Source organism: Rhineura floridana, chromosome 17, assembly GCF_030035675.1.
Source record: "Rhineura floridana isolate rRhiFlo1 chromosome 17, rRhiFlo1.hap2, whole genome shotgun sequence".
Classification (NCBI taxonomy): Eukaryota; Metazoa; Chordata; class Lepidosauria; order Squamata; family Rhineuridae; genus Rhineura; species Rhineura floridana.
This window is the reverse complement of record NC_084496.1, coordinates 2,720,614-2,864,792: the sequence shown is the minus strand read 5'-3', so window position 1 is coordinate 2,864,792 and position 144,179 is coordinate 2,720,614. Positions and strand designations below refer to the sequence as shown.

The following is a 144,179-nucleotide window of genomic DNA, read 5'->3' as shown; positions in this document are numbered from 1 at the left end:
AGGCCTTCTTCATCCACCCAAGTGCATAGTTAGGCTTAGTCGCTCCCACAAGAGGCAGCGCTGGCCATCAACTTGCATGGCTATAAAAGTGGATTAGGCAAGTTCATGGAGAATAAGGCTATTGATGGGCAATAGCCATAATGGCTGTGTAACAATAACAAGTTGTTGTTGTTGTTGTTGCCTGCCCTTTACCAACAGGTGCTGGTATAGCACAGTGTGGAGGAGAGCCTGGCTGGGAGTCCAGCGTCTGTGAGTTCAAATCCCCACTCGTGTCTCCTGGGAGTTAAGGGCCAGCTAAAGATCATCCCCACAGTGAGTGGCTCAGGGGTTACGTGCCCTGCCACCTGGGCAGCCGTGGGCAAGCTGCATAGTCCCAAGGAGCCCAGTTGCCCCCCAGCTGACAGCTGCAGACAAGGAAGTGGCCGGCTTGTGCAGCTGTGGCAAGCTGATCAGGCCCTGGCCAGCTGGAAAGGACTAGCCTCAGAGGGAGGCAATGGGAAACCCCCTCTGAATACCGCTTACCATGAAATCCCTGTTCATAGGGTCGCCATAAGTCGGGATCAACTTGAAGACAGTCCATTTCCATTTTTCCATTTCCCAGGGTGGGTTACGAAATCTAAATTACAATATTAAAAAGAATCAAAACACATTTAAATCACAAAATTAGGGTGGTTTCCAAAAACATGCATCTCAGGAGCCGAAGGCCATGGCAAAGAGGTGTGTCTTTAGCATTCACCGAAAACAGTCTATACCACTTCCAGGGTCAGAGATGGTATACCTTTGGACACCTGCTGCTGGGTGCTGCAAGTGGACAGAGTGCCATTGCATTCAGGTCCTGCTTGCGGGCTTCCCAGAAGAGGCATCTGGTTTGGGCTCAGGACACTGGGCTAGGTGAGCCGTTGGCTTGATCCAGCAGCAAGGCTCTTGTTATGGGCTTCCCTGGGATGTAAGAGCAAAGAAGCAGGACTCCAGTTGGATGCCGGCCTCAGAAGTGACCAGGAGCTACGCATGGACAGCTCTCACAGCTCTCACTCTCCTGGCTCCAGCTTCCTTATTCCTGGTTTTTGTGCACCTGTGGGAGAGATCAAAGCCTCTCTCTTCACTCCTCACCTGCTGCCGTAGCCAAGTCCTGCTCTGCGCTTCCAGGTGCTCAGTGAAATCTCTTAAATAAGGGCTGTCACTCAACAGATGCACCTCAATCCCAGGATTGCTAGGACTTGTTCAGAACCGAGCCTGGCACAGGGGAAAAACCTTGACGCTGTCACGAAGGAAACAAATAATGATTTATTTTGAAGCAGATGCCTGCCTGGTGCCAGCAAGCAAGGCATACACTAACTGTTATGGAAGGGGAGAGATCCTGGCAAAGAGGCTGGGTTGTCACAGTTGTCACATTGGCCCGGAGTTAACTGATCCAGGAAAATCTGACATTCCGCAGGCAGCTAGCCACAATTCCCAAGCCAAAAGAAGACACAAATGAAGCAAGCGTACATACATCTGCACCCTTTGCATAATTCGTCCTGGGTCTGGAGACGCGAAAAGAAACTCTTTGGACTTCTCCAATTAAGCAGGCACCGTCCACAAAGTGCAACCATCCTTAGAAATTCACACCTATCCGAATTTTACATCACAGTTCTTTATGCTAAAATGCTGAAGAGTTGCCATGAGGATTTTTTTAAAAAACAAACCTGCAGATTGCTGCAGAGACCCAAATTTACGACTGGAGAAATGAGACACGAAGAAAGCCGATATTTACAGATCTTTCCATCCCTAATGTCTGTACATTATTTTCAGTAATTTCTGCATTTTTGTGCACACTTTACCCTAACATTTTTGTACACTTTTTTGAGGGGGAGGGGTGTCTTGGAGAAGTATATTGTAAAATTTGGAGAAGTGTGTATTTCAAAGGATAGCTGTGTTTTGGCTTGGTGTTGTTTCAGGAAGTGCCTCTACTAGGTAGATTTGCCTTAAAATGCTAACTGAATTTCTGTCCCCCCTTTCCAATTTCTCCACCTCATTTGCTGCCAACAAAATTGGTGTGTGTGTAGGGGTAGATTTCAGTAGTTTTTGAAGAGTAGATAGGCCTACTGAAGACCTTCCTCTTTCAACAAGCCTTTTAAGTAGAGAACTTATCCCAGTCTCCATCTGTGTTGGAATTTCTTTTTTAGACATTTTAAAAGCTGTTTTTGTAAAAGATGTTTTTAAAGCCGTTTCTAAAGATGGGTTGTTTAAATATGTTTTAAAGTCTTTTGTTTTAAAGATGTTTTAGAGTGTATTTAGTGTTTTGGTTTGCTGCCCTGGGCTCCTTCTGGGAGGGTGGGATATAAGCAAACAAACAAATAAACAAACCATCTCTTGGTCCCCATCAGTGCTAAATCCAGCTTTGTACTTTGTTTTCTTGTGTCTTGTCTGGGCAACAGAGCTCTTTTCTCCCCAAGCAGTTTAATTCTATGTTCTTTTATGGAATTGTTCAGAGCTGTTGGATGACGTTGAGGAAACATTATAAAAGTCAGCACAGACTCATGTCATGATATTTCATCTTCCTACCAGTGGCCTGGGCTGGAGTCACTCCCCATAGGGTTCAGGAACCACAAACGCTTTAAGAGCGAAGAGGACATATCGAAAACATCTGGGCGCCATGTTGCATCTACCCAGAGGCTGACCTTCCAAAGAGGCACCAGGCTACTTTGCATGCACCTTTACCAACAGCATAGATGTAAAGGGGGAGAACTTTAATCCTGCACATATTTTCATATGGGCTTGAGGGAGCAACACCAGCGACATAGAGTAGAGACCACCACCGAAGGTTTGTCGGTGGAGTATAACGAAGAGAATTCTGGACTTGGAGCAGAGAGAGCAGCTCAAACCACTAACCAGCCCTAGGGTGGCCAGGTGGCCTACTTTTCAGAGGGCAGTCCTCCATTTGAAGGGCTGCCGAGACAAAGTCCACGTTTAAAGATAAAAAATAATAAAAATGGAGAGTTGTGGAGGTGAGGAGCCTTGAAGTGAGCTCTTGGATGGCAGACTGAGCAGGCACACAGGTCACCTAGTCACAGTCTTGTCCCCCCACTATGGCGGGGAGTGTTGTATTTCTGTTTAAAGTCAAGTCACCGTTTCTGAAGGTGTGTCTATACTTATAAATTACACCTTTTCCAGCCCAAGGGCCGCATTCCCTCACTGGAAACCTTTTTGGGGCTACATGGTAGTGGAAATCAAAATTGGCAGAGCAAGAGGTGTAACTCTCACTGCTCTGTTGTATGCCAAATTCCAGCCTTGCAACACCCAGAGATTTCTATACCCCCACTCATAAACACCCCTCTGATCAAGCAAGAGGCATTGTCACAGCTCAGTGACACATTCCAGCCAGGCCCAAACACATAAGGAGGGTTTGGATCAGAGCTGGTCAAAGGTGTGGTCTGCAGAGAGTCTTGAGGGCCAGACAGGGAGGCCTGGAGGGGCACATTCACCCCCTGGGTCAGAGGTTCCAATAAATTAGTCCAAATAAATAAATATGAACCAATTCAGCCCCCCCTTCCCAGGATTAATGCAATTAATTCCCAGGGATGCAAATAATGTACACCAGCAATTGAGAAGCACCATATAAATACTTTGAATGATTATAGTCTTTCCTTTTTTTACAGTGTTCATGCTTTTGCTCGGACTTTAGGTTATTTCTTTCTCTATTTTAAAATGCACCCCCCAAACACACACACACATCCCCCTTTAAACAAAAAAAAAGATATTTTTTTTTTACTTATGTGAAGAATAATAAAAGGGGGGAATGAAATGAAAGCCATATTCCCATCTGAACCTCCCCTTTCTATCCTCCTGAGCTCACACCTGTCAAGGGAGGGGAAGCCTCGGAACATCTGGATAAAATTAAAGCCTTCGTTTGCCTCCATTCTCTCCTAATAACTTCATCTATCTCGATTCCAAGCCCGTGTACACCCCAAAGGATTCACTTGCCGAACAGGGACGGATGGCCAACCCATCCCACCAAGTTCTGCTTAATCAGAGAAAAATCCACCTTGAGTGCATCAGAGGCGCTGAAATTTGTGTTCATCCCATGGTGCATGTTAATTAGGAAGGTAATGAGCGGCGTTGTTTGCCGCTAGTCTGAGCCTGTCGGAAAAAATGTTTTGCCCGAGGCAAATGTAGGGCTCCCCCCCCTTCTTCTTCTTCCAGGGGGTTGCTGAGGTCTGCCTGTTCCAAGCACTCAGTGAAAAACGTGTTTGTTAATCAGTCATTCTTAATGGCTTGAAATGAGCGCTTAGCGGATGATCCCAAATGCCTCTCTTAATTCTAATGATGTCCTTTATTTCGCTCGCTCTCCTCTTTAAATTAGGAGACATGAAGGTGCTTTAATCAGAGTCCAGCCCCTGGTCCACCACCTAGCTTCACACTGTCTTGCAGGGCTATATTAGGCCATGGCAAGAATGTTGCATTTTGCATTTCCAGCTGAATGTATCAGATCTGCACTTTCCAAAACAAAATGGGAACCGAAAACACAGCCCTCCCTCAAGATTCACACTTATTTGAATTTTGCAATGCAGTCCTCCAACAAAGCAAGGCCTGCAAAAATGCATATGTTTAGGGGAAAGTGTGCGAAAAATGAAGATATAAGTGGAAATAACATGCAACACTGCATTATATGATGAGAAGCGGCTTACAAAAATGTGTTCCTACAAAAATGTGTTTAAAATTCACACTAAAATGCTGGAGAATTTTCAAGAGGATTTTTTTTAAAAAATGCTACAGAAACGTGGAGAAATAATTTCAGACTTGAAAAATGAGAAACTGCGAGAACGGGAATGGGGAGCTCCTTTGCAAGCATTTCTTATCATATAATGCATCTTTGTCTGTTGTTTTCACTCATATATTCACTGTTACGCACACTTTCCTCTTTTGTATGCATTTTGGAAAACATTGTTTGGCTGGCAAACTGTATCGCAAAATTTGAATAAGTGTGAATTTTGAAGGATGGCTGTGTTTTGGTCGTCATATTGTTTCGGAAAGTTTGATACATTCAACTTGCAATGCAAACTGAATTGAATTTATCGCCCATCCCTACAAGGGATGCTGCAATGCCAGTCTCCTGGGAGCAGCATCTCTGACGCTTACCAGGGTGGTATGGGGCAGTGTAGTGAGATACAAGTAGAGTGGGCAAACTGGCGAGAGCACAAATTAGCTCCACCAGTGTGCCCTCACTACCCTGCCCTGCCCTCCATGGCGCTGCCCGGTCCCACTGGCCATTCTTGGCTCTATCCCTGAACTACGCCCCCTTCCTAAAGACCACTGCTCTCAGTGTGAGAATTGATTGTGGTCTTAGAAAGAGAGTGAGTAGGCTTTAAAAGGATCTGATCAAAGCGCCTTCCACACACCATCTTAGTTATCCTCACAACAAGGTAGCTCAGTATTATAATTATACCCATATAGCAGAATGGAGAGGGAAGACTGAGGCAGAATGGCTCAAGCCTTTTAAATAGATACCTCACCCCAGTCTGCATCTGTATTGTAATTGCTTTTAAGATGGTTTTACAGGGTTTTTTTTAAAAAAGATTCTTTAAAACAAATGTTTTAAAGATATGTTGTTTTTAAGATTTTTTGGGGGGGGTTGATTCATTTTTAAATATGTTTTTAGTGTTTTTCACTTGTTGTTTGCCACCCTGGGCTTCTTCTGTAAGGAAGGGCAGAATAGAAAGGCCATTTAGTGAGATCTTGGTAGAGGCAAAAATCATGAATGAGAGCCTTTATGACTCCCAGCTCAATAGAGTGGCCAACTGTCCCCATTTATACAGGATAATCCTTTGATTGAAAGTGTATTCTGTTTGAAGGGTGCCTGGTCCAAACGTGGTTTGTAGGTAAAGGCCCTTGAGGAGGGAAGGGGGAAGGACTCAGATTTTCCCGGTGAGCACCTGGATAGCAGACTGAGGAAGCACACAGACCACCTGGTCACAGATGGGTTCCTCACTATGGTGAGATGGATTGCATTCCTATTTAAATGAGAACCATTCTTTCCAAATTTGCGGCAATGCCAGTGAATTAGCATGTGCAAATGTTATGCAAATCGATAGCTCCTTCTGTTCATTGGGGGGGCACCCTATAGCCCTCTCTCTCTCTTGACTAGGGATGAGTGGAAATTCACTTCCATTTGAATTTAAAGGAGAGTCTACTCATTCACATTTTCCTTCTAAATCCTCACTTCTCTGAATTTTGGAATGCAGTTCTCCAACCAAGTAACATGTAGAAAATTGCATTCACTGGGGGAAAGTGTGCAGAAAAATGGATATAGTCATGAAACCAACATTCAAAATGCATTATATTAGGGGAAATATACATAATGGGGCAAATGTGCTTTGCAAAAATGTGCTTATTAGGCAAAACTGTGTACAACTATGTGTCTATTAGGAGAAATTCACACTAAAATGCTGTTGAATTTTCATGAGGACTTTTTAAAAAAAATCACAAACTGATATGGAAATGAGGAGAACTGAACTTAAGAATGAAAAAAATGAGGATCCAAGAGAAGCTGAAATTGACAGGTTCACCCCCTGCCTATTCTTGACTGCTCCATACTGTTTGCTCTCCGCTTGAAATCATTGTGATCTGAAGTGTCTTAATTTGGAGGGGATCGTGCTCCACCTCCTCCCTCCCTGAAAATTCAGAGACAGGCTCCTGCAATGTCCCCAGGCAGAATCAGATCCTAAAGCACAACAGCCGTGCTTTGCACACCCTCTAGAGCTTACCCACCACAAGTCACAAAGCATCCATTTGCAACAGAACGGTTGTTTTTGCCTTTTCTTTGGGCACTCTGGGCTTTCCGCACACTTTCACAAACAAGTTTGGGCTTGAAAGGCTCCCTATCCTTTGGGACACGGAGAAGAGGGAAGGCAGGCCCTCTTTCTCTCCTTCTGTTGAAGCACCGTTTTAAGGCGTCCACTTGAAATTTGTGATTTGTTGCTTGTAAAACCACAATGATTAACTGCGCTTCAGCCTCCTGGCTTCAAGTCTTATCATGTTTCATCCTGCAACAAAGGAACATCCACCCTCTTTTATATATATTTATATATATTTATATATGTGTATTATTTTTATTTTTTATTTTTTTTGGAAAGGAAAAAATGCTTCAAAGCCAACAGCTCTTGCGTGAGCCACACTAAAACAAGACAAATATTTAATCAGTGCCTGTGGAGCATTAAACTCTGTTGATGACCCTCACTAGGTAAGGATTGATAGTCCTGCCCAGAAAGGGCTTTTTTGCTTCCCTTTATTTCTTTGCAAACCATTGATTAATCTTTTACGTTCCCCGTGCTATCCATTTGCTACTTGGCACCAGGCTGTCTTCTTCTGTGCTCTCTTGATCCCCTAAAAGCCTGGCTTTTATGTATTTCAATATAGGGGGTGTGACTTTAGGCAAGCTGCTCCAATCTTACTGAACAGGGATGCTTCTGTTGCCTTTCTTAGAGCTGAGTTCATCTCAAAGGCCCTTGGAACGCTGGGCCAGATTACCCAGCAGGCTAAATCAGCTGGGGACTGGCCTGGGCCACATTCACGCCATACATGTATTCCTCTGTTATTCCACTTTAAACGGTTGTGGCTTCCCACAAAGAACCCTGGGAAATGTCATATGTGAAGGGTGCTGAGAGTTGTTAGGAGACCCCCCTATTCTCACAGAACCACAATTCTCAGAGTGGTTTGAATATCAATCCCTCATGGGAATGGGCAGTGTCTAAGGCTGCATAGGATTGCCTGTGTGTCCTCATAATGTAGGCAATACTGAACTAGATGTTGGCCTGGCTTGGTAGAAAGCAACTTCCTATGTCCTCACGACATAGCACTGCCTGAGGTGGGTAACTTTGTTGCCACCATCCTCAATCTCTCCCCCGCCTCCATTACCTTCTCCTGTACTTAATTGTTGAAGACCATGGCTTCGCTGACTTTTTAATTCATTTTTAAAAGGAATTTTATGCCACCATGGAAAAGGGGCAACAGTGCAGAGACTGTCCTGGGCTACCTTACCCAGGATGCCTTATTCTGAGGAAGGACTGCCTTCCTCAGAGCAAGGCACAGAGATGTATAAGGCACTCCATAGAGCCCCATCAGAACCAAGTGGCAGTGAGCAAAACCAGTGAATAGAAACCTCTTTGTCTCCACCTGAGGCAATTGCCTCAGTTTGCTTCACGGAAGAGCCAGCCCTGTTCTCACATGCCTGTGGAATGATGGGTGAAGAGGACTGAGTTGTCCATGTTGTTGGCCCAAAATAACAGGCCCATTCTTGGTGATCTTTGGTCATGTTTGCAACATTTATTTATTCCACTATTATTCCACTTTCAACAATCATGGCTTCCCCAAACTAATCCTGGGAGATGTAGTTTGTGAAGGGTGTTGAGAGTTTTTAGAAGATTCCTCACAGAGCTACAGTCCCTAGAGTTGCCTGGGAAGAGGGGCTGGCTGTTAAACCACCCTGGGAACTGTAGCTTGCAAGGAGAATAAGAGTCTCCTAACAACTCTTAGCACCCTTCACAAACTACACTTCCCAGCATTCTTTGGGAGAAGCCATGACCATTGAAGGTGGAATAACGGTGGAATAAATGTATGGTGTGAATGTGGCCTTTGTCTCCAAGCCTCTCGTCATAACTTCCCCCAACCCCCATCAAACTGATCTTGAAATCCCACCTCCCGCTCCTCTTCTGCTGTTGATCATGTTTTACTCCATCACTGAGAGACAGCTCTGTGGCAGCAACGGCTGTGAAATAATATCATGTCCTCCATTCTGTACATTAAACAAAGTGGAATGTTTTTGATCATCCCTGATGACATTACTTCATGTTTTGGGATTGCACTTAATTAAAAAATATCCCTCTGCTAACTGACAGCAATTAAAGCAGTGTACAGGAGAGCAACCCCCTCATCCTTCACCCCCCACACATTGCAGAGCAGTGGTAATAAGCAAAGGTGCGTCTGCAACTTCCACCAACTGGTACCAACCGGATGCTTTCTAGACGAGGGAATTCTGTGTGTGTGCATGTGTTTCATGTTTGTGCTGTTATATAAAACCATTTAGCACTAAAATGTCTGGGAATGACACAATATAAAGGCAGCAATAAAACAAGATGACTAAATTGGAAATTCATCTTCTCAGCATCCAAATTGTTCAGACTAATTGCATGTAACATTTGTCTCCAGTTTCCACCCCAGTGGTCTGTTTTCACACACACACACACACACACACACACACACACACACACACACACACACACACACTTTAACCCTGTGGCAAATATTCTAGCAAATACGCTGGGACTTAATTTCCAACTGCCAATGAGTGGGATTTGCCCTGTTGAGCTCATGCTGAACAATGGAGCTGTTTCACCAGGGGGATTTCCATTCCCCCCAGCAGGTAAATTCCAAGATGGCAAGATTTCATTGCCTGCCCAAACCACAAAGGAAAACTTGGAATCTTTAAGATGGGAGGGAAAGGTGGCAAGACAGAATGGGATTGTTTGCTCAATTGTGCCCCGGGCATTTTAGTGTTTCGATCACCTATATGAGGGAAAGCCAACTTGGTGCCCTCCAAATGTTGTTGGACTCCTGTTGCCATCAGCCCCAGCCACCGTGGCCAATAATCAGCGATGCTGTGAGCTGTAGTCCCAGCAACATCCAGAGAGTTCCTGGGAAGAGGGACTGATTATTAAACCATTCTGGGAATTGTAGCCCTGTCAAGGGAAACAGGGGTCTCCTAACAGCTCTCAGCAGGAATGGTGGTTGGTGGCTCCATGTCAGTGGGGCAGTGGAATCCACTCCAGGTTTTTGTCTGAACTTTCAAGGTGCTGTCCAAGTGCTGGAGGCACCATCCAGCACTGCTCAGCAGAGGAATGGGGGCCGTCCAACAACCCTCAGCACCTTAGCCAACTACAGTTTCCAGGATTCTTTGGGAGAAACCATGACTGTTAAAAGTGGTATCATAGTGCTTTAAATGTATAGTGCAGATGTGGCTATAATCTTGCTCCGGTGACATTGCAGCTTGAGTTTTCAGAAAAATCCAGATGCCTAGTTGTTCTAGTACTTTAGAGGAGGGGGGAAGATCCAGCCAGCAGGCTGCATTCTGAGGTCCTCTGGGGGGCATTTTGACATGTGGGTGGGACCACCACACTGTCAATCACCTAACATCACAATGCTGTTGATGGGCCAAAGGACTATCTTTCCCTTTACCAGCCAATTCAAGCCAGCGATTCAAAGGAAGGAGACACAATTCCATTTCTTCCTTTGCATCAAAAAGCTGACACTTTTTAAATTGGGGGCTTTTTTCTGTTGCTGTGTAGGGCTCTTTTCATCTTCTTGGTAGCCGCAGATTGAAGTTTCCCAAACCAGATGTCATATATGACGCCAGACAAGGGAAAGGTGCGCATGGTTTGCCCAAACTGTTCACTGTATTTCTATCCTTTCATACCTGAGACGTATGTTTTTAAGATCCTCTGCATTTTGTGATTTGGGGTTGTTTTAAATTGTTTTCAATGCCTCTTCTGAAAATCGTTGTAACCTGCCATGAGATCTCTAGGTGAAGGGCAGATAATAAATATTAAATAATAATAACAACAATAATGATTATGAGTTTCTACTATTTCAATTGGATTTTGCATTACATTTACATTATATTTTTAATTTCTTGAAGGTTTTCGGAATTGGGCTGACAAAATTTCAGAAATAAATGACTCACTTTCTTACTTTAATGCCCCCCCCAAATTCCCAAAATAATTTCATCAAATCTCCACAGCCTGAGCAGACATCAGAACTGTTGCAATTCCTTATAATCTAAAATTGATCACACCATAGTAGCCGCAGTCACTAAGGAGAATTTTAAAGCCGAGAGATAGAGAGCCAGACAAGGCTGTTTTGGAAACTGTCTGAAAAATTCCATTTTGTCTCCCCAAAGAGGATGAGATAAATGAGGCCAATGGAGAGCTCTGTGATGTCAAGCTTCTGTTTTCTTGCTGGTCTCCCGGCCCTTTTCTGAACCCGGCGATTCCTGGGCACAGCAATAACATGGAGGGACTGACCTGTGTGACAAAGATGAAAGACAGCCAGAATGGGGCTTTGTGTGTGAAGGTACCCAGTTATAGTCCAAGCCAGCCCTACTATTAGGCAGAGTGAGGCAGCTGATTCAGGCACTGGATGGGGTTGGAGGGGTGGTCGTAAGACTTTGGAGGACAGCTATGAATGTGCCACACAGTGGAGCTGTGCACCAGGTGCTGCTGAAGGTCAGATCCTGAACCAAATTGGCCCCATTTGGGATGATCCAAGCTTTGGCTGCACCAGGTCAAGATAGCCCCAGCTTGACCCACCTGGAGTTATCTGGATCTCTTAAAAGGGTGGGGCGGTAGGGTGGCAATGTGGAGGGGGAGAAGGAGAGACAGACAGCCACCACAGGGTTTAAAATTGTAGTGCCTCCTCCTTTCGCCCAGCCCCTCACAACCATATGCTTACTTCAGGTTTAAAACCCTAGTTAGACATTAGGGCTGGACCCTGAATCGATTTGGCTCCTGATTGTCCCAGCTCAGGGAGGTTCAATGGTGTTGCATTAAGCAAATGTTATCCCAGTCAGAGCTTGGAAAAGTTACTTTTTTGAACTACAACTCCCATCAACCAAATCCAGTGGCCATGCTAGCTGGGGCTGATGGGAGCTGTAGTTCAAAAAAGTAACTTTTCCAAGCTCTGATCCCAATACATCCCAGTACCTTTTTGCGTTGCTTTCTGTATGATATTTTGGGGAGATGGGTTTGTTGTGCAAGGATTGCCTTACCCCCATCTATGTCTACTTGACCAATCTGTGGAATGGGTCCTGGTACAGGTGCCACGTAACACTTGTTCCACACTTGTAATGAACGGATCCTTCCGTGTGGCAGCACCTACACTTTGGAACTCCCTGCCCATTGACATCTGGTAGGCGCCGTCGCTGCATCCTTAGCTGCACCATCTTAAAAACTTTCTCTTTAGGCAAACCTACCCAAACACATAGATGTTGATATGTTTAACTCTTTTTCAGGTTACTGCCATTTTCATTGTCTTTTTAATGGTTTTGAACTACTTCTTTTTAACTGTTTTTACTGATAATTTCAATGTTCCTTGTAAACCACTTAGAGGTTTTCTTACAATCAAGCAGTACATAAATTTTGCAAAATAAAATAAAGACCTCCCAATCGACTGCAATTGCGCAACCTGAATCTGCTGGTATGTTGAATCCCACTTGAAAATTGGTCTGGAAGCGGGGTGTAAATACATGAGAAATACACACTTAATTTTCAAAGACCTAATTTTACAAGTCATGTCAGACCTGCCCCTTTCTCCTCCCCCACCTTTTACACATTTTATTATGAGTATTTCCCCCCAAAAAAACAAATCAAAGAACAATGTCAGTCTCATAAATGTTAGGAAATGTCAGGAATGAATTATCCCCTAATAGATATAGTGACTTTACAGTACAGCAATTCCCCACTCCCTCTCCCGAATCTGGGACATAAAGCAAGGAGAATGTTGGGTAATATAAGTCTCTGACACCCAATAGTGGGAATGCATTGTTAAGGCTTTAATAAAGTAAAGGCTGGAGTTCCCTCTGAAGAGCCATAATTTCCAAACAAGGCTTTGCAGATGGGTTTGGGGAGGGGTAAAGTTGCTCTTACTGGATACAAAATTGAGGTGGGGAAGTGGAGAAAGGCCAATGTTTGCGCCAGCCTGTTTCTCCCTGACTATATGGGGCCCTCCAGGCTGACATGAGTGTGTTTTGTGGGTGTATTCTGCAACCTGTCATTGATGCAATAATGGTGGTTTTATACTGGACTGCCCAAACATCGTTCAGCTTCATTACTGGTTCTGCAAGGCTTCCCCTACGTTGCTACCTAGAGGGACACTCTTGCACTCCAGTGCAAGAAAAGTGGGCCAAAAAAAATTAAAATGAAATACCCTGGAGCATTTGGAGTATAAAAGGCTGCAGGATTTCAGCAGGAAGTTATGGGACGTGCCCTATTTGGAAACAAAGGAGTAAGTCCACCCTCAGACTTTTGCAGCTGCAATTGAAAACAGCATTGCGTATGAGCACCCCAATAAGATGTTCTCAAAGCTAATCTAAAAAAATGTAACATGAGCATCGAGAACTGGGAAGCCTTGGCCCATGAATGTCCCAAATGGAGGCCGGCCATTATCAAAGGTGCTATGGACTTTGAAGAAACACGAGTACAGGGCGAAAGGGACAAACGAGCTAAGCGGAAGGCATGTCAAGCAAATCCTCATCGTGACCGTCTTCCATCTGGAAACCTATGTCCTCACTGTGGGAGGCTGTGTGGATCCAGAATTGGCCTCCACAGTCACTTATGGACCCCCTGCTAAAGACCTTACCCTGGAAGACAATCTTACTCTGCCACGAGTGATCGCCAATGAAATGAATGAATGAATGATGAATGAAATGACCATCATGAACACAAATCTGTCAGCTATGTGATGTTGTTGGGGGGGGAGCAAGTACGTGGGTCTCCTTCCTCTCCCTCCCAAATGAAATTTGAAATACTGATTTGAAAGGGCTGCATCTCCCTTGGAACCACAAACATCTCGGGACATTTAGCAACATAGGGACGTATTTACCAAATCAAACACTTGGTCCATCTACCTCACTATTTTCTACACTGATTGGCAGGATTTCAAACCAGAGTCTCTCCTAGGCCTACCTGGAGGGGGTGGGGATTGAACCTGGGACCTTCAGCATTCAAAGCAACTGCTCTACCACTCAGCTACAGCCCCTTCAAATCTATACAAATTTTCTTCAAAACATGAACCTGAAACTGCTGTCACAGTAAGACAGAACAGCAGACACTTGCATTTTTCCAGAACAATTGCAGTGTTCGATCCTTAGCATCAAACCTTCCCCTCGATATTGTATCCATCGCTGAGATTTATTTTTTCACTCTGTTGAATGGCCAGAAAAACACACACGCACACAAAAACGTCTTTATTCCTCGCCCTTGTAAATCTAGTTCTCATTTTCTATAACACCAACAAAAACATTTGTGTTTTTCCCCTCCTGCAACATGAGATCAAAATGTTGAACATCAAACCACATGAAAGCGTTCAGGATTTGGGGCTCATTTTCTTAAAAGCTGGTCAAATTAGCAGCTAATTAACAGTAAACAGAGGCTGGCGTAGGTGTCATCTCAGGCTCACAACAAGCATGAGGAAAGATGCTGTTAACAGTGAAATTTTGGCAGGTTTTGCTTGCTGCCAATAAAAACCTGCTTTGCAAAAAAAAAAATGTTATTGGGCCCTATGTGATGTCAAGATCAATTCTTGCTGCCCTGGGCTCCTGCTGGGAGGAAGGGCAGGATATAAACCGAATCGTAATTATAATTCGCCTCTCACTCACCACAATCTCCATGCCCTTGTGATAGCAATGCCCTTTGCCAATTTTATTGAAGAATTTATTTAAAACAAGAGGTAGCCAATGTGGCACCTCTCCAAATGCTGCTGGACTCTAACTCCCAGCAGCTAGCATGGCCAGTGGTGTCGTATATTTGAAGGGCTGCTCAGTCCACATCTGGTTTAAAAATAAAGACCCATAAGAAGAGAGAGCAGACAGGGTGGGCGGGTGCGCTGCCTTGAAGCTGCCCATCAACAGTGATCACCTGGTCAACTAGTCTGAGTTGTCCTGTATTTCTATTGGAATTATAGTTTCTAAATGTGCACTTATGCACATAAATTGGCACATGTAAATGCTATGCAATTATCATCATCATAATAATTATTAACAACAACAACAACAATAATAATAATTTTATATCCCGCCCTTCCTGCCAAAAGGAGCCCAATATGTGACCTCTTTTGTTGATACTACAGAAGTCGGTCACCTTAAAAATCAGCAAGCCAGGGATGTGTTTCTATTACAACGATCGTCATGATTTCTAACCTTGCGTTTATGCATATATTGTTTCTGTAAGTTGCTCTGAGTTTATCTTTCTGGAGAAAAGTGAGTCATCAATAATAACAACAATAAATTGGCATATGCAAATTTTATGCAAATATGGGTCTTTTGACAAAGCATACAGTAAATGGGCCATCTTAACAATCAGCCATGTTTCTGCTCAGCTGTCATCCCTAACAGACTGCTTTCATACTCCCTTAGCTGAGGAAGGAGGCCACTGTAAATGTACGAAGTGGATGCAAATCTTCTGCTTTTACATTCCCAAAGTTGTCAGTTGGCAGGCATTTGCCAGTTGAACTCCAGGTCATAAATGGCCCAACATACACATCACCCTGATGCAAGACGTCAACCTGCTTAATCCACATAATGTCCTATTGTCTCCTGATTAATCGCACGGTAAAAAGGCCTGCTGGGACAGTGCATTTTCCGTTGCATATTTTCTGAAGTCCTCTGTTATATGGAGGGGTAGCTCTATGTGCATCAGGGGAAAAAAGATCTTTTGTTCTGGAGGGGGTGCTTCACCCTCGCTTGGGGGGGAGGCAAGTTCCCCACATTTACACAGAGCAGAGCTGTCGGTTAACAGAAGAAACAGGAACATCCTTACAGCAGCCACAGTAGGAAACAGGTGTCAAGAGTTCGAGAGCCTCTTCTTACCCAAATGAATAGAGACAGCAGGAAACTTTAAGTGTCAGAGCACCATCCACAGGTATTTGTGATGTCAAGTACTTCCAAGAAATGGGAAGTGGAAGACCTCCACAAGCAACACTGAAGTTAGTCATTTGGTGTGTTTTGAAGTTGATGTGCTAAGCATGCTCCTGTTCATTGGTCAAGCCTGGGAAGCAGTTTTGTCTAAGGCACACATTTTTGCAAGCAATTTCCCCTAATTTAATGCATTCTACATTATGCATTATGCATATATGCACAGAGCAAATGAGGAGTGAGGCTGTGTGACTTTATCTATGTCTGTGTATATCTTTGCCTCTGAGCTTGTGTGCGCACGCAAGCAACAATGTGTGCATGGCGTGTGACTGCAGAGCTTGGAAAAGTTACTTTTTTGAACTACAACTCCCATCAGCCCAATCAAGTGGCCATGCTGGCTGGGGCTGATGGGAGTTGTAGTTCAAAAAAGTAACTTTTCCAAGCTCTGCATGTGAGGCAGCCATTAGGGATGTAGGAAGACATTGTTTTTTGCCCCATCCTGTGTTTGTTGCATGCAGCACTGTTTCTGTTCCACTGCCTTTTGTATTCCGCCAAACATGGCTTTCTCCACCTTGCTGTCCATTGTGGCTAAACCTATGCAACGTATAATAAATTAAATAAATTAAGTAAGTTATGCTGTAACTATGGTGTTCCACCACATTCATTTCAATGCAAAGGAAACACAATAGAAATAGGAGGGGGGAACTGCAATCAATTATGTATTGTCTGCAGACTGAAACAACAAGAGTAGATACTGATCACATTCACTGGATTAATTTCTGTTCCAGACATGGAAAGCATAAGAGATCATCAGCAATTGTGGCATTGTTCCTGCTTTCATCAGAATCACTAGTGGCCACAGCCGTCACTGGCATGTGGTCCCAGATGGTCGGTCGAGGGGTAATGCGGCCCTAGGGCCAAAACAGATAGCCACCCCTCTTGTAAGGTAATCAATGCTTTTGTTCTTGATACATTGCACATCTGAAATGTGTTGTGAATGTGATCGTCTTTGGTTCAATTGCAACCAAACTCTCTTGTCCCATGGCCAACATTTCCCTTTATATAATTGTATGTTAGTTTGTTTTCCAAAAAGAAGAAGGAAATAAAATAACTGAAACTATCAGAGTGTCCAGGGGGTAGAAATCCTACTGTCTCTCCCCCACCTGTCCTGAGACAAAATGCCCTGAAGTTGTGCCCTGAAGATCCTGAAGATCCAGAAAGACCCAGATCCAGAAAGTCTGTCTCTTCACATGAAGGCTCTTGGAGATATTGTCTAGCGGTGTAACTGGGTTCTGTGTAGTGGTAATGGTGTGCTTGGTACTTTTTGCAATGCAAAATAACATCTGAAGAGGAAGCCAGTAAGAAGGAGGGTGGGTGGAAAAAAGAGGGAGGGAAGATTTGGGTGGGAAGGGGGCACCGTGGAGCCTGCCGGTAGATGAAATCCATACAGCCAACGCATCTTGATTTCATCTATCCAGTACGCAGCTCTGAGTCTGCATGTGCATTAGTTTATCCCAGATTTCGTTCCGTGTCAGAAATTGTGGCATGAAATTGTAATGGTGGCCACCATGATGAATCACACCCAGATGTTATCCCACAGGATGCATGGATGGCACACACACACACACACGCATGCATGCACGCATGTTCTTAGTAAACCTTAAGAGAGCAAAGGTTAAAAATGACTGGGCAGGAGTGGGTTCATATTAGCCTCTCTTTTTTTTAAGGCATCTTCTCTGAAAGGCAATAAATCTTGGAACATCCAGTAGGGATGGAAGGATCTGTCACTTTCGGTTCTCTCAGTTTCTAAAATTCAATTGTCCATATTTTTGCAACAATTTGCAATTTTTAAAAGAAAAATCCTAATGAAAATTCTTCTGCATTTTAGTATGAAGTTCTCATTATTTTTGTATGCAGTTTCAACTAACATCGTCATTTTTGCAAGCAATTTCTCCTGATATAATTCATTTTTGTATGTTATTTTCATGAATACATTCATGTTTATGCACACTTTCCCCAAATATATGCATTTCTGAAAACGTTGTTTGATTGGAGAACAGCGTTGCAAAATTCGGTTAAGTGTGGATTTTGAAGGATGGCTCTGTTATTGTTTCGGAAAGTGCAAATCTGATAGATTTGGCTGTAAATGAGAATGAAATAGAATTTCTCTCCCATCTCTATCATCCAGGTGAGAGATCCAATTTCATTTGCTACTCGTTAATTTTGCAAAATCTGGAGCTGGTCACATTTGGCAAAGCAGGGTTGGGGAACCTCAATGCTGGGGGCCAAATGTGGCCCTCCAAGTCTTTTTATCAGGTCCCCTGGACCCTCCCCAGCGCACACTCCCCCACCAGCCCTGATTTGCACCTTCCGTGGGAAGCCATGGCTGTTAAAGTGGTATCCTAGTGCTTTAAATGCATAATACAATGAGGCCTAAAAGACAGATGAATGGAATGCTCTTTCACATGAAACTGGAGGGCAGATTTCATCACAGCACTAGTTGACTTCTCTATATTAATTTGAATTAACCAGCCATATTTTTGGCTGAAGGTCAGTCATCTCTAGGGATACGTGGGAAATACGATTCAGTTTATATTTCAAGCTGAATCTATCAAATCCGCACTTTCCGAAACAACAGGAGAACCGAAACAGAGCCATCCTTTGAAATTTGCAGTTACCCGAATGTTGTGATGCACTTCTCCAACCAACCCATGTTTACAAAAATGCGTATATTAGGGGAAAGTGTGCATAAAAATGAATATATGAATGAAAATAACGCATTCTGTGACGAGAAATTGCTTGCAAAAATGTGAACAAAAATTTGTTTATTAGGAGAAATTCACCCTAAAATGCTGGAGAATTTTCATGAGGGTTTTTATTTTTACACAATCACAAATTGCTGCAGAATTGTAGAGGCCTGAATTTAAGATTGGGAAAATGGGGAACTGAGAGAACTGAAATGGACAGACCTTTCCATCCCTAGCAGTCTCTAGAGGCCTGATGAGCCTGCAAGCCATCTTCACAATCTGTTTTCTCCTGCTACTAAATACTTGAGCCCAGGTTGAGAAAGTCAATGCGTAGCCAGAACCACGGGGAAGGATGCAGACTGTAGAGGCTGTCTGATGAGGAAGGGGAAAGACACTTGCTGGCAGACTTAACTCGAATGGCATCCAGCCAGTTCAAAAAACAACAACAAACCCTCCCCCCCCATCCCAAATGCCTTTTAAAGCTTTGATCTTACTGTTTTAGAATGTTTCTCAATGGGCTGGAAAGTTTAGGAGTCAGATAATAACCTCTTAATGCTGTCTCCTCTCCACATCCCCAAGTCATAGGCCTAGTTATCAAAACCACACGGCCCAGCTCCCTACTTAATCCATCCTTTCCGCAGACGGAGATTGCTTGTCTTGAACTTGAAGGCTAAGGCAAAGCACTTCTGCTCCTTACTTTGCACAACAGGTGACCAGGAACGTTTGAATTGGTGGTGAGGAAGGTCAAAGTTGTGTGGATCTCATGTGAGAGAGAGACTACACTGGCTGAGAAATCAGGCAAGAAAGAACATGGGGTGTAGGTGGTCATATCTACACCATACACCAGACATGGTTTCCCCCAAAGAATCCTGGGTATAAAGGAAATTGCCTTACACTGAATGAGACTCTTGGTCCATCAAGCTCAGTACTGTCTACACTGACTGGCAGAGGCTGTCCAGGATCTCGGGCAAAGGCCTTCCCCAACTAGGAATTAAAAGGATTTCTCTCTTTAATTGGAGATGTCTGGAACTGAACCAGGGACCTTTTGCAAGCAAAGCAGGTTCTTTGCTACTGAGCTACACAACACAGGAAGGAATAGAGGAAGCAGCCTAATCCTGAGTAAGACCTTTGATCCACCTAGTTCATAGAATCATAGAACTGTAGAGTGGGAAGGGGCTTTTAAGGCCATCTAGTCCAACCCCCTGCTCAATGCAGGAATCCAGCTTAAAACATTCCCCTACAAGTGGCTGTCCAGCTGCTTCTTGAAGGCCTCCAGTGTTGGAGAGCCCATCACCTCCCTGGGTCATTGGTACCATTGTCGTACCGCTCTAACAGTTAGGACATTTTTCCTGATGTTCAGTCGAAATCTGGCTTCCTGCAACTTGAGCTCATTATTCCGTGTCCTGCACTCTGGGGCGATTGAGAAGAGATCCTGGCCCTCCTCTGTGTGGCAACCTTTCCAGTACTCAAAGAGTGCAATCATATCTCCCCTCGGTCTTCTCTTCTCCAGGCTAAACATGCCCAGTTCTTCCAGTCTTTCTTCACAAGGCTTTGTTTCTAGTCCAGCTCACCACTGTCTGTACTTAGTGGCATTAGCTGTCTAGGATTTGGGGCAGGGGTCTTTCCAAGCCCTACTCAGAGATTCATGGCTGGCTCCAGGCATGCGAGGGCCCTTGGGCATCAGCTTGTCCTGGCCCCCCAGTGGGTGGGTGGATGCGTGCGTGTGTGTATACTCGCGTGCGCCCCCCACACGCCCCCCACGGCCCCCCTACCTGTCTAGTCTTTACCATTGCCCTTAATGAAGATGGCAGCCGCAGTTTCCCTAAGGGGAATGAAGCCTCCTCCACCATCTTTGTTGATGGCACATGTGCATGCTACACACAAACACACACACACACACACACACACACACACACACACACACACACACACACATCTCTGCCATCAACTAAGATGGCAGCAGCGGCTTCAGTACCTTAGGGAAGCTGAGGCTGCCATCTTCATTAAGGGCAATGCTAAAAAGCCGGCTGACAGGTAAGTGGGGGGTGTGGGGGTGCGGATTGCAGAAGGGGAGTGGAGGGCCCCTCAGGGGCCCCTCAGGGGCTCCTGTAGCTCTGGGGCCCTCGGGCCAGTGCCCAACCTGGCTGCCCTTTAGAACCGGCCCTGCGGAGATTCCAAGGGTTGAACCTAGGACCTCCTGGATATAAAGCAGGTGCTCTGCTGTCTAGCTAAGGTCCTGCCCCATCCTCTTGTTCGAGAAGCCTCTGAAATGCTTCCCTGGCACATTCTAAGCGGCTTGTGTTTATCTGCACTCCAAAACTCCAGATGTTAATAGCTGTTTTGCAGGTGAATCACTCAGTTAACATCTCAAAGTAACAGCGCAGAGATGCCCTTTGGGTGTATGGGCAAGGGAGGGGCATACAGGGGGGGTGAGAGGCCTTAAACATTCTGTACATTATTCACTCCAACACTCATGCTATTGACAGCAGTTCAGACAAGTGCACGCAACCTCTCCCACCCCACATCTCTCCTCTCCATCCAACACCTGCAATTTATCGGTGCAAAAGACATAGCAGCCCCAGGGCACGAAGAACCAAAATGTACTTGTACCTGGAAATAATCCAAAGCTCTTCCCTTGATTAATTTAGCATGTGCATCTCCTGGGACCGGAGCCACGAAACATCCTTTGCTCTTCTTGTTTGTCACGGGGGGGGGGGGGAATAGGTACATGATAACCCCTAAAGGGGTACATAAGAAAAGGCTGCTGGATCCGCCCCAAAGCTCATCTAGCCAGCATCCAGTGGCCAGCCAGACTCCTGTTGTGGCAAGGCACAAGCAGGACCTAAGCACAAGAGCGTCCCCCTCCTGTGGCTTCCAGTATAGCCTCTGTCACACCCACAACATTCCTAGCCCACAGCCACTTTGCAAGACAGGATGGCATTAACTGAGCAAAGGGAGGCGAAGCTTGGAATGTCACGTACCGTTCTGGCTGCCTAACTCAGAACTCATTGGGAATGGCTTCAAAAAGAACGTTGGACGCATTCACAGAGGAGGATATGGCTACTAGCCATGATGATGATGTGCTACCTCCATCATTGGAGGCAGTATGTCTCTGCACACCAGTTGCTGGGGATCCCAGTTGGAGAGCGTACTCCTGCGCTCAGGTCCTGCTTGCGGGCTTCCCATCAGGGCATCCGGTTGGCCACTGTGAGAACAGGATGCCAGCTGCATTGGTTAAGGTGCAGCTGTGGGCATCCAAGTCTTGAAAAACTAATTCTAGGCTACCAGGGAATCATTTTGCCAATAATTCCAACAGCTCTGATTTAAAGCCTTGCCACAAAGTATTTGACGATTCAGGGGAATTAGGATTTTTACCTAATTACATTCATTACCTGCTTCATTATGTGTTCATTACCTATTCTTAATGGCGTAGAGTTTAGGATTTGTTTTCCCTCCCATCGTTTGCAACCTTAATTTTTTCTTTATGCAGAGTTGGGAGAAGAAATAATAGAAGCAATCATTCATTCCGCCTGCTTTTAAAATGGCTGGTGTTTGGGTGACAGCCCAACTTTGGACAATGGAGCAAAATGCTCCCAAATGGGGTGCTCTGCCATCTCCATGCGAAAAATGTTAAATTCTCCTCCAAGGCAAGTTGATTTTCACAACCCACATTGATTCCCTGCATCCCAACAAGATGGACGCAGGTGGTCCCCATATCCAGGAATTGGGTAGACAGCCTGTTTTTGAGGAGATGGCACTCTTCCTGAAAGAACAGGCCTGTAGTCTGCAGATACTCCTAGATCCAGCACTGCCTATTACAGCTGTGGCCTGGTGTGCCAGCTACAGTCATTCCTAGATTGGGATAACCTTGCCATGTGATCCATGCCCTTGTTATCTCATGCTTAAACTACTGCAGGGCGCTCTCTGTTGGGCTGCCCTTGAAGACAGTTGGAGATTGTAGCTCATACAGCCCAGCTGTTGACTGGAGCATCTACACGCAGTCATATAACACCGATCTTGTGGGGTCTGCACTGGCTGCCTATATGCTGCAGGGCCCAATTCAAGGTTTTTATATTATTATTGAAAGCCCTTTACAGCCTGGGACCCAGCTATGTGTCAAAACTCCTTCCTCACTATCACCCATCCCAGGCCTCGCAGTCAGCTGGGAGGGGCTTTCTTGGCCCACTGTACAGTGACGTGAGAGAGGGTCTTCTCTACTGTGACCCCCCCACCCCGACTCTGAGATACCCTTTCCCTTGAAGCTTGGATGGCAAAGACTCTGATGAGTTTCAGCTGGCAAATAAAAGCAACCCTGTTCTCTCAGACATTTGGAGTCCATTAGGGACCCCTGCTCTATCTTACCGATCTCAAGCTGTTGTTCTGTTGCTCGTTTTTATCCATTGGGTTGTTTTTGTAATAAACTGTTATATTTTATGCATTACTGTGCATTGTTGGAAACCGCCCTGGGGTCATGTTGACAGGATGAACGGCGGTCTGCAAATTGGAGGAATAACTAAATAAAAGTATTTGAATGCTTTTGCATAAATTGATCTTGTTTTGGCATAGTTCTGCATTGTTTACTGCTTTGAGTGGTTCAAATGGCTTTAAAAGAGGATTAGACAAATCCATGAAGGCTGTGAATGGCTGTTAACCCTGATGGCTCTGCTCTGCTTCCACGGTTGGAGGCAGCATGCTTCTGAATGCCAGTTGCTGGGAATTACAGGTGAGTAGAGTGCTCTGGTGCTCAGGTCCTGTTTGCAAACTTCCTGTTTGCAGATGTCTGGTTGGCCACTGTGATGCTGGACCAGATGAGCCTTTAGCTCTTCATATATCCTTATGTTCTTCAAGAAGCCAGTGTGGGATAGTGGTCAGAGCAGCCTTCCCCGTTCTGAAGATATACCAAATACACAGCCTCACTCTGACCAACGAGTCAACCGTTCATGATCCAGCAGCCAGGCTCAGATGTTCTTATGAATCCCCACTCAGCCATGACGCTCCCTCAGTGCGCCCTCCCCCTCTCAGCCTAAAATACCTCACACGGCAGTTTAAACAGGCTGGGGATCTGGAGGCAAGTTGCAGCTGAGCTGGTAGCCACTATCTGGATCCATTTCAGTCTAGCTTTAGGCCTGGTCATGGCACTGAAACTGCCTTGGTTGCCCAAGAGGTGCACCATGGAGGTGCATCTAGCACCTTCACTGTACAGTTTTCGACGAATGCTAAAGACACACCTCTTTCTCCTGGCCTTCCGTGTTTGAGAGTTATATTTTCAGGACCTACCCTATTCCTGTGAGTGTGATGTGTTTAATACTGTGTTTTAAATTTCTGTAAACTGCTCTGGGACCTAATCGTAGAATAGTAGTGTTGGAAGGGGCCTGTAAGGCTATGATAATAATAATAATAATAATAATAATAATAATAAGCCATCTTCTCTGTCCATCTGCAAATGGTGGCACTAAAGTGTGGCAGAGGATCAGACCAGCAGTTGCCCTCTCTGACACGGTGATGCCTCTGTCCAGCCCTTAGCCTGAAATCTCCCCTTACAGCCATCATGGGTGTAAAGTGAGGCTATCCCTGTGTGTGCCCCAGAGGAGTGTATTAGCGGAAAAGCCAGGATGCATGTAGAGATTGGGAAGGAGTTAGTTCAGCTTGTATTATCATGCAATAAGTGAGCCCAATAAGTTAACTGAAACAGTTATCTTTCAGAACTCACACTTCTCTGAGTTTTGCAGTGCAGTTCTTTCAACCACAAGTGTGCACAAAAATGCATTTATTAGCAAAAACAATGTACAAAACTAAATTACACTTGTGAAAATTACTATGCTTGTCAGCCAGCAGCACTGTGTACAAAAATGTACGTAGCAGAATGTATTTGAAATAAATTTGTGTGCAAATGTTTTTGAAGAAAAAAAATTGCCAATTGATGGGAAAATAGGTTGAACAGAACTTCACGTTGGAAAAATGAGATACCAAAAGAGACTGAAATGGACAGATCCATCCCTAGATGCAAAAAAATATGATTTTTTTAAAAAATGACTTTGAACGCAGTTGCTGGAGAAGAGAGAGGAGGGTCCTCATCTCCCTCGCCAGGGCTGAACAGAGATCCTTTCATATGGCCTTAAGAAACTGAAGGCAGAGAGAGGGCGCCTGGCTTCCCCGAGATTTAGAGACAAAGCTTCTGTTGACTCAACTGAAAACGATCATGGGCTGGATGAGTGGAAAGGGCTGCAACAGGATTCAAACACAAATCCAGGGGATTTTGCTAAGCCTGTAAGTGGCAAAGGAGCTGCGATTCTGTGAGCATGGCAAAAGGGCAGAGGAGTCTGCCAACGTTAACGTTCAATCCTGTGGTTATTCTGTCCTCCCCACCACCCCCAAAACCAATGACAACAAGAGTTCTTTCTTGCATTATTCCTTCTGCCCTTCCAAATAGCCCAATAAATCAATAATAAACCAACATTTGGAGCCATGCCTTCTAACGGGCACCAGAAAGTGCTTTGAACTCTCTTTTTCTTTCCACTTGGAGGGGCAGTTTTTGCAAGTGTGTGTGTGTGTGTGTGTGTGTGTGTGTGTGTGTGTGTGTGTGTGTGTGTGTGTGTGTGTGTGTGTGTGTGTGTGTGTGTGTGTCAGGCTCAGGGCCAACTTTTAGATTTCATGAACCCAGAGTTACTCCATCCTCCATCTCCTCCCTGCCCCTTCCATTTCTGTCTTCTTGCCTAGTGAATCATGGGCTGGATGATCTCCCAGTGAGCAAATCAAAACCATCTTCTGCAACAAATTAATAAACAATGCCGAGTTGTAGGGTAAAGGCTGGAGAATGAGGGACTTAAAAACAGATTTTAGCTACAAGTTAAAGACTTGTGAAAGACAAGCCCTGTTGTTTTATACACATCTCCCGGCATTGGCATTAACAGATACATCTGAGAGTTTGAATGTTTTGATCTGGGGGTAGATGGGTGCTGAAACATCTCATTGTGGATTTTATTAACTTTGGGGGTTTTGTGCATTGCTGCAGCACCCTTTTCCCCCAATGCATCTTATGTAAAAAAAATAAAATCAACCAGCAGTTGTTTTGGCAGCAGAAAGGAAACCAATGAAGCCATCACCACCTCAGACCAGGCACTGACTAGCTAAGGAGAAGTCAAGAATGCTACAGGCCTGCAAATGAAGAGGAAGGAATTAATTAAAGGGGCAGAAGTGGTAAGGAGGAAGCTACTAGTTAATGGTGCAGTAGCTTTGAAAAGCTAGCTGCTTTGCCAGTCCACATTGGACAGGCTTCTTGGATTTGATTTAGGCTGTAGCCCATAAAAGCATATGCCACAATACCTCAGCCTCTAAGGCAGTGTTTCTCAACCTTTTTTTATTTTTTTGTTGCTGGACTACAGTTCCCATAATTCCTGACCATTGGCCATGCTGACTGGGGCTGATGGGAGTTGTAGTCCAGCAACAAAAAAATAAAAAAAGGTTGAGAAACACTGCTCTAAGGTGTCACTTGACCCTGTTTGTTCTCACTTTTACTGCAACAGACGAACAGAGCTATTCCTTGGTGAATCATTTTAAAATAGGTGTCACTAATGTTCACATATAGAACAGAATAACAGAATAGTAGAGTTGGAAGGGTCCTATAAGGCCATCAAGACCAACACCCTGCTCAAGGTTTGTTGTTGTTGTTATGTGCCTTCAAGTCGATTACGACAGCATGCCTGACAGATGGCTGTCTAACTGCCTCTTGAATGCCTCCAGTGTTGGACAGCCCACCACCTCACTAGGCCATTCGTTCCATTGTCGTACCGCTCTAACACTCAGGAAGTTTTTTCTTGATGTTCAGCTGAAATCTGCCTTCCTGTAACTAGAGACCATTATTCCGGGTCTTGCACTCTGGCATGATCGAGAAGTGATCCTAGCCCTCCTCTGTGTGACAACCTTTCAAGAACTTGAAGAGTGCGATCATATTTCCCCTGGGGAGAGAGAGAGAGAGAGACAGAGAGAGAGAGAGAGAGACTGTCCTGGCAACTTTTACTTTGCTTTTCTGAAGTTAGAAATCAGGGGGTGCAATGTGGCAGGCCATTGCAAGCTGAAATCCCATTTAGACTTCTAGGAAATCAAATTTAGGTCTTACCTTAGTTTCCATCCAGGATTACTCTGACGCTATTTTTCATTTATACTTGCGGTAGAGGGAAAGTGGATTGGGTTTGTCTCAGATTCCCTCTGTGTTAACAGCATTTTCCACAGTGATTAAGTAAGGAGGTAAACCTGAGAGCAAAAATGAGTCACTTGCTCCCTACAAATGTTCCTTGCTGATGTTGATTTATTCCTAGCCACAGGGTACAAAGTCTTTGTACGAAATAATGGAGTGTACTTTACAGGACCATTATTTTCAGGTTTTACCAAGGGCTCCTCAGCAGATGGTGCATTTTAAAGGCAACATTGGAAACATGGCTGGTTTTCTTTAGAACTGGTTTCTTTCTATAGCCTCTCAGGAGTTTGCAGTCTTCAGTGCATTGTGTTTGCAGGAATCCAGGGCCAGCTCTACCTTTGGCCTGACCCAGCAGCCAAGGTCTTTTTATCTTCTTATGGGACAAGAAAAGGGATTTACTAACTCTTATGTTTTATGAACTGATCTGGAGAGGGATGGGGGAGACCTCAACATAGGGAAGAGGCTGCCCTCTTCTGCTGCGTCTGGTATTCCTTGCACCATGCCATTCTGCACAGAAGCAAGGGAGCAAAGCAACAGGGCTTTGGGAAAGGACCGTAGCTCAGGGGCAGAACACCTGCCTTGCATGCAGAAGGCCCCAGGTTCAGTCCCCAGTGACATCTCCAGGTAGGGCGGGGAGAGACTCCTGCCTGAATCCCCAGAGAGCTGCTGCCAGTCAGTGTAGGGAGTACTGAGGAAGACGGGCCAATGGTCTGACTCAAGTGTAAGGCAGATTTCTATGTCCCTAGCAGGGCAGACAGAGCAGCACAATCTGGGTCACTCGCCTGCCAGTCTTTGAGGTTTCCGCACCTCTGCTAACTCCTGCCTATGGCTTTCCATTGTTGCACCCAGGCTTCATCCTCCCCACCCACCGAGGCAGCTTTGCCAACGTGCCAGCTAAATGCATCCCTGCCTGCCTGCGTTGGCAAGTGCAAATCTCTCCTCGCAACCCTCATATTTGTTGTTGTGGTCCAGCGATATTTCACCCAGCAAGATTGTGCGCTTGCCCCGCTGAAAGGAACAGGTGCCGCATCGAAGTCAGTGGCGCTGTGACTCATGCCAGGCCTTGCTCAGGGAAAACAAACCAAACAAACTGAACCACGAGGAAACCCGACTGAGCATTAGTAGAGCAAAGAGTCGTGCGACAGGCTCATTGACTGAACCTGGGACCCCTGCACAAAAAACAGATGCTCTGTCGCTGAGTTCTGGCACTTCCCAGGGCTCTGAGTTGCAGCCTCCGTTAAGATTCACAGTAAATGTAAAAACAATACTTTTGTTAAATAGTTTTTTTTAAAAAATAATGTTATGAAAGCAATAAAACAGAGCCGTTCAGCCCTTTCATCTAAATCTAGTCACCCTGTCGGTAGATCTAAGGCGCAAATTCTTAGCCATTGAGAGCGGCTCAAATACTGCTGCTGATTTTTGGCACTTCCACAGTTGGGAGATGTCACGTCAAGCAGGTCACTGGTCACATCTCAGCAGCACAGCCGCTCCCAGGCATGAGAAGGAAGTTGTGGGATGCTGATGTAAAAACAAATGGCACTTCGGCCTTGGTAAGGCGATGCTGGAATCGTTGCTGGCCCTTCTCAAGTGGGCCTTTTTTGATCGAAAGGATTTGAGGTGCACACAGAACACAGAAAGCTGTCTTATACCAAGTCAGACCATTGGGTCCATCTAGCTCAATACTGTCTACACTGACTGGAAGTGGCTCTCCAGGCTTTCAGACCAGCATCTGTCCCAGGCCTACCTGAGGATGCCTGGGATTGAACCTGGGACCTTCTGCGTGCTCTACCACTGAGATACAACCTCTTCCCTCAAGGAAGGGAGTTCCATAGACACGGGGCTACCACAGAGAAGGTCCTGTTTCCCTTGCCAGCTAACTTGTTCTGCAAGGGCTTGGGGCTCACAGGGAAAGTGGAAGCAAGAAACAGGTCCACCAAAAGATCAAAGCAGATCAGGACCTTGGTCAGCTCCAAATGAATCCTGCTGGCTGAGGTTTGGAAGCCGATGCCTCAGCTAATGCCTTCTCCTCCCCGCCCCTTGGTTAATGGCATTGCAAGACCATCGTAGGGGCCTTCTTACTGTCACCTGCTGGCTATAATTTTATTACTCCTCAATTATAATTGTTCAAAAAGCTTGGGGTCTCACAAAAAACTTCCATTAAATCACCGGCACTGGATGCAACGAAAGGCCGTTCCCAGTGATGGCTCAGGATGCTGTATGACTATTCTGGATTGCCCCTATTGAGGTGCCCTTCAATCCCATGGGGCCAAGGCCGACAGGGAGAAGGCAAGAGGAGGGCAGTGACTCATGCAGAGATGGGGTAGGCACACTCATCTATGCATAGCTGCTTTGGGGTTGTAGCAGCTTTTCTTAATTTCCTGATTTGTCAGGGCACACCACTGGGGGAAAGGACTAGCCTCATGGAAGAAATAAGGAAGATACCATTGGTGGAAATGTAGTCTTATTAACAAGATGGATTCCTCAGTACGGCCTCCGCCCACCTGGTACCCTCCAGAGGGTTTGGACTACAACTCCCATCAGCTCCAGCCAGTGTGACCATACTCCCATCAGCCATAACATCATGTGGCCATGCTAGCTGGGGCTGATGGGAAATGTAGTCCATAATGGCAATGCTGGTTGGGGCCGATGGGAGATGTAGTCCATAAACCAACTGGAGAGTTCCAGCTTGGCAAAGGCTGCCTTAATGAGCAGCAGTGTGGAAATATCGATCCAGCCTAATGCAAATCTTCTGCTCCCTAACGAAACCACAGCAGCTGATGTTTATTCTGTTGAAAATGGAAATAGAAATGGACTCCCTTCACGTCAATCCCAACTTATGGCTCCCATATGAATAGGGATTTCATGGTAGGCGGTCTTCAGAGGGGGTTTCCTATTGCCTCCCTCTCAGGCTAGTCCTCCCTAGCTGGCGAGGGCCTGCTCAGCTTGCCACAGCTGCACAAGCCAGCCCCTTCCTTGTCCGCAACTGCCAGCTGGGGGGCAACTGGGCTCCTTGGGACTATGCAGCTTGCCCGTGGCGGCCGATCTGGCATGTATTACCGAGACCTGGGTGAGCGATCTGGGAGGTATTAATCTCTCCCAGTTGTGCCCACCTGGGTATTCGGTTCAGCATCTGGGTAGATCCGAGGGTCGGGGAGGGGGAATCGCTGTGGTCTATAGAAGTTCCATCCCTCTTGTTAGGCACCCTATCCAGGTGGCTAATGGTCTAGAGTGTCTACACATAACGTTGGGTCAGCGAGACAGACTGGGAATACTGTTGGTGTACCGTCCACCCTGCTGCCCAACAGCCTCCCTAACTGAGCTGACAGAGGTGGTCTCGGATCTATTGTTGCGTTCCCCCAAACTTTTGGTATTGGGGGATCTCAACATTCATGCTGAGGCCGTTTTATCTGGAGCAGCTCAGGACTTCATGACCTCCATGACAGCCATGGGGCTGTCTCAATTTGCTACTGGCCCTACGCATGTGTTGGGGCACACTCTGGACTTGATTTTTGCCTCTGGATTAGGGGATGGTGATCTGAGAGTGATGAATTTTACATCTATTCCTTTGTCATGGTCAGATCACCGCCTATTAAGGTTTAGACTCACATTGTCTTCTCCCCTCTGCAAGGGTGGAGGACCAATTAAGATGGTCCGTTCCCGGAGACTAATGAATCCTGAGGGTTTTCTGATGGCTCTAGGGAATTTTCCGGCTGATAGAATTGACGGTCCTGTCGAAACCCTGGCCACACTGTGGAATACAGAAATGGCCCGGGCAGTTGACACGATCGCCCCGGTGCGCCCTCTCCATTGCAGAGCTCAATTGGCTCCCTGGTTTACCCCGGAGCTAAGGGTGATGAAGCAAGAAAGGAGACGGCTTGAGTGCAAATGGAGGCGAACTCCCGACGGCTGTAATCATGCACTTGTGAGGGTCTCTACCAAACTCTATGTGAAGGCAGTGAGAGCAGCAAAGAAGCAATACTTTGCTGTCTCTATTCAGTCATCTCTTAACCGCCCAGCGGAACTTTATAAAGTTGTCCGGGGACTTTTACACTCTGGTCCCCAGGACGCAATAACACCATCAATTGCCCACTGTAATGAGTTTGCGCGACACTTTCGTGATAAGATCATGAACATCCGCCGGGACCTTGACTCCATTATTGTAGCAGTTGATCCTAATGAGGTGTCCAGAGCACAGTCTTGCCCTGTTTTACTGGATGAGTTTCAGTTGGTACAGCTCGAGGATGTGGACAAGGTGCTTGGACAGGTGCGGGCGACCACTTCTGCTCTGGATCCTTGCCCCTCATGGCTAATAAAAGCTAGCAGGAATGGAACAGCCGGCTGGGCCAAGGAGGTGATTAATGCCTCTTTACGAGAGGGAGTGGTCCCACCCTGCCTGAAACAGGCGGTGGTGAGACCGCTCCTAAAAAAACCCTCCTTGGACCCTGATAATTTGGACAACTATAGGCCGGTAGCAAATGTTCCATTCCTGGGCAAGGTCCTAGAGCGTGTGGTCGCTCGCCAACTCCAGGCTCTCTTGGATGAAACTGATTATCTGGACCCATTTCAATCGGGCTTTCGGCCGGGGTTTGGTACAGAAACAGCCTTGGTCGCCCTGTATGATGACCTCTGTCGGGAGAAAGACAGAGGGAGTGTAACTCTGTTGGTTCTCCTTGATCTCTCAGCGGCGTTTGATACCATTGACCATGGTATCCTTCTGGAGCGACTTACGGATTTAGGAGTGGGAGGCACTGCTTGGCGGTGGCTCTGCTCCTATCTCGGGAATCGTCTCCAGAAGGTGATGCTGGGGGAACATTACTCGAGTCCCTGGGTACTCCAATATGGAGTCCCGCAGGGTTCAGTTCTGTCCCCCATGCTTTTCAATATCTATATGAAGCCGCTGGGTGAGGTCATCAGGAGTTTTGGAGTGCGTTTCCAGCAATATGCTGATGATACGCAGCTCTACTACTCCTTTTCATCTTCGTCAGGTGAGGCTGTTGATGTACCAGACCGCTGCCTGGCCGCGATAATGGGCTGGATGAGAGCTAATAAACTGAAACTCAATCCTAACAAGACTGAGATGCTGTTGGTGGGAGGGCCCTCTGCCCAGATGGTTGATGTTCGACCTGCCCTAGATGGGGTTACACTCCCCCTAAAGGAGCAGGTACGTAGTTTGGGGGTCTTATTAGACCCGCTCCTGTCACTTGAGGCTCAGGTAGCCTCGGTGGCACGGAATGCATTCTACCAGCTTCGGCTGGTAGCCCAACTACGACCCTATCTGGACAGGGAGAATCTCACCTCAGTTATCCATGCTATGGTAACCTCTAGATTGGACTACTGTAATGCACTCTACGTGGGGCTACCTGTGAAGACGGTTCGGAAACTTCAGCTAGTGCAAAATGCTGCGGCCAGAGTTCTCACTGGGACAAAGAAATTTGACCATATAACACCTGTCCTGGCGCAGCTGCACTGGCTACCGATATGTTTCCGGGCCAGATTCAAAGTGTTGGTTCTTACCTATAAAGCCCTAAACGGCATCGGACCGCAATACCTGGTGGAACGCCTCTCTCGCTATGTACCTACCCGTTCACTACGCTCGACGTCGAAGGCCCTTCTCCGGGTCCCAACTCATAAAGAGGCCCGGAGATCAACAACTAGATCTAGGGCCTTCTCGGTGGTGGCCCCCAAACTATGGAATGCCCTCTCAGACGAGATACGCCTGGCGCCTTCTTTGTTATCTTTTCGGCGCCAGGTAAAAACCTACCTTTTCGCCCAGGGTTTTTAAACATTTTAAATTTAATTTTAAACCTAATATGGATTTTAATTTATAAACTCAATGGCAATTCTATTTCGGATTTTTATCATGTTATATTTTTCACACTTGCTCATATTTTAATTGTGATTTTATTTGTTGTACACCGCCCTGAGAGCTTTCTGCTATAGGGCGGTCTAGAAATGTAATTAAATAATAAAATAAATAATAAATAATAAGTACGTAACCCCTGAGCCATTCACTGTGGGGTGATCTTTAGCTGGCCCTTGACACCCAGGAGACATGAGTGGGGATTCGAACTCACAGTCTCTGGACTCCCAGCCAGGCTCTCCTCCCCACTGTGCTATACCAGCCTTTTATTCCATTAGAGGAGCACTCTAATTCACTTTCACTGCCCTTGTTGTAAAAACCCTCTGTGTTAATCCAGATCAAAGAGAACAAAATCACCTTCCAGAAACAGATTTGAGCTGTCTGACGATTTCAGTTTATTTCCCCGGGTCCTTTTTTTTTTAAAGCCATTTGTGATCTGTCTCTGACAGGAAGGCCCAATAAACCGACAGGCAGAGGGGTATGGCAGTCCTGCCTGCGAGGTTACAAAATCCTTATCAGCTGAGAATCTCTTGTTCCCACATGCTCCAAACATGTCTCTGGAGAGCCAATGTCTTCCAGAAGTAACTGCTGCCTGAAGAGGAATTTCTTTTGCTTTTTTTAAAGTGATAATCTGAAGTTCCCATCATCTGTTGTGTCTGGGGAGTTCCGAGAAAGTGTTGGCTGACCCGGATGTCCAACGGAAAGAAAACTCCTCGTGTGGATGAATAGGCTGCAGAGCTGCAAATATGAATGAAGACTATTTCTGACTTCGATCCATCACTGGGCACCTTAGGTGGTTTCGCCATGTTAATGGTACTCTGAGCAGCCTAATTGAAATGAATGGGCGTGACTAATCCGAATCCCTTGCCATGCTTGGGAGGGGCCCAGAGTCTTCCATAAGAAAAAGCCAAAGGGGGGCCATTCTAGTCCAGCATCTCACAATGGCCAACCAGATGCCCCAATGGGCAACTCACCAACAGGACTTGAGCGCAACAGCAACTCTCCCCACCTAGCAACTGGCATTCAGAAGCATGCTGCCTCCCACACGTTGGAAGTGGGGCAAGAGCAACTCCTGTTTGGGTTGTTTTGTTTACATTCCAAAGGGAAGATAGAGTTCAGGTCCTCCAGCTGGCTAGCCTTGCCTACCTTAACCCATGCTCTTCTCTACCTAACTTCCTTCTGTTGTAAACTGATATGCTCAGGGAAGCTGACCTGCCCCTCCATCCTTCGTCGTCTTCTTCAACTGTCCGAAGAGAGAGGAGACATCTTTGTCTCTGCTCTCTCCCTCCTGAGCCATGAGGGAAACTCCCAAACCTGGGTGTTGCGCTTCCAACTTAGTTAGTTAGAACTAGGCACGCCTTTCCTATCTGCTATGTATTTCTATAAATAAAGTAGCTTTTCTTATTTTACTAAGTCTCAGTGATCTCAATGCAGGGTAAAAGCCTGCTTCTAAGGTAAATACACACACTGGCACACACGCAGCTCAGACCACTGAGGATCTCTGCACATATATACAAATTTCCATAACACAACAGTCCAAGGAAGGATGTAGCGACTGCAGCTAGTGGCTATTCAGAGCCAAGACTCTTGACGGTCCACTGACAAAAGGAAGTACTTCTTTACTCAGCGCATCGTTAAACTATGGCATTTGCTCCCACAAGATGCAGTAATGGCCACCAGCTTGAATGGCTTTAAAAGAAGATTAGACAAATTCATGGAGGACAGGGCTATCAATGGCTACTGGCCATGATGGCTGTGCTCTGCCACCCTAGGCAAAGGAAGCATGCTTCAGAAAACCAGTTGCCGGAAACCTCAGGAGGAGAGAGTGTTCTTACACTTGGGTCCTGCTTGCGGGCTTCCCCCAGGCACCTGGTTGGCCACTGTGAGAACAGGATGCTGGACTAGATGGGCCACTGGCCTGATCCAGCAGGCTCTTCTTATGTTCTCATGTTGCCCTCCAGATGTGTTGTACTATAACTCCCATCTTCCCACGCAGCTTGGAAAATGGCCATAGGAACATAGAAAGTTGCCTATGCCAAGTCAAAGCCTAGCTCAGTGTTGTCTACACAGACCAGCAGTGGCTCCCCAGGGTTTCAGACAGGATTCTGTCCCCAGATCTTCCTGGAGATGCTGTGGGTTGGAGCTGGGACCTTCTGCATGCAAGGCAGATGCTCTACCACTGAGCTGTCGCCCTTCCTCAAATGCCTATGGTCGCCAAAAAGAGGTTGGCATGAAACTTCCATATGCTAATGCACATGCATAGATGCAAATTTAGAACTAGTGACTATAACTTAAATAGAATTACAAAACCTATCTCCCCGCAGTGGGGAAGACTGTGACCAAGTGACTTGTATCCTTGCTCAGTCTGCTTATTTATTTATTATTGAATTCATATATTGGAATAAACTGAAGTTATTATTTAGCAACCAGAGACCCTAGACCGCTGATTCCGACACTTTTGTTTCCTTGTGGACCACTTGAAAATTGATGGTGGTCCTGGCAGACCACTTCATGATTTTTCTGCCTGTTGCAGCCATTGCAATGCACCGCTGTGCTAGATGCTGCATGATTTTTTATTGCACCATTATTGCATCTTTTTCTTTCTTTCATTCTATTTCATTGTGTTACAATCAGCTTTCCACAGAATTTGAAATTGTAACACAAATAAAATACTATATAAGAAATAAAAGAAGCGATAAAAATGCAATCAAAACCCAATATGTACCAGTAATGCGGGCATGCTGCAGATCACCGGAATGAAGCTTGCAGATCATTGGTGGACCACGGACCACGGTCCTGGACAATTCAGTGCATCAGACACCAACACGTGCAGCAGTGTTTTTCTTTTGCCCTGTGGGAAACCTGTGTGGGTCTCTGCTGGGAATCTCAGCATTGAAACGCCCTTTGGATGCAACCAAGATTGCTAATTGAATAAGACGGCCTCCCTCTATTTCATTGATTAGAGGAGAGCCCTGGAGTCTGTCTATTTTATCCACAACGTCAATGTGCAAGCCATATTTTCAAGTCTCACCTAATTGGATTGTTTGGAAAGAGCTGTTTGCCAATCAGCGGGAGAACGAACAGCCCCTCTGATCATAAAGTATTGCTTTCCCTCGGGACTTGCCTCCTCTTTGCTCTACAGAGAAAACACAACCTGTTTTGTTTTTACAGGAAATCCAATGCTCCACTGTATAACCTCACCAGGCTGCAACTCACTAAGGGAGTCTGCTGTTGGGGTGAGTCCAGCGCAGTAGCCACTGAGAAATGTATGCTCTTTCTGGCAGGCTTTCATATTCTTCGTAGATTTCTGATGGGCAAATATGGGTGATGAAACCAACACTGAACTGGGGGTGGAGGTTGGACATGAGAGTTAAATGTCTGGCCTCCCCACCTACGCCAGTACTACTTCAGATCAGGCCCTGTATCTTCCAGGATCCAGCCCATTCAAAAGGATGGGATAGAGGGAGGGCTTAGGAAGCATCCAAGGGTGCAAATCTGCCAATTTCAGTTTCACATTTTTTCAAGTCATCAGTTGTCCAGATTTCTACATCAGTTTGTGTTAAAAAAAGTCCTCATGAAAATTAATCAGCATTTTAGTGTGAATTTCTCCTAATATACACATTTATTGTTGTTGTTGTTGTTGTTAATTACCTACCTTTCACCTTGAGGTCCCAGGGCAAGTTACAACAATTTAAAATGCACCCTTAAAACGATTGAAAACAACTTACAGTCACAAAAAGAGGGTGGGTTTTAAAAATATACATCTTAATTGTCAAATTGTCAATTTTTGCCTAATATGCTCAGTTTTGCAAGGCAGTTTCCCTCACAGAATGCATCTTTGTATGCTATCTTCACTTTATGCATACCGGACCCTAATATATGCACCTTTATGCACACTAGTTGGCAAGAGAACTTCATCGCAAAATTTGGAGAAGTGCAAATTTCAAAGGACGCCTGTTTGCATATTGTTTTGGAAAGTGAAAATTAGGTAGATTTGCCTTCAAATGTGAACTGAAATCCCCCTTACCCAGCAATGACTCTTGGGAAATGTAGTCTCCTCCATTCCCATCTCCCTGGTGTGGCTATGGACAAGATCTCAATCCCCTGCCAGTGGGGACTGAAGGAACTGTCCATTTCAGTTCTCCCCATTTTTCATTTTTCGACTCTTAAATTCAGTTATCCACATTTCTTCAATTTGCTTTTTTAAAAGAAATTTCTTGAAAATTCTTCACATGTTAGTGTGAATGCCTCCTAATAAACATTTGTGTATGCAGTTTTGACTAATGTACAGATTTTTGCAAAGAATTTCTCCAAATAGAATACTTTTTATGCTATTTTCACTCATATATTCAGTAAATATTATTCGGTTTGAAAACTGCATTGCAAAATTTGGATAAGGGTGGATTTTGTTCCATTTCTCATACTGCTTCGGAAAGGGCAAATCTGATCGATTCAGCCTTAAATGCAAATTGCATCAAATTTGTCCCCCATCCGTATCTGGGAGAGAGATTTGGATGGCCGCTGATGAATGATGAGCCTGTTCGTATTACAGGCCTTGTTCAACACTGTGATTCACATATTCTTAGTACAGTTTTCATAAAGAAAACAAACATGGAACTTCATTTCCACTGCCAGACCTCTCCAGCAATATGAGCCACAGAACATTGTCTTGATCTTTGATCAGTATTGTAAACATCAGCTCTTCTGCTGGGGGTTGTAGTGAATGTTTGAGGTAGGATTTGGCACGTTAAGGATCCAGAGGCTAACTTCCTTTCTCTAATCCTCCTTTTCTTCTACCTAAGGCCTGGATAACAAGTCAAGTGCGCTGGAGAGTTTATCTAGTCTTGCTGCAGTAGCTCCCAAGTCCTCCTGATGAAAATCTACAGTGTATTTTTCTGCTGAGTAAGTCCCTAAGCAAATCCCAACAGAGATTGGGTGCGTGTTCGATTCAAGCTTCTACTTGCCCACTGGGGGGAGCCATTTCCCCCTCTTTTTCCAGGCCTGAGAAACTAAAGAGCTATAAAAATGCCCTTTGGATGAATTGCCCAACGCACTATTCAACATTTCTCAATCCTTGTTTATAATAATAATAATCTCTTCTCTTGCATTTAATAACCTGCATTCCCAACCCAATGGACTTACAAAGTGGCTAACGGCATGTAAAATCATGCTGTAAAATCAGCAATATCAATTAAGCTAATGAAACAGCAAGCCAAAGCATGAAACCATCGCAAAGTAAAGGAGAATCAGCTTCTATCTCCCTCCAGAAGCCCGAAGTTTTAAGCACTCTTCTTAAAAAGTCATGACACGGCTGGTCAGGTATGCCGCCCTGGGGAGGAGATTCCAGAGGGGGTGGGGGGCACCCATCAAAAGGGCAAAGCTCTACCTGCATGCCGTAACTAGTAAGATCTCCAGTTCTAGATTTCTTCTTTGCACAGGAACCAGCACCAGGGCGAGTTGAAATTTTTTGTAGATGCTTAAGATATTGCTGTGAAATTTCTGACTGGTCTTGTACATGACTCCTACTCCTACTCAGAAGCTGTTGTACAACACACACACCCCTATTGGTTACCAGTTGGCCAGCATCAATTGTTTCCTGCTCCCCTGCTTTGCTGCATTAGGCTGTCTGCACAGCAGTCATTGTGAAGCTGTAACGGTCCCATTCTGCCTGGCTGTTTCCCCCCTTACTAAGCCTCTGTGCGAGAGAACATTTAATCATTTCATTGCACCAGCTATCAACGTCCACCGTGATGATGGTGGTGATGGTAGTACCACCTTTCACTTCAAGAAGTAGCACCAAGGCTGTTCACAAATAAATAAAATTACAGCCACAAAATAAGAAGAATGAAGCCAGTGAGAAAAATACCGTTGCTCGTAATTAAAATGCATAGCAAAAACAACCACATTAAAATATCCATCATTAAAATATATCATAAATCCATAAAAATAGCATCACAGATAAAACAACACTCAAGGCAGGAGATTCAGGTCAGGAGATCAGGGGGGAATGCTTGCCTAAACAGGTGTGTCTTCAGGAGCCCGCAGAATGCCAATACTGATATTTTCCTGGGCAGTGCCTACTTGTTGTGCCTGTTTCTCACCCACCTCCAGATTGAGTCCAGGACAGGTGCTCCTGTTGCCCAAGTCTAGAGACACCCAGTGTCTAACTAGGCTCAGACACAGTGCCACAAACATGGATCCCTGTTGCCTGGTGTCCAGACAACTCCCTTATCAATCACAGGCTAAAAGCGCTGGCAGGCAGGGGGAGCCAGACTGGCTCATCTCACAGAAAATGCTTAGTATTTTTTTTCTGTTGTATTGTTTTTGTTGTATTTGTTTTTATAAAAATTTGAATAATAAAAAATTATTATAAAAAAGAAAGAAAGTTACCTGCCCATTTTGCTCCCTAACGTTCTTTCTAGCAGGCCTAGAGACTTACTTAGAAAAAGAACAAGAAAGAAACCTCAGCACCTGGGGCCCTTGCCTGGAGATGCCAATGAAGACCTTCATGGGTGCCATGCCACCCACAGGCACCACACTGGCAAACCCTGTGTCAGAGGATGGGATTCTGTGTGCCATGAGGCCTGCCCTGCACCTCTCTAAGCTAGCCTGCTCCCCTACGGTATGGGTGAATATACTGTCCCTTTGTGAGGGACAGTAACTCCCGTCAGCCCCAGCAAGCATGGCCAATGGCCAGGGATAGTGGGGGCTGTAGTCCAGCGACATCTGGAGGCCCAAAGGTGCCCCACACCTGATATACACAGACTGGATTCCTCTGAACCCAGAAGCTGGAGGCCAATGGCAGCAGACAGTCAGCACTGCCTCCGTGTCCTGCTGCTGGTTGTCTGGTGGCCCAGAGAGTTGAACTGGCTGGAGCTTTCTCCGAAGCGGCGCAGCAAGTCGTCTGTTTGGAACGGCTGGGTCTGGCAGGAAAGCGTGCAGAGCCCCTCGCCCGTCCCTCTGTCTCTCCAAACTCCTAAGCCATGAATCTTCTTACCTCTCCTGTATCACTTGGGAGGTTTGGGAGTCCTAATTATGTTCGAAACAGATAATTATATTAATGGGCTAATTAGCGCATTTGCTGGTTGTAGCTATAAAAAGGGATGGCACAAAATGGGCATTCGGAGCTCTGGAGCAGATGCACGGAAGCAAACCAATGAATTTCAGTGGCAAGGGGAGTGGATGGGGTGCTACTGTGTGGAAGGCTCTGGCACACAGGCCCTGCTTGTGGGCTTCCCGGGGGCCACATGGGTGGCCCCTGTGAGAACACTGCTGGACCGCATGGGGCTTTGGGCTTGTACCTAAAGTAGTGTTAAGCCTCTCCGTCCATTAGTGCACAGCAGAACTTCCCTCTCATCATTCCACCTGCGTGCCCCTTAAATCTGAGATTTGGGGAGGGTTCAGGGCATGCACGGAGAACGAGGGAGAGGGGAGAATTTCTATTGTGCAATTCTAAATCCTTACGCTAACAGAGGTATGCAATGCCCTTGGTATGATCCAACAAAGTTCTTCTGACATCCTTTGAACATCCAGGGCCTGGGGCGGGCTTTCTCATCCAAGGAGTCTTTCTGGGCACAGTCTGTTCGGATTGTCTCCTGCAAAAACCGCAGCAGTGCTTCCCATCAATACAGCTTATGCTGGTCAATGGGAATCTTCTACTGGATTTTGGTCTCAGTAGTCTGCAGGGCTGAGCTTCTCCTTTTGTGCAAGGGGGAAATGGCTTCTCTATGCTGTCTTTTCCCGAACCGGTGGGGTGTTGGGCGCAGCCCTGACCTGGTCAATTCCCTTTGGAAGAGAGAGCACTGAAGACTCAAATATATGCATTGTGCAGGTGTTACAGAGTGCATGGGCTCTCCATCCCACCACAATGTCAGTTAACTCCAGCTCCAGTCTTACCAGGAGGGGCTTCCAAACTGTCATTCTTTTATATACTAATTATATACTCAATCCCCGCTGCAATGTATTACAATTGCTGCTATTCTGTCACTGATGATTATTTGTATTTTATTGTATTTATTGTATTTACTGTATTTTGTATTTTATCGAATTTAATATGTACGCCGCCTAGAGTGGCTTCGGCCAGATAGGCGGCCTAAAAATTAAATTATTATTATTATTATTATTTTGAGGTGGGTTTTAATCAAGTCTCGGCAAATTCAGGCTACCCAATTAAAGCTGATGGGGTGCTCTTGCCTCACAAACCCGCTTCCTCCTAAAACAGGACTTTTTGAGATAAGGAAAGTGCCAAGTAAATGCCCCGGAAAGTGTGGGATGACCATAGCTTGGTGCAATGTCATCTGACCTCCCCGCAAACATGGTGTAAACAAATCACGCTCAGCACAGGAAGACCAAACTCCAACTCTGTTACCAACTTCTGAATCAGGCCCAGTAATATCTTTTAATTTCTCTTTTGGTGTGTCTTGGTCTCTCATTTTTCCACTCTTAAGTTCAGTTCCCCATGTTTCTACATCAGGTTGTGATATTTTTTTTTAAACAAAGGCCTCATGAAAATTCTGTAGCATTTGAGTGTGAATTTCTTCTAATATACCCTAGTATATGTGTTTATTTATTTATTTATTTATTTATTTATTTATTTATTTATATCCCACCCTTTCTCCCAGTAGGAGCCCAGGACAGCACTCACTACTTGGCTGGAGAACTGCATTGACAAATTCAGAGAAGTGTGAGTTTCAAAGGATGGCAGTGTGTCAGTTCAGCTATTGTTTCAGAAAGTGCAAATTAGGTAGGTTTGCCTCTAAATGCAAACTGGATCCAATTTCTCCTCTATCGCTATTTGCAGGTAGCTTGAAGCAAAGAGGGTGGAACATTTAAAGATTGCAAAGGAACATTTTCTGATGGAATGTGCCCTCCACTAGCAGCTAACATTCTCCAACTAAATGCAAAATTGCTCCTGGTCAGTGGCACTGTGTCTTGTAAACTTCTCTTTAAATTGATGAAGTTAATTGAACTGCATACATTCAAGTGTATGTGTGTACACTACAGACACAGACACAAAAATTGCTGTACCTCTTTCAGTAAAACTGATGTTTGTGAGGGCTAATTGTTAATGGCCCAGCATGTGGCTATCATCAAACTAATTGCTGTTTATCTATGACATGTTTCCCATCTTTGATTTAAAACTCAGCAGAAACGAGGCGGTCTTTTGTTGCAAATCCCTTCCCATGATGCAAGTGATTTGAAACAATAATTACAGCACCCAAAATGCGGAAGGGGAAAAAAAAATCAGATGTGAAAATATTTGTTCTTTGTATGTCAATAATTTAAGATATGCAGACGATACCATACTACTAGCAGAAACCAGTAATGATTTGAAACGGTTGCTGATGAAAGTTAAAGAGGAAAGCACAAAAGCAGGACTACAGCTGAACGTCAAGAAGACTAAAGTAATGACAACAGAAGATTTATATAACTTTAAAATTGACAATGAGGACATTGGACTTGTCAAGGATGATCAATACCTTGGCACAGTCATTAACCAAAATGGAGACAATAGTCAAGAAATCAGAAGAAGGCTAGGACTGGGGAGGGCAGCTGTGAGAGAACTAGAAAAGGTCCTCAAAATGCAAAGATGTATCACTGAACACCAGAGTCAGGATCATTCAGGCCATGGTATTCCCAATCTCTATGTATGGATGTGAACGCTGGACAGTGAAAAAAGCAGATAAGAGAAAAATCAACTCATCTGAAATGTGGTGTTGGAGGAGAGCTTTATGCATACCATGGACTGCGAAAAAGACAAAGGTGTTGGACTACGACCTGGGAGACCAGGGTTTGAATCCCCACATAGCCATGAAGCTCACTGAGTGACCTTGGGCCAGTCACTGCCTCTCAGCCTCATGAAAACCCTAAGTCATAATCGACTTGAAGGCAGTACATTTACATTTAGAACATATTAAACCAGAACTGTCACTAGAAGCTAAAATGATGAAACTGAGGTTATCATACTTTGGACACATAATGAGAAGACATGATTCACTAGAAAAGACAATAATGCTGGGGAAAACTGAAAGAAGTAGAAAAAGAGGAAGGCCAAACAAGAGATTGATTGATTCCATCAAGGAAGCCACAGACCTGAATTTACAAGATCTGAACTGGGTGGATTACAACAGATGTTATTGGAGGTCGCTGATTCATAGGATTGCCATAAGTTGTAATCGACTTGAAGGCACATAGCAGCAACAATTGTAGGGTGTAAAACATCCCCCTCCCCCCACATACACCTACCTCCACCTCTCAATTAACCTTCCAGCACTTCTTCTGTTGCTCAAATATTGTTTGATCTTCTTTTAATTCCAGTGTTGGGTGGGGGCAGGGAAGTAATAAAACTAGTAGAGACACATTTGGCTTTGATTTGTATCCTTCCCTATCCTGGAGGTTTGAGACAGATTGTAAATTACATGTTATATAACATGTCAAAATGTTAGATTTGTCCTCTTCTAGAAAACCAGAAACACACATACACCTAAAATCCCCCCTAGATTTTGCACACGTGTTAAGTTTCCTCTCAGAGATCATGTATAGGATCACAGCAAATAATGCTGGATACCTTCTGTTCATGTGTTCTACAACATGAGCATAATACTGTGGTAGATTTGCTTCTACAGATGTTTCCAGCTTGACCCCCAAATGCCCCCAAAATCTCAAATTTTATTTTGCCATCCTCCATGATCACAGGGAACCATTTGGAGACTCATAGACATACTCGATTGCTTTTTAAAATTTCCAATAAAAGTGTCTAATACCTACAAGCTATCCGGCACATAGATAGAAATGGGGGGGAGAAATTTGATTTAGTTTGCATTTAAAGCCAAATTTATCAAATTTGCACTTTCTGAAACAATATGAGAACTGAAACCCCAGCCATCCTTCGAAATTCGCACTTATCTGGATGTTATGATGCAGTTCCCCAGCCAAGCAATATTTACAAAAATGCATATGTGAGGGGAAAGAGTGCATAAAAATTAATATATTGATGAAAATTAGCCAAAACTGCATACAAGGATGTATTCATGATTAGAACTTCACACTACAATGCTGAAGAATTTTCATGAGGGTAAAAAAATCTCCTCCCACCCCTGGACATAGATCAGGTGTGGGGTACCTTCTAGAAGCTGTTGAACTCCAATTCCCATCATCCCTGGCCATTTGTCATGCTGGCTGGGACATCTGGGGAGCCAAAGGTTCTCCACCTGTTGTTGTTGTTATGTGCCGTCAAGTCAATTTCGACTTATGGCAACCCTATGAATGAGCGACCTCCAATGGGTCTACTCCAAGCAGCGCCAGCATTGGTTGCAACCCACAGCCCTGGTCCTAGGCACGGATGGTCGGCAGCAAAGCCCCTCTAGTGGGGGGGACGGGACCGGTTAGTCATCCTCAAGTAAGGAGGCGTCCAGGATCCAGCCTTTCCGCTTGTTGAGGATCCGGGGTTAAGGTGTTGAGCCATCCCCCCCCCCCACTCCTAGCCAGGATGACAGTAGGGGGAAAGAAAAAGTTTTCTGTAATAAATTTATATTTTTTGGTTACAAAAAATAGGGGCAGAAAAAAAGTTAGGGTGAAGAAAACTTTAGGGGGTGCCCCCTCTAGCTACAGGTCTGGTCCCCAGCCCCCCAGCCGGCTACGAGGGTCCCCCCCCCAGCCTACGAGGAGGTGGGCGCTCTCCGGGCTGGTCAATTTCCCGGCCCGGCGAAGTGAAAGTGACCAGGCCAAGGGGCGGCGCCAGCCAGAGGAGGGTGTGAAAGTGACCAGCGCAGCCTGCTGAATGGTGCCGGGAGAGAAAGAGGGGCGGGGAGGGCGCGGGAGCGGCTGACTCTTCGCGGCGGGGGGGGGTGAACCACCTCCTGGCGAGGAAGGAGAGAGAGAGAGAGAGCGAGAGAGAGATTGGGGACCGCGTCTTTTTTTGGCGAGGCAAGGAGGAGGGAGGGAGGGTCCCGCTTGGCGGAGCAAGCAGGCAGAAGACAGGGGGGCATCGGGAAGGGGGTCCTTTCCCCGCGCGGCGGCTCCCGGGCGGAGCGATGTCCCCGGCGGGCCGTGGCGGTGGCGGTGCTGCTGCTGCTGCTGCTCTGGGGGTCCCGCTTGCCCCGGGGCCGCCCCCCCATGGGATGTAGCCGCGGCGGGCTTCTCGGGGGGCTGCTCCTGCGCGCCCCGCCGCGCGCCCCGCTGCTGCTGCTCACCATGTTGCTGCTCTTCAGCTACTTCTTCTACTGCCTCACCGGCTCCTGCGAGCCCCTCCAGGCGGGGGGAGCCGGCCTCGTCCGCCAAGGCCAGCCGCAGCCGCAGCCGCAGCCCCAACTCCCCCCGCAGCTCCTCTGGCGGCTCCCGGGACTGCCCGACGCAGCCGCCGCCCCGGAGGAGGAGGAGGACGCGACGCCGAGGCTGGAAAAGGAGGCGGCGGGGGCTGAGAGCAGAGCCCCTCCGGCCGGGGCACTCTTGCCGGTGGCCAGCGGCTTTGGGAGGAAAAAGTTCCCGCAGGCCATCATCGTCGGCGTCAAGAAAGGCGGCACCCGCGCCCTCCTGGAGTTTCTGCGGATCCATCCCGACGTGCGAGCCGTCGGGGCCGAGCCGCACTTCTTTGACAGGTGCTACGAGAAGGGGCTGCTCTGGTACAGGTAAGGCCGCGCGCCGCCTCCCCGGCTTTGCCCAGGGGGTTAGGGGACACCCCCCCTACTCACACACGCACGCACGCACCAAGGGGGCTCGCATAGTCCCAATCCTTTTTTTAGAAAAATGCCAGTTTCATTTCATTTCTGCTTTCCGTTTTTCTGTCTTTTTTAAAAGAACTATTTGAAGTTTCTCTTCCCCCCCCCCTCTGCTTTACGCCGTTTGCTAATCCGGGATCAACTCTGGGGCTAGGCGCAATCGAGATGATTTAAGCGTTACGTCCCTTCCGGGGAAAGACTGTCCCGCGTCTAATTCGCATCCACAGGCTGGTCAGTTTCATACTCTCGAGGCCCCCCCCCCGTTAGGAACATGGAAAGCTGCCTCACAGGGCGTCTGACCGTTAGTCCATCTAACTCCGGATGGTCTACCCAGACTGGCAGCCGCAGACTGTCTAGGGGTTGAACCCGGCACCTTTCACATGTTCCGCCATTGAGCTACAGCCCTTCCCCCCAAAAGCCAGAAACAGATCTGAGCGGACTAGACAGGCAGCACCAAGGAGTCAACACTGGGACGCAGGAAGCTGCCTCATACCCAGTTAGCCCAGCACTGTCAACGCTGACTGGCAGCGGCTCTGCCGGAGTTCCAAGAACCGAGGCCTTTCCCAGCCCAGCCCGGAGACGCCGTCGGGGAGCGACCCTGGGCCCCTCTGTGCGCAAGGCAGGGGCACCCCCGCTGAGCTGTGGCCCCGGTTCATCCCTTCACGAGCCACTCTGTGCCTTCCTCTCGGAAAATTCTGCTGAAATGTATTAAAGCACAGGACACCAGCACTGTCCCGCTCCCGAGTAACGGACAACCCTGCTTCTGAGTTGGAAATGGCTCCTGTCGCTGGAATATCCACTTCGCCAGCAGCAGCAGCAGTAATGGCTTGAATAAGTAAGGAATTTTGCCTCTAAGTATCTGGGCTCAAATACAATTTATTGCCCTGACTCTAACCTCTAAAAAGAGTTTTTAAGAATCTCTTTAACAAAAAACAAACTCCTTTGTGTTACCTACTCTGCCTTTGAGTTGTGGGGAGAGGCAGAAACACACATGCATTGAGCCCCTTTGGGGAATTTGCTCCCCGCCTTCCCACAGAGCTGCCCTGGCTCCATTACTCCTCAAAGTTCAGGGCATAATCTTGCAAGTGGAGTGAAGTCTAATAGCCCCCAAGGGTTGCTGTTTTTCATGGCATAGATAAATTTTGGATTAATAACTTAGAACTAAGAAACTGCTGGTACAGTGTGTGTGTTGATTGAGTTAAAAGATGCCACCGTCTTTCTCCTCTGTGAATTCCAGGGAAGCCTTTCCGTCTTAAGGCTGCCTTGCCTGGATTGTGTCCTTATCAAAAATACTTTCCAATGTTTGGATCAGTGTTGTCTCAAAAGCCTCTTCTGAAAAGTGGCTTCTTGTTCCCCACGGGTCAATGCACAGGCCACAAACTTAACGGCAAACTCCGCACCCCATATTATGTGAGCAATGCTCTTGGTTTTTATACCGATCAAAATCTTTGGCCCATTACCCATGTGACTACCCCTTATCTCCCACCCTTGGGTCCCCTTGATGAAACTTCCTGTTATGGGATAAGGTATGAAAGACAGTCTAACTCTCCGAGTTGAAGGTTGTCTTCGTTTGAAGTCAACGGCAGAGGCCCTGCCTTTACAGGCTTCAAAGGGGTCTAGATTTCACAAAGACAAGATAACAAAAGCTAAGCGACTATTGAAAATGGTTTATATATATATATATATATATATATATATATATAATTTCCCAAAGCGATTAATCAGGGTTCAGGTGTTGTCCCTTCATGCAGATGGGTTGGAAGGCAGATCACAGAATTGAAAATGAACAACTTGGTTTTTTTAAAATGTCTCTTTGGCCCTGACATAGTCCAGGCTATCTGCCCAGCACCCAAATATTCAAACATCTCTTTTGAATAGTACATAGAAAGTTTCTGAACTTGCAACTGTTGCCTTCCTCACCCCAGTGTTGTGGAAACTACTGCAGTAAGACTGATGTCCCAAACCCATTAAGTTTCTCCAGAAGATATTCTTTCTTTTTCCTCTACCGTCCTTTCAACATTTCTGTTGCCTTCTCCCAACGCCAGCACCACTTTGAATCTTACGTTTTTGCATCTTTTGGGGACTTCCAGTGGTGTTAGTGGCACATGAAATCACAGTTTTAGCTGAATTGGATGGCCTTCCTGTTCTGAGCCAGGCAATGATAATTAAGCAAATATTTGGAAGCCAGATAAATTAGGATGGAGCATCCCATTTGGGAGACGCAGGGACAGGATTTCCCTGCTGGAATGAGTCTAACAGAAGTGTATCTAATTCTTCCTGCCCTGCCTTTCTACTTTCACTTCTCAAAAACCTCTGTGGATATGCAAAGGACTATGTAAATGGTTTAAATAAATAATAAAAAATAGGGTTTTTAAAAATGGTTTCCCTTCCCACAGTTGCACAAGACCAGCCCATCTCCCTAAGTGAGTTTGAGTGTGCAAAGGGGGTGTTAGCTGCTGCTGTGCACCCTCATGGAGTTAATAGCATTCTAACACAAGTCTCCCCAATGTGCAATGGCCACGATCCACTTTAAAATGGCACATTAGCATACTACTCACATTAGTGCCGTTGCACAATTCCTGTGTCAATCGGGCGTATGCAAGAGAAAGTCAAGAGAAGCAATTTGTGCCTGTTATTGGGATCGAAGGTCTGTCTGGTTCCCTGTTTTGCTAACGTAGCGCTTTCTGTTGACACCATGGTGCAGATGGCTGCTTGGCATGTGTGAGTTTTAAGAAATTATATATTATAAATTATATATATACATTAGGAGCGCTCTCGCTCTCTCTGGCTTTATTTATTTAGATCCACATATACAGTGGCTGCTTGGTGGAGTGAGGTAAGCACAGGAAAGAAGGACTCCGCCCCTGAAGAGCTTACAGTCTAAATGTTGACAGTGTGTAGAAGAAACTAGGAGAGGGGGAAGATTTGAGGTGGGAAAGGGGAACAGATACCAGTCTATGCAGTGACATGTACATGCACTAGGGGTGGGTGAGAATTTCGATTCAGTTTGCATTTCAAGCAGAATTTATCAAGTTCGCAATTTCCAAAACAATATGAGAACTGAGACAAGGACATCCTTCAAAATTTGCATTTATTAGAATTTTGGGGTACAGTTGGCCAACTGAGCAACATTTACAAAAACGCATGTATTAGGGGAAAGTGTGCATAAAAATGAATACATGAGTGAACATAACATGCAAGAAAGCATGAAATGGTAAGAAATGGCTTGCAAAAATGTGTGCCTTTGTCAAAACTGCGCACAAAAATGTGTTTATTTGGAGAAAATCGCAGTAAAATGGAGGAGAATTTTATGAGGATTTTTTTTAAAAAAATTGCAGATTGCTGCAAACATTGGAAAGATGAGAAATGGAGGGAACCGAAACAGACAGATCTTTCCATCCCTAAGGTGCACTTTGTTTGGGTTGGGATGAGGACTGTGGGTCTGCTGCTTGTGCCAGGCAATGGGACAGAAGTGGTTGTCCTCAGGTGTAACCATCTCTCCTTCTGCTTTGGGGTAGTTGACTGAGACTCTAAGCTGTTGGGAGCATCAGCTGCACATGCCCATTAAAAGAAGACCTACAATTGCATGCCCATGCACTTCAGTGGAACACTTGGAGGTGGTGATCTTGCTCGATTTTTGCAATTCAGGGCTGAAATGGAAGTTCAGCTATTTGCAACTTTTAAAACACTTTTTTATTTTGAAAAACGGCATGCTATTGTAAAATTACCTTTTAATGAAAAGCTTCCCTTGGTGTACACAAAGCAATTCTGCTTAAGGTGCAAGAATGCCTGTGTTGCTGTAGACTCAATACACAGTCCTCAGCAGGCTTATTTGGGAGTAAAATCTCCTAGCAAACATGCAGAGGATCAGGCTGCAAGATATCTGGAGGGCATGGCGATGGAAACTTAGCAAGATCTAAACTCTTCTCCTAAAAACAACTGACATCTAAACTTTGTAAAACCTCTCTCTCTCTCTCTGTCACTCACATACACACACACACACACACTCCCTGGTTACGGTAAGCATAAATATTACATCATATTGTTGCATCCTATCAAGTGACATGAATGTACACATGTTTTTAGAACTTATAGAAATGAATACCAGTTGTGTCTGCGTATGGTGGAAAGGGTGTTCTAGTGTTCATGAATAAAACAATATATTATTGGTTTTCATTACTTGTGCACAAGCCCTCGTAGTTTTCAGTATCTTTTAAAAGAAGTATTGTAAAACTTGACATTTTTCAAGTGACTGAAAAATCTTGCCACAATGGACGTCGGGGGCAGGAGGAATAGAAAATGGGCAAAGATAAAATTTGCGTTGGATTCCTTCTACAGTTGCTCTGCAGTGAGACGGAATTGATCCAAGGGATAACAATGTTCTCATGGCATAAATGAACTCATTCTAGACAGTCCAACTCTTGAGAGTGTCCAGCTACCGTTCATATGCTTAATATTAAACCTCCATATCTTGGCCAACTGGATAAACGTCTGGAGCAGATTTATCTCTGCTTAGAAGTCAATTATTGTATCCGGTACATTATCGGGGGGGGGGGGATAGAAGACAGAAGAAAAAGTGGAGAATTTAAAATGGCTGTCTTTTAAATGTCTGGAACCATTTCCTTCCCAACCTGGCCTGCCTTCCCTGAAGCAAAGCAAAATAAGGGCTTTGATCCATCAAAAGTCAATTGTAGCTAAATCCCACAAGAGACAAAAGGGCATTTTAAGTTAGTTGTTACCTAAGGCTGCAATACAGTACATGTCTACTCAGAAGTAAGCTCCACTGGGTTAAATGGGACTTTCTCCCAGGTAAGTGTGTATTGGATTGCACCGCAAATCCAATTAGATCCTTACATTTACCCAAAGTGTACACCTCACTCCTTCCAATGGGATTCATTACCAGGTAAGCATGCATGACATGATGGCCCTTAGCTAGATCATGGCCAATATTTTTTAAAACCATGTATGTTCCCTCGGATCTAAAGGTTTTGGTGTGATGAGGGCTAGTTTACCCACTTTCTTGCACACAGATGGTGGTCTCATCCTTTCTGGTGGAGTTTTTGTTCTGAAAACCTGTGGCTGTGCAGGAAAACTACAGTCAATTTAACTGTAGCATTAGAGGCCAGTCATGGCTGAGATTTTCTTTTTAAAAATATTGCTGTGAGTTTTCAAGACAGTAAGCAGCATTTGTACGTGTGTTAATGTGTGTTTTAACAACTGGAACAAAAAATCTGATAGCATTTGCTAACCTCGTCCTCTAATCTCACTTCTTAGATTTGTGCTGTTTGCCTGACTACTGGGGTCTTCTTTGAGTTGACCTTATGTATTGATGGGCTCTTTTTAACTGGTCTTTGGTTGCAGTTGGATCAGTGAAATACATAAAGGGGCGGGCTGTGACATTGTTAGCTGTGAACAGTTTTATTATTTATGTATTTATTATTAAATTTCTATCCCGCCCTTCCTCCCAGAAGAAGCCCAGGGTGGCAAACAAGCGATAACACACTAAAAGCATATTTAAAACATCTTGAAAACAAAACATCTTTTAAAAAATATTTTTAAATGTCTTTCAAAAAACATTTTCCAACACAGACACAGACTGGGATAAGATCTCTAGTTAAAAGGCTTGTTGAAAGAGGAAGGTGATGGCGCCTGTCTAACATTTAAGGGGAGGGAATTCCAAAGGGTAGGTGTCTGCTCCCTATGTTGTGCAGAACGGACCTCCCGATAAGATGGTACCTGCAGGAGGCCCTCACCTGCAGAGCACAGTGGGTGTATTTTGGGCAGCTGGTTGCAGTCCAACCAATGTTAACCACTTTTAAGCATACAACCCTATGTATTCTGGGTATACACTCTTTTTGAAACCAGTGGGCCTTCTGCCAGGAGTCAGCATACATAGGACTGGGCCGTAAATCTTGCCAGTTTCTGTGGGCGAGAGTTAAGGACACACACTCTTGACTCTCCCACTGGAATCGTTGAAAAGTCTGGCTGGTTTGCACCCTTTTGAAATGTGTAGAAAGTAGCCCAGTGCCTTTAAAAATAAGCAGAAACCTTATTCCTTGCAGAAGCTTGCTGAACTCTTGTCTTTTTCAGCCTCCACCATCTCCTCCTTGGCAGAGAGAAATCAACATGTTTCTTAATTTGGGTGTATTGAAGATCACATATGATTGCAGGTGATATTTAAATGTGGTATGTGTGTATTAAAGAAAAGAACAAAAGTTGAGCTTCTTTGCTCCTGGGAATCTTTTGCAGTAGTGTCAACATTTCTGAAATAGTTGTCTAAGCCAAGAAACCCCAAACTGGTGCCAAGAGCTTTTAATTGCCAACGTTCTGGACCCCTGAGGCACCTGTGGAATTGTTCATCATCTTAAGTACATTTCTGGGTGTTGTTTTTTTTAAAGCAGAGAAAATATGTTGAGGTATAAACTCCCTCTTTGCAATATAACCCTCTTTGTATTTTCCTATGCAGTGTTAATCCCAATTGGAGTTTGGTGGCTCCGACTCTTAAATTTCATATATCTTTGGCTTATGACTGGCATTTGGCATCCTTTCAAGCAGAAGTTATTTCACTCGGTGAATATATAAAACCAACAAATACAGACAAGTGGCATCTTTCTTTCCGTGGACATGTTTTTGATTCCCTTTGTTTGCCCTACCTCTTCTGGAACTTGCACTCTTTGTTAATAACAAAAGAAAGTGATGGTTTAGAAAGCCACAAGTAATCCTTCAGGTTGCTAACTCTTTAAAGTTTTAACTCTTTAAAGCTGGGGCAGAAGGAGGAAGTAGCCAGCTTTCCTCTCAAGATGGTAACAGGAATAACGTAGCGGACACCCTCTAGAAAAGAGAATGGTTGCTTTTCATTTCCTACCTGCCCTTCACCAGAAGATCCCAGGGCGGATTGCAGCATCTAAAGACACATTAAAACAGTCAAAACAACCCTACCCATAACCCCCAAAACATACTCCATATTCCAGGGAGGGAACCAACTTCAGTTCTTCACTTTTCAAGGGCTAGGGGTAGAGAGATGCATGTCCACCTCCCACTTGCAGGCCAACTTTGATAGGTGGGCAAGCCAACCACCTGTCACTTGTCTGACATCGTGATGACATCAGGCGACTGCCCACCTATCAAAGTTGGCCTGCAAGTGGGAGGTGGACATGCATCTCTCTACCCCTAGCCCTTGAAAAGTGAAGAACTGAAGTTGGTTCCCTCCCTGGAATATGGAATATGTTTTGGGGGTTATGGGTAGGGTTGTTTCGACTGTTTTAATGTGTCTTTAGATGCTGCAACCCACCCTGGGATCTTCTCGTGAAGGCCAACCACCTGTCACTCGTCTGACATCATGATGACATCAGGCGACTGCCCACCTGTCAAAGTTGACGCGTGGAGGTGTGGGGGGTTGAGGGGTTCTGCTTCGCCAGCGGGATTGAACTGTCCTCTCACCAGCTTCTTCTTGAGTAGGCCCAAGAAAGTTTGGAAGGACCCACAGTGGCAGAAGTTGAAATTTGCAGAAAGCCTTGGCAGGATGGACAGAGTGATGCTACCTAAACTTTTCTAATTAGGCTGCTCTTAATTCTGATATGGTGGAATCCTTAATAAGTTCCTAAATAAAGCTGGAATTTATTACAAGTTAAATGCCTCTCCCCCCCCCGCGTGGTCTGCATTGCTAAGGAGCCAAAGATGTGCAATACCCACTCAGTTGGGACATGCTCAGATGTTGCTGACTTTAACAGGGGAGGGAAAGGAACTTTGTATGGTTACCTGGGCAGAAGGTAGGATCCATCCAGCTCTGTACTGTCCACACTGGCACTCTCTCCAGGATTTTAGACGAGGGACATGCCCATCCCTACCTTAAGATGCCGCAGATCAAACCTGAGACCTTCTGCAGGCAAAGCAGATTCTCTGTTACTAGGGATGGGGGTCACTATCTGATTCCATTCTGTTTTCAGCTTGTCAGATGGGGTTCCTGTTCGCTGTAAACTGTGTTCCGCTTAGTTATCGCAATTGCCAGTTCTCCCTTTTTTTCATAATTTTTTTCTGAAAGGTTTTCTCTGTTATTTGCTGTCTATGTAATGTATATAGCAGCAGCGGATTACAAAAATAATCACATAAATAATTACGTAATTCTCAGTAGGTTTTTTTAAAACTGTGTCGCTAACACGCAAAGAGCTGGAGCCTGTTCGATGATGAGATGAACCTGCAGATTATCCCAGAATTTGATACCAAATCCAATTTTGCAAATATTCTACACCATCCCTATCTTGTTACTGAGCTACAAAAGAACATCAGCAGAAGCCTTGCAAAGAAAACTACAAAACCGGAATAGCAGACACACCATCTGTAACTCTCCCTGATCCCAAACAGTCGTTTGATAAGCAGCAAAGCATTATGTGTACATGATAAGAGTATTCACCTGCCCTGACCTAAAGTAATTAACCATGTCATTGTTTCCTTTGGCAAATATTCAGGCCAGGGTAAGGGGTTTTTGCTACTTCGCTAGAAGGGTGTGACAGCCTGGACGTGGGCCAATGCATAGATTTCTATAGATTCCAAGTGCTGATAAGCAGGTTGTGTATAAGTCACTGTCTAATGGCTGCCAGGATGTTCCTTGGCAAACCCCATGGATAGGTTCCTTCTCTTAGTAAATGAATTAGGGCAACACTGCAGGGAGTAATTGCATGGTTATAAATTCATAAAATAAATAACCCTTTGCCCTGCACATAAAATCATCAAATATCAATTCCATCCAATCAGCCCTAGGGCAGGGGAGGCTGGTCCATTAGGACAACTTCAGTTTGCCATCAGCCACTCCCACCTACCCGCCTGTCTTCTTATTTACAACCAATCAGGCGGTAGCTCTGCCTGTCATTGACTCCATCTCCACCTACAGCTGGTCTCCCTGCCTTTCGCCCTGCAAGGTGCAATAGCTCCCAGCCACTACTGGCCCTAGAATGTGTAAAATTAATGTATTAAATGCAAGGCATGCTTGATTTCAGAGGTATAGGCATTTGGTTGTGCTTGGCTTTTCTGTGTGAAGAAGAGCTATGTGTGGTCTGAAAGATTACATAACCTGTTTCTGACAGAGCATGTCCTTGTACAAACTATCTCCTCCCCCACTTCCAAAATAAAAGCTTAAATTAACAGCACACATGGATGGACCCCTGAGTTGTTTTACATTGGTGAAGAATTGAATGCTTTCCCTCGCTTGAAGCTATGTCTCCTGCTACTTTCCGGGTACATGAACGACCATAGTTTGTATCTGCTTCTGTTCTCTGAAACTTGGAGAACTTGTTTGTTTTTTTTGTCTTTCCAAAGGAAGAGTATCCATTGCTTGTCTTTTCCTGCATGTCGGAGTTCTAACATCATTAGTCTGCAAAATGTTTCCTCTGCTATCGTGAGACTTAAACAAACTGCAGACAGGCCATAACCTGCACTGTTTACCAGAAGCAACGTCTTCCTCTAGAGCACAACTGAAAAGCACATTTGGGGGAATTGCTTTGCAAAAATGTGTATATTAGGCAGATTTGCATAGAAAAATGTGTATATGAGGTGAAATCCACAGTAAAATGCTGATGAATTTGCAAACTGATGTGAGCTTAAAACTAGAGATGTGAAGGCCTTGGAAAAAACCGGAAAAGCTGAGAAATGGGGGAGGGAAAAGGGGGGGGAATAGTTTTCCCCCAATTTTTTCTGGGCCTTCACATCTCTGCTTAAGGCTGGAAAAATGAAAAACTGAGATAAAATGATTTGCCCATTCCTACTTCACTGTGTTTACCAATTGTATCTGAAAAGGCTGGGGCTATTCAGTATAGAGAACCTGGGGTTGTGGTCATTAACTGCCTGGAAAAAAAATCATCTGTGTGTGCAAGGGCAGGGAGTTGAAAAGCACAACCACAGAGCCATTAGGAAAGGGTGGAAGCTGCAGTCCAAAACATCTGGAGGGCACCTAGTAGGCAAAGGCTGATCTATTGTGTAGCTGTGTTTGCAATACCGCATGCATTGCTGGTTGCTCCATCTTTTAAAAAGTACATTTTGGAGCTCGAAAAAGTGCTGAAAAGGGCAGTCAAAACGATTAACTGTTTCCTCGCACCTGCTGGTGAGGAAAGGATCCACCAGTTTTTTCCAAGCCAGCCACTCTCCCAGATGTTGCTGGACTACAACTCCCATAATCCCTGGCTGTTGGCCATGCCGGCTTGGGAGTCCAGCAACATATGGACATGAAGGCTGAGCTGGACCATTTGTGGCTTTTTTTTAATTTCAGTTTATGGAGGGAACATGAAAGAGGCATTGAGAACTCTTTCTCCGCCTTGGGGAGAAATGGGCATTATTTTGTGGTGCCCACGACAGTTGCTCAGATTTCTAAAGGTGGCCACAGGCCCATAAATTGTTGGAGACCCCAGGTCTAATGGGCCAACACCACCAGATCTGTTCCTTAGGATGGCTGCGTGATTGCAAATAGAATGTTCATGGAAGTTGGCCTTGTGGCCTCTGGAACAGAGGGTCCGCTTTTTCAGTGGGTCGATTGATTTCCATAGGAGAGGGGGATCTGGTCCTCTTGGTGCAAAGACGGCGCAATTGTTCCAACCCTGAAAGGCAAGAGAGGGGCCTGTGTGACTGATCCCTGTCTCCATCATCATCACTGCCCCCCCAGCTTTTATAAGTTGAAGGATGTCAGGAACGCAAAAGACACTGCTAACGAGGTTAGCTGCAGGTTCTCAATGTGCAAAGGGAAAACTGTTACTGAAGTATTTGTTCCAAGGGTGTTTGATTTATTATTATTATTATTATTATTATTATTATTATTATTATTATTATTATTATTAAAATAATAATTACATTGCATTTTCTCGGTGAGGGAAGTGGGCGAATTGGCAGAAGTTGGGTTGGGCAAAGGAGACACAAAAGTTAATTGGAGAGTAGGCTTAAAAGCTTATGACTGACCTTTTGTGAAATGGGGAGGGGGGGAGAAAACTTTTTCCCTGTATGAAGCTTGGGTGGGGACTGAGAGGCTGGCTAATGAAAGGCTTGGTTTAATACCGGGATTTAAGCTCCTAAATGGCTTTTCAAAGCACTTTGGGAGCCTGTCTGTGTCAAGAGCCCATCAGCACCAGGCTGTGGTTGTCTGTTTCTCTCCCCCCCATTTCTCCCCACCCTCAAATTGGAGGCCTCTCTCCAAATCTGAAACGAATTCATAAAAGCCATCTTTGAAGGCATTTCACACTGGGGAGGCATTTCGTATTCTCTTTCTGCTCCCACCCCTGCCACCAATCATTTAAAGATGCAGAGGGGAAATGTAACCGTTTGCTTTTAGAGTTTGATGGAACAGTTTGAACGAAAAGAGATTAGAATTGCCTCCCTGGATGAGATCATGCAGCCACCGAGCATTAAGGTGGCCACTACCGCATTGTCCAAAATGAGCACAAAGCTTGTTGTGGTTTATCTGTGCACTTCCATATTGCTGTGTAGTCTTGTTTCACTCTCTTTTGGAGAGGATTTCCAAATATGTCTCTCATCTGTTTATGTACATAATCTATATTTATCTTATTGGGATTTCCAATGGGAAGTATGTGCAAATAAGTCTGAGGTGGGGACATTCCAAAAATCTAATTGAAAACACGCATTTAGAAGTATTGAACCCACTCCCACACAAATTTTGGTTAAAAAAAACTTTATAAAAATCCTCCAAACTCATATTCCTCCAAACTCTTTCCTTTGTATATAGGATCTTCCCAATTCAGTTATCCATCCCCTCACACCACCATTCCCCCCCCTTTTCAATCTGGGGATGAGTCTGAGGTCACACTATATTGTTGTTGTTGCTGCTGTTAAGAAGCTGCCATCTGACCACCAAACCCAGTGTGTGGGACTTAAGGATGGAAGGATCTGTCCATTTCGGCCCTCTCCATTTCTCAGCTTCCCTATCTTAAACTTGGTTCTCCACATTTCGGCAGCAATTCATGATTTAAAAAAAAAAAATCTCATGAAAATTCTCCAACATTTTGGTGCAAATTTCTCCTTCGAAACACATTTTTCTATGCAGTTTTGACTAATGTACACATTTTTGCAAGCAGTTTCTCATCAAATAATGCATTTTTGTATGTTATTTTCACAAACAGATTCATTTTTATGTACACTTTCCCCTAATATATGCATTTTTTGCAAACATTGCTTAGTTGGAGAACTGCCTGGCAAAAGTGCGAATTTTGAAGGCTGCCTGCATTTCGCTTCTCATGCTGTTTTGGAAAGTGTGGATTTGATAAATTCAGCTCTAAATGTGAACTGAATCTAGCAGAGACTGGCCTCAGTTACCTAGTATTGAGAGAATGAAAAATTCTCAATATTCCTTCCCCCCCCACAAATTCCAGAACTCTGTTCTGGTGTTGAAAATAGGTTCTAGCCCTGCATTGCTGCCAAACCTGTTGGAATGACCGATGTTTTTGGCTGCATGGGACGTGGAGTTAGTTTGTGTCAAGAATTCCTGGCCTGCATCGGAGATCTTTGGGGGACAGCCCTTAACCTTCCCTGGTGTAAAAAAAAACCCTGCTGCAACTGTTTTACGAGAGCAAATTGATTACAAGCAGAAAAGAATTACGTTAATATACTTGCTTGTCACTTGGGCTGTATTAGTAATCTCTTCTCATCAATCTGCAGAGAATACGGAGGTGACCTTGTTAAGCATCCTTGCAGATGGGGGAAGTCTGACCCGGCCGCTATTGATTTACTACCATGAGACCCATAAATGCCCTCTCGGCACACCCCACATTCCAGCTGCAGCAGGCGCATCTGCAGCTATTTTCAAAAAAGAGCCAGGTCCTGACATGCCCAGCTTTGCACTTGAGGCGTGATTCAGTGGCTCTTTTTTCTTTTGCAGATCTTTTCTGGACGGGCACAGTGCCCCTTCGAAAGCTAGGGCCATGCTGAGTGACATGCCGGCTTGTCACCGGGCTGATGCGTGGTGCTTAGGGGAGACGGGCTGCCGAAAAGCCAAACGTCTATCCACAGGCCTCCACTTCTTTGCCATCAGGAACAATGAAGCTGCTTTATACTGCGCGAGACCATTGGTGCATCTAATCCAGTATTGTCTACACTGACTGGCAGCAGCTCTCCAGGACCTCAGACAGGCGTGGAGATGCCAGGATTTGTACCTGGAACCTTCTGCACGCAAAGCAGATGCTCTGCCAAGGTCCCTACAGCCCTTTCCCAAGGTCCAAGTTGCTTTTAAATAAACGTTAGCATCACGAGAAATCTAATTGCTGGGGACAGGAGATGGAAACATCTGTCCTGAGTCGGCCTGTGGGCCCATCTAGCCCAGGATTGTCCACACGGTCTGGCAGCGGCTCTCTAGGATTGCAGGCAGGGGTCTCACCCATTGGGGATTGAACCAGGGGCCTTCAGAGCTCTATTGCTCAGCTACGCCCCTTCCCTGGCAAAATGGAAATGGACCGCCTTTAAGTCAGTCCCGACTTATGGCGACCCTATGAATAGGGTTTTCATGGTAAGCGTTCTTCAGAGGGGTTTTCCCATTGCCTTCCTCTGAGGCTATTCCTCCCTAGCTGGCTAGGGCCTGCTCAGCTTGCCACAGCTGCACAAGCCAGCCCCTTCCTTGTCCGCAACTGCCAGCTGGGGGGCAACTGGGCTCCTTGGGACTATGCCGCTTGCCCACGGCTGCACAGGTGGCAGGGCACGTCACCCATGAGCCACTCCCTGTGGGAGTGATCTTTAGCACGAATGGGGATTTGAACTCGCAGATGCTGGACTCCCAGCCAGGCTCTCCCTGGCAGAACCTCATAATATCCTTGCCGCTGACACTCCTTGCTGCTTCTCAATGTAGCAAACGCGATTTTGGAGCCCATCTCCCTTCCTTTTCCATGAGGAAACCCAAGAGTCCCATGTCCCTCTCCCCCTCCCCGCAAACGGAAATGTTTTGGGAGACGGAAGGGGTGGATTTGTTAACGGGAAATGCTGAGCGGCTTAACCCTTTTGCAAGCTCAATTAGCATTTTGTGCTGAGATGGTGGAACCTTGGCAAGCAATGTGCCAGCATTTGGGCCTTGAGCGAGGAGACGCTCAGCTCTGGGACCCCCTGAGGCCCCCACGGAAGCTGAGGGAGTAGGACAAAGGAGAGCAGCCTTCTCCAACGTGGTGCCTTCCAGATATTCTGGACTACCCTTCCCATCAGCCCCTCCCAACTGGCTGGGGCTGATGGGAGCTCTTTCCCAAAACATCTGGCAGGCACCAGGTTGGGGACAGTTCAAGCGGAGAGATCCTGACCCGCAGCCGACCGATGACGTTTTGGTGACTGAGGCAGAACATTCAAATAGCTCTTTGTTCAAATAACTCCCAGTGGCATCTGCCCATTGTTCCGTTTGCTTTTACTGTGCGTGAGTCAGAGCACCTGTTCCTTTCGGCAGGGCGAGTGCAAGCCCTTGAAGCGGCTTTCTGCGTCCCACAGCTCGGGGGCAGAGCACCTGCTTTGCACGCAGGAGGCCCCAGGTACCATCCCCGGCATCATCGCCCAGTAGGGCTGGGAAAGTCCCCTGACGGAACCCACGGAGAGTCGCTGCCCATCAGTGCAGACAAAACTAAGCTAGGTGGACTGATGGATTGCTTTGGTATACATGTGCTGCCCTGGGCTCCTGCTGGGACGAAGGGCGGGATAGAAGTGAAATAATAAATAAATAAAATATGGCGCCCAGGGAGTTGCCTTATGCTGAGCCACCAAACGCTGGTCCATCTAGTTCAGCACTGTCTGCACACACTGACCGGCAGTGGCTCTCCAGAATTTCAGACAGGCAACATTCCCAGTCCTACCAAGAGACACCAGGAATTGAATTGGGGATCTTCTGCATGGAAAGTGCATGCCCTATCACTGCGCTTGGTGCCTTACACCACTCCAGACTCTTGGCCCGTCTTCCTCAGCATTGCCTGCACTGACTGGCAGCAGCTCTCCAGGGTTTGAGACAGGAGTCTCTCCCAGCCCTCCCTGGCAATGCCATCGGGGATTGAAGCTGGGTCCTTCTGCGTGGCGAGCAATTGCTCTACCACTCACCTATATTCCTTCCCCTAAAATGTAAGATTCCAGTCCTCATTGTTCTCAAGAAAGGGCTGATTTAAATAAGAACAGAAAAAGCTACCTTATACAGAGTAAGACCACTGGCCCATCTACCTTGGTATTGTCTGAACAGCTCTCCCGGATTCCATATGGGTGTCTCCCTCCCAGCCCTCCCTGGAGATGCCATTGCGATTTGAACTTGGGACCTTGTGCATGCAAGGCAGATGCTCTCCCCACTGAGCTACAGCCCTTTCCCAAGTCTTCCTATGTTCTGCGGGTGGAATCCAACAGGTCAGCAGTTGCTGTTCCCCAGCCAGGTCGCTGCTTAGATGGCAGGATAAGAGGGGGAATCACCTTTGCAAGACAGATCTCTAGCCATCCTGCTCTCATCACCCAAGGGGACTCTTCTGCATTTAATTTGCACTGTAATTCTGAGTGACAAGTTGTCATGGGCGCCGTCCTGACAGAGCGAACATCGATAGCTCTGGAAATGAAATGAAGCCTCACAATTGCCGTCCCTTCGAGGAGCAGGGTGGAGCTGGCCATCTGGGGATAGGATGAGGGCTCAATAAACTGCATTGATCCAAGCGTAGACAAGGCGTTCTGTCGAGTGCGTCAGCGCATGAGTCCTCTCGTTACTTATACTTGTCAATAGATTGTGCCTCAGACACAAGCATTGCCATGCTGATAGAATCGCCATGGGTCCTTTTCTCCTTCTACGTGGCGCACTCAACAGGAAATGGCCTGCCCTTTTCCTGAAGTGACAGCCACTCCCTGGTTCAGATCTTTACAGCTGCAGTCTTGTGGCTTCCCTTGAAATTTCCTGGGTGCTTTGTCTCAGGAGTTCATTGCACTACAGGTGTCTGAGGTGACGGAGCGCAACTTGTGATGGGTCAGGTCCATACATCAAAACCACCTTCCCCTGGCACCCTCCAAATGTTCTAGGTCAGAAGTTCCCAAACTGCTGTCCATGGATCACCAATGGTCCGCAAGCTTCATTCAGGTGGCCCGCGGTATCATGTCTGCATTCCGTATTCATATTTATTTTTAATTGGCTTTTTATTGCTTCTTTAAGTCCTTAATTTTGCATTTTATTGCATTTGAATTCAATTTCAATATAAGAAATAAAAGGAGCAATGAAAATTCAGTAAAAATCATACCGCATGTAGCACAGCGCCTTGCAATAGCTACAGCAGGGAGAGAAATCATGAAGCGTTCTGTCAAGACAATCAGCAATTTTCAAGTGTTCCATGGCAAAAATAAACATTTGGGAATCACTCTTTTAAGACTGCAGCTCCTATCAGCCCCAAGGAGCACTGCTTTACAAGAGGCTGAATGGCTTTAAAAGAGGATAAGCCAAATTCATGGAGAGTAAGGCTCTCAATGGCTATTAGCTATGATGGTTATGTGTACCAGTTGTTGAGAGCTGAAAGTGAGCATTGCGCTCAGGTCCTGCTTGAAGACTTCCCAGAAGAGGTATCTGGCCACCGTGAGAACACGATGCTAGACTAGATGGGCCTTTGGCCTAATGCTGCAGGGTCTTCTGATGTGATTACATTCTTACATTCCAAAACATGGCTAAGCTCTGTAGTCCAAAGCAGCTGAATGGCACCACATTGGCGAATCTGTTCTGCAAGGCCTACAACGGCTTACACACTCTGAGAGTCATGGTTTATGAGCAATTCCACGAGCTATTTCTCTCGGAGCCAAGGGGGAGGGCTAAATTTGGCATGTTGACAGGTTGGTGGGCTGATCAAAGGGAACAGCATTTTCTGCATGTTGGGGTTACGCAAGCTGTTGGCGTCCCAAACCCCAGAGGGTGTGTGAGTTGATTAGAGCCCGCAGAAAGAGGGAGAGCGAGAACAGCTGGGTTTTGTTCTTGTGAAAACCTTGGGGCGCACCATTTAGCGGAGGCACATCGCAACCGTGCCTGAGTCTTGTGCAAGAACAATATGCAGCTCGGTCGCCTATTGGCCTGGCCCAAAGTTGGACTTTTTGATCTTGAAAGAAGCGGGGGAAGAGATGATGTGGCGGTAGGGATGGAATGTTCAGTCAAGTTCAGTTGTCTCCGTTTCACATTTTTCTAATCTTAAATGGGTTGCCACATTTCTGAAGCAATTCGCGATTTATTCATTTTTCAAATCTCGTGAAAGTTCTTCAGCATTTCAGAGCAAATTTCTCCTAATAAATACATTTTTGTATGCAGTTTTGACTAATGCACACATTTTTGCAAGCAATTGATCCTATTACAATGCACTTTTGTTTTCACCAATATATTCATTTTTGTAAATAGTGCTTGGCTAGAGAACTGCATTGCAAAATTCAAGTAAGTGCAAATTTTGAAAGGTGGCTGTGCTTTGCTTCTCATATGGTTTCAGAAACTGCAAATTTGATAGATCTGGCTTTAAATCCAAACTGAATCTAATTTCTTCCCCGTTCCTATGTGATAGTGGAGGTGGCTAGGGAAACTGCTACCCTCACTCCATGAAATGCCTAGGATTAAGAAACTAAGCCAGTGCTGTCCCTTCATTCTGCCTTGCGCTCTTGCCCTTGGTGCTATAAAAATATATTATTTGTTTGTTTCTATCCCAGCCTTCCTCCCGAAAGGAGTCCCAGGAGACAAGCAACAAGTGATAAAACAACAAAAACATCTTTAAAGCAAAGCATCATTTTTATTAAAAAAAAGCTTTGTGCACACCACACACTTAAATCAGATTTAAAGCATGCCCCCCCCCGCTCAAAAATGAATCCTGGGATTTGTAGTTTACCCCTTACAATTCCCAGCATCTTTAACAAACTAGAGTTCCCAGGATCTTTGGGGGGCGGTAGGAGGGAAACATGCTTTAAATCTGATTTAAATGTATAGTGTGAATGCAGCTGAAGAATGCAGGAGGTGGTTCTCCCTGGTAGAGATTGGTGACTCCAACCTGCCCCCCGTCTCCTCCCATATCATTCGCTTCCCCTTTCTTGTCTCTCACTGGTCCCATAATGAGAGGCACCTGAAGCGCATTACTGTGCTACGGAGACTCTGTGTGTGCGTGCGCATGCGTGCCTTTCTCTCCGTTTCAGATACAACCACATGTGCGCAATGCACTACATTTCCAGAGTTCTTTTCCCGGTGGGAAGCAGATTGCCCTTGTGAGCTCCAAAGGAGAGCCCAGCAGAAGCGTTTTAAAGGCCTCCAACAGGCAATTCCACCACAGTGAGGTGTTGATGATTTATGGTGTGATTGAAAGGTCACAGGAGGAGAAAGGGGGCCGGGAAAACCATAACATCTGTATCTAAAGCTGCAGCTCTTGTCTGTCATGCACAAGGGGCTGACCCACAAAAGGGCCTGACGGGGACCAGAACAGGTAGATGGCTCAGACGGAGCTCTCTGCCTTCCCAGCCCTCCCCCTCCACCCAGCATCTGGTAACGCTTGTCCTGAAACTTAAGACTGTGCTGATGGGGCATCATTAAATGTAACTAATAAGCTGGCCCTGTTGTGAGACTTCCTCAGTTGCCCTTTGTCTTTCCGGAATATCCTGCGGAAGGTAGAAAGATCAGCCAAATCGGTCTGAGTGTTTAGTAATCCATTAGAAGCCAGTGGCACAGTTTACTATAGCTTCAAGAAGATTACAGGGGTTAGCTTCTGCATGTTCTGCTGTGGACATACCTGTACTTACACACACATGTGAATGAATATACACACACTGTGTGTGTTGCAATATTCAGAGAAATCCAGTGGGCAGCAAAGCTCTGATCTGGACCGTTGTGTTGAGTAATCAGTTAAAAGCAACTGCCGACAGTTTACTGTGGGCTCTGTATATAAGATGAGTTAGTACCAGAAGAATTACAGGGTTTGCTCCAGCATCTGTTGTGCTGGATATATATATATATATATATATATACACACATACACTGTATATGTTGCAATATTCAAAGAATTGCAAAATCCCCTGGATTGGGACATTGGTCAAAGAGTTGCTGGATCAGGCCTTTTCACACAAGAATTGGCCAAGACTGAACTCCTCAAACATCTGCGACCCAAGTTCCAGGAGCATTTTTAAATATTTCCTATGCAATCAAGTGTAGTGGACATTGTGTGTGTGTGTGTGTGTGTTTTCTGTGGATCCCAGTAAAACACAAAACTTCCACCTTAGTTGTGGAAAGGAGAGAAGGGCAATTTTTTTGACCAGAAGACTCAAAACCACAACAAGGCACCAGGGAGTTGTAGGGCCAGTGCTGGGATTTTATTTGATCGTAAAATGTGAAGTCAAAGCATTTGATTGCTCCAAAGTCTGCAGACCTGTAGATACCCTGGAATCAATGTGCTGGATTTCACAAGCCAAGTGGGATCTGGGGCGGCCCCATAAATGGGTCAGGCAAAACCAACTTTGATGGAGAAGAGCTCCCATGAACCTTCACCTGTTTTTAAGAGTGGAAAGATCTGCACGGCTCTGAAACATCCCTTTCCGATTCCAAGACGTTTGGTTGCACCATGGGAAAAGCCAGGCATTGCAGAATTCTCCTCCAGGAAGTGAAAACATTAGTCTGTTCTTGGGGAATGTGTGAACACAGGAAATGAAAGTGACTTAAAAAAAAAGCTTTAAACGTTTATCCTAGCTTTCCCCAAGCAGGTGCCCTCCAAAGGTTTTTGGACTCCAACTTCCATCATCCCTGGCCATTGTCCATGCTGGCTTAAGGCTGATGTGAATTGGAGTCCAACAATCTCTGGAGGGCACCAGCTTGCAGAAGGCTGTTCTATTCAGAACCAAGCCAGGAATTTCGATATATCCTTTCTCGGCTGGATATACGGTCAACTTAAAAATAAGAATGCTTCGCCTTTATATGCTGCAAGAGCGGACAGCGTTTTTCAGCCTGAGGGCCCCATTACCTTCTGGGCAATTTTCTGGGGGCTGCATGCCAGTGGTGGGTGGGGCCAGAGTTAAAAGTGGGTGGAGACCCAAATGTAAATCTTACCTTTGTGCAGTAGGGTAGTTTCTACACACATGCACCCGTCTCTTTCCTCCATCCAGGCAGGCAAGAGGCATCATCAGAGTTTGAGAACGCCTCTAGGCCAAGCAAAAATAGTCGAGGAGGGTGAAAAGCAGAGCTGGTGACAGGGTGTCGCCTGGGCAGATGGAGAGGCCTGGAGGGTTCCCTGTCACTGATGCCTCGTGTTAGACGAATTCCGATTTTTAATGCTTCACTTGCATCACTTGGAAAACCTGGCAGCAATCCCATATGGTAGGTAGGCAGGAGGGCTGCTAGTACAGCAGGGCCCCACTCATATGGCGGGTTACATCCCAGACCCCCGCTGAAAAGCAAAAACCACCGAAAAGCAGAACTCATTGAATAGAATGGTGCGCGATGCCCAAAAACCGCTGTAAAAGCGGAACAAGCCCCGTATGAGTGGGGCTTTAGTCTAATTGCGTCCAATTGAGACCGCCGCATTAGCAAAGGGCCATAAAACAAAGTGCCATAAAGTGAAGCGCCGCAAAGCGGGGCCCTACTGTACATTGAGGCCCCACTCATACGGCGGGTTACATTCCGGACGCCCACCTAAAAGCGAAACCCTCTGAAAAGCAGAACTCCTTCAATAAAATGGCGCCCAATGCCCAACAAAAGCTGTAAAAGCGGAAGAAGTGCCGTATGAGTGGGGCCTTACTCTAATTTTAGCTGCCATATTAGCAGGATGCCGAAAAGCGGGGCCCTACTGTATCCTGATATTGACTTTGGAAGATTGAAGCTGAATCCAGACGTCAGAGGTGATACAAAGTTGGGTGTTCCCAACTCTCTGGCATCTGGGAGTTGTTTTTGGTCCAGCCCTGACCTTTGACAAGGAGGAGTTCAGATTGGCTCCAACATTCAACACCCCCGTCATGGTATTTATGCTCTTGCACCCTCTGGGCTTGACGACTGAAATGGGCCCCTGCACAGGGCTGCCCTTGAAGACGTCTTGGTTGCTTCAGCCACTGCAAAATGTTGCTGTGCATCTCCTGATGGATGTGAGATGGCACTATTTATTATTTTATCTATTTATTTATTAGACTTTGATCCCGTCCTTTTTCCCCAGTAGGGGTACAGAACCAATCCTGCTCCAACTGCACTGGTTGCCTGTACAGGCGGGCCCCGCTTATACGGCAGGTTTCGTTCCAGACCCCCGCTGTAAAGCGGAAATCCCCGTAAAGCGGAACCCCATTGACTATAATGGGGCACGTCACGCAAAAATGACGTGAAAATGCCGCAAAATGCCGCAAAAGCGGCTTTAAAATGGGGAATGAAAGCCGCCGCATTAGCGGAATGCCGGTAAGCGGAGCGCCGGTAAGCGGGGCCCTACTGTAGCTTTCTGGGTCCGATTCAAGGTGCTGGGTGCTTGCTTTTTAAAAGCTCTTCAAGGCCTGGCTCCTGCATGTCTTCTTCCTCTTCAATTATTTTCTGTGCCAGCTTTGACCCTCCTCTCACCCACTGCTTCAGCTGCCAATTTCAGACTGAAGTGAAGACTGCTGCGGTGAAAAGCAGGGCCTTTTCTTTGGCTGCCCCAAGGCTGTTGAATAAAATCCCACACACAGTTGAGGCTGGTCCATTAGGGCAACTGGGCCACCAACCTCAGTCTGTCTTCAGCCAGCCCCTCACCCTGCCTGCTTTCTTTCTTACAACCAGGCCATGAGGTGGATGCGCATATCAGATCCTCACCCTTAATCTCTGTGTTCCCTTACAGAACTCAGCTGGGAGGAAGAGGAAGAGAACGATAAAGCTAGAATGAGTTGGCTCTACCTGTCCTTGCCTCTGGCTCCACCTGCTGTTGGTCTCCCTGCCTTCCCCCCTACCAGTCCTAGAAGGACACCAGTACTCACTGCCCTCCCACCCAGATGTCTAATCCACTTCCTTATTGGCTTCCAATGCAAGCCAGCAGCTTTATTTTTCCTTTGCCAGTGCTGTCGCACCTTAGGCTGTTATTTTGGTGGGGTTGGGGTGCTTTATTCAGTTTCTCTTATGTTGAAAGGTGCCTTGAAAGTGCTGGAAAACTGGCCAAAGTTTTACCGTTTCTTTACCGTATAAGAATCAAAACAGAACTGGAATTCTGAGAGGCTGTGGAGAGACAGCATGGCATTACAGTTCCCAATATGTTTATATTTATATATTTGTAATTACAGACGGACCGTGTGGTACAGTAAGCAGCCATTGAAAGTGCAGAGGCAGGAATGTTGCAGCAAGACTGTGGAATGGCCTGTAGGAGCGGAGGGAGAGATTTGGATGGGGGGGTCACTTGTTTTCTTCTTGAGTGCGGAGCAGCCAGGGTGTACTTGACTTTCAGCCCTGCGGGAGATAGACAGCTACGAGTCCAAAGATCATAGTGATAGGGTGGTCATGTGCCCTGCTTCACAGAAGACAGTCCTCTGTTTGAAGAGCTGGCAGGGGACAGTCCTCTGTTTGAAAGAGTCCTCCGTTGGAAGCTCTCTCTCCTGCTCTGGCTCAAGTCCAGTTTGAAGGCAAAAAGCCCTAAGAAGCAGATTGAGCAGGCACGCGCAGGTCATGAGAACATCAGAAGCACCTGGCTTCTGGACCAGGCCAAAGGGGCCCATGTAGTCCAGCACCGTATTCTCACCGTGGCCAGCCAGGTGTTTCTGGGAAGCGCACAAGCAGAACCAACAGCCCCTTCTCCGTACTTGTGATTCCCAGCAACTGGCATTCAGAGGCAAACTTACTCAGAGGTGGAACACAGCCATCAGAGTTAGGAGCCACAAAGAGCCTTATCCCCCTCCGAGAATTTGTCCCATACTCTTCTAAAGCCATCCACCTCGGTGGCCACCACTACCTCTTGTGCGAGCCAGTTCCACAGAGGCTTCCTATCTCGCTCTCTTTGCTTTCTGTTGGCAATGATCTCCCAGTCTCCCGGTCACCCTCTACAGTGAGATGTATTAGGCTTGTTCATACACCCTACACTTAACATGGGTACAAGCTGTCTCTATGCATGTACAAGAGTGTGTGTGAAAGAGCGTACACAAAGAGTGCACAGCTAAACTATGGCATATACAGGTATACAGACTGTACACTCATCGAATATTACATGTGAATAACTACAAGCGTACGCTCAACTCTTTTGTGTGCACAGTGGGTTGTACACTTTTATTATTATTATTATTAATTATTTTAGAATTAGAATTAGAATTTATTACCCACCCTTCACCCAGAGGTCCCAGGATGGGTTACAACAATTTAAAACACATAATTAAAACAGTTAAAAAGGACTTAAACAACATCACAGAAAATACTGTGTGTTAATATAATGAATGAACAGCCCAATCATATTTCTCCTTAAAGGATAATCATTATTTCTACATTAGCACATGCAAACTTTATGCAAATCGGTGTCCTCTTTTTTGTGTGATGCATAAATGTTGAGCCCTATACGTAGACCAGAAGGAAGGCAGAGAAACCAGAAAATCTGCAAAAGCTGCAGCTGGATTCCAGATGTTGCCGCAGACTTGGTCAGTTGAGGAATTCACAAGCAAGAGACGTAGATGCACTGGGGACAATTCTGCCCAGTTTCAAGATTTAGGATGGGGAGCCTCATATTTTCTCAGGGGCCCCCAAATGTTCTCAGCAGCCCTGTCCTTACGGGATTTATTTTGTAGAGTTTGAACTGGCAGCTCGAAAAGGCAGTCCATTTAATTCCAAATCTCCATTCAAGAATATGGGTTTCTAGGGAATTACTGATGGAGATGTTTTCCATGTTTGCTGGTAACAAATGTAAATTGTGGCCACTTAGAAATTTTCAGGAGCTGTTTCTGATTAATTTCTTTTGCTTTGGACAGTTTCTGCTCTCTTGTTCTTTGAGAAGGGAGGAGAGATGTGGATTCCTCCCCCGCCCCTTCCATTTTGGATAATGTTTCTCAAGTTTACAGTGGGGCTAAAATAATCTGTCTTTTTTAAAAAAATATGCAAAGGGGGGGGGAACTTGAGTGAATTATAAGTTCCTCTGACCCCAGAATATCCGATTGCCATTGGGGACGGAAAGATAATTTTTCAAATGGTTGGCTGATGAAGCTGTCATGGCTGTCAGGAAGCGGAGTGCTATAGCCAAAGCCATGTTCTGCAGCAACTCTTTAAAAAAAGAAAAGAAAAGCAAAACCCAACAGGCTATAAAAGCTGAAACCTTGAGAGGAAAGGACATGGATGGGATGTCTTGGGAGATGCTGAGAGAGCTATCATTTGAAACCTGATTTTGCTTTTCTTGACATTCCTTAGGCCAGCCTTCCTCAACTTGGTGCTCTCCAGATGTTTCAGCCCCTGTCAGCACAGCTGTGCTGTGCTGTCCCCAACATCTGGAGGGCATCAGGTTGGGGAGGGTGCCTTAGACGTTCCTGCTGAGCACAATACAGGTGCAGACCAGGATCAAGGTCTCTACTTAAAAGGCTTGTTGAAAGAGGAAGGTCTTCAGCAGGCATTGATAAGACAACAGAGTTGGAAAAGTTACTTTTTTGAACTACAACACCCATCATCCCAATCCAGTGGCCGTGCTGGCTGGGGCTGATGGGAGTTGTAGTTCAAAAAAATAACTTTTCCAAGCTCTGGAGTTGGCACCTGTCTAATATTTATGGGGAGGGAATTCCACAGGGAAGGTGCACCATAGCAAAGGCCTAATCCCTATATGGTGTGGAACGGACCTCCTGCTGAGATGGTATCTGCAGGAGGCCCTCACCTCTATAGCACAGTGATCAATTGGATACATAAGGGGTGAGACAATCTTTCAGGTGTCCTGGTTCCAAGCTGTGTAGGGTTTTATACACCAAATTCAGGACCTTGAACTTAGCCCAGAAGCTAACGGTTGGGGAAGACTAGTTTGAATAGCATGTATCAACAATACAAGCAACTCCCTTTCTCTCTGATGCCAGGCACGCACGCACACACCTCTCCCGATTTCAGAAGGTACCGCAGCCAGTTTTGAGGGAGCAGCCATTAAGACGACACTAGATCTCGGGGCTTTTGGAGCCAAGCATTTGAAATCCCAGCGTTTCCCACTTGGCTTGGTTTATAGGCACAGCCAAGGAAATTATTTCAAGGAGGCCCAAGCCTTTCTACAGGAAGAGAAATCCACTGTTCATTGTCAGGCTCTGGGAAAGGCTTGTGCATAGAGTTCCAGGAAAAAAATTTAAAGCATCTCTTTCTAATCGAAAGCAGTTGAGACTCAGTTGCGCAAACTCAGGGAGACAGCAGAAAAGGCAAAAGAGACAAAGGTTTGATGAGAAGTTTTCTCAATATATAGAGTCCCTTGATTTGTCCATTATTCACATAAGGTGGAGTTTCTCACTCCCCCTTCTCGTCTCCCAGCTGCAAGCCTGCTTTTGTAATATTACTGGCCTTTGAGGAGAGAATATTGCAGGCTTATGGCAAAGAATCTGTGAATTCCTTGCATACGGAAACATACTGGATGGTGGGGCCCAATCCAGAGGTGGGACCCAATCCAGAGGTCAGACTACTCCCCTTAGAATCTCAGCTTTCATTCTGAAAATGCAAGCTTCTAGGCCTCAGGGCTAAGCAGGTAATTTATTCCCAATAAGGTTAAAATGACGTGGCCGATGCCTGGTGGAAAATCAAGAGCTGGAGCGTGATAGAGAAAGACTACCAGCAGCCAGGGTTTGTGTAGCAAGGCTTCATCCACCATCACCCATGGTTAATCATGGGAGATATCAAAGTTAGGCAATATCAGCTTAATGTATTCAGGGTAGGGGTGGTATCCATTGGCCAGTGCCGGTTCAAAAGCATTTTGTTGACCAAATAAGCCTGTATCAATTTGAGTCCATTCTTTATCAGCTAGCCGCTGCTTTTGCCACATTTAAGATTGGGGGGGAGGGGGAATAAAAAACTGAGAGAACTGAAAATGAGAGGTCCTTCCATCCCTAGAATTTATATCCCACCCTTCCTGTCGAAGGAGTCCAGGGTGGCAAACGCATTTGTGGTGGATTTATTCTGCCTTATTTGTCATTCAGTGATGCTTCCCCAAGGCTACCACATGATCGCTGTCTGGAGGAGGTGACAGCACAACGCAAGTGGGACAAAAATAAAGCAGAGCATTTACGATATAAAAAAAGTATGGGATTTCAACAGGAAGTTATGGGATATGCCCTGATTGCACAGGAAGCAGTGTGTCCACCCCAGAACTTTTGCAGGCGCAAACAGTATTGGAAGCGGGGTTGTGTATGGCGGCCCCAATAGCATCATGAGCACAAATAATCAGGAATGGAGGAGGGGGCCCAGGTGGGGGTCATCTGACTGGGATGGGGTTTGAAAAATGTGCTGGGTGACCCTGAGCTTTCAGTGCAACCCTCTTTTACCACCAGGAAAGAGACAGATACATTTAATCCACTAATAACAAATAAGAAAAGCAGCGGAAAGGATGTTAGCGACACGGAGGCCCTGCCGATTACAGGCTGCGTTCTGAAATAGGGTCTCCTCTGGTTCCTTCTAATTATAGCTTTGTCTCTCTCATTGTCTCCCCCTGGCTCAAATCTCTCCTCTCGCTTCCCCTCTCTTCCTGAATCCAGCTCAACCTCCTCTGCAGCTTCACTCTGTTTCCCCCCAACTTCACATTATATGCCCACGACCTCCACTGATCTGACTCGAGGACCGGCCCTGCCATTAGGCAGAGCGAAACAGCAGCCTCAAGTGGCACATACCAAGGCACAGCCACTTTGCATTACCACCACAATCCCCCTGAATGACCCTGAACTAGTTTCCTTTGCACCTCCTAAGCTAGCCTAGTGCCCCATCTCCCAGTGCTGAATCACAAACACATCGGTCTTCACTGAGAGTGGGCAGTCAGCACTAAGGCCTCACCTCCACCATACATGTAAAGCACTATTATACCACTTCAAACAGTCAGGGCTTCCCCCAAAGAATCCTGGGATCTGCCGTTTCTCAAGAGACAGTTGTTAGGGGACCCCCTCTTCCCCTCACTAAGCTACAGTATTCAGACTGGTTTAAACATCAATCCCTCTTCCCAGAGAACTCTGAAAATTGTAGCTCTGTGAAAGAGATGCAATCTGTCAATTTCATTTCACTCAGTTTCTCATTGGAAAAGGATTCTTAAATTCAGTTCTCCACATTTCTGCATCAAAAAAAAAAATTCTCATGAAAATTCCCCAGCATTTTAGTGTGAATTTCTCCAGAGATTGGAAAAGTTACTTTTTTTGAACTACAACTCCCATCAGCCCCAGCCAGCATGGCCACTGGATTAGGCTGATGGGAGTTGTAGTTAAAAAAAAAGTAACTTTTCCAAGCTCTGAATTTCTTTTCCAAGCTCTGAATGTGCACATTTTTGCAACAATTTCTTGTCATGTAATGCATTTTTGCATCTTATTTTCACTCATATTTTCATCTCAATGCACACTCTGCCCTAATATATGCATTTTTGTACACATTGGTTGGCAAACTGCATCTCAAAATTCAAATAAGTGCAAATTCCAAAGGATGGCTGTGTTTCAGTTCTGATATTGTTTCAGAAAGTACGAATTTGATAGATTCAGCTTGAAATGCGAACTGAATCGAAATTCTCTCCCATCCCTACTCTATGAGAGGAATAGGGGGGCTTCCCAGCAACTATCAGCACCCTTAATCAACTACAGTTCCCAGAATTCTTTGGGGGAAGCCATAACTATTTGAAGTGGTACGATACTGCTTTAAATGTATAGTGCAGTATAAATGTAAATGTATAGCATAGTCTGGGGGCTTAAGCATGGGAGAGAAATTCAGTCCACAATTCCCAAAACTAGACCCGAACAGAAATGCATGCATCGCTCAAGGTGTGTGCTACTCCCGATTTTACAGTGCGGCTCTGGAACCAAACACAGTGACCCAAAATGCATATATTTGTGAAAAGAACTATGTTAGGACAAATGTCTTACAATGCTGTGTACAAAAACATGTATATTTGTCAGACCGTATCTCCCTATACGAGCCTGCCCAGGCCCTGAGATCTTCAGGAGAGGCCCTTCTCTCAGTCCCAGCACCCTCACAAGTCCGATTGGTGGGGACGCGAGATAGGGCCTTTTCGGTGGCTGCTCCTAGGTTCTGGAACTCCCTTCCTGGGAAGGCACGAATGGCCCCCTCCTTGCCATCCTTCCGTCGGCAAGTAAAGACTTTTTTATTCCGACAGGCCTTTGGGATAGAAGGTGTTTAGAATTGGGCTTTACAAGGCTTATTTTATTGTTTTACATTATTATCTGTATTATTTTAAATTATTTTTAGATTTTTAAGTGCCTTTTACGGTTTTAAGGTTATGCATAGTTTAATTGTATTTTAATTGTATGTTTTTCTATGTTTTTAACTACATGTACTTTTATTTGTTAGCCGCCCTGAGTTCCAGTTTGGAAAAAGGGCGGGGTAAAAATAAAGTTTCATTCATTCATTCATATTACGAGGAATGCACACTGAAATGCGGATGCATTTCCGTAAGGAGCATTTTTTAAAATAATAATGATGGTAATCGCAAAATGATGTAGTAACAGAGCAAACTGACTGGAAAAAACGACAAACCAAAAGGGACAGGTTTGCCCATCCCTAGCCAGAGCTGCCTGGCTGCGTTGTGTGCTGACAATTCTCTGGAGCGCAATCCCCTACTTTTCTGGTGTGGGTGGTGGGAGGAGGCTGGTTTCTGCAACTTTCTCTCTCTTGCTAATTTGAGTGGCTGAGGACCGGCAGCAGAGACAGCTGTGCTGTTCCAGGCTGCACATCCAAGACTGTGGGCCCTTGAGTGCTTTCCATCGCTCCTCTATCCCCAGGCTGTCATTATGCTTGTTCTTAGGGAAGCCACTGACCACCAAGCACCCTTGCCAGAAAGGAAGATCTGAGGAAGGCTAAAGTTTTGCAGCGTAACCTAGATCTCTCCTCCTTTTTCCCCTGCCTTTTTTTTTTTTAAATAGAGAATGAAAAGTATCCTGGAGCTTATGCAGAATTTGGACCATTCTGCACTACAGATGTAGGCTGTTAGGTACGAGCTTCTTCAGAACTCAGAACTGCCCATGCCCACAATGATTATCACAGCACCTGCACCACATCATTGTCATCGAAAGGCCCACCCAAACCTCTTAAATTTTGTAATGCATTTTAGTTTGATTTCCTATCGCCGGAGGAAAGAGGGACGTTGGAAGCCACCTGATGCTGAGTCAGGCTATTGGTCCATCTAGCTCAGCATTGTCTACACTGACTGGCAGCAGCTCTCCAGAGTTTCAGGCAGGGAGTCTTTTTCCAGCCCTACCTGGAGGTGTTGCTGGGGATTGAACCTAGGACCTTCTGCAGGCAAAGAAAGTGCTCCACCGCTGAGCTCCGGCCACTTCCTCACAGCCAGTTCTCACAGTCACATTGATGAGTCCCCCAGTGACTGGATAAAGGAAGCTTAGATACTGACCTGGCATCTCCATGTGGCACAGCCAGGCGAATGCTACAGTCATGGCTGCTGGCGAGGCCTGGAGGAGGGGCAATGTTGCCAGAGATGCCCCCCCTTCCAGTTATTTATTATTTGTTTGTTTGTTTATTAAATTTATATCCCACCCTTCCTCCCAGAAGGAGGACAGACAAATGATAAAACACTAAAAAAATCTTTGAAACAAAACATCTTTAAAATATCTTAAAAAGAAAAAAATCTTTTTTAAAAATTGTTAAAAACATCTGTATAAAACATCTAAGAAGCAATTCCAACACAGGCGGAAACAGGACTAAGGTCTCTACTCAAAAGGCTTGTTGGAAGAGGAAAGTCTTCAACAGGCACCGGAAAGACAACAGAGACAGTGCCTGTCTAATATTTAAGGGGAGGAGATTCCAAAGGATAGGTGCATTATACGTCTGCAGGTGTGGCAGCTTATTAGTGCTTGGGGGGGCAGCTTGTCACAGGTGCGATGACATTTCAGTGGCCTCTGTCACCAAGAGCCTCCTTCTGTTTGCTCCTGAACCCAATGTAGCCATGTTCTTTCCAGCCCTCATCCCAAAAGACACGATCTAGTACCTGTGGTTACAACATTAAACTTGCTTACGCTGAGAATGTATGTTTTGATTTGCTGTGTTATGACCTGTGGTTACAACATTATACTTACTTACTTACATGATCTAGCATAAGCATGATTGTAATTCAGTGCTATGCCACCACGATAAACTGACATAAGAACACAAGAATAGCCTGCTGGATCCGGCCAGTGGCCCATCTATTCCAGCATCCTGTTCTCACAGTGGCCCACCAGTTGCCCATTATGGGAAGCCCGCAAGCAGGACTTGAGTGCAAAAGCACTTTCCCCTCCTGCGGTTCCCAGCACTGGTTAAATTATAGCACTATACATCTCTTCCATTCAAAAGCAAAACAGCCAGAAAAGTGTTTTTGTGATAATTAAAAAGACTGATTTCTTTCTGGGTGTTGTAAAATGGCCCCATGACCACCAGTGTGGGGAATACAGAACAGAATGTACATGAAGAAATTGTGCAATACTCCAGCAATAGTTTGGAAAGTTGATTGCAATTCCTCTTAGGCCATACAATGGAAGAGCAATGATTGGCTAGTGTCCATTTCCCCAGACCAGGAAGGCTAGACCTTAATATAGCACCTGGAGACTCCACACTTGACCCAACATATGGTGACTGTGAGTTCTTTGCAGGTGCATTCAGGCGACACTGCTGAGGTGGCATATAGATCTCTTCATTCCTCTTGGTGACTCCAGCCATTGAGAACCAACCCTGCGTTTGTCTGCATAGCCCTTTCCCTTCACCTGCATGGTTCCACCTTGAGTTCTAAATAATGCAGTAATGCAGAAATGAGGAACCTTCGTCTCTCCAAAGTGGCCCAACTACAAATCCCATTATCCCTAGCAAGCGTAGCCGATGGTCAGGGATAATGGGAGTTGTAGTTCAGCAACACTTGGAGGATCAGAGATTCACACACACACACACCTGTGGGAATGCTTGAGTATGACACAGTGTTGGCAACTGGATTTTATTTTTTTCCATACGATTACACGCTTGCTTCAACAGCTTAAAAATAATGATAGCGATGGGCAGATTCATTTAAATGCAACCCATTGAGTAATCTGTTAAAGACCAATTATTTTCAAGCAGAGATGGAAAGAAGTCATGCAGATCTTTTTGGGCCACTGGCTTCTAGTTCTCAAGTTCTGGTCCAGCATCCTGTTCTCACAACAGCCAAGCAGACGGGAAGCCCACAAGCAGGACCTGCGTGCGACAGCATTCGCCCTGCTTGTGATTCCCAGCAACTGGTATTCAGAGTTGCGCCGTCTGTGACAGAGAAGGTAGAACATAGTCATTGGTAGCCTTTCCCTCCTCCACAAATTTGTCTAATCCTCTTTCCACGTTGGTGGCCATCACTGGCAGCAAATACTGTGTGAAGAAGTCCCTCCCCACGTTCAGCTTCATTGGATGGTCCTGGTTAGGGACTGGGGAGTTATTTGATGCAGTTCACATTTAAAGCTGAATCTATTAAATCTGTACTTTCCGAAACACTATGAGGACAGTGATTCTTCGAAATTTGCACTTCCCCGAATTCTGCTCCAGGCAAGGAATGTTTACAAAAATATAAGGGGAAAGTGGCTGTAAAAATGACTACGTGAGTACAAAATAACATACAATAATGCATTACATCAGGAGAAACTACTTGCAAAAATATGTAAATAGGTCAAAACTGCGTGCAAAAAGGTGTGTGAGAGAGGGGAAATTTACCCAAAAATGCTGAAGAATTTTCATGAGGATTTTTTTTAAAAAAAAAATGCAAATGGCTGCAGAAAAGCAGAGACCTGAATTTAAGATTGGAAAAATGAGAGAACTGAATTTGACAAAGCTTTCCATCCCTATTTCTGGTGTTATGAGTGTTGTGTGTGTGAAGTAATGTCGACTTGCCCTACAAGAGTGCCACATACTAAAAGCTGTGTGGTTTCCATGGTTCCAGCAATGGCAGGCTGGCATTTTCTGATTGCTGGGCATGGATGCTTGCACCACAAAAATGTTTCCTCAACCTTTTTTTGGAAAAAGCCTGTTCTAATTCAAGACCCTTGTTCTGGTGATGGCCATTTTGCCAGCATCCTCCTGTCACCGAACGAATCAAGGCCAAGATTTCCCCCTGCTCTTGGCTCTTGGCTCAGCTGCCTGTCTGGAGAGCCATTTCTCCTGAGCCCATCCCGGAGCCTGTAACCCAAAGCAGCAGCCCAAACCACAACATCATCCCCAGATCACCAACTGTAATTTACTCACAGAGTGTGTGCGATTTTCTTTCCTGCCAGACTTGCAGATGGAAGCATTTTGCTGCTGATAAATTTAGGATGAGGAGCAACATTTTGGAGCAGTTCAGAGGGGCTAAGGAGGGGGAAGCGACCCATTTATCTCACCAGGGAGCAGGACATTGATTTGCAAAAGTGCTGCACTCCCTGGGATTGTGCAGGTGACTATTTTGGTTTAAATTTGGCCAGGGTAGAAGCAAGTTAATGTCTGCGAGGAGAGGACTCTTGCAATCTGGTTACTTTTGAATCACAATGAGCTGAAACTTTTGCAGCAAGAGATGACTCTGTCGCTAATTGCAGTGTGAAGTTTTCCCTCCCTCTCCTGTCAAATTGACCCCCCCTCCATACACATCAGCTATGCTGATTTTCAGTGTCTCTCATCAGTTGAAACATTTGGGGATATTCCATGCCAACTCAAGCCATCCCTGGGAGGATAGCGGGTCTTGCAAAGATGACAGTCTGTGTTCAGGATAACTTAGATAAAATATAGCATTTTTTCCTGGGTTCAACCCTGTAGTCTGTCTTTTCATGAGCTAACTGCCAGTATTCAAGAGCAAAGAGTGCATGGTGTCCTTTTCTGAAAGACCTGGTATCCCATAAATGTTGTGGATGTTTACATTTTGACGGCAAGCTAATGTTCCCTTCTAGTTCTGCCATGGTGGTCTCAGCAAAGATGTGCCAATGTCCAACTTCCTATGGGCTTCCTGCTGAATAAAAAATAAGTAATGGTTTCTACAAGGCAAGGCAACTAGGAGTGGAGGAAAAAATTCTTATTTAAAAGCAAACCTACTTAACTGGCACTTTCCAAAACAATATGCAAACAAACACAGCCATCCTTCAAAATTTGCACTTCCATGAATTTTGCATTTGCATTTCTTCAACCTACTAATGCTTACAAAAATGCATACAGTACGCCCGAGGGAAATGTGTATCATATTAGGTGGAAATGATTTAAGAGAGTGTTTATATCAGGAAAATGTGTATATTAGGAAAAATTCACACTAAAACGCTGATGAATTTTCAAAAAGAGATGATAGAGAAACTGACAGACTCCTAAGCGTTTGTGCATATTTTCTGAATCCAAAACCAAATTTAACTCTCGGCTTGCATAGGTAGGAACCCAGGTGGACCCAAAAGAAGAGAATGGTAAAAGAACTGCTTGGCCAGATCAATCCAAAGGTGGGTCTGACCTCTCAGGCTGCTCCCACCCAGATGTAGGCTGGTCCGTGACATTAGGCGAACAACAAGAAGTCGCCCTCCCCGATTCCGTGTACAAAAGCTGAACAGAGTGCAGCTGAATCTTAATTCAACTTCCTCCACGGCGGCTGGAGACAGGATAAGAACATCAGAGTCCTGCTGGATCAGGTCAATGCTCCATTGGGTCCAGGAGACATTGCCCCGTCTAACTGGAGATGCCAGGGACTGAACTTGTGGCCTTCTGCATGCAAAGCAGACCATCTACCAGTGAGCTACATCGGAAGCTGCCTTAACCTGAGCCAGGCCATTGGTCCATCTAGCCCAATATTGTCTACACTGACTGGCAGCAGCTCTCCAGAGTTTCAGGCAGGAGTCTTTCCCCAGCCCTACCTGCAATGCCGTAGGGGATTGATCCTGCGACCTTCTGCATGCAAAGCAGGTGCTCTGCCACTGAATGATAGCCAAGACGGTGCTGGATAATGTGGGTGTTTTCTCTGAGCCAGGCCAAGCAATTCTTACAACATTTCTCCTAGCAGTAAGTTTGAGACCCTCCAGCAGACTTCTTGGACATGCCGCAGTGAGCTGCAGAAATGCGGAGCCCCGTCAGAATTATTTGGTCAGGGCATCACAATAGTGGAGCTGGAGAAAGCCAAGAGCAGCTTGGGATTTCTGGCAGCGTTCTGAGCTCTCCACTCCTGCAGCTTGGCAAGGCTGCGACTTCTGGGGATTTCGGCTCTGCCCAGACTTTGTGATGCAACATGGAACAACTCGGGGCCAAGCTCCATAAAGTTTTGGACTCTTTCCCGTCCCTCTCAGTCCCCGCCCCAGTGGCAATACGTATTTCCTGGTCTCCGGATCTGAATCTAGGGTGTGATCGAATGTGTTTCCCAGATTGTGGTGGGGAGGAGGAGAGAGACAGGGTTAAACTTCCAGGAGGCTCAGGGATTTGTTTTGTTTATTTGTTTATTTTAAATTGCCTGCATCCTCCCTGAGTGCTTCTGGCCCGGCTAGAGTGTGTAGTTGAAATGCGATGCCTTTTGCTTGCCTAGAGAATGAAGCGATGGTGCAGAAATGTCTTGGGGTATATTCAGTGAAGTCCTGCTTGGAGTAGACCCATTGAAATGAATGAACCTAAGTTAGTTGTGTCTATTAACTTCCATAGGTCTACTCTGAGCGGGACTATCATTGAATGCCACTGTTCTCTTTGGTGTGGCTGGGGAATTTAGTCCACTGTACAAAGTTAAGACTCTCATCCGTGTTCCAGGAGTGGCCAGGAGGGAGGGGTGCCAGCACTTACCTGGCCTGCAGGGGTGTAGTCATCCAGAGTGTCAGGGGGACTTAGACCCCTTACTTTTTTGGGAGACAGGTTCCAATCTCTCCAACCTGCAGTGAGCCAATCAGTATGAAAGGGGAGTGTGTTAGCCACTGAGAAGTGTCTTCTAACTTGCTTCCTTGTCCTTTCCTGCTGATTGGAGCCAATCAGAGTGAAAGGAGTTCCTATTAGTTCCTCCTTCAAAAGCCAAGTTGCGTAGAGGGAGAATTCTGTAAGTGCAGAAGAACAGACAGTGAATCCTGATGGTAGCATCCCATCAGCATCATCAAGCAGTTGGGCAGCAGTAGGAGATAAATGCATAGGCACTGAATTCAGTAATTCATGCAATTATCTCTGACAGTGAGAAGGAACAGTCAAACGGTGACAGTGATAGAGATGCAGAAAGCAGTATTCAAGCCTGGCCAGATTATACTATAATCTTAGAAGGGGGCACGGCTCTGAGGGGGCATGGCTGTGACTATCATGAAGGGAGCCTGCACTTCTGAATTCGCCACTTCACTACTGCCTGGCCCCCTGGTACTGGCATCATTGAGACTGACCAGGAGGGAGAGTGGCAAGGGGGTGGGGAGGTTGGTGGAGTGTGGATCCCCAGCAGCAGTTCCAGACTAGCTCTGGTGGGGCACCCATGCTATGCCAGCCTCCCTGCTGCCTCATGTCAAGTACCAGTTGCTACAAATCACAGGAGGAGAGAGTGCTCTTGTGCTCAGGTTATGCTTGCTGGCTTCCCATTGGTGCATCTGGTTGGCCACTGTGTGAACAGGATGTTGGACTAGATGGGCCCCCTTTGGCCTGATCCAGCAACCAGGCCCTTCTTATGGAGGCCTATTGTGATAGCAGAACCTCCATCCTCAGGAGCAGTCTACCTCTGATTACCAGATGGTGGGGAACATCTGCTGCTGTGTCCTGCTTGTAGGCTTCCCATAGGCATGTGGTTGGTCACTGTGAGAACAGGATGCTGGGCTAGATGGGCCCCCTTTGGCCCAATCCAGCAGCCACAGAATCATAAAACAGTAGAGTTGGAAGGGGCCTATAAGGCCATTAAGTCCAGCCCCCTGCTCAGTGCAGGAATCCGAATTAAAGCACCCCTGACAGGTGGCTGTCCACCTGCCCCTTGAAGGCCTCCAGTGGTGGAGAGCCCATCATCTCCCTAATTCATTGGCTCCACTGTCGTACTGCTCTAACAGGAAGTTTTCCTGACGTTCAGTCGAAATCTGGCTTCCTTTAACTTGAGCCCATTATTCCGTGTCCTGCACTCTGGGACGATCGAGAAGAGATCCCGGCCCTCCTCTCTGGGACAACCTTTCAAGTACCTGAACAGTACAATCATAGTCCTCTCAGTCTTCACTTCTCAAGGCTAAATATGCCCTGTTCTTTCTTTCATTATTGGGCTCAAGTTGCAGGAAGCCAGATTTTGGCTGAACACCAGGAAAAACTTCCTAACTGTTAGAGTGGTACGACAATGGAACCAATGACCCAGGGAGGTGGTGGGCTCTCCAACATTGGAGGCATTCAAGAGACAGCTGGGATGCTTTAAGCTGGATTCATGAATTGAGCAGGGGTATGGACTCAGGGGCCTTACAGGCCTCTTCCAACTCCACTCTTCTATGATCCTGCCTTTAAATCTTTATGTCACTATTACTGCTAGATGTTCAGAAGGATTGAAGAATGCCTTCTTGTCTCTGCCCCTCTCTGTGTTGCAGGGATTCCCAGATGTGACATCTTGGGGCAGATCCACACCATACCTTTAAAGCACATCTAACACACATTGAAAGCACATGACTTCCCCCCAAGAATTCTGAGAACTGTGGTTTTCCCCTCACAGTACATCGCTACAAATTCCAAGCACCTTTGACAAACGCCAGTTCCCATAATTGTTGGAGGGAAGCCATGTGCTTTCAATGTGCATTAGATGTGCTTTCAGTGTATGGTGTGGACCTGCACTTCGGTCTTCCAAAGTGTCCCATTGTGAGCCTGCCTTTCTGTTCATAGGTAGGAACTCACCCTCTTGTTCCGGGGATGGAGGACTTGTGGTCCTTGCGATATCGTTTTTGGGCTCTGGTTCCCATTAGCCTCAGCTGGAATGGGTAATGGTCAGGAATGATTGCAGCTGTAGTCCACCAACATCTGGAGGACCACAGATTCCTCGTTCTTGCCTTAAGACTCCTTTTTCACTGAGAGCCACAACTAACCACTGAACAAAGAGTAGTAGTAATACTAGTTGCAGTAGCAGAAATAGTAGTATTTATTTTATTTCCTGCCCTTCCTCCTATAGGAGCCCAGGGTGGTTATACAACATTAAAACATCAAAAAGACACTTCTTCTTTTTAAAAAAATACATTGAAATCTGTGTCCCTCCCCAAAAAAATTATCCCAATTACAACGTGCCGGATCCTCAAATCATGTTTGCTTTTTGCAGCAGACTGACCCAATTTGATGGGTCCAAACCTACATGTGGATTGGAATGTACCTCCCAATTAGATTAATATGCACATTTCCAGATTTTGCTATGCAGTTTCAACATGCAAACCAGTACATTTTACAGGGAAAAATGCATAGAAAACACATATTTTGGGTGGGGATGTGCATACAAAAATGTGTACAATAATGCACAGAATTTAAATCTAGACTGTTTGTGCGCTCCTTTAAAAACTGTACAAAATGGTATGAAACACATCTATGATTTCATGTCAGCGAAACAGTAACGGGATGGAATTTGGCTAGTTCCAGCCTCAGTTCAGGGGTTCACGCTTTCACCAAATGGCTCCTGTGCCGGCAACTAGCTTTGAATTGTTGACGCCTGCTGAAGAATCCCTACCAGGTGGATGATGGCCTTTCCCGGTTGATCTGCCCCCTGTTTAAAATTCCTTAAACAACAGCTCAGCACAAAAGCTTTGATTTCCCCACTGTGGTTACAAGGGAACAGATGTTGGTTCCACAGTCCCCAAGAGTGTCGGTCGCAGTCAAAAGCTTCCGCCATGGATGACTCTTGGGTTTTGAATCCTAATGTACGTTCTTTGCATGACTGCCCCAGAAACGGAATAAGCACCTGCAAAGACAACAAAATTGGCAGGGGTCCTCTCCTCCCGCCCCCTCCCTCCCAATTCTAGAAAGAAAAGTGAACATGCGGGGCAACTTGTGTTCTGCCCACCCCTCTTTCTTTCTGAAATGTGCCCTGCTGTCTTCCCAAAAGGGATTATGAATACAGTTAAAAGGTGAAGAAGAAAAAAAGATATGGCGATAATCTTGTGCTTCACCCAAGGAAGTCAGGGCAGCATATTGCAGAGTTTATCCATTTCATCCTCACAACAATGTGAGGTAGCTTAAACTAAGATACTAAGATACACATTTTTGTATGCAGTTTACACACATTTTTGCAAAGCATATTTCCCCTAATATATATATTTTCCCTAACGTAATGCATGTTTCCTATGTTATTTTCACTAATATATGCATTTTTATGCACATGTTACATTAGTATGTGTAATCACTGAACACTAAAGTCAGGATCATTCATACCATGGTATTCCCAATCTCTATGGATGTGAAAGCTGGACAGTGAAAAAAGCAGATAAGAGAAAAATCTACTCATTTGAAATGTGGTGTTGCAGGAGAGCTTTGCGGATACTATGGACTGTGAAAAAGACAAATAATTGGGTGTTAGAACAAATCAAACCAGAACTATCACTAGAAGCTAAAATGATGAAACTGAGGTTATCATACTTTGGACACATAATGAGAAGACATGATTCGCTAGAAAAGACAATAATGCTGGGAAAAACAGAAGGGAGTAGAAAAAGAGGAAGGCCAAGCAAGAGATGGATTGGTTCCATAAAGGAAGCCACAGACCTGAACTTACAAGATATGAACAGGGTGGTTCATGACAGATGCTCTTGGAGGTCGCTGATTCATAGGGTCGCTATAAGTCGAAATTGACTTGAAGGCACATAACAACAAACTTGGCTAGAGAACTGCCTTGCAAAATTCAAAGAGGTCCACATTTCGAAGGATGCCTTTAAATGCAAATGGAATTTCATTTTTCCTTCATCCTTACCTGAATGCCACAGAACCCTCCCTATCTGTGACTTCTAGCAACTGGTATTCGGAGGCATGCTGTCCCTGACAGTGGAAGTAGAACACAGCCATCAAAATCATTCTAAAACTACTTGGCTGGCCTTCCTGGAAAAACGTCTTGTGAGACATCTCAGCTCAGCTTTAATTTTTGAACTGCTGAAGGAGACAGGAGGCTTGTGCTCTACTTTTTCCTGCTGCCTCCAGGTCTGGCCCAAGATATTTTGCTGCCTGAGGCAAAGAAAAGATTAATCAGATTCTAGATACAAAAAGCCCGGCAGCCGGCTTGTTCACCTGTTACACTGAACACAAGCACAAGCTGTCTCTGCGCTTGGGATGGGTGAGAAATTTGATTCAGTTCACATTTCAAGCCAAATCTATCAAATTCACACGTTCCAAAACAAGATGAGAATCGAAACTCTGCCATCCTTCGAAATTTACACTGCTTTGGAGTTTGCAATGCAGTTCGCCCACCAAACAGTGTTGACAGAAATGCATATGTTAGGGGAAAGTGTGCAAAAATTGAATAGATGCGTGAAAATAACACAAAAAGGTATTATATGACGAGCAATGGCTTGCAAGAATGCGTGCGTTTGTCAAAATTGCCTACAAAAATGTGTTTATTAGGAGAAACTTGCACTAAAATTCTGGAGAATCTTCATGAGGATTTTTTCGGGGAGGGGGGAAATCGCCAATAGCTGCAGAAATGTGGAGAACTAAATTTAAGACTGGAAAAATTAGAAAGGATGAGACCCCAAATGGACAGAGCTTTCCATCGCTACCCTACCCATGTACAAGTGTTTGCGATAAAAAGAGTGCACACCTGTCAATTTGTGTGGCTCAACTATTGTCCACCCTGGAGCACAGACCAAACACTCATTGAGTGTTAAGTGTCTGTGACTGTGCAAGTGTACAGTTCGGCACGCAGGTACACAGATTGTATATGCACTGAATGTAACATGGAAACACCCCTTTCGACACTGGTGATGGAACAGTATCCTCTACATTACCTGAGGGAAGCAGATTAGCTTAGGTCAGGGGTAGCCAATGTAGTGACCTCCAGAAGTTGTTGGACTCCAGTTCCCATAATCCCTGACCATTGGCCATGGTAGTTGGGGCTGATGGGAATTAGAGTGCAGAAACATCTGGAAGGCAGCATGTCCCCTCGGTTTAGGTGGTGCAGGGAATTTTGCCTAGCTCTGTCCTTCAACAACTTGCCACGACTCCCTGCCCGACTCCCCAGAACTTCCCATCTGAAGCGACTGCCTCACTTTGCCTAATGGTAGGGCCAGGGCCAGGAAATTCCATTTGCAGCAGGCGGCTACGCATGAGACATTTATTCTGAAGCCATCACCTACTCATTACTTTTTGCAGGGAGTTTTCCATCCATTGCCACTGCAGCTAGGAATGTGGAAGAAATTAAATTCAGTTTGCTTTTAAAGACAGACTTACCTAATCCACACGACATGAAACAATACGTGAACTGAAATGCAGCGGTCCTTCAAAATTCATTATTCTCTGAATTTTGCAACAACAAGTAATGTGCAGAAAAACCAAATATTAGGGGAAAGTGTACATAGAAATGCATATATTAGTGAAAACACATGCATTGGGTTAGGGGAAATTGCTTTGCAAAAATGTGTATATCAGACAAAATTGCATGCAGTGTCTGTAAAGAAAGATCGCACTGAAAGGTTGGCAAATTTTCATGAGGGCTTTTCTTTAAAAAAAGAATCTGCACACTGGTGTGGAGATGTGGAGAGATGAACTTAAGCTTGGAAAGTTGAAAAACTGAGACGGCTAGATTTGCCCATCCTTCACTGTAGCCGCTGGGGATAGAAATGCTTGCAGCTCAAGAGGGCCACCAGATGCATCCCTTTCAAGCTTTACAGCCAAATATCGACTCTGATGCTGATCTGATTCTTCTTGTGGGGGCTGATGAAAGGCGCATGGTGGTCTCGCTCATCTGCCTTGAATTAATGTGCTTGCATCGAGGGGTGGTTCTCCCCCTTTCCTCTCCTGAAGTGGGCTCTCTGGCCACTTGGTAGAGAAGAGATTAATCTGGAACAGAAGTGCTAAGTGGCTTAAAAGGCATGTACTACAAGACTTCACTTAAGCTATCATCAGTTTCTTAATACGCACCACATCTAAGGCCCCAGAAGTTGCACCGACGAGCACTTTCTTCTTGATACCATGGTTCCGTCTCCAAAAGTGAAACGGGTGGGAAGGCTGACGTCTTTTTGCTTTCAAAAATCCCTGCCATTGAGAGTGCCTCCACTGGTGTGAAGAAGGCGGTTTGTTCAGAGCTTGGAAATGTTATTTGTTTGAACTACAACTCCCATCAGCCCAATCCAGTGGCCATGCTGGCTGGGGCTGATGGGAGTTGTAGTTTAAAAAAGTAATTTTTCCAAGCTCTGGGTTTGTTATCATTTTTAGTTGAATATAAACACACACACCTTATCTCAGCAGCTCAGAACAAAAGGTATATAGTTAAACTAGAGAATTCACTCCCACAGGAGGCAGCGATGGCCACCAACTGGGATGGAATTAAAAGAGGATTCGATACATTCATGGAGGATCATCAGGCTATTCATGGCTCCTAGCCACAATGGCTGTGTTCTGCCCCCACAGACAGAGGTAGTGTGCTATGGACACCAGTTCCTGGGAGTCACAAGTGGGGAGAGCACTGCTGTTGCGCTCAGGACCTGCTTGTGGGCTTCCCATTGGGACTTCTAGTTGGACACTGTGAGAACAGGATGCTGGACTAGGTGGGCCACTGGCCTGATCCAGCGAAAGGGGTCTTCTTATGTTGTTAAAGAAAATGGTGAAATGATAAGAACATAAATGCACAATGGGAAGCTCACAAGCTGGACCTTCCTGACAGAAAGCAGACATAATGTAAGGACAGCGTCTTTGAGCATGTGCAGAGTGGTTGTCTCTTGGTCCCGCCCTCTTCCCTGGACCATGAAAAGACCTGTACTCCTGAGAGGAAGGGAGAATATGCTATCCAGAACGATGCTGGAAAAGATGGAAGTGACCCCAGGATTTAAGAACAATAGAATCACTGAGCATTAATCATTCTGGGTTTTTTTTTCCAGCTTTAAATCTTTACAGTTGGCCAAGCAAGTGATATTATGGTCTGACTGTGACTGCCTTCTGTGCTGTGCATGTAGGACAGCCTTCACCAATCTGGTGTCCTCCAGATGTTTCAGACTATAACTCCAGCACAGCTGTTGAATGCTGGAGTGATGGAACCTGTAGTTCAAAACACGGCCCTATGGGCTGGGGCTGATGGGAGTTGTGGTCCAAAATGGCAGTGCTGGCTCAGGCTGACGGAGAAATATTGGGCTACATCTGGAGAGCACCAGGTTGGGGGAGGCTGATGCAGGGAGCCTCAAGGAAAGATTTTACGTATCTGTGGGTGATGTGGTGGCATCCAGGACTGTAGGACTGTTTGAAGTTAAGAGGGCACAGACTTGATCCCCAGATCTATGGTGAAAGACATGTAAGATGCACGACGAAATGCAAACATCCTACACATTTCCTTTAAATGAGGCAGGTACTAGAAGGAGGGGAGTCACAACCGCCCAAGGGAGTTTTCAAATGGCTTGCAGCAGCGGAAGGCAACCGTGCTGATGACTAAATTTGCATGCTACAAATTATCCAGTCAGCTCAATTAATTATCGCAGTTGGACCTGAGCCACTATCCTTCATCCGACACCCGCCATGCTGGCTAAAAACTCAATGGGAAACTTAATGGCAGCGGTGGCGGCAGCAGCAGCAAGCGCTGGGAGAGCTTTTCACAAATCTTGCTTTTGCCATAGAGCCATTAAGCAACTCTTGTAAAGAGTTATTACCTCCAGCAGAGTCAGGGCGGCAGTGGGGGGGGGGAGAGGCACACACAAGGGATTAAGCCGAAAGCACTTGGGATTCTTATCTCTTCTAAAATGTCATTGATGCACAATAAGCAAGAGTTTGCCCAGATACATTCTGACTTCTAGAGTAATATTTAGGTTTCAAAACAGTTTGGTGGGATTTGGGGAGGTGTCATTTCACTCTTTGGCTATTGCTGCTTTTAAAACAAACAAACCAACCTCTGAAGTCAGACCAGGGCATGCGAGCCTCAAAAAAGCAAGTTTGATTTTGTACTGGAAAGCTGAAATTCTCACAGACACTATGGCTGTGAACTAGGGTTGGGCTGGAATTCCACCCAATTTGGATTTGGTACCAAATTTGTTTATTCACTATCGTCGTGGATAGGATTTTTATGGAGTGATTTTCAGCAGCTGTTTTTGGAAACAGTTTTTTTTTTAAAAAAATCGGTGTCTAAAATATTGATTTGAATACCAATATTTTATTGATATTTCCTTCATGATCCTCCGTGGGATCATGGTAAGCGAGTGGTAACGCAGCCAAAGCTCTGCTCACGGCCGGAGTTCAATTCCAAAGGAAGGCGGATGTCGAATCTCCGGTAAAAGGGGTCGAGGTCCACTCAGCCTTCCATCCATCCGTGGTCAGTAAAATGAGTACCCGGCATATGCTGGGGGGTAAAGAAAGACCAGGGAAGGAACTGGCAATCCCACCCCATATATACGGTCTGCCTTGTAAACGTTGCAAGACGTCACCCTAAGAGTCGGAAACGACTCGCACTACAAGTGCGGGGTCACCTTTACCTTTATTTTTCCTTCAGTTCATTGATGTTTCCTTTAATTGATTATTTCCTTTAAAATATTGATATACCTTTAAAACTATTGATATTTCCTTTAAAGATGTTGATATTAATATCAATATTTGTTTCCAAGTGGGAAAAAAAGGTTGGTAAATGCAGCAGCAGCAAAGACCTAACTTGAATTTATACCAGCCTGCTAGGTCAACGGAATGCTTTTGTATTGACACCGGCCAATGGATCCCATTCCTACTGTGAACACACTAGTTGCCTACAGCAAAGTGTTCCCATTGGCCATACCTGGAGAGAGAATGGGTTGATCTGCCGATCAGTTGTGAAATTTCTTTCAAGGGAATTTTTTTTAAAGCGTGGCTACCACCTGGTTTTGCAGTAAAAAGGGGTGAGGTTTGACTAGCTTCATGTGCCCCCGTTTTCAGGAGAGGTGGAGGCGCACTAGAACCAGCAGAAGAGTGTGTGCGTGTCTACCCTGTAAGTAGCTTGTAGCTAAGGAGAGTTTCCAGCCCAGCCAGAACATTTCAGGTCCTTGCCCAAATGTTCAAGATTTCTTTCATTAAGAAAGGTTGTTGGCAGAATTAGGGACATGGGAGGAATTTAGTCTGGTTCACATTTGAATGTGAACCTCGCTGATTCACACTTCCCAAAACAATACATGAACTGAAATGTACATATCCTTTGAAATTTGTACTTCTCCAAATTTTTGTGATGGCAGTTCTCCAATTGCATAATTAGGGCAAAAATGGGTATATTAGGGGAAGATGTGCATGAAATGCATATATCTGTTTAAAATTACATACAAACATGTCAGGGGAAACTCCTTACCAAAAAAACAATACATTAAAAATCCAAAGCTGATGCTGAAAAGGGGTGTGTTTCACTTTGCATGTTGGTGTGGAAAGTGCAGGTTAGGTCAGTGCATGCTATCCCTGTTGAGCTCCGTGATAAAATCACAGGCTATGAATTTATACCGACTGGGTGCTTTTGTTTTGGTAAGAGAGTGTGAGAGGCAATGGCCGCCTGGGAGGAGGGCCTGTTTGCTGGCTTGCCATTTCCCTCTGCGAGAGAGCAAGGGGGACGGCTGCCTTGCTCCCTTTTAATTGCACGCAATTGAGGTTGACAGTGGTGGGGGCTAAGTCTTTAAAAGGGGGGGGAACTGAACCTTTAATTCCCGCATCTATCATCTCCACTCCGCTGCACCTTCATCTGCAAGCTGTTTGGAGCTGCTCTGCATAGCCATTGATGGCAAGGGTCACTGGGTGATCACAGCCTTGGCTTGACCCAGGTCACAGGCATGACACCTGTCACTGAGATGCTGCCCCCGTTTCTTCCCTCTCCCCCCCCACCCCGGCACCCTCCGCCACACAGTGGCAACATGGCCTTGTGAATCAAAGGGACTCCAGAGAGTGGATATCAATAAAAGGATTTCTAATTGCTGCTTTTCCAGACACCGTTCTGGGGAGGGGGGCACACTGGGAAGGGATTTGGGCAATCTCCTTCTTCCTGCTTTCTCCCTCCAGTCCCTTGCTCAATTCTCCATGAACATAATCATTCTTTTCAGCAGTTGGGGCTTGGAAGCCAGCCTTCGGAAGCAGTCCTTATTAATAAGATGGAGGCGTTGGGATGCTAGTAGACCAAGAGGCTTTGAGACGTCACCCTCTTTGGTTGAAAAGAACCTGGGGGTTGTTACAGAAAAGTGTGATGTCTGCAAGAGTCAACATTACCCTGCCATATACACACAAGAGAGTGAGAGAGCACAGATATGAGAATCTCCAAATTTGTACTCACAAACGGATCACCAAATTGTGGCTGAAAAAATTAAGTACTCCATGGAGCCAAAACAATTTAAGTCCGGATTATCCCCATGACTGTACCTTGTTTCAAACTGTTTTTAATATTAAATTTTTAATTGCTGTAACCTGCCCTAGGTTTGCTTTGCTCCGATGCTTATAGGTGGGTGAGTCAATCATACTCCTCTCCAAGCCCACTATCCCCTCCTCCTTTCATTTCATTTCCTGTAGACTGACAAGCAACTTCTGGCTGCTCTCCTCCATTCTGCTGGCCTTTTTTGTGTTGCTGCAAACAGTGCCTTTATTTTATTTTCCCCTAACTTGTGCACAAAAGTGTAACACTGTTCAGACAAAGATTTGTATTTCAGCTGTATCCTATAAACCATAGGCAGGGAAAACACAGATATTCACACTTCTGTGTTGTTTTTTTAAAGGAACCTATTGCAGTTGGTAGAACAGACTGAGCATGCTCAGTCACCTAGGAACCAGAGGGAGTGGAAATGTATAAATAGAGGGTGGGGCCACAAGGAAACAGCGAGGCTGATCCTTCCCAGAGGAATGCCTACTTGTGTGAATGGGAAAAAGCAATTGGCAGCTACCATTGAGCAGGAACTACAGATGGTGCAAATCTATAATGAAGGTAAAAGAAGTGCATTAATGCTCCCATGTAGATGAGTCCATAGATCAACAACAGCTGGAGGGCACCATGTTGGCTGCCCCTGGTCTATAGCCATGATCTGCAGATATTTCAGAGCACTGGCCAATATGGGAGAAGGGAAAAATTCTCATGGACCTCTGGGTACCGTGGCCATTTAGGCATCAACAAAAAAAAGAGGAAATGGACAACGAAAACAGGAAGGCAACAGAGGACACAGATTTGCATAAAATCTGCATATGCTAATGTTGAGATACAGATGCAAAGTTATTTATTTATTATTGCTGTTTAGATTTCTTGCACAGCCTTCACCAGGGGATGTGCAACAATTTAAAAATGCAATATTATAAAAAAACAGTCCCAAAAGAGGCAGCGATGGCCAACTCTGGTTGGCTTTAAAAGCGTATTAGGCAAATTCATGGAGGATAATAAGGCTGCCAATGGCTACTAGCCACCATGGCGATATTCTACCTCCACCGTTGGAGGCAGGATGCCTCTGAATGCCAGTTGCTTGGAATCAAAGGTGGGGAGACGCCTGCTGCGCTCATGTCCTGCTTGTGGGCTTTCTAGTGGGGCATCTGGCTGGCCACTGAGAACCCAAGACCTTCTGCCTGAGAAGCAGGTGTTTTGCTCAGTAGTGCAGGGCAAATTCGGAAGTGCTGGGTCCCTTCATGATACTCACAGCCATGGCCCCCTCTTTTAGCTGCCAGGTTGAAAATGAGATCCTTGTTAATTCCTTCTCCCACAACAACAGACATCCCTAGGAGCTAATAAGCATGAAAGGGAGAGTGTTGGCTACTGAGAAGAGTCTACTCAGTGGCTCTCACCTCGCTCTGATTGGCTGCAATCAGCAGGAAAGGACAAGGAAGCATATTAGAAGACTCTTCTCATGCTGATTGACTTGTAGGATGCTGGAGACATAGGGAACCTGCTCCCAAAAAAGTATATGTTCTAAGACCCCCTGAGACCCCAGACAACTGCACCCCTTGTTCTGCTCGTCCCTCACTTAAGGCTTGAGCTCCATCAGGGTCCATGAACTCTGCTTTCCTGGGCCTCAACTGGGCTGTTGCCCAGTCCAAGCACATGGCCATTACACTGCTCATAGGAGAGCCTTGTGACTGGTTCTTGATCCTGCATGTATTCGCCAAAATGACCTCTGCCCATAACAATCTCATGGAATCAAAGTCTGGCTTTGAGCCCCTAGAAAACAAAACATTCTAATTCCTACCCAAGGAGACAAACCTTGCTTTTGATCGACTCCTTCCCAGCATCTCTGGAGGCAGCCGCCAAGACTCACACCACACTTGTTTGCACAAACGGAAATTATAAGAGAGATGTAGGAATTCGGGCATGTAGGTCTGTGGCACTTGGAAAGCCGAAGCAAATCAATATGTTCAATTGGATGTTTTCAATGTGTGTGTGTGTGTGTGTGTGTGTGTGTGTGTGTGTGTGTGTGTGTGTGTGTGTGTGTGTGTGTGTGTAAAGTCGTTGGTTCAATATGGAGAACTGAGTGTGCCAACTTTACGAGAGTCTGCTCTTCAACTGATCAGCTCAGCTCAGTAAAATTTCCAGAAAAGCTGGACCAAATCTGGAGCAACCTGGTTTTCCAGATTTTGGAATGATTTCCACCCCTACAAACCTCCTTGCTTTTGGATGCCCCAATGCACGTGTATTGTGGAGAGGAATGTAAGGAGGCAGCCATTTCCATTCTGTCCTGGTTTTGTCTCAGTCAGCACTGTTTCTGTCCTGCTGCAGTTCAGCTTCCGCCAAAACCTACGTTATTTGTCTCAGTTTCTGCTATGGCCAACATAACTCATCATGTAATTAATTATGTAATTAAATTCAGTTTATTTCAACAGAAGCTAAACTTCAAAAGCAATGCAGAAAATAATGTAATTATTTATGTAACAGTCACAGGTTTTTTTAAAAAAGAAAACTATAGTGGATACTGCACGTATTTGCTTGCATGGTCTTCGTCCCTGAACTCAGACAAACATGCAAAAGGTGGCCCTTCTTGCTTCCATTTCCAATGACATTCTCCAACTTCCCTAACTGTGGGGAGGGGGACTCCTAGGCTCAGCAATGCCCCTTGGTCTCTTGAGCAGCAAAACTAGAATGTATTTCAGGACAAACAATGCCAAAACAAAACAAAACCACCGCCATTATGCCAAGACTGCTCAGGTTTCGAATTGTAGACCGAGACTGTAGGACCCACACACCCTTTTATTTATCAGTGTGAATTAGCTCGGTACATTCAGCCCTGGGTAACAGAGGAGAACTGGAGGCCTGGCATGTCAAATGAACCATGGCTTAGCGTGGGGTGGGCAGCCTCAGGCCCAAGTGCCAAATGCAGCCTTCCAGGTCTCCCTAACTGGTCCTTGGGAGTCTCCCCAGAGTCACACCCCTCACTGGCCCTGCCCTGCACCCTCCTTGAGTGAACTCTGGTGATGCTACTTTCTTGTCCAGGTGGAGGACAGAGAATGGCACTCGGTGGAAATTGCAGGAGGGGAGAGTTGCTCTCGTACTCAGGTCCTGCATGGAGGCTTTCCATTGGGGCATCTGGTTGGCCACTGTGAGGACAGGATGATGGACTAGATGGGCCGTCTTTGGCCTGATCCAGCAGCCAGGCCCTTCTTATGGAGGCCTGTTGTGATAGCAGAACCTCCATCCTCAGGAGCAGTCTACCTATGATTACCAGATGGTGGGGAACAACTGCTGCTGTGTCCTGCTTGTAGGCTTCCCATAGGCATGTGGTTGGTCACTGTGAGAACAGGATGCTGAACTAGATGGACCCCCTTTGGCTCAATCCAGCAGCCACAGAATCATAAAACAGTAGAGTTGGAAGGGGCTTGTTATGTTCTTAACGTTTGCATTTCTGGAAAAGGCCCTTGGAAAGTTGCCCAGACTGAAAAAGGTTCACCACCCCTGACTTAGCGTTATGTGCAAATGCAGCCATATGTCGGGCTGCAGTGGGTCACCTTGTGCAGAGCTGAGGGCCACCTTGCTTCCCCCACAGCCAAGACCCCACAAGATGTAGGACTTCCCTCCACGTGGATCCCACCCACCACAAAGGCGGACATTTTTCCTAGGGAAGCATAAAAACCAGCATCTCTGGGGGAGAGGGGCACTGCCAAATCATGCCCAGACTGACCCACAGCTAGGGATGGAAAGATCTGCCTCTTTCGGCTCGCTCAGTTTCTCACTTTTCTAATGTTAAATTCAGTTCTCCCAATTTCTACAGCAATCTGCGATTTTTTTTTTTAAAAAATCCTCATGAAAATCCTCCCCCATTTTAGTGCAAATTTCTCCAAATTTTTGTAGGCAGTTTTGACAGAGGTACACCTTTTTGCAAGCCATTTCTCCTCATATCATGCCTTTTTGCATGTTATGTTCACTCATGCATTCATTTTTATGCACACTTTCCCTTATTTTTGTAAATGTTGTTTAGTTGGCGAACTGCATCCCAAAATTCTAATAAATGCAAATTTCAAAGGATGGCTGTGTTTCTCATATTGTTTGGGAAATTGCGGATTTGATCAATTCTTCTTGAAATGCGAACTGACTCGAAATTCTCACTCGTCCCTACCCACAGCTCAGCTTCTCCGAGAGTGGCCCATGTTTTCTTGTATGGGTGTTCGTGTGACACCGATTACATTTTCCATCTTGCACACGGCTGTCGCTCCTTGACATTCAGGAGCTCAAACCTCTCATTATCTGAAGTTAATAACCAGGTCGCCAAATTAAGCTTTTTCATTTAGGAGCAACTCCAGCTGGAAATAACGTTGGCTCCGAGTCAAGATTCAGAGAGTTCTGTCACTCCAAATCCCTCTAGATCTGTAAAGTAAATAGCTGGGAGAGAAAGAGGAATCTTCACCCCCCTTTTTTTTCCCTTTTTTTGGCCTGCTTGAGTGTTCACAGTTGTGATTAGACACTTCCAGGTTGTGACCTCCGTGGTGATCATTGATTTTGCAGCTCAGATTGTTTAAACTTCATTCACTTTGATTAGCACTGAAGCAAGAAGCAATTCAGGCCAAGTCTGCTTCTTGAGGGATGCACACAAATACACACACACACAAACACACTTTTGAGATCACTTTGGGGAAGGTCGCTAACCCTTTCCGCCCAAAGCTCTCAGAAGACACGCTGAATTCTTCTGTAGAGATGATGGGGCAAATAAGTCTGATCCCGTGTTGCTTTTACGCACGCTCACTTGTGTATTTATTTCCTACCTTTTTAAACCTACTGTACATTTCAGACAATTGTTGTCTCGCATCAATTAAAAAGAGAGGGAGAAGGTCCTGCCATCAGGTTTACAAACTAAAAAGACAGGAGACACTCAGGAAGGGGACTGGAAAGGAAAGACAGAGGAGTGAAATCAGTCCTTTATGGGTGGAACAAAGTGGTGAGCTACAAGCATCGTCTTATGGTCAGTTCTGGCCAGGCAGATCTTCCTTTGCTCATATTCTTGCTTGAATTGCATTTGGGGGCTCATGTTCGTTTGGCCAATGGATGGGGCCAGAGAGTTCTTTCCCTTTGCTTCTGCAGTTCCAGAGAGCCACAGAATGTCGAAGCCAAGAATTCTTTCTGGGACAGCAAGTAAACTCCCTGCAGCTGCTCCTTCTTTGGCCGAAGGATGGGGCCAGGGTGGCCTTTCTTTGCATACATTCTTCTTGGAATACCTGTCGATGGCCATTGTTCCTTTGGCCAACGGATGGAGCCAAGTTGGTTTTCCTTTGCTGATGTTCTTGCTTGAATACCTGTTGGTGGTCCTTGTTCCTTTGGCCCATAGATGAGACCAGACTGTCTTTTTCCTTTGTTTCTGCAGCCCCAGGGCAACAAGCAGTTAGACATGAGTATTTTTTTTCTGGGAGGGAAAGCAAATGCCTGCAGCTGCTCCTTGCCTGGCCGATGGATGGGGCCAGGCTGGCCTTTTTCTTGCCATTTCCTTCTTCCTACAAGTCAGGGAATTCAGCTTCCTGATGGCCACTTGATCTTGTCCTATTTCTGCATTAATCTGCAGATTTATTTTGTTAAACCGCATGAAAATTTTGCATGGGTTAGATATGTCTCTTCCCTCAAAATATACCTCCCTAAGCATATTTTTCACTCAGCAAATGAATTCTCAAGCATCCTTGCTTCTTAATATTTCTGGGGATCTAGCAAACTCAGCTTGTGGTTTCTACAGATATTCTCTCTCCTCCTCCTCACCCTCTCTGTCTCTCTGTGTCTCTGTCATGTTTGATCAGTGCTTTTCTGAAACTTTACTTCTCAAATTAGGATCTGTTTTAAATTTACCCGGGGAATCGAAATGGAGCTTGTAATTTAGGGCACAGGGGAGGAATTAAAATCCAAACTTCAAAACATTGAAAGAAATCCAATATTGACATTTGGGCCAAGAATTTGAATGCAGCTACTTGCGTCAATTTTGTTTGGGTAGAAATGCTGATTGGATCTGGCAAAGCATGGGAACTAGGCCATGGTTCCAGCTTCGCAGAGAGCAGCGCCTTATTTTTCACACAACAGAGAGAGTGCTGATACTTTTACATGTTCTCCCGGTGGCTCACAACATGGACCCCACTGCATCTTACTTCCTCAAGCGGCAGTAAGTTCCAGAAACAGCTGCTACAGCAGGGGCAGCCAATGTGGCGCCCTTCAGAAGCTGGACTACAACTCCCATCAGCCCCAACCATCATGGCCAACGGTCAGGGATGATGGAGGTTGTAGTGTGCAGCAACATCTGGAGCCATATAGGCTACAGGGGTGGTTTCCTTGGAAGGAAAGAGTACTGGAGAGATTAAGATGTGTTCTTTTTGGTTGTATCTGTTCATTTACAAATGCATGTTGAGCACGGGAGGACACTACCTCCTTCACTGGCTATGTTCCAATTGCCAATCTCTCTCCCCAAAGCAGATGGGGGGGTGTCACAAATTTCCATAGCTAGTAGCCACCAGCCATTAGGGCCATTAACGGTCATTTCAGCAAGCACTTTTTTCCAACCAGCAGTGTCCATTAAAGCATCATCAGGAGCTATTAGCTAAATCAAAGGCTGGAATGGCTGTAAAGGCTTATCGCTTTGCTTGACACCGCATAATAGTTCCTCTGTTATGCTATTTAATTAAAGCCAGATTTAACCAGAGAATGGGAAATTTCCATTCCCATATCCCAGGTAACGGGAAGTTCCCAGTCCTGATCATAAGTTTAAGAAATAAAATCCCTCTCTCTTTGCTAGCTTGGTCTTGGTCTCTAAAGTCTTGCAAAATGTTTTGGAGAGACTTGGCCTTGGAGTTTTGGTGAGTTGTGGGGTCACCACTGCAAATGTGTGCTCCCCCATTTCTCTTCTTCTTCTTCTACCTAACAGTATCGAGTTCATTCTTTGTCCACTATACATTGCTTTTACTGGTCCGATTTTTTCCTCCCCCAAAATATAGATATTAATATCACTATTTTGAAAGGAATTATTGATATTTTCAAAGAAAATTTTGATATTTTGAAAGACTGTATCTATATTTTGAAAGGAATTATCGATATTTGGAGGTGGCGCCTTTGCGTCCTCTTTCCCCTCCACTATTATCGGCTTGGCTTGTTTCCACCCCACTTGGAGCTTGGATTAGTCAAGTGGAGGGGAAAAGAGAGTGAGAGAGTGAGAGTGCTGTGCTGCTGTGCTGAGCTGTGAGTAAAATCAGTAAAAGAACAATATATTACAGGAGGAATAATCCATGGTTGGGAGAAAGTCGCTCAAGTCCAGTGCAAACAGAATTACTCTGCAAAGATGGAGAATATGCAGAACATTGAAAAATCGGTGCTAAATCCAAATTCAATGGCATTCTCGCCCTCCCTATTTTACAGTAGAGTTTGGGAACCCTCAGGCCCAGAGACCAAATGTGGCCTTTTAGGTCTCTCTGTCTGTCCCTCAGGAGTCTCCCCAGGCCACGCCCCTCACTGGGCTTGCTCCACACCCTCTTCCAATTCTTTTTCCCCAGCTGAAATGTGTCCTTGAACTCCTTGCCTGGGGAGAAGAGAAACCTCTCGGTTTGCGTTCCTGGACTATAGCTTATTTTACAGTTTCCCAGTCTGCACCTGATGTTTGAATTCCAGTGCATTGTGGGTATAAAAATATGGCTGCCATCTCTTTTTTTCCCCTTACCCACAACGTGCCAGAAACTGGAACTTCCAACATATTGCACTTGGGGAAAATTAAAATAGCAATTACAGGGAACTGGAATTTGTTTTGGGGGGGATCCCTCAGGCAGCATTGCCCCTCCCCCCACACCTCCCCAGCAGTGTGGGCCTTTGCCTGGCCATTCCACATGGTAATGCCAGCTTTGTCTAGCCATTGGGGGCTCATCAATGCAATTGTGAGAACTGGCTCTGAGGACATGGCTGGAGCTCAGTGTCAGAACACCTGCTCTGCATGCAGCAGATGCCTCCCTGGGCTCCTGCTGGGAGGAAGGGTGGGATAGAAATAAATAAATAAATCAGGCCCCCCAGGTTCAGTCCCCGCCAGCTTCTCCAGGTAGGGCTTCTGCTCATCCGAAACCTTAGAAAGCAGCTGCCAGTCAGAGTACACAATACCGTGCTAGATTGGCCAGTGGTTTTTCACTCCGTGTAAGGCACCTTTTTTTTTCACTCTGTGTAAGGCACCTTCTTGGAGAGCCAGTGTGGTGTAGTGGTTCAGGTGTTGGACTAGGACCTGGGAGACCAGGGTTCAAATCCCCACATAGCCATAAAGCTCACTGGGTGACCTTGGGCCAGTCACTGCCTCTCAGCCTCACGAAAACCCTATTCATAGGGTCGCCATAAGTCCGAATCGACTTGAAGGCAGCACATTTGCATTTTAAGGCACCTTCTTACATTCCCATAGTCAGCCAAGAAGTGAACGGTGAGAAAAAGGCTTCTTGGACATACTCAGAAACACTTCCACGTGCTTCCATCTCGGCATTCAAGAGAGGTTCTGGGGCTGAGCCTTTCCTCGCATTAAGCTCCCGAACCCGCCGTTGTTCAGCTTGGAACGGGAAGTGGGGGGCCATGGAGGGGGGGACCAAGTCCTCCTGGCCTCCAGGTGCGTTTTCCTCCCTCTCTGCCTTGCATGAAACTCTAATGAGCTATCAAGGGCAGAGGACGAGGGTTGGCCAAGGGGAGGAGGGGACATAAATCAATTATCCCTCTTCTCATTAATTGCCTGGTCTCCCAACCGGGAGGTGGTGGAACTCAGAGGAGGAAGAGGCTTTCATGCCGGGAGGGGAAGGGGCTATCAGAAGCTCATGGTGGCCTCCATTAGCATGTATGGGCTTCAGCCTCTCAAAGCCAATTAGCTGATGGGCTGAGCCTGCTTGGAAACCAGCTGCACGGGGGGGGGGGCTCCTGGTCAAGATGCCTGCAGGCCCTCCTTTTCCCTGGCTGCGTTTGTGAGAAGTGTGGAAGGAAACAGTTCTCCTGTGTTCCAGGCCAGGGCTCTGCTGATGGCCCAGGAACAGGGCCAGCTATAAAACTGCTCCGTCGTTGCCTGCTAGTCTGCTGCTGGTGGAGGAGAGGCTTGATCCTGCCACAGACCTGTTGGAAGGCTCTCCCCTGGGTTCCTCCCCTGGGGTGCCTACCTCTATCCTTAGCTCCCTAGCAGTCTCTGGTAAACCCCTCCCCGCAAGGAAACCCACTAATACAAAGACCAGCCTAAACCCTCCTGCTGCTCGAGAAGGATGGGGAAGGGCCATAGCTAAGGGGCAGAGCACCTGCTTTGCATGCAGAAGGTCCCAGGTTCAGTTCCCGGCATCTCCTATGTTCCTAAGAGTGCTGGAGAAATGCCATGTCCCTGCAAGCGCCGCTTTCCCAGCAGGAAAGACATTTGCAATCCCCCCCTCTCCCAATGACTGCCGAGGGACAGCTATGCTTCCCTTGCAGGATAAAACTGTTGTCTGGAGAAGGTCATTCGAGCCACAGCTGAACCATTTTGGAGAGCTCCGTTGCCCCCTTTCGACAAAGCCGTGCTTGTTTCCTTTCTGATTTTATTCTACTTCTTTTAACAACAACAACAAAAATAGAAAGGGCAGATAGGCCTGCATATTGCAATTATTATGCAGATCTGGGAGGTTCTGTATTTCCAGGCTGAGGGGATAAATCTACCCCCATCTCCTTCCTTGCCCCTTCCTCTTTCTCTACCCCCTTTTTGCTCCTATTCCTTGCATTTTGTTTTTCTTGGATCTAGCCTGTTTTACATTTTTATACAAAAAAGGTTCTGCCCCCTTTAATCTGTGTTCCGGGGCAGTCAGTCATGCTGCCTTTTCCAAAAGGGAGTTGCCTCCGGACTTCATTGAGAATGACACCCTCGCCAACCGTGTGAATTAACAGCAGAGGGGCGGGGAGACTGAAACTAGAGACAGGAGTTAATCTACGTTTCCTTGCTGAGAATTTGGTTGAGCTGTTTTTTTTCTTTTTAATTGTTCCGCAAAGTTATCCAAGCCTTAAAGGGTGTTGCTTCGTAGTCCAGATCAATGCCTTTTGCTTTGCATTTCCCATTCTTATATACCCATATTTCTTTAAGAAAGGGAAATGCACAGCATTTCTAGTGGGTATATCTGGTGGATATAGCAAGATGTTTATTGCTAATATTTCCCACTGAGTAAGAATATACTTTGCCTGGCACTAGGGATAGGTGAGAATTTCAATTCAGTTTGCTTTTCAAGCTGAATCTAATCCACACTTTCTGAAACAATATGAGAATCGAAACACAGCCATCCTTGGAAATTCACACTTGTTGGAATTTTGCAGTGCAGTTTGCCAACCAATATTTATGAAACTCTATATGTTAGGTGATGACGGAGAGCCAGTGTGGTGTAGTGGTTAGAGTGTTGGACTACGACCTGGGAGACCAGGGTTCGAATCCTCACACAGCCATGAAGCTCCCTGGGTGACCATGGGCCAGTCACTGCCTCTCAGCCTCAGAGGGAGGCAATGGGAAACCCCCTCTGAATACCACTTACCACAAAAACCCTATTCATAGGGTTGCCATCAGTCGGAGTGGACTTGAAGGCAGTCCATTTCCATTTCCAACATCTTCTACTGAGTCAGACCATTGCTCAGTACTGCCTGCATGGCCTAGCAGTGGCTCTCCAAGGTTTCAGACAACAGGACATTCCTAGCCCTACTCTGAGACGGCGGGGACTGAACCTGATACTTTCTGCAAATGTTCTGAAACTGAGCTATGGCTGTTCCCCTGTTCTGGGCAGGGGAAATGCTTTTATATGTAGGCTCAGCCATGCTGTTGGATATCCTGGGTCAAGATCCCTTTCCCTGCTAGCCTGCAATAAACGCAGCTGGGGGTGAGGGAGAGCTACGTCAAGCAGGAGTTGTTATTACAACTCAGTAATGATGATTAGAAAGGCACTCTTTACATGTTCAGGGGCAGCTGTCTCCAAGTAGCTCAGGGTGCATGGTGCTAATCTGAAGCTGACTTTCTTTGGGACTCCTGAAAGGAACCTGAAAAAAAGAGTCCTATGGGAAGCGAAAGACTGATTTATGAGAAAAGATTAATAGTGGGAAATATGTTCCGCTTACCTAAACAGTAATTCATTAGGAAGGATCAGGAGCTGTTGTGTGCGGGGTCTGTGGGGGTGGGCACGTTAAATGTCTGGAACTGTCTGGAGGGTATAAGCACTGAAGTTGGTGAGAAAAATTATGTGAGCGATAAAAAGGAGCTTAACTGGGACAAAATTAATTAAGAGGAAATTCAGGCCAAAATAGACATGTGTAAACATCCTGACACTTGGGGTCTGTTAATCTTCCAAAGAGATGTTGAAAAATATCAGCAGCTGAAGCATTCAGACCAACAGACTGGACCAATGATGTTGGTTTCCATCACCACCCCCTTCCCTCCAAGTTCCAAAATCTGGAATGTCTTACTGTTTTTTCTTGGGGTTGAAGAATGGGCTGCTGACGTCTCAGGTGCTCCTTTCACAGGCTGCCATGCTGTGGTTTCCTCCTTTGAAGTTTCATGGGGGGGGCAGGGAAGCAATAGTGCCGGCACAAGAGATTTCCCAGCCTGAGCTGCCGCTGCTGCAGCCACTCCCATCCTCCGTTCCTCCTCCTCTTAGTAGTGGCAGCCCTTTCTCCCTCTTACTGACTTATTTTGGGAGGCAGCACTACCCCACTGTAGGAAAGGTAGATCCTGCCTTACAGCAAAGCATTCTGGGAGGGGGCATGAGACTGCCTGAGCCACTGGCATGATTTACTGTGGCAACTAAAAATAATGCACTGCTCTTCAACCTTGGATCCCCAGATATTGTTGGACTACAACTCCCATCAACCCCAGCCAGCTTAGCCAATGGCCAAGGATGATGGAAGTTGTAGTCTGGGGACCCAAGGCTGAAGAACAGTGTGTTATACGGTAGTGTGTGTTCATATAAAACATTGACATTTCACGCACATGCAGACACACCAGCTGTAAGAAACTTTGGCAGCAAGCTAAAAATAAGCATCATTTTTAGCCATCACAGCAAACTGTGGTGGCACCACCCCCACGAAGAAAGCTTTGCTCTAAGAAAAGACTGGCCATGACCAGCAGGAGCAAGCAACAAGCACTAATTCACCACTAGGAATGGGGGAGAAATTCAATTCCATTCACATTTAAAGCCAAATATTATTAAATTTATATCCCAGCTTTCCTCCCAGGAAGGAGCCCGGACAGCAAACAAAAACACTGAAAGCACTTTAAAACATCTTAAAAACAACAGACTTTAAAACACATTAAAACAAAACATATTTTTAAAGTCTTTTTAAAAAACAGCTTTAAAAAGATCTAAAAAAGCAATCCCAACACAGATGCAGACTAGGATAAGGTCTCCACTTAAAAGGCTTGTTGAAAGAGGAAGGTCTTCAATAAGCGCCAGAAAGATAACAGAGATGGTGCCTGCCTAATATTTAAGGGGAGGGAATTCCACGGGGTTGGTGCCACCACACTAAAGGTCCACTTCCTATGTTGTGCGGAATGGACCTTCTGATAAGATGGTATCTGCAGGAGGCCCTCACCTGCAGAGTGCAGTAATCGACTGAGTTTTTAAGAGGTAAGATGATCTTTGAGGTATCCTGGTCCCAAACTGCGTAGGGCGTTGTACACCAAAACCAGAACCTTAAACTTGGCCTGGTTCAAGAGATACAGCAACTCCCCCACCCCTCACTGATGGATGGAGGATAAGGCCATCAGTAGCTGTTAGCCACAATGGCTATGTTCTACCTCCAGTGTGGGAAGAATTATGCCTCTGAATTATGCTTCCTGTTTGTGGTTTTCCCACTGGGGTTTCTGGTTGGCCATGGTGATAACAGAGCACTGGACTGGATGGACCACTGGCCTAATCCAGCAGGGTTCTTCCGATATTCTTGTGGCCAGGGATGGGGAATCTTCTTCAGGCCAAGAGCCATATTCCCTTCTGGCAACCTTCCAGGGGACAAATGTCAGAGGTGGATGGAACCAGAGGCAAAAGGAGGCAGAGCAACAGATGTAAATATTGCCGTTGTATAGTAGGCTAGTTTCTACACACATTCACACGCTCTTCTCCGCACTCCACCGAAGCAAAAGCAAGAGGCATTCTCAGAGTTCAAGGGCATAATCCCACCAGGCAAAAACACTCCAGGAGAATGTGAAGCAGTCAGTGAGGGGGTGGCCTGGGGAGAGGCATGGCATGTGCAGTGTCCTGGGAGAGAGAGGCTTGGAGGGCCTCATCTGGCTCCTGGGCCTGGGGTGTCCCACCCTGATCTGGTTGGAGCAATTGACAAGCCCCTCTCTCTCATCCCACTCAGACATGCTTCCATCCGAGGTGGAGAAAAGTGCCTCTTCCACCCTGGCAAAAAATATTCATTTAGTTTTGACTCTACTTGCAGACTTCTGGCTCATCAGAGTTGAAACCCATTGCCTCTGAGTCCCGCATGATCCTCAGTGATCAATTCTTCCCCTATAGGTGGCCAGGCTGTGCTCTCCCCTACCAAGCAGATTACACTATTTCATCTTCATGGGTACATTTGGAGAGGGAGGGAGGGAGGGAGAGAGGGGAGGCCTGGTTATCTTCCATAATTGAGCATCTTCCTGGAGAGCCATTAGGTGTCATTACGAACCACCCTCGTGCATCCTAGCTGCAACGAGGGAGCCTGATGTGAAATCAATCCTGCCTCATAATGAACCTGGACCTCTGGCCTCTCCAAAGCTCTCCAAAGTCACTGATGTTTCTTCAGAGAATACGATTAGGTGCCTTCCCAATTTTCTTGCCAGCTCTGCTCGTCCAGGCCAGCAGCATCAGAAGGAGGCTTGGGCAAGACTGCTTGCCCAAACAGATCTGCCCGGCCAATGAGAAGAGCAGGTTGAATTCTAAGGAGGCCTTCGCCAGAGATGAGGCTGGAGTTCAGAACTGTGGGACTGGCACTTTTACACATGCTACACGAACTTCGGTTGTGGACCCTTCAGTTTGGTGGCCGCTACTATGGAACCTCCTTCGCTGTGTTATTTTTGGTGCCTGCCACACACGTTTTTGTTTAGGCCCACTCCGTGGTTCTCAGCAAAGCCGAGTTAACATGGTAGCTGCCATTATGCATATGTTGCACACGCATGCGTCCATGCACGCACACACGGCGGTGCTCTACAACTCATGTGTAGCTTCATCCAGAGCGCTGGAGTCCCTAACAGCAAGAAGGGACTGGAGCACTTTTCAACAAAAGCAAGATATGCCTTTTGCCATTCCAGAATCAGCGCATGCCATTCATTGCATTTTGCATGCCCATCTGACTTCATTGTGCACCATTTCCCAGTCAAAATCCCCAACTTCTAGTTTAACCATGCCCCACTCCCCATCCCGAAGTACAGTCCTAAGTAGTATAATGAACTTTCTCTTCATCACTGGCTTAATAGTCTAGGACAGCGTTTCCCAGCCTGTGACTCCCCCAGATGTTGCTCGACTACAGTTCCCATAATTCCTGACCATTGGCCATGCTGGCTGGGGCTGACGGGAGTTGTAGTTCAGCATCATGTGGGAATCCAAAGGATGGGCAGCAAATATCTGAGATTCACATTGGGAAGGAGGAATCATAGATATTCAGTGTATCCTGGAAGACTTTGGTCTGCAAGGACAGACCCATTCACGAATGGAGAAGCAGATCTACATATTTATTTTATTTATTTATTTAATTCAATTTTTATACCACCCATAGCAAAGCTCTCTGGGCGGTGTACATCAAGGAAAAACACTTTACATTCAATTTAAAACCACCTGGTCATCAAATCAACAATTTAAATATACAGCAAAAACTAAGATTAACATAATTAAACCCATTAAATACAAGTCAAAAAGTAATTATATGTCCACAATTTTGGGGACTGGGATTGGCTGGCTCAGTTACACTGAATGAGGTGGCATGTTTACAACAGAGCGCACATGAGGGTCTGCATCTCTGTATATAAACCAACGTTGCCAATCTTTTTGCACCCGAGGGCACATTTGCAAACTGCAGAAACCATTGTGGGCACCATGCACACGTTGGAACCATGGCACATGTGTGTGAACACACAATACAGCCATGCACACTTACTCTTCCGCCGCCAGCAGTTAGACTTGGAAAAGGGGGTCTATTGGCTACTATAAAAGGCTTCTTTCAAGCCTGATTTCAGCCGGGGAATAGGACCCTGTGGGCACAAGGAAAGTCGTCTGTGGGGAAATGTGTGCTCGTGGGCACCATGTTGCCAACCCACAATATAAACATTTATGTATGTTGGATGAGAAGGCCTATCTGCTGCTCATTAAATGTTGAGGACTTTACGGTTTAATCAATCTGTGAAGTTCTCCATACCTCCCTCTTTCAACAAGCCATTTAAGTAGAGACCTTATCCCAGTCTGCATCTGTGCTAAAATTGGTTTTTAAGATGTTTTTAAAGCTGTTTTAATATATTTTAAAGTCTGTATTTAAGATGTTTTAGAGTGTTTTTAGTGTTTTATTTGCTGGCCTGGTCTCCCACTGTGAGAAAGGGCAGGATATAAATTTAATAAAGAAATAATAAATAATAATAATAGTTACCTTCTCTCTTTTCCTCTTGCAATCTCAGACTGCGCCTTCATTTCAATTGTTCTCTCTTCTACCTGCAGGCAATCCTTAGCATTCCAAAGACATTCTCTTAAGGTCAATACAAATTAACGGCAAATTTAATTAAAGTTTCCAGCTTTTGCTTAAAGTGGTGTGTAATGGGCATTTGCCTGGCCTTCCTGTTATCCCCTCCTCCCCTCAGAACTTAAGCTAGAGGGTGGTTGTCAATAATGAACAGAGGTAATTTCAGAGGGAGAATTAGAGAGTTAATGAAAATGTGGAAAAAGTGGAATTATCTCACAAGTTGCCGGAAGAGTGGACAGGGAAATGAAGCATTGCGGAGTTTCAGTCTTGGAGATACAGAGAGAGGGGAAAAGAGATGGGAGACTGCCTTTTAGGCAGCAAAGAACAAGTGTTCTTGGTGCTCTGAAGAATGGTGGGCATACTTTGCCTTGCAGAGTCTAGACGCTTGATTGATGATGATGATGACAGACTGCCTTCACGTTGATTCCGACTTATGGCGACCCTATAGGGTAAGCGGTTTTCAGAGGTGGTTTTACCACTGCCTTCCTCTGAGGCTGAGAGGCAGTGACTGGCCCAAGGTCACCCAGTGAGCTTCATGGCTGTGTGGGGATTCGAACCCTGGACTCCCAGGTCATAGTCCAGCACTCTAACCACTACACCACACTGGCTCTCTAGAAGCTTGATTGCAAGTGCTCAAAAAGCTTGCACTGGCTGCCCATATGCTACCGGGCCACGTTCAAGGTTCTTGTATTAATTTGAAAGATCTTTAACAACCCAAGATACCTCAAAGACTGCCTGTTCCTTTGTATCCCTGCCTGATCACTGAGGTCTTCAGAGGAGTCTAGGAACAGTGTAGAATAATCACAAAATCAGATTTGGTATTGAATTCTGGGGAAATCCCCAAGTTCATCTCATTATTGAACAGGCTCCCACTCTTTGTGTGCGTTAGTGGCTGTTAGCAACACTGTAATTTTTTTAAACAATCTGTGGCTATAATTACTTAATAACTTAATTATTTTTGTAACCTGCTGCTGTCATATACGTTATATAAATATACAGCAGCATAAGGAATAACGGAGAAATTGTGTAATTTTTTGGAAAAAACTAACAGGAAAAAAAGGGGGCACCGGGAATGGCAAACACTGGCACAACAGAATTTATAGCAAATAGGAACTGGTAGCCCATTTGACGAACTGGAAAACAGAACAGAATCAGAATCAGAGAGCAAACCCCATCTGTAAGGAAGTCACTGTTAGTGGTGGTCTACCACATTACAGATGCATGGCTTGTATCCACCAGCAGCCATGCGTTGTTAGGGGCCCAGTTTTACAGAACTCTCTTCCAGCTGAAGTCAAACAGACGTCTTAACTCGAAAGGATCAGGTCGCAGGTGATGGATCAGACTGTTTCAGCCCATGGAGACTTGCTGCCAGTCAGTACAGATGCTAATGGACTAGGTGTTGTGTGAGGGTCAATACTGTTGTGAGTTTGGGGGTTGAGATGGATAATTCCTATGAGTCCCCTTCCAGCCTCTGATTTGGAGACTTGCGCCTGAGGGTGAGAAACCCACTCTGCTGGTCAGATGAGTTTCTTTTGTGGCCAGGTGGGTTAATGGGTCTATCAGGTGCCCATCAACTGGTGAATGGGCCAGGGAGATCCTTTTGTCATTGAAACTCTTCAAGAGAGCCTCCCCCCCCCCCGGGGCTGAGGAGAGTCTTATGTTTTTAGTGTGTCTGAGAAAGGCTGGGAACTGGAGGCAGGCAGAGAGACTGGCTCTCTGCACCATGGCATTTGGGGTGCCTCCTGTAAACCTGATGGAAAAGCTGGATATTGGACTGCTGATGCCTTGAACCCCTCCATCCTAAGCTCAGGTTGGAATGTGTGTAAATAAATAAACCATATTTCATAAAGACACCATAGTCTCCGCTGACCTTCTTCCCAAGAGAACCAAACGCTGGGCGAGCGCAGGGAGCCCTGGAAATCTCACCTCTCGGAGATTGGGGTGGCACGCAACAATGCTATTTCATGTTTCTTTCTAGGTATTAAATCTGCTACAGCAGGGGTTCCAGAACTGTGGTCCATGGACCATCAGTGGCCCACCAGCTTCATTCAGGTGGCCCACATTTATTATGGCATAATCATTCAAGGACATTCAGGCGTCTGGATTTGTGGCTGAAGAAGGGAGACGGGCACATCCATCACATGAAATACTAGTTTTAATTCCATTTTTATTTCTGATCTTATTTCTTATAATGCATTTTATTGTATTACAATTTGAATTCTTCGGAAATCATTAAATGGCCCGCCAGGACCCTCAGTGATTTTCACGTGGTCCATGGTGGAAATGTCTGTGACCCACTGTACTGTGGGGAAACTCAAAAGGTGAGAAGCAGAATCTACGGGTACATCCCCAATAGCAAGGCTCATATTTTCTTGGACAGTCATTTCCCAAAAATACTTGCACTTTGTGGCGTGTCCACCATGTGTGGGTGTGGGAAAAGTCTCTTCTGCTTTTGGCCCAGGCCCAGCGGTTCCAACTTTATACATCTTATCTTATTTCAGAGGTGCGTTTAAATGCCTTTGCATTGCCACTTACGGCTCTCTCAATTTGCACATCATTAGAAACATATGGGCTGCTAATGATGTCATTTCCCACAGTTTGCTTTAATGTATTCTTTGTCTCACACTCTCCCCTTCTGTCCTGAAGCTTGGGACCTTCTGCATGCAAAGGAAATGCTCCACCAGTGAGCTACGGCTCTTTGCTCTATTCTCTGTCTCACACGCTCCCTTCCTGTCCTTTCAGCCAGGAGCCCTCTCTACACATTTTTTTGTCTGTGGGTACTTCTTGGTTGATCAATGGCTGGTCTTGGCGCGGGTGGGTCCTGCTGCTGGGATAACAATGTAACCCAAATGGAGGTGTGTAGAAAGTGGTGTCCCCCAAGGATCGGTATCGGGACCTGGGCTTGTTAACTTGTTCATAAACAATCTAGAGTTAAGGGTGAGCAGTAAGGTGGGCAGGTTTGCTGTTGATACTAAATTGTAAAACAAAAAGGGATTGAGAAGAGATCTAAAAGGACCTCTCCAAAGTGAGTGAATGGGTGGTAAAATGGCGAACGCAGTTCAATGCCAACAAGTGTAAAGTTATGCATATTGGAACAAAAAAATACCTGATTTCACATATACACTCACGGGGTCTGAACTGGCGGTGACTGACCAGGAATGAGACTTTGGGGTTATAATGGATAGCTTGATGAAGTTGTTGACCCTGTGTGCAGCAGCTGTGAAAAAGGCAAATTCCATACTAGGGATCATTAGGAAAGGGAGTGAACACTGCCAATATAATGCCATTATACAAATCTATGGTGCAGCTGCATTTGGAATACTGTGTACAGTTCTGGTCGCCTCACCTCAAAAGGGATATTGCAGAGTTGGAAAAGGTTCAGAAAAAGGCAAGCAAAGTTATCAAGGGGATGGAGCGACTCTCCTATGAAGAAAGGTAGCAGCGTTCGGGGATTTTTAGTTTAGGGAAAAGTCACGGACATCCGGTGGGCTGACAAAAGGAAGTCCTTCACACAGCATATAGTTAAACGATGGGATTTGCTCCCACAAGAGACAGTGATGGCTACCAACTTGGAGGGCTTTAAAAGAGGATTAGACAAAAATATGAAGGACCAGGCTATCAGTGGCTACTAGCCATCATGGCTATGCTTTGCCTCCATAGTCAGGGTGGGTGGGTTCCAAGGTCTGCTGACCACCCACATTCACTATGCTGGAAACCGAGTCCAAATTTGGTAGTTCCTGGCTTTTGTAAACAGCAGTTGATCCCTAGTGGGCAACTTCCCCTGATGAAGGAATTTATTCTTTCAGCAGGCTGTTACTTTATATATATGCAAAGCCAGCAAAGCAGCTTTTTCCTTGTACAGGGAATTCTTAAAATCAGATTTTAATGGGTCTACATCATCAGAGAGAGAGAAGTGCTTTTCCATAACTACGCTGGAAGAGTAATTCCATACGCAAAGAGGATTTCCTAGCAAAGGCTTCTGTTTGTTAGGGCATCTTATGAGTTTTCCTCCTGAGTTTATCTGAAGCAAGAATGTTATGGCATATAAAATAAATCTGAAGTGGCGTGTTTTATTATTGAAAGAAAAAAGTGGAGGGAAATGTCTGGGCAGAATTTTACATTCCTACACATTTGAGTTGAATGAATGTCGTTGTGTGTTTTCGAGATAGGCTGGATGGATTTACTGGTCTGGTTTAATGCAGTCCTTTCCAGTATCTCAAATGACATCACAGCCTGGCTTTTCCCCCCCTACATGATAATGAACATTTTATTGCACGTTAAGCAGAATGATTGATTCAGTTCCTAAGCTTGTGTTAGCTGAGCGATATATGCATTTTTTATGTTAGGCAGAAACACATGGAAGAAATCAGTTTTCCTGTACTGGAAAAAAAGAGGAAAATTCAATGAAAAACCCAGAAAAACGCTTGGAAAGGACATAAATTCTTCAGCAAGCCAGCACACAGTAGCTGTGTACACTATTATATATAAAACCCTCTGCTTCGTTTCCAGGGCAGGGCAAAGCTGCAGGGTTTTGGGGGGCTCGGTTCTTCCTGCAAGCCAGGGGTGAGGAGCCTTTTGGTGACTGAGGGCCACTTTGTCTCATGGGGAACATTCCGGGGGCCGCATGCCCATGGTGGCCAGGGGCAAAAGTAGGTGAGGCAACAGAGGTGACTCTTACAATAGCCTATGTTCCATCAGAGGATTCTAACACACACACACACACACCCCTCCATCTAGGCGCGTAAAAAGCCGTAACTCAGCGGCAGAGGACCTGCCTTGCATGCAGAACGTCCCAGGATCAATCCCCAATGGCTTTTCCAGGTCGGACTAGGAGGGCATCCTGTGCAAAATCACACTGAGCTAGATGGACCAGTGGTCTGACTTGGTGTAAGGCAGGTGCCGATGTCACCACACACCGTTCAGGGGTAAGTTCCTGCCAGGCAAAAGCCCTCAAAGAGGGCACAGAACAGATCTAGGAGGGGCCAGAGTGTGGCCTGGGAGGATGCATAGCCTCAGAAGAGTCTTGAGGGCCAGATTAGAGGGCCGCCATTGGCCCCCAGGCCTGAGGTCCCCCCACCCCTGCTGTATGCAGGCTGATCTAGCCAAGCTGCACAAATAACTTGGTCAACTACTGAACACCGACAATCAGTGGATATCTGCACCTATTTCCACACCACATCCTTGCAATCCAGCCTTCTCCAATCTGCGGCCTTCCAGATGATGCTGGACTACAATTCCCATCATCCCATTTTTCCCTTTGGGGAAGGGCCATAGCCAATAGCGTAGCCAGTAGTGTGTTTTGCTTCTCATATTGTTCAGGAAAGTGCAAATTCGATGGCTTTGGCTTGAAATGCCAACCGAATTTAAATTCTCGCCCATCACCAGTTCCGCGTATGCAAAGAAGGCAGTGGGCAAATTTGTTCTTCAATGTAATCAGCTAAGCCCAGGAGGAAATAAGGAAACATTACTGACCCTAAGTGTTGAAAGGATAAACTGGGAGAGGGGGAGAGAGAGAGAAAGAGAAGCAGAAATCCCAGTCAGTCTTTGCTATGGTGACTGCTCTGCTTGGCACAGCCGCCCGGGCAGCTGCCCCAGTTGTCTGTGTGGGCAAGAGGCAAGATCAAAGAGCTCCAGAAGCCAAACGCTTTTCTTCTGACTGAGTCATTGGCTGGCTCCTGGATTTCTCGCCAGTCACTGGATTTCCTTGCGGCTCCAAAAACTGTTGCTCACAGTGCAAAGCCCTCCCGCACCTCGAGCCTTCTGAATGCCGCGCTGTCTGTCTACATTCACAGTTGCGCCCTTGATTAAGTTGGTCTACAAGAATCATAAAGCATTTATTTATTAAAGAAGCTGTTCTCTTTCTTAAAGAGAAGAAAGCAGGCAAAGTGTCATCAGCTAGGGAGACGAAAATGCCAATCCGAACTCAACACTCAGCAAAATGAAAGGTCAGCAGCTCCCCTGAGGCTTAAAAGGGACAGAGCCAAGTAACCGAACCTCTCTAAGAGAGGGAGTTGCCCAACTTCAGGCCACAACAGAGATGGTTCTGACTCTTCTGAGCCAACCATCCATGCCTCTGAAGCCCCATCTTGTAAAGACAGTTAAAGTGATAGAGGCGATTCCTAGAGGAGACAATAGAAAGGGAAAGGGCTATATAGGTCAGAAGTAGCCAGAATAGCACCGCAATAGGTAAGGTATAGTATTGTTATTATTTATCTATTTATTTATTTCATTTGTTAGTTGCCTAATACCAAATGGCCTCTAGGCGACTTACAACAGATTTAAAATGTACACAACTTTAAAACAAGAATCATAGATAAAACGCACACACAATCAATAAAACTCATCGATCCATTAAAAGCCATACCTAATAACCAATAAAAATGTAAAACCCATCAAATAACAAAAGGAATAACTAGGACAGCACACATCAAGGGCCAAAGGCCTGAGTGAAGAGGAAGGTCTTTGCCTGGCACCTAAAGATGAATGGAAAAGGTGATAGACGTGCCTCCCTAGGGAGAGCATTTCGAAATAGGGGGGTCACCACTGAAAAGGTCTCTTCTTGTGTTGCCATCCACTAAGCCTCCCTATACCTAGGATTCCCCACGTAGAGCATATTACTGTAATGGTCTGGTTGTGATCAAGGCGCGTGTGGCAGGTGCAATATCTGCTTTCCACCCTGCTTCTCTTCTTCAGGTAGGTCTCCAAGGTAACTCAGCAGAACCTCCATGTGCAAGATTAGTACATTTCTGATTGTCATATGATGGGGATCAGCAGAAGGTGAGGCCATTTGACAGCAACTAGAAATCAAGCCTGTTGTGTCTTCAGCCCATTCCTGTGGAATGCCTTCTGTTTTAACCTTTAAATGTCTGCTGAAAAATTAAGAAAACAGTAAAAGTTGATGATCTCTGATTTTAAATGTTTATGCAGGTTTTATTTGTATGTTTTCTTTATTCATTTATTTATTACATTTATATGCTGCCTTCTTCCCAAACGAAGCCTAGGGCAGCATATATGTTCTTTATATGTATGTTCGTTGTAAACCATTCTGATACTTTTTATGATGTAGCTGTATACAAATGTTTTTATAAATATGAATGAATAAATAACTTCGGTTTCATATCCCGTTTATTTATTATCATTTATTTATAAAACTATTTATATACCACCCTCTCGCAAAACATCAGGGCAGTGTACAGCAACACAGAAACTTTTACAAGCAATACAAAACAATATTAAAATGACTGGCTACTAAAAAAAAAAAAAACATTTTAAGCAGCTGCATAGGCCTGTCGGCATTAAACAAAAGTCTTCAAGAGATGACCTGAAAGTCAAAAGTGAGGCTGCCTGTGAGATTTATTTATTTATTTATTTTATATCCCGCCCTTCCTCCCAGCAGGAGCCCAGGGTGGCAAACAAAAGCACTAAAAACTCTTTAAAACATCATAAAAACAGATATTAAAATACATTAAAACAAAACAACTTTAAAAACATTTTTTAAGAAAGCTTTGAAGACTTTTTTTAAAAGGTTAAAAAACATTTATTTTTTTAAAAAAAGGTTTAAAAGCATATTAAAAAGCAATTCCAACACAGAAGCACATCTGGAGTGAGCACATCCTTCTGGCTGCTGTTGGAATCAGGCTGTGGTTGTAGACTAGCTTTCCCCAACCTGGTTCTCCCCCAGATGTTTTTGGACTACAACTCCCATCAGCCCCAGCCAGCACAGGGCATAGGATAATGGGGCTGATGGGAGCTGTAGTCCAAAACACCTGGAGGGCACCAAGTTCATGATGGACCTTTGTGTTAATCCTGCAAAGCAATCCTTAACTCCTTACGCAAATAGGCAACTGTTTCGGCTTTGCAAAGGGGACTTTCCAGAGCATCGGCTGGGAAAGGCCATCGGTGCTTGGTTGCTCTGCTATGCAATGTTGCCACCCCCTTAGGATTTACTGCTTGCACCTCCCATGCTTTGGACATCAAAGAGGCCTGTGTATTGTACAGACTGACATAATGAGACAGATTGGCTCAAGATCAAACTGCTGGGGTGGTGGTGGTTACAAGTCATTATGATTATCCCATATTGCTTCCCGGGGGTGGGGGGGAATTACTGTTTAGCTGAAGCCTCCTGGGCAGCCATTTAGTTCTGTTTCCTCTTCTTGGCTTTGACCCAACAAAGCAAAATCTCTACAGGCAGCATGGGGGTCAGGGGGGCCAAGAGGTGCCAAAGACCACCTCTGGGGTAGGTGGGGTGAGGCAGAAGATGTTACCCTACATCCATGAAAGCCAAATAATGTCTGCATTCAGCACTGGGCATGCTATTCCACGAAGGCTGCTGTTAAGCTGAAGGAAAAGACAGAAAAGAGGAAAGAGGACCCAGCAAGGAGGGACGTCTCACCTAGAATTGCCATCAAATTATGGGGCAGATTTGGAAGCTGCTGTGTGACCCATTCATTTGTAATCTTGAGACTAAGGCTGGGCGGGAAATTTGATCCAGTTCACATTTCAAGCTGAATCTATCCAATTTGCACTTTCCAAAACGATATGAGAACTGAAACCCCAGCCATCCTTCGGAATTCGCACTTATTCAAATTTTGCGATGCAGTTTACTAACCAAACAATGTTTGCAAAACTGCATGTGTTAGGAGAAAATGAATATATGAGTGAAAACGACATGCAAAAATGGATTATATGATGAAGAATTGCTTGCAAAAACTATGTATGTTAGTCTGATTGCAAAATGTCTTTATGACATTTATTGTATTTATGACTGCTGGAGAATTTTCATGAGGAATCTTTTTAATCACCAGTTGCTGCAGAAATGCGGAGAACTGAATTTAAGATTGGAAAAATGGCAAATTGAGAGAACCGAAATTGACAGATCTTTCCATCCCTACCTGAGACTGGGTTACGGTAACGTGATCTGAGTGGGGCTGCCCTTGAGGCTGGTTTGGAAGGTGCAGCTGGTGCAAAATGCAGCCCCCAGCTCGCTCAGTGGGGCTTCCATCACACACACATATATGAAGCCTACACTGAAAGCATCAAATACGTTGCAGACAACTATGATTCCTCTACTCGTCATCATCATGAACTTTATTGCATACAGCCATAGGCCTTTGCAAAATACAGAGAGAGAGAAATTAAAGTAAAATAAAACATCCAAGTATAAATAAAACAACAGCAGAACTAGTTATACTCAATTTAAAAACTGACTATACTGCATAGTTCTTAATATGGCTCGCCCGCACCTTCTTGGCTGCCCGGGCAAAATTGGCGACTGGGATTGTTACTTGTTTAAATTCCTCTACTGATGACCACTTGGTGAAGGATTCAGCCAATCCCTATTTAACAACAGCACAAAAAAAATTTTTTTAAAATAAAATAAACCTGACTGGCACTTGGGAGGGGAAGAGCCATAGCTCACTGGTAGAGCATCTGCCTTGCATGCAGAAGGTCCCAGGTGCAATCCCCAATGGCATCTCCAGGTAGGGCTGGGAGAGACTCCCTGTCTGAAGAGCTGGAGAGCTGCTGCCAGTCAGTGTAGACAATACTGAGCTAGGTGGAGCTATGGTCCAATTCAGTATAAGGCAGCTTATTATGCCCACTTGGTAATAGCCCAGTTGCTGTCTGGGCAACCTAGTCCACAATGCTTCCCTCTGAGGAAGAACCCCTTTGTCAATGGCAAGTGGACAGGTGACCAGAAGGGAGGGAGTGCTTCTGCTTCTTTTTCAGCTGCAGGCAGGTGACAGGTGGGGGTGGGTGGGAGCCAGAGGGAGTCAGTGGCATGGATGTGGAATTCCCTCCCCTTAAATATTAGACAGGTGCCATCTCTGCAATCTTTTCGGCTCCTACTAAAGACCTTCCTCTTTCAACAAGCCTTTTAAGTAGAGACCTTATCCCAGTCTGTGCTGGAATTGCTTTTTAATACATTTTATATCTTTTTTAAAAAAGATGTTTTTATAGCTTTTTAAAAATGTTTTAAAAGATTTTTGTTTCAATATATTGTTTTTATGATGTTTTAAAGTGTTTTTAGTGCTTTTGTTTGCTGCCCTGGGCTCCTCCTGCGAGGGAGGGAGGGATATAAACAAACAAACAAGTAAATGTATGTGGCAGTGAGGCCAGTCTGTGAGTTGCACCAGCCCCAACCATATTTCTGTTGTAGAGCTCTGAATTCTTCAAGGGCTCTATCCTTCACCTTGAGTTCCATTTGACTCTGAGACTGAAGGCAGCTATGAACAGCTCATCAAGCAACAAAGTAGGTCTTAGCAGAATGCATAGAAGGGATAATTAATAAAGGAATTAGTACTCACCCTTGCTTTACGAGGATGTTTTTCATTTTTGTTTTTAGCTTCATGCTCTGTGCCACTGGCAGTCTCAAGACCAACCCTTGCTGGCCTCTTTAACAGCTAGCATTGATTAAGGACTTAACATGGAGTGATTTATCCATCCATCATTAAGACGGGTGCTCTATAGTTGGAAAGTGCCTGGCTGGGAGAGGGACCCTGAACAGTTGCATTTACAACTTGCATTTGGCTAAATGAAGAACAAAAGCCATTGGACACTCCGTAAATATTTATTGGCGTGACAATAAAGTGATGATTGGAGAGCCTTTTGGGGGAAGAGGAGAGAGGCTTGGCTGAGCTCAGATGCAATCCAGCCAAGGGGAAGCTTAGGAGAAAGTTTAAGAAGGCCTCTATATTTAAATGGGTCGTAATTGCTTTCACAGCACTAAGTGTTGAAATGAAACTACAGCAAGCCCTAATTTTAGCCAGAGAGCAAAAGGCTCCCTTGATGCCTTCCCCCTTTTGGGGTGATTTATTCTTGCAAACAGCATTGATGTCCCTGAGAGGTTCACTCTTGCTCTGAGCTTCTGGTGAGACAGCTCAGGTTATCTTTGTTAGCACAATGGCTGACAAAATCCATTTCCATGTGGTTGGGGCATCAAACCACAGTGGTAATGTATCCAAACCAGGCCCAGCCCTCCCGTTAGGCAGAGTGAGGCAGCTGCCACAGGTGGCTGATGGTGGCAGACTGAGGACAGAGTTGTGTGCAGTGCCTATCCTGTCCTACTCTTCCTTAAGCTAGCCTGTTGCGTTCAGGTGCAGTGGAGGGCCCTAGATGGATGGATTCAACTGCTGGTCCAGTAGCCTTTCGGTATATGGAAAGGGGGCATCTTGCTCTAATCCAAACACATACCCTCCAATTGTCCCTGTTTACTTGGGGAGGGGGCATGGTCCACATCCTGAGACCTCGAAACCCCTGTCCCTATTTCATCCTTGTTTTGCTGATGCTTGCAGAGAAGGCGGGTTGCCTTTTCAAAATGTTGCTGAGAACATGCATGCAATATTTTTTAATTTTATTTAAAAGCATTCATAAACCTCTTCATATTTCAAGAATCTCTTCAGCAGTGTACAACATCCAGATAAGAACAGTAGCCTTAAAACAAAGGTGCAACATGAAACCTGTCAGTAACATAGAAGGGTATGGAAACAAATAAACACAGGAATTTCAGGAAGTCTAACTGGTAATTCAGACTAGGAGTCTTTGTTTCAGCTTTTATCGTCATGGTTCCCCAGATGCCAAAATGTTGGGCGGGACAGATCCATTTTGATGTGAGTGCACATGCCATGCACGCTGCTTCCTTTCCATCCATCCCATCATGGCTAATCGAGATAGCAAGCATTGCTGAATGTCGCCTAGCGCAGCTCAGATCCATTTCTGATGGGTTGTATTCAACATTAGCCCTACTCAGAGTAGACCCATTTCTCCTCTTTTATGTTGCTAGAATTAGACCTTCTTTGTCTGTCTCCTCTGCAAAGGTGTTAGTTCAAGCTTTAGTTATTTCTTGCCTTGACCATTGTTATCTTCCTTGGAGTGGCCTTCCACGAACTCATACCAGTCCCTTGATTTCCATTCAACATTCCACTGCCAAGGTCATGGATTTAGCCAGGGGTGTAGTCATCCGGACGCCCGGGAGGTCTTAGACCCTCTACTTTTTTAGGAGCAGGGTCCAAGCAGGGTCCCTATATTTCCAGCACACTATGAGCAAACCAGCACAACAGGAGAGTGTGTTAACCACTGAGAAGAGTCATCTAACATCATTTCCTGCTGATTGGAGCCAATCAGAGTGAAAGGAGGTGAGTCAGCCATTGATAAGACTTTTCTCAGTAGCTAATAGTCTCCTCTTCATGCTGATTGGCTCCTAGGGCTGTCTGTTGTTGTGGGAGAAGGCATAACAATGATCACTTTCTCAACCCCCCCCAGCAAAAAAAGGGGGTAGAGGGGTGTGGCTGTGACTAGCATGAAGAGACCCTGCACTTCAGACTTTGCCACTACGCGACTGGATTTGGCCTGTCATTTTGACCACGTTGCTCCACTTTTGAAGTCCCTTCACGGGCTCCCTGTTTATTTCAGGGTTCGGTACAAACTTCTTGTTTTATCTTTCAAAGCTTTATGCAACCTGCCCCCTCCTTATCTCTCCGTTCTCAGTTTGCATTCCAGCCCTGCTCAGAATCTCCCCTCCTCAAGCTCTGGGCTTCTGACCCAGCCCAGGATTGTTTGCTCTTTAGCTCGACTTCATCCATTTTCTGTTGCTGCTTCATATCTCTGGGATCGTCTCCCAAAGCACTTGCGGACAGCTCCCTCCATTTCAGTGTTTGTTTAAAAACCTTCCTTTTTTCCAAAGCTCTTGGAATTTCAGCTTAGGGTTTTTTAAAAGAAATGTATTTTCTATAATTTGGATACCTAGAGTATGCGTATTTGAAGTCCTCAGTTTGCTCTCTATCGGTGTCCTCTCTCTACCTTGCTGTCCTCATTTCCTTTTATTTTATTTACATTCTATGCCTTTTGGGGCAGGGGCTTGTTTTTATTGTTTTATTTTAGGTACAATGCCATGTGTGTCTGATAGTAAATAATTAAAAATATACTTTGCGTCATTAATTTCAGTGGGTTTACTCTGAGTAGAATTTAGTTGGATCCAACCTGATATTCTTATAATTATAATAATTTTGTACAATGATATCTAGATAGATACTATGGCCATACTACCCTGAACATGCCCGATCTCGTCTGATCTCTGAAGCTAAGCAGGGTCAGGCCTGGTTAGTACTTGGATGGGAGACCGCCTAAGAATAGTGGGTGCCATCGGCTTAGAGGAAGGCAATGGTAAACCACCTCTGAATACCTCTTCCCATGAAAACCCTATGAATATACATTTAAAAAATTCATAGCATCGCTGTAAGTCGTCATCGACTTGAAGGCATTGTAACAACAACAAATCCAGATAGATAGATGCATTTCTATTTCAGTTTCTTTCAATTCTCATTTTTCAAATCTTTAAATTTTGGGTTTCCTACATTTTCACATGAGTTTTCAATTTTTTAAAGAAGGCCTCATGGAAATTTGTCAGGATTTTAGGGCACTTTTCTCCTGTAGATGCTTTTCCATGGGATGGAGATAAACATGGCTTCCCCCTGCTAATGTCTGCAAGTGGCTGTTGTCGGCAGAGTCAGCTACAGAGCCCAGTTGAAAAGCTGGCAGCCCTGAATGACAATGATGGTGATTAGGGGGGTAGGGCAGAACACGTCGGCTAAATATGAATATCTGCAAGAAGATTTTAGATTTTTCCAAACAGGAAAGCATTTCTGACACATTTCACATACATGCTAAGCTTGTTCCTTCTCTCCTCTGGGTCTTTCCTAATTTCTGACATCTGATTGTCATTAAAATAATTGACATGGAACTGAACTATCTGAGATGCCTTTTCTAGCGGGAGACTTGGCTTTGCTCCTTAAAGTCTTGGTGAAATGAGTTCATGGCCGTCCCCACCCCCACCCTCCTGAGAAATGTCCTGTGACCAAACCCCGGATCTGAAAACGCACAGCAGTAATGTTTGACATGTGGAACCCGTGGGCGTGGGATGTGGGGGGGGGGCAGGGAGGGAGGAAAGGAACAGGAGCGTGACTGAATTTTTTAAAGGATCCGAATGTGCATGGAGAATAGGATAATCAACGGATATTAGACTCAAGGGGAAGATGCCTGCTCGGCGTGCTTCTAGGCTGTGGCTGGCCAGAAAATGTGAATGTTTCTCGAAGTATATTAATGCAGTAAAACCTGCCTGTTGTTTGTTGCCTGCCCCAAAGCCTTCCCTCCCCCACCTTCAGCCATTGGCAGAGCTGCTGTAATGTCATGGTGTGTTCATGGATGTTGTGATCACTTTCTGTGTTGGTAGATCAGGCATGGGGAATCTCAGGCCCAGGGATTAAATGTGGCCCTCCAGGCCTCTTTGTCTGGCCCTCAGAACTCTTCCCAGGCCACACACCCTATCCTCAGGCCACGCCCCTCACCAGACCTGCTTCACACCCCAGGCGCTTTTCCCCAGGCAGGAATGGGCCCTTGAACACTGATCATGCTTGTTGCTTGTCTGGATGAACGACAGGGAAGATGTGTAAGCATGTGCAGAATCTAGCCTTCTGTGCAGAGGCAATGCTTATATTCATTGCTCCACCTACTTTTGCCTCTGGCCCCACCCACCACTGGCACATGGCCCTCAGAAGGTTGCCCAGAAGGAAACATGGCCCTCAGGCTAACAAAGGCACCCCGCCGCTGAAGGAGATGCTGGAGGTCAGAGAGGGGGAAAGCAAGTGCGGGGAACCTTTGTCCCTCCAGATGTTGCCGGACAACAACTCCCATCACCCCTGGCCATTAGCCGTGCTTGCAGGGGCTGATGGGAGTTCTGCAGCACCTGGAGGGCCAAAGGTTCTCTGCACCTGGGAGAGAGGAGTAAGAAGGGGACAAGAAGAAATTGTTCACGGGGGAGGACCCTGTGCAGGCAGTGGTGCCTGGTGCCCACTGGGACTGGTAGGGCCGAAGGCAGGGAGCCCAGCTGTAGGTGGCGCCAGAGCCAAGCACGGGCAGAGCCGACTCTTTCTCGCTTTGTCCTCCTCTTCCTCCTCTCCTGGTGAGCTCTACAAAGGAAACTCTGAGGCCGAGGAGGAGGCGGAAGCTGACAGGCATCTCCACTCCCTGGGCCGGCTGTAAGCAGTAGAGGCTGGTCCACTGGGGCTGGGGACGGAAGGGTCTGTCTGCTTTGCTTCTCCCCATTTCTCATGTTTCTAATCTTAAATCTGGTTTTCTTCTGCAACAATTTGTGATTTAAAAAAAAAAAGCTCTCATGAAAATTCTCCAGCATTTTAGTGCAAATTTCTCCTAATAAACACATTTTTGTATGCAGTTTTAATGAATGTACACATTTTTGCAAGCTATTTTTCCTAATATAATGCATTTTGAGATGTTATTTCCCTAACTGATACATTTTTGTAAACATTGTTTGGTTGGTAAACCACATTGCAAAATGCAGAATTTGCAGAGGATGGCTGCATTTCGGTTCTCTTATTGTTTTCAAAAGTGCACATTTGATAGATTTGGCTTGAAATGCAAACTGACGTAGATTTCTCCCCATCCCTAATTGGTGCCCCACCAACCTCCTTCTGTCCTCAGCCAGCCCCCACCTGCCTGCCTTCCTACTTACACCCAGTCCAATGGGTAGAAGTAACTGGTCACTTCCCTGTTGCTGTTCCCGGTTTAGTGCACTCCAGCCACAGAGGCGCCGACGTCTTGGGAATGCTTTTAAACAGATCTCATTTTCTGGGGACAAGGCTGGCAGATAAGTCATGAAGTGACAGCAGAACAAACTGGTATTTGGAGGCACCATACGATGAGAGAACAAAGGGTCCCTTTTTAAACCGGTGTCATGCCGGAAACCACAGCCAGCCAGCGAAAGCTGTCGGTGTTTGCTGTTTGCCCGTCTTAGAAGGGCAGTCTGATTTGGTCACTTAAGGACATCGCATTATATCATCTTCTCCCCCTCCTCTTTAAATAGTGCCAAGTTTGAAAGGTGAGATCCTCTCCGCATGTGTGAAGTGTTATCCTTGCAGCTCCCAATAGTATTATGCACTTCAAGGCGGTGGGTGGCAACCCAGAGAGCTGGTTTTCAAGTTTATCAACAATGCCTAACAGGTCATCCTGGCTTCTAGGCATGAACGTGGGTCTTGTTTTTGTGTGAGAGAGTTTGTTTTTTTAAGAGCCCTAGGTGGCAAGCCACACACGGACACAGATCAGTGTTGTACCTCAGCTCCAACTTCACAACATCAAAAGTTAACAAACACATAGCAAAGAGACTTGTAGTACTTGTTATGCTGCAAGAGACTTGCTCAGCTGGGAAAGGTTAATAGTTCCATAGCAGCAAGGCATGCTGTGGTAACTCTGAATTAGGCTACTGCAATGCAGTGCACTCTACCTGCAGGCAGGGATGAGGGGGAAATTTGATTCAGTTCGCATTAAAAGTGAGCCTACTTAATTCGGATTTTTCAAAACAATATGAGATCCGAAACACAGCCGTCCTTTGAAATTCACATGTCTTCAAATTTTGCAATGCAGTTTGCCAGCCAAGCAATGTTTATAAAAAATTGTTGTTGTTGTTGTTATTTGACTTATATCCCACCCTTCCTCCCAGTAGGAGCCCAGGGCGGCAAACAAAAGCACCAAAAACATTAAAACATCATAAAAACAAACTTTAAAACACATTAAAACAAAACATCTTCAAAAATGTAACTTAAAAAAGCTATCAAAACATCTTCTAAGAGTAAAAACATTTTGAAAAAGAAAGTTTAAGAACATATTAAAAAGCAATTCCAACACCGATGCAGACTGGGATAGGTCTCAACTTAAAAGGCTTGTTGAAAGAGGAACGTCTTCAATAGGCACCGAAAAGATAACAGAGATGGCGTGTATCACGTGGAAATGCACATAAAAATGAATACTTTAATGGAAACAACATACAAAAATGCATTATATTAGGCAAAATGCTTACAAAAGTATATACATGAGTAGAAACTGCATACCCTATTGTGTTTATTAGGAGAAAGTTGCAGTAAAATGCTGAATTTTTTTTTAAAAAAAATGCAAATAGCTGCAGAAATGTGGAGAACTGAATTTAAGATTGAAAAATGAGAAACAGAGAGAAGGTGATGTTGACAGATGTTAATCCCTGCATGTGGGGCTGCCCTTGAAGACAGTTCCAGTAGCTGCAGCCAGGTCAGAATGGAGAGGCCAAGTTATTGCCTATTGCTGCAAAGTGGAGCTTCTTTATCAGGTGAAACAAGCAAGGAATGTCAAGCGTAACCCAAAAACTGTTCCTAAAACGAATGGAATTTCTCTGAAGACAGAATTTTGTTGTTATGTGCCTTCAAGTTGATTTTGACTTATGGTGACCCTATGAATCTGCGTACTTCAGTAGCATCTGTTATAAACCACCCTGTTCAGATCTTGTAAGCTCAGGTCTGTGGCTTCCTTTATGGAATCAATCCATCTCTTGTTTGGCCTTCCTCTTTTTCTACTCCCTTCTGGTTTTCCAAGCATTATTGTCTTTTCTAGTGAATCATGTCTTCTCATGATGTGTCCAAAGTATGGTAACCTCAGTTTCATCATTTTAGCTTCTAGTGATAGTTCTGGTTTACTTTGTTCCAACACCCAATTATTTATCTTTTTGGGATCCATGGAATCTGCAAAGCTCTCCTCCACCACATTTCAAATTAGTTGATTTTTCTCTTATCCACTTATTTCACTGTCCAACTTTCACATCCATACATAGAGATCGGGAATACCATATTCTGAATGATCTTGACTTTAGTGTTCAGTGATACATCTTTGCATTTTGAGGACCTTTTCTAATTCTCTCATAGCTGACCACCCCAGTCCTACCCTTCTTCTAATTTCTTGACTATTGTCTCCATTGTGGTTAATGACTGTGCCAAGGTATTGACAAGTTCAGTGTCCTCATTGTCAACTTTAAAGTTACATAAATCCTCAGTTGTCTTCTTGACGTTCAGCTGTAGTCCTGCTTTTGTGCTTTCCTCTTTAACTTTCATCAGCATTCATTTCAAATCATTGCTGGTTTCTGCTAAGAGTATGGTATCATCAGCATATCTTAAATTATTGATATTTCGCCCTCCAATTTTCACACCTCCTTCATCTTGGTCCAATCCTGCTTTCCATATGATATGTTCTGCGTACAGATTAAACAAATAGCGTGATAAAATACACCCCTGTCTCACACCCTTTCCAATTGGGAACCAATTGGTTTCTCCATATTCTGTCCTTACAGTAGCCTCTTGTCCAGAGTATAGGTTGCGCATCAGGACAATCTGATGCTGTGGCACCCCCATTTCTTTTAAAGCATTCCATAGTTTTTCATGATCTACACAGTCAAAGGCTTTGCTGTAATCTGTAAAGCACAGGGTGATTTTCTTCTGAATTTCCTTGGTCCGTTCCATTACCCAAAGTATGTTCGCAATATGATCTCTGGTGCCTCTTCCCTTTCTAAATCCAGCTTGGACAGCTTGGAAGACAGAATGTATATCCCTTAAAGCAGGTTGGAGACCTGTGGCCATCCAGATATTGTTGGATATCCCATCATGTTCCCATCACCCCTGACTATTGGACATGCTGGAAGGAGCTGATAGGGGTCGGAGTCCAGCAACATTTGGAGGGCCACAGGTTTCCCATCCCTGCCTTAAGGTTACATCAGGGATAGCTGTTGTGGTGTCCTCCATATGTTGGTGGACTACAACTCCCATCATCCCTGACCATTAGCCATGCTGGCTGAGGCTGATGGGAGCTGTAGTCTAAAATGTCTGGAGGGCCCTCAGTTGGCTACCACAGAGCCACATGTTCTTAGGAGGGCCACAGATAAAAACACTGCGCTCACCTGCCTATGTGTTAGGATCCACTCTAAAGACCCTACAGTTAGGTTGGAGAGTACACAGAACGGGTGTGTGTGTGTTTGCACATTAAAGGAATTTAGCTCTGTGTGAAATAAGGCAGACTTTACCCCACAAAGTCTCAAAGACCTTGCTTTTTACTGTTGCATTTAGTGGCCAGTAGTCTGTGGATGTGCCCTGGATTTTGGTAGGGTCATTTCCAGAGGTTGGAAAAGTCACATTTTTGAACTACAACTCCCATCAGCCCAATCCAGTGGCCATGTTATAGTTCAAAAAAGTAACTTTTCCAAACTCTGGTCATTTCAAACTGCCTACTGTGAGTTAGTACTGTTTTTAGTAGTGTTTTGGGCTGTTTTAAGAACATAAGAAGAGCCTGCTGGATCAGGACAATGCCCCCCCTCAGTCCAGCATCCTGTGCTCACAGGGAGTTCCACAGAGCAGGGCCCGCCACACTAAAGGCTTGGTCCCAAGTGAAGGCCAACTGAACCGCAGAGGCATGGGGTACCACTAGAAGTGCCCCATCAGAGGATCCCAGTGATCAAGGTGGAGCATCAAGAATCAGGTGGACCTTAAGGTGCTTTAGACTCAGGTTGTTTAAAGCTTTGTGAATTGACAAAAATACTTTGAACTAATAGCAAATCGGCAACCAGTGCAGCTCTCTCAGCAGTGGAGCGACATGTTGCCAGTAATCTGCTCCTGGGAGTTCTTACCATTTCTTTTTCTTACCAGTGTCCTTTTATTTCCCCAGAAACCTGATGCCAAGGACCTTAGAGGGACAGATCACCATGGAGAAGACGCCAAGTTACTTTGTGACAAAGGAAGCCCCAAGGCGCATTTACAACATGTCCAGGGACACCAAGTTGATTGTGGTGGTACGCAACCCAGTAACGCGGGCCATCTCAGACTACACGCAAACTCTTTCCAAGAACCCCACCCTCCCCAGCTTCCAAGCGTTGGCCTTCAAGAACCTCAGCACGGGCCTCATCGACACCTCCTGGAGCGCTGTGAGGATTGGCATTTATGCAAAACACCTGGACAACTGGCTGCGGTATTTCCCCCTGTCCAAGTTCCTCTTTGTCAGTGGGGAAAGGCTAGTGAGCGATCCGGCTGGGGAAATGGGCCGTGTTCAAGACTTTCTAGGGCTCAAGCGCGTGGTGACAGACAAGCACTTCTACTTCAATGAAACTAAGGGCTTCCCTTGCTTGAAGAAGCCAGAAGGGAGCAGCCGGCCCCGGTGTTTGGGGAAATCCAAAGGCCGGTCGCACCCCAAAATTGACCAGCAGGTTATCCACCGCCTGCAGGAGTTCTACAGACCCTTTAACATGAAATTCTATCAGATGACAGGACAGGACTTTGGATGGGACTGACTGAGAGAGCACTTCATGCAAAAAGGGAAGGCTGAACTTGCTAAGGGGTGGAATGGGGGCAGCTGCCCCCCACCACAGACCTGCAAAGCCGACTCTCTTCCCAGCAGCCTGTCAAATGCTGCAGTGCCCCCTACAGTCGTAGGGCAGAGACGTCTGAGATGGGACTCCAGGGGCCGTCTCTTTTTCTTTATAATTTATATCACCTCTTGCCAGTAAGAGAGAAATGTGCGCTTACCGAGTAGAGAGAAAGTATTTAAGTTTTGTTTCTTAAACCAACATTGGCAAATGACAGCAAAAAGATCAAGTCCGGGAAATCCTAATCTGATGAAATATTCTGCTGAATAAACCTGGCTAATAGAGATGACACATGAACGTCTTTGAATGAGTGTGAGTGAGCGAGAGCACAGATCACAGGTGTGTCTAGAGACAAAGGACACAATCCGCTACGTTCATCTCCTGCACACGTCCATTGATTGTAATTGATGCATCCAGCTATGAGACTTAGGCCACATCTGCACCTTACATTTAAAGCACTATCATACCACTTTAACAGTCGTGGTTTCCCCCAAAGAATCCTGGGAACTGTAGTTTGTTAATGGTGCTAAGAGTTGTTAGGAGACCCCTATTCCTCTCACAGAGCTACAGTTCCCAGACTAGTTTAACAATCAATCCCACTTCTGAGGGAACTTTGGGAATTGTAGCTCTGTGAAAAGAATCGGTGGGGTCTCCTTACAACTCTCAGCACCCTGAACAAACTACAGTTCCCAGGATTCTTTGGGAGAAGCCATGACTGTTTAAAGAGGAATGAGACTGCTGTGAATGTAAGGTGCAAATGTGGTCTTAAAGAGAAGCTGAGCTATGACTTAAAATTAATCACCTTACTAGAATGAAGGGGAAAGAACAGAGAGAGAAAAGCAGTGGATTGGGTCCATGAGCCTGAGCATTCGCAGTTCATCCACTTGGGAAATAGTCAATGCCCTGCAAGCAATGTCTGAGAACCTTTTCTTGTCCTTAGAATGTTCTAATATGCAAAGCAGTGAGGCTGGCACATCCAGGCCCACTTGCCCCTGGCGATGAGTGGATGGCATGAGATGATCGACTGGTGTCACAACTGTGTAGGACACATGGTGGCTGGTGGCTCCATGTCAATGGGACAGTGGAATCCACTCCAGGTTTTAGTCCAAACTTTCGAGGAGCTTCCAAGTTGCTGGACTTGTTTGGGGAATGGGTTTCAGCACCTTGGACAGCTCCTTGAAAGTTCAGAGTAAAACCAGGAGCAGACTCCTACAGGCATGGAACCACTAGCCAGTGCAAAGTCACCCTGTGCACACATAGAATCTTCACATATAATAAGAAAGTGCTGGGTGAGAAAGATTCTGCCCTTCTGCAAGGACTGTATGGAGTGGTAGGTTCATAAAGGACTCAGTTATGATCTCTGAATGGCTTAGTGACCCTTCCTGAAGTATCCTTTAGGGCAATGGAAACAGAGTTGTATGTCATTCTGCATGGGGGTAGGAGCACCCAGAGTGTGATACTTCACTGCAGAATGCAGCTTCCTGAGTATCCCAGTTTTTTTTTAAAAAAAATTAAAAGGCAAGTTTCTAGCCCTTATGATAGTGAAGAGCTACTTGAAAATGTGTGGTTAATTGCCTTCTGAAAACTCAGAATCCAGAGGTGGGTGGAGAAGACGTTTTCCAGAGGTCAGTGGGAACAAGTGTCCTGCAGAGATTCTTGTTCTTCCCTATCACTAGCAAAATGATCATAGAATCACGATAGAATCATAGAGTTGGAAGGGGCCTATAAGGCCAGCCCCCTGCTCAGTGCAGGAATCCAAAGAAAAAATACGCAAAGCAAGGGTAATTTGCATAAGCCATGCAGGTTGCAACATCAGTTTTACTTGGTGCAGAAGTTTCATTATTCTTAGAGCAGTGGTTCCCAAACTTTTTGTCACACAGACCACTTGAAAATTGCTGAGAGTTTTCGTGGACCACTTCATGATGTTTCTGCCTGTTGGTAGCAATTGCAATGCCCTGCGGTAGGTGCTGCATGATTTTTAAGAGTATTATATTATTTCCTTTATTTCTTATATATTGTATTTCATGGAATTACAGTTTGAATGGAATAGAAGCAATGAAATATAATTCAAAATCAAGATGGATCTTTAGTGCAATGGATGTGCCATCTTCCGTCTTGAACCACAAATCACACTGCAGACCAGCTAAATCAGGGGTGCCCAAACTGCGGTCCATGAGCCACCAGTGGTCTGTGAACCTCACTCTGGTGGTCCACGACATGGCTACATTAAATATCCATAGTGATTTTAATTGTATTGTTATTCCTTCTTTTGTCTCTCATATAATATTTTATTGTATTGTGATACAATACAATTAAAAATTATACAGCATCTAGCACAGCGCATTACAATTGCTGCAACAAACAGAAAAATCCTTAAATGGTCCACAAGTAAGACCATCAGCAATTTTCACGTGGTCAATGGGAGGGAAAAGGTAGGGAACCACTCACCTCAATGAAGCTCACAGACCACTCGCAGGCCACAGTTTGAAAGCCCTGTTAGAGTATACACAGCCCTGAATATACAGAGTCACCTTCTCAACTTTGGCACGTACAAGGGCTCCAGGGTGTATAATTCCCTTTCCCTGCCATCAGAGTGAATGGAGAAATGCTTGTTCGTGCTGTGTTCCATTCACATATTAGAGCCCCAACCCAGAGGCCCTTAGTGGGGGCATTTTCATGCAAAGAGCCATGCATTACGGGTCTTCATTTCACTCTGACTTGCCTGGGGGGGGGGTTGCATCCAATGATAATATCCTAGAGCAAACCTTTTGGAGAAGAGGCAGGGATTCTGTGGGGTTTTGCAATAGATCTGGCAAGCGCTAACCCATTTTTTTAATGGATTCTCAGAAAGTTTCTGCAAAATTTCCTAGCAGCTAATAAAAGGAAAATAACAAAAGCCACTCTGAATATACTCCAAATGTTTAAGACTGCTTTTCTTCTTAAGTGTCAGACACTGTCCTGTAGGAAAGGGGAGAAAATTCATTTCAGTTCACATTTAAAGCCAAATCTATCAAATTTGCACTTTCCGAAACAACCTGAGAACCGAAACACAGCCATCTTTTGAAATTCGCACTTATCCAAATTCTGTCCGACCAAAGAAAGTTTACAAAAATGCATCTATTAGGAGAAAGTGTGCATAACAAGGAATATATTAGTACAAGTAACATACAGAAATTCACTATATCAGGAGAAATTGCTTGCAAAAATGTGTACATTAATCAAAACTGCATACAAAACATGTGTGTGAGGAGGAATTCACACAAAAATGCTGGATTATTCCTTTTTTTAAAAAAATGCAAATTGCTGCAGAAATGTGGAGAACTGATTTTAAGATTAGAAAAATTAGCGACTGGGAGAACTGAAAATGACAGATCCTTCCATCCCAACTCCTGTAGGCACCGTGCAAAATCATGGGTCAAGATGGATGCTGCTAAGAACAGAATTGCAACACAATACTATAGAGGAGACAAAGAATGCCCTGGAGCAAAATCCAGAGAGGTTTTGCAAGTCTGACAGGAGATTTAACAAGTCTTTGTTTTCTCAGCCTATTTACAGGGCAGCAGTTTTGTACAGGTGATGCTTAAGGACTCTTGAGCCTTCTTTGAGGGCCGCACTCATTCATGGCCTCTTCAGATGGCTTGTTAATCTGTTTAACAAAAAACAAAGAGGGCACTGACATGCATCAAATGTATGTCTGACTCAAGCCTCCACAGCACGCCTAGTTTCCTGCTCAAAGAGGGGGGCTTGAAAGATTTTCTGTTCTCACAGTGGCCAACCAGATACCCCAATGGTAGCCCACAGTCGGGACCTGAGCACAAGAGCACTCTCCCTTCCTGCTGTTTCCAGCAACTGGTATTCAGAAGCATCTTGTCTCTGACCAAGGAGGCAGAACGTTGCCATCTGGCCAGTATCCATTGGCAGGAAGTAGACAAGTCTAGGGGCCCCTCTAGACACCCTTATCATTGCGCCTTTATGACGAATTGTGCTCATGATGCTATCAGCGTGGTCGTACATGGCCCCACTTTCAACACTATTTGCACCTGCAAGAGTTTTGGGGCAGTCATCCTGCTTCATTTCCAGTCAGCGCATGCCCCGTAATTTCCTGCTGAAAGCCTGCAACTTTTTCTCCCACAAAAGTCCCCCTTTTTTTTCTTCTTTTGCTCCATTTTTGTTCCACTACAGCCCCCTCCGAACAAGGAAGAACACGGTAGGACTGAGGAAGGATCGCAGAACAATGAATAACACAGAATATGTCGACCACCAATGCAGTATTCTTGTCTCAAGAACAGGTTGTAGAATATCCCTGCAATAAAACACCACTGAGGGGCCCTGGGAGAAGTGCAATAACCTAGCAAGTGCAGCATTTTGACAAAGGTCCCTCTGATTCTAAAGTAAGGTCCTTTTAAAAAAACAACACAACCATGCATTGCCAGTTTATGGTCAATTTTGCTGGGCGCATTTATTTAACTAACCAAATGTATGTACTGCTTGATTGGAATAAAGCCTCTACGTGGCTTACGAAAACACAAAACAAACCATTTTAATGTTGAACAATAAAAACAGATATTTAAAAACGTTCAAAAGATCATTAACATCAACAGTAACCTAAGAAGCGATTAAAACGTATGTCAGTTTCGACATGCTTGCCTAAACAAAAATGTTTCAAGGAGGCACTGAAAAGAGTACAGCAAAGGTGCATGCCTGATGTCAATAGGCAGGGAGTTCCAGTGTCTGTTGCTAAAGTATCAATTTATCTCATGCTAAAGCATCCATTTCTTACAAGTGTGGAATGAGTATTATGTGGCACCTTTAACCAGTGGAGACTGTTGGTTCCAATGTCAATGGGGCAGTGAATCCGCTCCAGGTTTTAGTCCAAATGTTCAAGGAGCTATCCAAGATGTTTTCAGGCTAAAATCCAGACTAAAAAATCCAGACTAAAACCTGGAACGGATTCACTACCCCACTGACATCGGAGCCAGTAGCCTCCCCTGCCGAATGGGCACATATGGGGTAAGGCGATCCTGGAGCGATATGGCATAGCCAGAGACCAGGCCATCCTGGGCAAATGCCTCTCTGCCAAGAGGAGCACCCCCATGCCAGGGGAAGTGCCACACCAGATGGCCTGCAAGGGGGTTGGATGTCAGAGCCAAGGGGACTCTGTTGTCACTTTTGCCAGCAGCCCTCCGTGATGGGCTGCCCCCTGCTTGTTTAGGCTTTGTTTCCAGCCGTGACATTCGACCAAATTATTCTCCGCCAAGAGCTTTAAAGATTCCCAAGGGCCCCTGAATGCCGGGAAGTTCCGATAGTGATCCTATTTCTCAGCTGAGTGCCTGCATTCAGGCCCCAGCCTATTGATATGCAAAGAGTCCAAAGGGTCCCAGCTCTGAAAGCTAGTTTGTGTCTCTGCCTTGTGAAAAAGAGGACTTGGGGGTAGAGGGTCTTTTTTTTCCCCCTCCTCTCCACCTTTACAAAGGAAAAGGCCTGAATCCCAAAAGCTACACAATGCCTTATAGAGTAGAGCTTTTCCAGCATCTGACGTGACCCCCAAATGCATTGAAAGCAAGCGTTGCCTTGCAGACTCATTAAGAGCTCTCAATGGGCTCTTGGCAAAGGTCGGGGCTGAGGCTGGCCGCCCGGATTAAGACTTTTGAAGTGTTACAGGAACCCCTGGCTTAAACTAATTGCTGCCCCACAGCTCAGGGGGTCAAGTATTTGCATTCATGGCACTGAACAGCAGCCACTTGTGGGGTTGACCAGGTGAAACCGCTACTTCATTAGCTGGGGACAATAAAAACAACCCCTTGCAGGGCAGGGAGGAGGGCAAAGAAAAAGGTAACTGAAAGGGGAAACGATCAGATCTTTCCAGAGGATTCCTGCTGCATTCAAACAAGCCCTCTTGTGCCCGCTGTGAGCTTGCTGGAATTAAGAGCTGCAAAACGGAGCAAGCCATATTTAAGTGGCGGACTTGGCAACCTCGCCCATGGCTTTTGTGGAAGATCTGTTGAGCTGTTTGGGAATCGCCTGCTGGGCCCATTTCAAAGTGAATGTGTTTTTAATGGTGTGTCATCTATCCAGATCTTTGTACCTGTTAGCCCGGGTTCCATATGATCCCCAAACTGCCAGGAATAGGGTAGTGTCTTGCAGCAGTGAAATGTGGTGCAGAACCCAGCTTGGGAATAGGTTTCAGCACCTTGGATAGCTCCTTGGCAATTTGGACTAAAACCCGGAGCAGATTCCATTGCCCCACTAACATGAAGCCACCAGCCACCGCTGCTAAGAAGTACAGGGTTCATGTTGTTGTGGAAAAGTACGTTCCTAGCCCTTGCAAACATGAGCTTGCAGGGCAACTCTTGCTGAAATCTCAGAAGCCCAAGTGAGAGGGGCTGAATACAATTCCCAGGGGTCAGAGGGAGGGGCTTCCATAACTAGCAGCATAAATTATGCAAAACGGTAAAAATGAAACCATTATGCAAAATAAGAATAATTGTGCAAGTTGTCTTGATTTGCCACCTAGCGTACCACCCAGCTCAGCTCTTGATCTGACAGACTTTGGATGACTTGGGTGCCGAAAGCAGTCGGAGACAATGTGTGAAGCTAGCCTGCTGAATGTCAAACTAGCAGCAGACTTTTTTTAATTTTTAATTTATTTTTATTGAAAATTAAAAATATACTAACAAAACAAAAAGAACGACAACAACATTCAAATGAAAACAACAGTTCCAACCCTGGGTCATTGAGGATGAATATATATACAAATAAAGAATATACATCATTTTCTCAATACATTGGAAAAAAGATATATTAGATTTATGGATATACCATTTGAAACACAGTTCAATATTTGCAAATTGGTTAGCGAAGAAAGATTTATCAAAAGTTAAGAGAACCAAATGGAACTGGCTGCAGATGAAAGATGATCATGTAATCCATACTTATTTATATATTCAATAAATGGCCACCAAATAGCAGTGTACACAAACTTTCTTGAGTTCCAGTCTCCACACAGTCATGAAGCTCGCTGGATGAATGTGGGCCAGACATCATCTCTCAGCCTAGCCTATCTCATCCTAACCTACATCACAGGATTGTTGTGAGGATGAAAGTGGGAGCCCCATTCTGTACTCTGCCCTGAGCCCACTGAGGACGAGTAGGATTAAAACAGCCTTTGGGGACCTCCGTAAGTCACCGGATGACAAATCCCATCATTGTCATGTTCAGGTTCAATGCCAGATCCCACAGAGAAGTGTCTTGGCCCCCCCTCCTGGAGTGCTCCCTGCACTGCCGGACTTTTGATGCGCCGTGGAAAGTGTCTGGTTCTCCAGGCTGAGGGGATGGTGCCTGTGAGGGTCCAGTCTCTGGCCCTATAGGCCTGGTGGTCTGGAAGGTTCCTCTGGGGGCTCCTGCCCAACAGACTCAAGTGCAGTAGTCTCCCTATGTTCAGCAGTCAGCTCTGAGTTCTGAACCTAACCCAGTTCCCCATCCACAGACAACTCTGTGCACAGATCCCTGCTAGATTCATTGGCCATGATAATCATTCCTGACCACTGGCCATGATGGCAGGAGCTGATGGAAGCTGGAGTCCAACCACATTTGGAGGGCACCAGGTTCCCACCCCCTAGTATAGATGGCATATTGTACTTTGAGCGTCACAGCCTATTCCGGTCTTTGACAACGTAGCAAACATTGTATTCCAGCCAAGGCTGTCAAAGGCCTTTTCTAGATCAATTAACACTACTTATCATCCCTTCCTAATTTCTAGTTATCTCTCTGTCAATATTTGAATTGCAAGCATGGCTCCCCTTGATCCTCTTTGCTTCCGAAATTCAGATTTTATCTCGGTTCATCATCTTATTTCATTCCACCCTTTCTCTGCATTTTCTTTTGTTGGCATTTCTGAGGCATGGTTAATAAGCTTTGATGCTTCTGTGCGTTTATCTTCTGCCTGTAAGAACTGTTATATCCTGCCAAAATCAATTGATATATTTTGCCACTCGTGTCCATTTCTTTGATTAGTTTCAACAGATGTGTCTTGAAATCATCGCCTGCATCTTTCATTAGTTCAGCTAGGAAATTGTTTTTCCAGGTTTTTTTTAAATTTCTTGTAAGGCTTCTTTTAGTCTATAAGGCTGTGTACATGCCAAATATTTAAAGCATATTTAAAGCATATAGCTTTCCCCAAAGAATCCTGAGAACTGTACTTTACCCTTCCCTCAGCTACAGTTCCCAGCACCTTTAACAAACTATAGATCCCAGGATTCTTTGGGGAAAATAATGTGCTGTCGAAATGCTTCAAATGATATTTAAATATATGGTACGCACGCAGCCTAGGGCTGCTTCAAGACTCACTATTTTGTGGGTAAGATTCAGGAGAAAATGTTTCTCCTGCCTGTAACTTCTCTAAATATTCTTTTCATATTTCTGCAGTCTTTTAATCTTCTGTCAACAGGGTTCTTACTTGCAATAGTTACTTTCTTATCACCACTCATTTGCTGACAATCTGATAAACCTTAGGGACGTTTAGAAAAGGAAGAATCTGTCAATTTTGGTTTTCAGTTTCTCATTTTTCCAATCTTAAATCCAGTTCATATTTCTGCAGCAATTTGCTATTTTATTTTATATTATTGAACAATTCTCATGGAAATTCTTCAGCACTGAAATGCGAATTTCTCCTAATAAACACATTTTTGCAGGCAGTTTTGACTAACGTACAAATTTTGCAAGCAGTTCTCCTAATGCAATGCATTTTTGTATGTTATTTTCAATAACACATTCATTTTCATGCACGATTTGCCCTAATATATCCATTTCTGCAAGCATTGGTTGGAGATCTGCATTGCAAAATTTGGATAAGTGTGAATTTTTAAGGATGGCGAAAGGCATGATCCATGACCCGATGCTAGCACAGATCATGGAGTGAGAGCAACACCTGCCCAGCCCCAGCAGCAAGGGCCCTCTCAGTTGCAGGGGCCCTCAACCAGTGCCCAACCTGGCCACCTGCTGGCACCAAGCCTGCTCTTAGGGTCTTTAGTTGCTCTCATTTCTGCTCCCATTTCTTACCTTGCAAGTTTCTAAAACTTCTCCATCATGTGATCCAACCAATTACTTCCTCTCCCTTCCTTAAATCTTTCATTCTTGGCCCTTTCCATTGATCTCTTTCTTTTATCAATATCTCTTTCAAGTTGTCCCATTTTAATTCAATGTCACTATAGTCTTTCTCTCTCACTCCTCTTTTGGGTTCCAATCTGTTTGATTTTTATATACTGGGATCTTCTGCCTGTCGCTCAGAAAATTCACGTTCTTTCTTTTTTTTTTTTCTTTTTGTTACTTTGAACTTTTTTTATCCTTGAATGATTAAGTATTGTTATCTGCACAGCACCATCAATGGAGACGGCACTATACAAATGGCAAAAGGAGAGGAAGTCTATATTACAGCCTGAGCAAGTCATGACCACTATTTGCATAGAAAGGTAGAGTTGAAATAGACAGTGGAGTTCATCTAGTCCAGGGGTGGGGATGCCTTTTTGGCCAGAGGGTCACTTTCCTTTCTAGGCAGCCTTCTGGGCCCTCATGCCAGCAGTGGGGGGGCCAGAAGTATAAGTGGGCAGAGCAACAAATGTGAATTTTAGCTTGGTGCAATAGTCGTGTTTCTACATACACTCTCGGGCACCCCTCTCTATCCTCCATCCAGACAAGCAAGAGGCATTATCAGAGTTAGCAGCACAGAAGAGAGTGCTCTTGCGCTCTTGCAGCTTGCCTATTCACTTCAATGGGTCTACTCTGAGTAGGAATACTAGTGACTACCACCCAAATTCATATATAAAAACAAGTAAATCAGTTTCAGATCAAAGACAGACCAGGATAAAAATCTCTGCTTAGAAGCTTCCTTAAAGGGTCTTCAAGGAGTGCCGAAAAGGCAACAGAGGCGGCACCTGTCTGCTTTGTGATGGGAGCGAGATCCAAAGGGCCGGTGCCACAACACTAAAGGCCTGGGTCCTATACTGGACCTCCTGCTGAGAATTAACCCCAAACGTGATAACTGGGTATCAGTTTATCCCAGATATGATAATGTGTGAATGGCTTAATATCTGATATGTTTTTCGCTTGCTTTAGCCTTAGGACAAGCACTCCCAGTGACACTCTCTGCTTGAAGAGCACAGGCAGTGTCAAGAAATAAGCCACTGAGGAAGGGTCGCCCACTCTGGCTGCCACTTCCCCAGCCTCTTTCCCCAAAGCTCTTGGAGTTTTCTGCTGGGATTCCCACTGTTTCAACATTTGGGGGCTGAAGTGTCAGCTCCATACACCCTTTCTGGCAGGGTCAGCAAGTGAGCATGTGACCTTGTCACTCACCCATCGCCCACTCCATCTCACCGGCTTTCCTGTCATATGACCCTGTCAAGTGTTTGGACAGAAGGCAGCATTGGCTGTCAACAGAGATTAACTTGCATGGAGAAAGTTGCCCACACGGAGAAGTATGTTTGGAAGGCACAGGAGCTAGAGGCTTCTTGACTTCTGCCAAATCGAGTGCCTTCAAACGGCGAGACAGGACATAGCTTACAGTGAAAACGCATTCATTTTCTTTGAGGGATAGCCCACCCTAAACCCAAGACATGAGAGGAGTAGTGATATTTATCTCTTGGTGTGGAAACAAGCCTCCCAGTGACTGTAGTGACTGCTAGCCCCTAAAGCAGCTACAGGCAGCATTGCCTTGAGATTGAGGGGGGCATTTGTTTTTTGCCAGAGGAACCAAGGAAATCCCTCTATCATCTGCATGTTATTGTTCTCTCTAGCAAAAAGCAAAGAGTGAAGGTGAGCTGTTGGGCAACCACTCTCTCCTGGTCCAAAGTGCCTGGTGACGAGAGGACCAGAAGAAAGAATCAAGGTGTGGGAGGGGGTTGTGTCACTGCTTTGAGAAGTGGTAAACACTACAGCCCCTGTGAGCTTCTTTCCACATTAAGGAGGCAATGGGTGGTACTCTTACTCAGAGTAGACCCATTGAAATGAATGAACCTACGTTAATCATGCCCTTTAATTTCAGTAGGTCTGCTCTGAGTGGGTGGTAGTCAATGCTAGTTCTACTCAAGAGTAGATGTATTGAAGTTGATTGGCATGACTAACAGGTTCATTCATTTCAATGGATCGACTTTGAGTTGCACTTAGTTGACCACCACCTGGTAGGACTAGCATTGGTGAGCCATCCAACCCTAACCCTTCTGGATACTCTCACGTTTAGAGCAACATCCAGCCAGGAAGGCATGAGTTAAGCCCTTCACGCAAAACAGCCTTATGCTAAAGCAGGCCATCAGACCATACAGCTTAGCCTTCCTCGCTAACCTGAGGCCCTTCAGATGTTTTGGATTAGAACTCCCATCAGCCCCATCCAGCAAGGTGGATGTCGTCCCATGCTGCTTACTCTGATTGGCAGTGGCTCTCCAAAAGGGGCCTTCCCCAGCTCTGCTGCTGGGATCCTTTCGGCTGGATATTCCAGGGACCGGCTACCTTCAAAGCTTCTGCTCCACCAGTAAGCTATGAACGAGGCTGTAGTGTTTACCACTTCTCAAAGCAGCGACACAACCCCCTCCCACACCTTGATTCTTTCTTCTGGTCCTCTCGTCACCAGGCACTTTGGACCAGGAGAGATTCCCTGCCAAAATAGTGCTCCTTTAAATCTCTTACAATTCCAACGATCAGCCAAGACTCTGCTTGGGACCACGTATACACACAGTAGTGTAGTGGCTAATTCAGAAGTGCAGGGTCTCTTCATGATGGTCACAGCCACACTTCCTTCTAAGATTATGGAATAATTGGCTCATAGGATGCTGGAGACATAAGGACCCTGCTGAGACCTGGGTCCCAAAAAGGGAGCGGACCCCGGACAGCTACACCACTGTATATAAGACCCAGTTGGCCATGGACTCTGCTGGATCATCTTCCTGCTATCCACTGGGGCTGTTTCTTCTAGTCTCTAGCTTGATTGTTTGCCCTGAGAATCTGGCATGTTGACAGTGGAGGCTGGTCCATTAGGACAAATGGGGCACTGCCCCACCAGTCTCAGTCTGCCCTTAGCCAGCTCCCCACCTGCTTCCTTTCTTACTTACAACCAGTCCAGAGGGTGACATTCCCTCTCAGCTTGATCCTCCTTAGTTTCTGTGCTGCCCTTGTAGAAATCATCAGGAAGGAGGAAGATGGGGACAAAACTGGAATGAGTCAGCTCCGCGTGCCATTGGCTCTGGCTGTTTGGGATCCCTGCCTTCTGCCCCAACAGTCTCAGTGGGCACCATCTACTGCTGTGTGTTGTGCTTTAGGAAAGTGGCCACGACAAGGATGGAGACTGGCCGCTTCAAAGTTGGTTAGCTCCACTCCCGGTAGTGACCGAGGAATGAGTGGGCAGAAGCTGTGTCTGAGTATCTCCAGAGTGGAGTGAGAACCAAGATGGCAGCATTGGCTTTTCCAGGCAGGACTCTTCATTGATCTGGGTCCTGGACACAAAGGTTTATGGATTCCAGGAGGAATTTCCAGAGCATTCTTATAAGAACATCAGAAGAGCCTGGCTGCTCAATCAGGCCAGTGGCCCATCTAGTCCAGCCTCCTGTTCTTACAGTAGCCAGTCGGATGCCTCCATGGGAGGCCCACAAGCAGCACCTCAGCACAACAGCCTTTGCCCCACTCGTGGCTCCCAGCAACTTACCGAGCTATGTCATTTTCCGTTCAGTTAAACATGTATTTACTTTGTTCCTACCGTTCTAGTCCAAGCTGTCTTTCATCAGCGTCTGTTTGTTTACTGACATAGGGAGACTGGGCATATTACTGTGTTCTTGCAATGGTAATGTAATAAGGATCATACCTCATTAGAGCCCATTTTTCTTCTCTTGCCTAACGTCTCCTCTGTAATTCCCCCCCCCAAGAATGCTCATATTAAATCATTATACCTTTCCATTCTGTTCAAGCCAACCTTCCCCAACGTGGTGCCCTCCAGATATTTTAGGTGGCAACTCCCATCAGCCCTATTGACCACAAAGCTGGGCTGATGGGAAGGCCAATTTAAGCAAACGTGGTCACTTTTCTGCACATTTGGGGTGTGTGTGTCTGTTGTGTTTAAACATATATAGATTTGATCCAAACTGCTCCTGAGATACTGAACAAGCCGCAATATGGCATGAGTACTGAGCACTGCAAAATAAAATCTGTGTACACGGTGCACAGTTTACTTATTTATTTATTTTTGCAAAAATGGATGTAAAAATTGACATTTGACTCAAAGTGGCAGGCTTGGTTTACTCTGACTTGCCTCCCTGGCAGCTTGTCAAGCTAGCTGCTGGTCTGTCCCCAACCACTCAGACATCACAGTAAAGATGTGGTGATGTATGGTCTCATGTAGCAGTGGCAGACTGGGACCTACTGGTAGATCTCCAAGTGATTTGCTGCTGATCAGAAGGGGGCTCTGAGTCTTACTCCCAATGGTTTAACATTAGCAACAAGAAAAAGACTCTCCTCTCTTTCCCCCCACTTCTCAGTTAGGCAGCTGAGATGAAGAAACTTTGGAGGGGGGGGGAGGAAAACCAGGAGTGGATGTTTGTAAGCAATTCTGATACTGAAAAGGAATCCATGGGCTCAGTGGCAACCTGGCCCTTAATTCTAAGGCTGCATGCCCATCATGCATGTAAAGCACATGACTTCCCCTGAAGAATCCTGGGTAGTTTGTTATGAGTGCTGGGAATTGTAGCTCTTGAAAGGGTAAGCTACAGTTCCCAGGATTCATGTGCTTTAGATGTTCTTTAAATGTATGATGTGCATGCAGCCTTAGAACCTAGAGTCCACTCTTCCACTATGTTGCACCCAGTTCCATTCGGTGGATCTTAGGGCTATAGGTGTTTGGGAGGCAGAGGGAGAGAGAGAGAGACAGAGGACCTCCCCAAAGCCTGAAGACTGCCCAACCCTGGTCTAATGCATGGACCGCTTCTGAGCAACCCAGTAGGACCTTGTGAACAACTTTCTGGCAGACAGCCTGTGGGAGCATGAACAATGCACACGACAGGGAACGACTGGAGAGATGTGTCTGGTTGGCCACTGTGAGAAAAGGATGCTGGGCCAGGTAGACCTTTGGTCTGATCCAGTGGCTAGGCTTTTCTAGGCCTATGGTAAACAAAGAGGACATGAATGCAACAGCACTCCAATGGTAAGATGTAATGCCTGCTCTCTTTTTGTAGGTAGCAATGTTGGGGAACCAATTCATTCCTAGGCTGAGGTAGTTGTTTATCTGTACGTGTATGTGTATGTGTGTGTGGCCGTGTGTCAGTGTGCAAGAACATAAGAAGGGCCTAGCTGCTGGATCAGGCCAAGGGGGCCCATCTAGTGCAGGATCCTGTTCTCACAATGGCCAACCAGATGCCCCAGTGGAAAGTCCACAAGCAGGACCTGAGCGCAACAGCACTCGCCTCACTTGTGATTCCCAGTTTTCCCAGTTTTCAGAGGAGTACTGCCTCTGACAATAGCCATCATGGCTAGTAGCCATTGGTAGCCTTTTCCTCCTCCACAAATTTATCTAACCCCCTTTTAAAGCCATCCAAGATGGCGGCCATTACTTCCTTTTGTGGGAGTGAGTTCCATAGTTTAACTCTGTGCTGTGTCTGTCCTGGACCTCCCAACATTCAGCTTCATTGGATGGCCCTGTTGGGTTCAAGTATTATGAAAGAGGAGGGAAATCTCTATCCACTTTCTCCACGCCAGTATAGAAAAGGGGTAGGGAAGAAGAACACGCAGGGGCACAAGGGGATCTTCTTAGTTTGGGCCAGCCAGCCCTGGTGCCCACCAAATGTTTTGGACTACAATTCCCATCAGCTCCAACCAGCATAGCTGTGCTTGAATCAGTCCCAGCATCATACATCCATGCTGGCTGGGGCTGATGGGAGTTGAAGCCCAAAATAACTGCAGGGCACCAGAATGGCAAAGACAATGCTAGTCCTACTCAGAGTATAGAAATGAATGTACATCACTAACTCGGGTCTATTGATATCCTTGCATCTTCTATGAGCAGAACTTAGTCTCCATGTCCATGGTGGCTGGGGTTGATGTGAGGCGTAGTTCAAAATATCTGGAGAGTACCAGATGGGGGAGAGCTGGTGTAAGCACATCCTTGGGTCTCGGATGAATTAAGTGAGGGTGCTCGAATTGCCTTTTTTATATCTGTTCAGTAATGATTTAGTCAAAAGTTGGCATAGGAAGAGTACACAAAGGAATCTGTGCATTCCCGGAGGAGAAGGGTATCATTTTTGGCACTGGAGCTTCTTCCCATCCATCAAAAATATTCAAGGAATTTAACGCAGACCAGAGAGAGAACTAGCAGAGAGATGGACGGGGGAGGGGAGGAGAGAGGAGCATCAGGATCAAAAGCCGCCAAGTTCAACAGCTTGTTTGCTGGTTTGAATTGCTGTATAATCCTCTGACATAGAATAAACTCGTGCCATATTAAAAAAAAATGCCCAGGCCTCAGGAGAACATGGTAACTATAGCCACATGTTTGTGGGTAGCTTCCAAACCTTGTCAAGTTGAAATATGTGAAGTAAGTCCATTTAACCACTATCGAATGGTGCCATCTTAGACGAGTGTATAAAGAAGAGAACTGAACTAGAAAACGCAAACCAACTGCGTGCTCTCATGCTCAAATAAGTTCAGGCACTTTGGCTTAATGTCTGCCTAATTACTGCACAAGCCGGCGTGTTTGTCTGTGTGTCTGTGTAATGGAAATCCAGCTTCCCAATGGAGCCAAGATCATGTTTTGGTAATTTGACTTCCTTTAACTTTTTTCCCCACATTTCCCTTCTCGTTCCTCAAATGTATTGACAATTTGACATTATTTTCCCGGCAAAACAATGGCGGCTAATGTATTCCTCTGTAGTCTGTGCATCGGCCATCTGCTCTGATGATCTGAAAATTCACTGAGGCCATGGGCTGGGGGGCTGGGGCAGGTTCCATACTGGTTGGACACACAGCACTTAACATTGTTCAGCTCCTTCGTTCCTGCCTGATGCGAAGTTCAAAGCCCCCTTGCCGCAGGCTCTGTCCTTTCCCGTCATTGTTCCAGAGAGCACGGGAGGCCTGTGGTGTCTTTGGCGGGGGGGGGGGGGAGGAGGAAACCTGTTTACTGACAAATTTTTATTTTGTTCTTATGCGTGACCTGCGTTCTCCCTTGAAAGGCTCGGAGTAGGTCGCAATAAAACAACAACAAGAAGTGATTATAACATGAGGAAAACGTCCTCATGGTCTGTTGGAGGGGAAAAGTGGAGGGCTGGTTTAGATCTCTCTCTCTTCTGTTAAATGTTAAGCGGTCGCTGCCTCACCTCAAAGAAGATGTTATAGAGCTGGAAAAGGTTCAGAAAAGGGCAACCAGAGTGATCAAGGGGCTGGAGCAAGAAAGGGTTCCAACATCTGGGTTTTGTTTTGTTTTTTAGTTGGGGGAGAAAGCAACTAAGGAGAGACATGATAGAATCAGTGGGGGTTGGTCTATTACAGTGCATGGGGCCCTGCCCTGCCAACCTCAGTCTGTCCTCAGACAGCCTGCACCCACCTGCCTGCCTTCTTACTTAAAATCTGTGCAGGGAGTGGCCCCACCTTCCCCCGTCTTTTGCTCAGTGTTGCTCTTGTAACAGGGAAGAGGATGGGGACAAAGCTAGAATTAGTTGGCTTCGCTTGTCATTGGCTCTGGCTTCACCTACAAGTCCCAATGGGCACCAGGCAGCCATGGACTGGTGGAGGTGTATAAGGGCCCATCCATATGACTGTATAATCTGCAATGTAATTGCTTTGTGTCCTCATTAATTCGCCGCCGTCCATATGACATTGCAAGCTAGCACAGATTTTCGCATTCACAAATGCGCATAAGAAATGACATGCTTTTCTAAACCGATAATCAATCGCATTAACAGCCGTGCACTCGGACGCAATGCCACGGACTTTCCTGCAATAGGCGGTCCATGGGTGTTCCTCCGTCATGTGCCAAGCCCCCTGTCTCCTTCCCACCCAATAGCACATCCACAAACCTGTGCATGCATGGAAATTATATATATATATGTTCCTGCACTCTTCCAAAAAAGTGTGTGAAAAGCAAACAACCGTGACGGACCAATCACTGAAAAGGGGTGGATTTAGGGGAGTGGCCAATGCTAAAGCAAAAATAAAAGCCCTCACATACGGATGCTTGATAATTGGGTTTTCACAATAATCCAACCACAGTCAGGACATGTATGGATCTCGAGGCCACTAAACAAATATGGAAAACGCGGATTTTACATTTAGGTATGGATGGGACCTAAGATTATGCATGGTGGGGAGAAAGTGGATAGGAAGAAGGTTCCCTCCCCTTATGATACTAGAACTTAGTACCACCAATGGGGCTGAATGTTGGAAGATTCAAGACAGACCAAAGGAAGTCCTTCTTCACACAGCGCATATTTTAAGAGATTGGTTTTGCTCCCACAAGAGGCAGTGACAGCCACCATCTTGGATGGCTTTAAAAGAAGATTAGACAAATTCGTGGAAGAGGAGGAGGTGATCAGGGACTCTACTAGCCACGATAGCTACATTCTGCCGCCATTGCGGGAGGCAATATGTCTCTGAATACCATTTGCTGAGA

The 144,179-nt window shown here is 45.6% G+C and overlaps 1 protein-coding gene and 1 pseudogene across 1 annotated transcript; both read left to right on the top strand.

Moving 5' to 3' along the window:
- The first annotated feature begins 44,283 nt into the window (after positions 1-44,283).
- On the top strand, positions 44,284-127,051 carry HS3ST6 (heparan sulfate-glucosamine 3-sulfotransferase 6). The gene is made up of 2 exons (XM_061599675.1): positions 44,284-45,085; positions 125,860-127,051. The coding sequence occupies exons 1-2, from the start codon at positions 44,574-44,576 to the stop codon at positions 126,476-126,478; spliced, it is 1,131 nt and encodes a 376-aa protein (XP_061455659.1). The 5' UTR covers positions 44,284-44,573; the 3' UTR covers positions 126,479-127,051.
- LOC133372167 (5S ribosomal RNA) lies at positions 119,363-119,481 on the top strand (annotated as a pseudogene).
- Positions 127,052-144,179: the final 17,128 nt, after the last annotated feature.

What these genes read in the sequence shown, in the direction of transcription:
- HS3ST6 (XM_061599675.1), top strand. Translation starts at nt 44,574, where the DNA reads ATGGGATGTAGCCGCGGCGGGCTTCTCGGGGGGCTGCTCCTGCGCGCC. An exon ending in AAGGGGCTGCTCTGGTACAG is followed by an intron (nt 45,086 to 125,859) that starts GTAAGGCCGCGC and finishes TTATTTCCCCAG; the next exon opens with AAACCTGATGCCAAGGACCT.